A 140,963-nucleotide genomic window follows, 5' to 3' on the forward strand; every position below is an offset into this window, starting at 1 on the left:
TAATGAAGGAAAAGCCACAACTGACAGGTCAAATAGTACCCGGATAGTGGGTTTAGCCATTTTGGGGCACCAATCGTGCAACACCTCAGGCTAATTTTCCAGGGCACTGAGCATCCCCAGTTCCCACTGACTAATATTCAGCCCCAACGTTCCTCTTCTTCATTTCCTCCTATCGCCCTCTGGGTGCTCCCTGTGTACTGTGCTCAATAATCCCTTTCCTTCCTTAGGGTTTATACCCTTCAGCTACTAGAAGCATTTCCTCATGCCCACCCACCCCACTTTAGCCATCCCTTCACCCAGTTCTATGCATTGAACCACATTTCCAGTCTTTCCTCAGAAACCAGACCCCCTCCAGCCTCCTTCCATATGTGGAGTCCAAAATGACATCGGCCTTCTTTGCTGCAGCATCAAGGCTCAAACTCTACTTAGGTACTTTTATGGCCCCCATTACTGGAGCATCTGAGCACTGCACACGCTTTAGCTGGCCGTTTTCTAAAGTGGTAGATTTTTATCCTTTCTCCCAGTGCACCCTTCTCACTAGATTTCTTAATTCCCCAATCTGCCATCCTGAAATCTCACCCCCAAGGCGGTGAGTGCAACCCCCGGCCCCTCCCACCCAGCGTGCGGTGCACAGTGCGATTCCCGCACAGACCCCCCCCCCCCCGGGCGGTGAGCGCCACCCCCAGCCCCACTCGCCCGGAGTGCGGAGCACGGTGCGATTCCCGCACAGACCCCCCCAGGGCGGTGAGTGCAACGCGTATCCTTAATGTGATGGTTCTTTTATTTCTCTCAGCGGGACCATGGCACTAGATGGCCTGGGGGGCTCGAACGGATCAGGGCCAGCTCTAGGGTTCACACAGGTGCTGGGAAGAAGGGTGCTCGGGGGCTGCCTCACCTCCTGCCTTGAAGTGGTTTCAATCATATGCAGGGTTTACAGTGCATTCAATGGCTCTCAGCCCCCCTGATTTCTTGCTGGCCGAAGCTGCGTCTGTGGTAGGAAATGGGCACGTTTGGGATCACCTCACCAGGCCTGCCTAGGGGCTGTAACAGCCCAGAATCTCCACAGGACTCTGTGGGCCTGTGTCACCCTGGCCTGAACCCTGGGACCTGCATGCTGGGGGTGCCAGGAGGAGCATAGTGTGGCCACGCACAATTTTGGCCCCTGTATGCTACATGGTGGTAACAATGGGAAAGTGCCAGTGGCAGCAGGGATCGGGGTTTTCACCATCATGTCATCTCATACTCTAACAGGGTTACATGGCAGGGTGGTGAAAACATCAGGGTCCCGTTTGCACTACAACTTCCAGTGGTGCCTCACTGGTGGTGAATTATGCCTACCAGGCGTGCTAGTGTGCAATCAAGTGCCCTCCCCCTTCACTGTGGCACTATGAGAAAAAGGGTGCAAAATGGCAGATGCTTCTTTGGCCACCGACCCAATTGGTTGAAACTCATCAGCCATTAGCTCAGAAGCAAATCCACACATTTACCCCAGTTCTCAGAAACTGCAAAAATAACTATACAAGGTGTGGTGGTAAACCCAGGACAAACAGCTACAAAGTAGGGCTGGGGGTAATAATCAGTCCCAGAAGGTTAAAAGGCCCCTCCCTATCTACTGAGGAGAGTTAACCACAGGTTAATAAGGTTTAGCTGAAAAGGGGTTGCTAGAGAACCAATTAGGTTCAGCTGACTCCAAGGGCTTGAGACCTTTTTAAATTCTCCCCTGTTAGGAAGGGACAGCAGTGTGAGTGTGGATACTTGCTAGCTCCTTCAGCAAGACACTGAACCTTTCCAGGAAGGGAGGCTGCATCCCCTTCCAGAGGGGAAAGGAAAACAGGCACAAGAGACTGACTGTGGAAATGTATAGCCTGACCCTGTGTCACCTAGACGGACTGCCTTCCCAAACCTGTGTCTCCACGGCTAAAAAGAACTGGGCCTGCTGAGGAGAACAAGATACTTTGCCATAAAGGTTAGGAGCAAACCAGTGAATCTTTTACATGCCAGCAGTCGGGGTATTTATGTTTGCTCTGTTTGCATCCTTCAGGACTTTCTCTGCATTCAGAAACATTGGGCGGTGAGCGGCTCTCATTTCCTCACTATCTGTCATTCCAAGACTGTCTCCACATCCACAGGTATACAGTTTTCCTACAGGGAAATGAATCAGCCGTTTTAGCCAGGAGCAGAGTGTAGGAGTGGGCATAGGGCACAGGGACGGCAGGATTGGACGTAGAGTTTGAGTTACATTCACCCTGTTGTAAATGAGCTTTTATTCCACTGAGATCAATTAAAAACTGGACTGTAGTATCTTTACTCACATGGAGTAGTACCCTACTCCTCGAACGCTTACAGAGTAAGATGCTATTTGACTCTTTGAGAACAAGGGCTTCATATGTGCTATGGACCCCTACCCAGAAAAACAGCAAAGCACATTTAATTTTGAGAACAAGAGTAATCCCATTGATTTTAAGAGTTGATCATTCATATTACAGTAGGATCAGGACCCTGTGGCGCTAGGCGCTGTACATCTACATATAAGAGACAATCCCTGTCTGTTAGAGACAAGACAGAGAAAGGGTGGGAGGGAAAACAGGCCCAGAGGGGTGAAGTGACTTATCCAAGGATGTACAGCAGGTAAGTGGCAGAGCTAGGAATAGCACCTGCTTCTCCTGACCTTTAGTCCAGAGCCCCCGTCAAGCAGACCACACCTACAATGTACATGTTCAGCATGCATCTCAGAGCTTTGCTGGACCCGTTCACTTGTATCACGTGGCCTTGTCTGGAAGTTGTAATTAATATACCCCAGGATTCCTTTTTGCAAAAAACCTGTGCTGAGCAAAAGGAGAACTGATACACATAATACGCTTGTATCTGGAAATATGATTCACCTTATGTCATACATCCAAAGGATCTGTACTACGCCCCAGCATTTAAATAATGCTTTAGAGGAACCCCTTCTGTGTGCCAGCCCCTAAGGGGCCTCCCTCTTCCTTAAGGGTAGGCTATGTGGTCTCAATGCCTCCGAGACCAAGCCTCTGTGCTCCCACACGCCTGTTTCACACCGTGAGCTCTGCCCAGTGAGCCCAAGTGAGAGAGACACCTGGATAGAGACTTTGACTCTCTTCAGGGACCAATGCACCTCAGCAAGTATTGGTAGAGCCCTGTATGGATATAAAATTGGTACCCACATCGATCCGCAAACATGGTCCATGGATATAGAGCATATGGCAGAAATCTGAAGGGCTCTAAGTATCGTCAGTGACACCTGGCAGCTTTTTCAAAACAGAGCAAGGTTTATTAGGCAACTGGAACATAGTCCATGCTCGCCGAGCCAGCATAATCAGCCCGCCAAGATGCTATGGAATCCATTTCTGGCCCTGCCTCTCTGTGTCAGTCCCAGGTGAGAGTCCATTGTCGAACACCTGCAGACCCATGCTGAGCTCACGTGTTCTGCCTGCCGGAGATTTCTTTGGGGGCATCCATTGTCTTTGTGGACCCTCCATTGGCATGGGTTGGTTGCAGCCAGCCCTTCAATAACCCATTCGTTCAAGGCCAGTGACCCAACACCTCATCTCTCCTGCCATGCCCCAAGAGCAGATTTAACACTTCTGCAATGGGTAACGATGCAAAGTACAGAGGGAAACTGAGGCACCCATGAAGCATAAAAATATTACAGAAAGTTTCTATTTCATCACAGCTTGTCTACAAAGCTCTCTGCAGCTGAATGAGGAGCTTGCATGTTACAGCAAGGTGAGTGTGACATCATTAAATAACCAGATGGGTAACAGAGTAGCAGCCATGTTAGTCTGTATTCGCAAAAAGAAAAGGAGGACTTCTTGCATCTTAGAAACTAACAAATTTATTTGAGCATTAGCTTTGGTGAGCTACAGCTCACTTCATCGGATGCATGGGTAAACATGGGTAATCATCCCAAAGGTGTTTACCAGCCACATACAGGAGCTTTAAGGAAGGTCAGGTAGTAAGAGTGTCTACAGCAGTGCTCACTGAGTGCATATTTTCTGATGAACATCACTTCGTTCTGCTTGGACAAAAGAGAGGGGAAAAAAAATCCAAGTGTTTGCTTAGGTACCCAAGCAGTGATTGCGATTCACAACACAGAGGACATGAAAAAAGACACATTGTACCAGGGATTAATTACATCACTCCCAAAGAGTTTCAAGGAGATTAACAGAAAATCAGACCTTTTCTCCCAAAGTCAGAGTATTGAGCCAACCCATAATGGGAAAGACGATCGGAGAAAACTCGCTATGTGGGAATTGCCATCAGAAGTCGAAAGGGCTTAGTCTAAATGCCAGACATGAGACAGGAATGTTAGGAAGAGAAAGGGTGGAAAAGAATCTTAACTCCTGGAGGTGGAAGTTCCATTTCTCCAGGAGCAAATCACCATAATTGCCAAATATGCTAGTGTAACACAATGGGTGTAGGTTCCACTAGTTAGGATAAACATGTATTAGGGATATCGACCGTTGGCCTTCAGGGAGTAAGGCAGACCCTGCCTGCCTGGGGTTATTCAGAGTTAGTGTTCAATGGTTACAGTCAGGACCCTGTGTGTACTGTGTGGCGCAAGGTGTGATGAACTACATTTGTATTCCTCACTCGTGGTCCAGCAAGGGCACCGTCTCCTCAGCTTTCACCTCTCGTGTGTCTCTCTCCCTTCTGATCAGGGTTTTCCCAGGCACAGTCCACTGCCTATACTGTGAATGCCCCAGCAACCCAGGCTACTCTCTGCTTTGTCTCCAGCGGCGATACACAGTGTAATTGCCTATAGTTATAAGTTACCACACAGCTCTTTCTAAGCAAGCACATTTGTTCTTCAGGTGAAAGCATTACAGAGAAAAGACTTTACAACAATAAAAGAACCGACGTGCGTGCCAATAAGCTTACCAGAAATCACCCCCAACTTCAACTAGGGCTCTGGTAAGAGTCAGTGCTTCAAACCCCACCATGGGGGGGTTTTATGGTTACAAGTTCATAACAGCTGTTAGCTCAGAACAAGAGCCCCCGTGAATAGGTCAAGTCCTTCAAATCCGTCTCAGGAAGGATTGGGGCCTCCCTTGGTCAGACGGTCCTGTCCATTTGCTGGATCAGAAAGAAGGCCCCAAGTCGGTTTAAATTCAGATTATTTGTCCAAGAGCCCTTTGTTTGTCTGTTGGTCTCTAGGGAATCCAGTGTGAACCAGTGTTGCTGCTAGCAGGCTGGCTTACAGGACAACTGACACAGTTGCTGGTAAAAAGCACTTTATTTCCCTTCCCACAGCCATATATATACAGCACTTGTTTATTCCTTTTCTGTTGTTTATCACCCAATGTTCTCATTATACTTATTTTTGGGTTCCATTATCTTGTGGTGGTGAAGACTCTCAGGTGCTGCTTATAGCATTAGTCCTTAGTTCAGCCAAAGTTTAATCCTCAGTCCAGCCAAAATCTTCTGGCCTTGTCCTTTCTCTCTTGTACTGTTATTTTCCATTACTTGGCACACATTTCTAAAACATCTGATACTCAGCATTTCCCACAAACCAGTATATGTAAGCCTGTCCAGGTGGGGGTACCTCTTGGGAGGTGAATTTGCCCAATCACTCCCCACTGTTCGGAGCTCCTGGGGGGCTGCGGTCCCTCTCCCCCAGGGAATTAAACACAGACCTTGGCGTACAATGAAACACAAACTCAGGGCTGAAATTAAGTCGAGTGACTTACCGATACTCTGGGCCAGCTCTGGTCCCCAGAAGGGGCGGGGCTGAGGGGGGTCAGAGCCAACCCACCCTGTAAGGTAAGTGCCCCCCTCCTTCATGCTCCTCCTCTCCCTGCCCGCTCCCCCACCGGGGTAGCAGCAGCAGCACCGGGCTCTGGGTGCTATTTAAAGGGCCCAGAGCTCCCCTGCTTCTATTGCCCTGGTCCTTTAAATACCCCCGGAGCCCTGGAGTAGCGGCGGTGGGGCTCCGGCAGCTATTTAAAGGCTCTGGGTGGTAGAAGCAGGGGAGTCCTGGCCCCTTTAAATAGCCGCCGGAGCCCACAGCCGCTAACCTAGGGCTCCAGCAGCAGGGCTCTGGAGGAAATTTAAAGGGCCTGGGGCTCCAGCCACTGCTAGGAGCCCCAGGCCCTTTAAATTGCCCCTTGGGGAAGCCGGGCTTCCCCAGTACGGTGCACCAGCTCCTGCCAGTAAGCTCTACTGGGGCGTACCGGCTTACTTTCACCTCTGCATAAACTTAATGTAGTCAGGTCTCCCAAAGACTTTACAGAAAATTGCCATATCTGTCATACAGCGATCACAAATTCTGCAGCCAGGATCTCTCCATACATAATACCCATGGTTAATGTGCTACAAAACTCCATCTACAATATAACTACCATTACTATTTGTCCCAGATGTAAGGTCCCAGGTCACCGTTGAAGTGGAGGTGTTGTGCCTTGTGTGGGAAAATGATGGATTGATCCAAGTCTCACTGAATGCTGCCAGAAACTGTGTCAAACTGGGTGACGTTGACGATTGATTTAATGACTGTAATGTCACAATAAGCCTGTTGATGTGCCCCTCCCCCATGGCTGTTATAGACATTGCAGTTTTTAAACCAGAGGCTGGGGGAAAGCCAACAGGTACAGAGGAGCATGTGGTTTGGACAGAGACATCCTTAGACAATTTCCATTAATAGATCCTCCCCTATGTCCTAGTAATGAGGAGAGGAAGGAAGATAATAAAATACAGGTCGGATCTGATTAGAAACAGTCACATGAAAAAAAGTCTCATTCAATTAGATCATGAGACAGGTACCAGCCCGAGGGGAACATCTACCCTGCTAGTTTTACCCCATAGTACGAGCCCTGCACGCCTGAGTCAGTTGACCCGGGCTCTGAGATTTGCTGCTGCAGGCCTTGGGATTTTTTGCAGTGTAGACATAATCTCACAAATCAGTCGGCCTCGGGTCAGCAAGCACTCAGGACCTGGGTCTTAAGACCCTGCTAAGGGGGGTGGGTTCAGCAGTGACTTGGCTGGACCATGTAACAAGCACTCTATTGCCAACTGCAAAAATCCACTTCTACCTTCCCTGAGTATATGCACCCACCACCCCATTCACTCCGCAGCCTGTGTAACCATTCAGTGCTAAAATATATACACCGCCATCCTGCACTCCTGCTCAGACCTCTATAGGTGTCATCCTGCTACTTCTTTCCTGTTTTTAAAGCCAGTAAACAAGCATCACTCTTCCTTCTCAGGTTTCAGAGTAGCAGCCGTGTTAGTCTGTATTCGCAAAAAGAAAAGGGGTACTTGTGGCACCTTAGAGACTAACAAATTTATTTGAGCATAAGCTTTCATGAGCTACAGCTCACTTCATCAGATGCATTCAGTGGAAAATACAGTGGGGAGATTTATATACACACACAGAGAACATGAAACAATGGGTATTACCATACACACTGTAAGGAGAGTGATCACTTAAGATGAGCTATTACCAGCAGGTAAGGAGGGTCCACACAAGAGATCCACTTCCTGGATACTGCGGTGCTAATAAGCGATGGTCACATAAACACCACCTTATACCGGAAACCTACTGACCGCTATTCCTACCTACATGCCTCCAGCTTTCACGCAGATCACACCACACGATCCATTGTCTACAGCCAAGCTCTACGATATAACCGCATTTGCTCCAACCCCTCAGACAGAGACAAACACCTACAAGATCTCTATCATGGATTCTTACATCTACAATACCCACCTGTTGAAGTGAAGAAACAGATTGACAGAGCCAGAAGAGTACCCAGAAGTCACCTACTACAGGACAGGCCCAACAAAGAAAATAACAGAACGCCACTAGCCAACACCTTCAGCCCCCAACTAAAACCTCTCCAGCGCATCATCAAGGACTTAAACCTACCCTGAAGGACGACCCATCACTCTCACAGATCTTGGGAGACAGGCCAGTCCTTGCTTAAAGACAGCCCCCCAACCTGAAGCAAATACTCACTAGCAACCACACACCACACAACAGAACCACCAACCCAGGAACCTATCCTTGCAACAAAGCCCGTTGCCAACTGTGTCCACATATCTATTCAGGGGACACCATCATAGGGCCTAATCACATCAGCCACACTATCAGAGGCTCGTTCACCTGCACATCTACCAATGTAATATATGCCATCATGTGCCAGCAATGCCCCTCTGCCACGTACATTGGTCAAACTGGAAATCTCTATGAAAAAGAATAAATGGACACAAATCAGACGTCAAGAATTATAACATTCAAAAACCAGTCGGAGAACACTTCAATCTCTCTGGTCACTCGATTACAGACCTGAGAGTGGCTATTCTTCAACAAAAAAACTTCAAAAACAGACTCCAACAAGAAACTGCTGAATTGGAATTAATTTGCAAACTGGATACGATTAACTTAGGCTTGAGCAGAGACGGGGAGTGGATGGGTCATTACACAAAGTAAAACTATTTCCCCATGTTATCCCCCCCACCTCCCCACCGTTCCTCAGATGTTCTTGTCAACTGCTGGAAATGGCCCACCTTGATTATCACCACAAAAGGTTTTCTTCCTTCCCCCCACCCTTCCTACCTGCTGGTAATAGCTCATCTTAAGGAATCACTCTCCTTACAGTTTCAGAGTAGCAGTCATGTTAGTCTGTATTCGCAAAAAGAAAAGGAGTACTTGTGGCACCTTAGAGACTAACAAATTTATTAGAGCATAAGCTTTCGTGAGCTACAGCTCACTTCATCGGATGCATCCGATGAAGTGAGCTGCAGCTCACGAAAGCTTATGCTCTAATAAATTTGTTAGTCTCTAAGGTGCCACAAGTACTCCTTTTCTTTTTTCTCCTTACAGTGTGTATGGTAATACCCATTGTTTCATGTTCTCTGTGTGTGTATATAAATCTCCCCACTGTATTTTCCACTGAATGCATCTGATGAAGTGAGCTGTAGCTCATGAAAGCTTATGCTCAAATAAATTTGTCAGTCTCTAAGGCGCCAAAAGTACTCCTTTTCTTCTTCCCTCTCATTCATCCTCAGCATAACTTTTTCACTGCCAGACTGCATCCACACTCTCCCCCGCCTTTCTTGTCCCAGGTATAACTCTTTTCAGATCATGATATTGACATCCATTGTCAAGTGCTTTCAGATCTACTGATGAAAAGCCAAGTGGGAATGGTTATTATTCAGTACCAGAGTGCAAGCACTAGTTCCCTCGCCTTCCCATTCACTGAGCGCTAGGGACACAAGAAATAATCCTAATACAATGTTTAAAGATCGCTGTAACATTCCTAAACCAGTTTCCCAGGGGCATACGTGGCATATGTAGACTACGTGATAGTGGAAAGATTTAATGGGCACTCGTTAGTGAGGGAAGGAATGAGTGAGGCATGTTGTCCCAAAAGAACGCCCATAAAACCAAAATAACACGTCACACCATCATGTAGCCCCAATCACGGCAATGCTCCGTGCTCAGCCCTTTTGAAAATCATTCCACTCCTGAAGGTGCCTGTACATGGATTTAAGAGCCTAATTTTGAAGGTCCTACTTTTTAAAACCTTAGGCACAGTTTTTCTAATCTGTGTAAAAGCAAGAATAAAATACAATAAACAATTGTTTTAAAGTGGTGATTAAGAATTATTAGCATGGTGACTGAGCAGTAAACATCAGAGCTAAAATCCTGATTCCGCACAGACTTAAGCATACGCATAAATGTATGTACTGAGTACCCCAATGAAGCTCCTCACAATAAGAAAAGGAGGACTTGTGGCACCTTAGAGACTAACGCATTTATCTGAGCATAAGCTGATCGGCTGCATGCACATACAATGTGTAAAGTTAAGTATTATCATAGGTCTTTGCAGGATTGAAGTTTAAAGTTGCAAAATGCTTTCCATGGTCATACCTACTTTGACCCCTTCCTAATTTTCTAAAAGAAAAGCATCTTTCAGAATAAAATTCCCATGCTTGGAATCTATCAAAAATGATTATTTTTGTTGCTGGAAATGGGACGGAAAATCGTTAAATCCCTCCTGCTCTTCATGAGATAAGAAATAATGTTATCCATTTTTGACCTGAGTGGTGAGCCCAAATTCAGGGTCTACTGGATTGTTTGAGTTAAGAGGAGAACCTGATGATGAAGTTAGGTACCTTTGACGCAATCCTGCTTACTTCCAAAGAATGTACAAAGTCCTGTTTCCTGGAACACAGCAGTAATCATACAGCAGGGAACAGTCCCTTTGCTCACCATCCCAAGTCCCTTTCCTGCCAGCCCTTAGCCCAAAAGCTCTCTCTCTAGGCTTTTGCTTTGGGACACACTCCCAGTGCTTCTTCTGGCTGTATCTTGGCTTTCTGCTGCCTTTCTTCCAGTTTCTCTGGTGTTTCTCCTGCTTCACTGACATGACAAAGACATACAGGAGAATGAACCTGATAGTTACAAATGCCTCGGGAATAGAGGCTGTTTGTAACTCTGAACAAAAGGTTGTGGTGGTTCTTTCAAAAGTTTACAACTGAACATTGACTTAATACAGCTTTGAAACGTTAGTATGCAGAAGAAAAATGCTGTTTTCCCCTTTTCTTGAAGTAGTTTACATTTAACACAGCACTGTACTGTATTTGCTTTTCCCCCCCCCTTCTTTCTCTGCTGCTACCTGATTGTGAACTTCCCGTTCCAAATGAGGTGTGTGGTTGACTGGTCAGTTCGTAACTCCGGTGTTCATAACTCTAAGGTTCCATGGTATCACATCAGTCCAATCAATCCTCAACCTCTGAGTTTATCAGCTCATTGTAGAACCCACCTTCAGCCGCTTGGTTCAGCTTTTACTCCAGTCCCGCATGTGGCTTTGTTTTGGATGGAGGCCAATATTGTTTCAGCTACCTGGTTCCATACAGGAGCTTAATAGTTTCTTACATTTGTCCCAAAAGACAGGCAGCCGTTACACCAACCAGTTTCAATAGGTTTAACTTAAGATAAAACAATTAATAAAAAATATTTTCTCATTTAAAAATCCTCTAGCCACACTTTTTAGTTGGGGTTACATTAAAAATGGCTGGAGTTTGAAAATTGATATGGTCTTAGTCCTCAGTGAGGGTTTAGAAAGAAATATAGTCAGCAGCCCATTCTAGGTCCAAGATTTAGGGAGACGCTGTGTGGTGACACTAGCTGATGTTACTTAGCTGGGAAGCTAGAGAGAAGTACAGTATCTGTTTGTGTCCAGGAACCTCAACAAAGAATCCCTTTTATAATCATCACTACTGAATCCTGCTTCTTCCTTACTGTGAGAAACACTCAAAGGAATATGCCTCTTAACTAGGCTGGACTATAGGAACCTGTTGGGTTGTTGGCTGGATACCAACTAAGGGCGGAGCAACTGAGCTATCAGGTGTATCTAATAAGAATGTCCTGCAGCTGGAAGACGTCCATAGAAATATCAAAACTCAAGATCCACTGAGGCTGAAACAACAAAGCTTGGAGTGGCTGAGGATAAATAAGACGAATCAGAGAAAGGTTCTCCAGAGAATAAAGGAGACGGAGTTTAGTGGAGGAGTGGCATATTGTACTGACTGGGTGCTTTTAGCGTTGACCTACACAGAGGGGTTTATGGAGTCCTGCACATGCCACTGCTGAGACATGGCACAGGATGACCCTGGCATCACGTGATGATGGGGGAGATGAGCACTGGGTTACAGTTCTGCAATTACAGAGGAAACGGCTCCTGCTTAGTTGCACAACTCCACCCCACTTCCCAATTCTGAGTCGGGTAGGAAGGGGTAAGGTCACATACATGGAATGTGCTGGAGTGCTCCTTCTTCTATCCGTGGGTGGCTGTGCGTCCGCCCATGAGAAGCGTTCACATAAGGCAGAACAGCACAAGAAGTAGGAAGTTGTGACTGAGGAATATGGGAGAAATACAACTTAAGAACATAAGAACGGCCAGACCAGGTCAGACCAAAGGTCCATCTAGCCCAGTGTCCTGTCTTCCGACAGTGGCCAATGCCAGGGGCCCCAGAGGGAATGAACAGAACAGGGAATCATCAAGTGATCCATCCCATCACCCATTCCCAGCTTCTGGCAAACAGAGGCCAGGGACACCATCCCTGCCCATCCTGACTAATAGCCATTGATGGATCTATCCCCCGTGAACTTATCCAGTTCTTTTTTGAACCCTGTTGTAGTCTTGGCCTTCACAACATCCTCTGGCAAGGAGTTCCACAGGTTGACTGTGCGTTGTATGAAGAAATACTTCCTTTTGTTCGTTTTAAACCTGCTGCCTATACAAGATCATTGGGACCCCATTATGGCTCAAATAGCTCAGCTCTGTATCACTGCTTGTGATAGATGACCGTGATGAGGGAGCATGATAGCAGGTACTCAGAATGGACGGAGGTATACACACTAGCCTCTGCCAGGTCCATATTATACTCGGAGCATAATCCCACTTTATCACAATTATTGCTTTGCATAGGGCCTGATCCTTCAAGTGCTTCCAGCTCGCCACTGATGCAAGCAGGAGTTCAGAATGCCTAGCAGCCTCCAGATTGTCTCTGGGCTGGTGTGGCGAAGTCCCACGGGGACTAGTCTACCTGGAAAGTAAAGCAAGCAGGAGGGAAAAGATAATACAGTGATTCTTTGGCCTCTCTGGGCGGGGCCCAAACTGCGCCCCGGTGCCTCCCCGGGCCTGGAGGAGGGCCAGCCCCTGGCCGGCTGCAGTGACATGGACTGGGCGGAGGGTCACTGGTATATAGCACCCAGCTCAGGGGGGTCACTGGTATATCACGCCCTCCTCGGGGGGGTCCCTGGTATATCACGCCCACCTCGGGGGGGGGTCACTTGCATGTCGCACTCACTTTGTGGGGGCACCTTGGGGGGGTCACTCACGTACTGCACTCACCTCGGGGGGGTCACTCGGTATTGCGCCCACCTCTGGGGGGGTCACTTTTGTGTCACGCCGACCTCGGGGGGGTCACTCGTGTGTTGTGCCCATCGTCGGTGGGGTTACTCGTGTGTCGCACCCACCTCCGGGGGTTCACTTATGTATCGCACTCACCTCAGAGGGTTCACTCGTGATGGCACCCATCTCCGGGGGGGTGTCACTTGTGTATCACGGCCACCTCTGGGGGGGTCACTCGTGTGTCACACGCACCTCAGAGGGGGTCACTGGTGTATCGCTCCCACCTCGGGGGGGTCACTCATATATCACACCCACCTCTGGGGGGGTCATTCTCCTGCTGGTAATAACTCACCTTAAGTGATCACTCTGGTTACAGTGTGTATGGTAACACCCATTGTTTCGTGTTCTCTATGTATATAAATCTCCCCACTGTATTTTCCACTAAATGCATCTGATGAAGTGAGCTGTAGCTCACGAAAGCTTATGCTCAAATAAATTTGTTAGTCTCTAAGGTGCCACAGATACCTCTTTTCTTTTTGCGAATACAGACTAACACGGCTGCTACTCTGAAATATATTGACTGAATCATCCTTATCCACGTGCTTGTTGAGATCCTCAAAGAATTCTAGAAGATTGTTGAGGCACGAGTTCCCTTTCCAAACGCTGTGTTCACCCTTTCCCAACACAGCCTGTTTATCTGGGTGCCTGATCATTCTACCAGTTTGCCCGCCACTGAAGTCAGGCTCACTGGCCTGCAATTGCCAGGGTCGCCCCTGGAGCCCATTTCTAAAAATTGGCATTACATGAGCTACCTGCCAGTCGCCTGAAACAGAGGCTTGCTCAGCGGTAGCTTGTGTGCTACGGCTAGTAGTTCTGCAATTTCATATCTGGGTTCCCTCAGAACCCATGGTGGAATGCCATCTGGTCCTGGTGACGGATTCCTGTTTAACTGAACAATTTGTTTTAAAACCTCTTATACTGGGCTGGTACTTCAGATTTGTCACGCAATAAGGACAGCTCCGATGTGGGACTCTCCTGCGCGTTCTCTGCAGTGAAGACCGCTGCAAAGAATTCATGGGGCTTCTCTGCAATGGCCTCGTCTTCCTAGAGTCCTCCTGTGTCAGCTCGTGGCCCCACCGCCTCTTTGGCAGGCTGCCTGCTTCTAATGTACTTAAAAACATTCTTATGGTTCACTTTTGTGTCTTTAGCACGTTGCTTCTCAGATTCTTTCTTGGCCTGACTTGTTAGACTTTGACACTTAACCGGCCAGAGTTCATGCACCTTCCTGTTATCCTCACTAGGATTTGATTTCCCAATTTTGAAGGATGACTTTTTGCCTCTAACATTACCTCCATTCCTCTGCCATTTATCTAGGCGTTAGAATCATGGAATATTAAGGCTGGAAGAGACCTCAGGAGGTCATCTAGTCCAACCCCCTGCTGAAAGCAGGACCAACACCAACCAAATCATTCCAGTTCTTCTGGTCCTCCTACTGTCATTTCTGATTTAGGGCAAACATTTCATCCAAGCCTCTAATTACGGTGTTTTAAACAGTCTGCATGCTGCTTGCAGGCACGTAACACTTGTGACAGCAGCTCCTTTTAATTTCCATCTAATAATCTGTACTTATGCCGATAGGTTGACTTTAGGTCTTTAACTTTGATTGGTAGCTGGGAAGATGGTAAATCAGACAGAAACCCATTCAACAAATCTCTTCATTTCCTTGTTATTTCTGACTTCTTTATTCATTTCCTTTTCCTTATTTCCCAGCAGATTGACTAGACACCAGATTTGGGTGCTAGCCGGGGGACCTGATGAGCTCCTTATTTTTGGATTTCTTTCGGCAGCGTTGGACTTGCCAGGGCACAGTCCCATTCTGGATGCTCAGGTAAGTGTAACACCTATTGCTCAGCTTTATTTCTGTTTCTTAGCTCTTTTGGGCAATCGATCTTTGGTCTGACAGGTAGGATCCCTGCATTAGGAGAGATGGCTAATTAACGAGGCCACACACCTTGGAAATCAAATGAAACCTGGAGTCCATAAAAGACCCGAAAAGGCCCTTGGGGAGTGGAGTGCAAGTTGAGGAAGAGTTCCCTGCACAGCTTACCTCTCAATTCTCGTTTTCCTGTACTAAGCGCAAAAGTCGGGAATCAGCTCAGGGTAGGGAGGGTATACCATATGTGTGCAGTGGTTAGACAGGAATCAGCAAGGAACTGGACTGGTAGTGAGTGAAACTGTAAGTATCATAAAATGATAGACTATCAGGGTTGGAAGGGACCTCAGGAGGTCATCTAGTCCAACCCTCTGCTCAAAGCAGGACCAGTCCCCAACTAAATCATCCCAGCCAGGGCTTTGTCAAGACTGACCTTAAAAACTGCAAAGGAAGGAGATTCCACCACCTCCCTAGGTAACGCATTCCACACCTTCACCACCCTCCTAGTGAAAAAGCTTTTCCTAATATCCGACTGGGCAGGACCCAACTGAGAGTGCCAATTCAAGACAAATTGCTTCAAGCAGGGCAGTTACAGCCCAAGGCTGGGGTTTCTATGCACACCCAGGCAAACCAAACCAGCCAGACAGAGAGGACTTTGGTTTTACCCCACTGGCTAACCACAAGTCACACAAGCAATTCCCTTAGACGCTCCAGTTTCCCAATATCACCACCAGTGCCACTCATTATGGGCACAAATGGTTATGAAAACCGATACCCCAGTAAAAGGAAAAAGATTCTCTCGATCCCAAGGGACCAAGCCCCAGACCCAGGTCAATATACAAATCAGATCTTACCCACAAATCACGCTGTTGCCAATCCTTTAGAATCTAAAATCTAAAGGTTTATTCAGAAAAGGAAAAGGATATAGAGGAGGAGAGCTAGATGGGTTAAATGGATCAATGACATAACAGTGATGGCAAAGTTTCTGGCTTCAGGCTTGCAGCAGTGAGAGAATAGAAAGTGCAGGTTCAAAATCAAGTCTCCTGGAGAACATCCCCAGCTGGAAATGGGTCTTTCAGGCCTTGTTCAAGCTTCAGTTGTAGCACAGTCCCTCCGAAGGTAAGAAAGCAGGATTGAAGGACAAGAATGGAGTGAGCGCAGCAGCTTTTTTATAGTCTCTTGCCATGTGGTCTTTCTGGTCCTTTGTCCCAAAGACAAGCTGTCCACCACATGGCCTGGGAACACACCTCAGAGGTCTGTCCATATGCGGGTCCCCCGCTAATACCTTGCTGAGCTCCCTAGGGGTGTCTGCCTTCCTCTCAGTGTTTACCGTTGTGTAGCGGTGAGGTCCTTAATGGGCCATCCAGCAGGCCTAGGCAGAGCTGACACCAACTTGTCTGGGTGACACCCCAGAAGCATAGCACAAGTTTGAACTACAGATAGTATAGAGCCAATATTCATAACTTCAACTACAAAAATGATACCCACAGATAGACAGCATAATCATAACCAGCAAACCATAACCTTGTCTTAGACACCTCATTTGACCCCCTTTATGTAAGATTTGCTGCCACTACAGGACTTTGGTTGCAACAATGATCTATATGGTCCCAGATTATGTCAATAACATCACACCAACCTAAATCTCCCCCACTGCAACTTGAGACCATTACTCCTTGTCTGTCATCTGCTACCACTGAGAACAGTCTAGATCCATCCTCTTTGGAACCCCCTTTCAGGTAGTTGAAAGCAGCTAGCAAATCCCCCCTCATTCTTCTCTTCCGCAGACTTAACAAGCCCAGTTCCCTCAGCCTCTCCGCATAAGTCACGTGCTCCAGCCCCCTAATCATTTTTGTTGCCCTCCGCTGGACGCTTTCAAATTTTTCCACATCCTTCTTGTAGTGTGGGGCCCAAAACTGGACACAGTACTCCAGATGAGGCCTCACCAATGTCGAATAGAGGGGAATGATCACGTCCCTCGATCTGCTGCCAATGCCCTTACTTATACAGCCCAAAATGCCGTTAGCCTTCTTGGCAAGAAGGGCAAACTGTTGACTTATATCCAGCTTCTCGTCCACTGTAACCCCTCGGTCCTTTTCTGCAGAACTGCTGCCGAGCCATTCGGTCCCTAGTCTGTAGCGGTGCATGGCATTCTTCCGTCCTAAGTGCAAGACTCTGCACTTGTCCTTGTTGAACTTCATCAGATTTCTTTTGGCCCAATCCTCTAATTAGTCTAGGTCCCTCTGTCTCCTATCCCTACCCTCCAGCGTATCGACCTCTCCTCCCAGTTTAGTGTCATCTGCAAACTTGCTGAGGGTGCAGTCCACGCCATCCTCCAGATCATTAATGAAGATATTGAACAAAACCAGCCCCAGGACCGACCCTGGGGGCCCTCCGCTTGATACCGGCTGCCAACTAGACATGGAGCCATTGATCACTAGCTGTTGAGCCCGATGATCTAGACAGCTTTCTATCCACCTTATCGTCCATTCATCCAGCCCATACTTCTTTAACTTGCTGGCAAGAATACTGTGAGAGACCATGTCAAAAGCTTTGCTAATGTCAAGGAACAACACGTCCACTGCTTTCCCCTCATCCACAGAGCCAGTTATCTTGTCATAGAAGGCAATTAGGTTAGTCAGGCATGACTTGCCCTTGGTGAATCCATGCTGACTGTTCCTGATCACTTTCCTCTCCTCTAAGTGCTTCAGAATTGATTCCTTGAGGACCTGCTCTATGATTTTTCCAGGGACTGAGTTGAGGCTGTCTGGCCTGTAGTTTCCCCGGATCCTCCTTCTTCCCTTTTTTAAAGATGGGCACTACATTAGCCTTTTTCCAGTCGTCCGGGACCTCCCCCGATCGCCATGAGTTTTCGAAGATCATGGCCAATGGCTCTGCAATCAATCCGCCAACTCCTTTTGCACTCTCAGAAGCAGCGCATCTGGCCCCATGAACTTGTGCTATCCAGCTTTTCTAAATAGTCCCGAATCACTTCTTTCTCCACAGAGGGCTGGTCACCTCCTCCCCAGGCTGTGCTGCCCAGTGCAGTCGTCTGGGAGCTGACCTTGTTCATGAAGACAGAGACAAAAAAAGCATGGAGAACATTAGCTTTTTCCACATCCTCTGTCACTAGGTTGCCTCCCTCATTCAGTAAGGGGCCCCCACTTTCCTTGACTTTCTTCTTGTTGCTAAGTATCTTATGTATGCCTGAGGACTGTATGTTGGAGAGAGTTATGTGGGAAGTGGAGGTTTGAAGTGGGCCTTTAGAGGCAATTTAATGGAAAGGCAGCAGAAAGTCGAATCGCAGGTTTTTAAACAATCCTCCGACAACACACAAAAAAGCTCTTGTCTAGTTCCTCATTCAAAATTAGAATAAAGTTACAAGCAGATTTCATCATAAATGAAGTAAAATCCTAAAGATTTCAGAACACAAACTGCTATAAGGAGACACAAGGGAAGCAATACAAAGTCAACCTTCTCACGCAGAAATGCAGTTAAACTATTTCTCTTTTTTTAACCAGCAGAGTCTCCAGGGACAGTGCCCTTCTGTTTGGGGAGAAGGGTCCAGAAGAGAGTTTCTCTTGTTGGCATAGGCCATCCACCTCCCCGACAGGTGGGAGCGAGGTTGACGGAAGAATTCTTCCGTCCATGGCCCGGACTGATGTAGCTGTGCCGACTTACGTTCCCCGTGCAGACCAGGCCTGAGGGTTGGTGCGTGCTGAACAGTTAAGTCAAAATAGCTCCGTCCGTCAGGGGTGTGTAAAAGGGAAACCCACTCCTGGGCGACACGGCTACACCGACCTAACCCCCAGCATAGCTAAGGGCATTCGGGGAGGCGGTGGGCCTAAAGCGACAGAAAGACCTCCTCCACCATGGGGTTGTGCCAGCCTAGTCTCTGTAGCACAGACAGGGTTGCAGCCAAGAGAAAGAACAGACAGCAAAAGCCAAACCGTCCCCAGGGCAGGGGGCGAGCCTGCATGTTAAATGAGGGGACCAGGTGAGACAGGCATTTTTGACAGGCCATCCTCCCGTCAGAGGAGGAAGAGCCCAAGAAGGAGGGATGGGCAAAAAGCTGCAAGCAGGGAAAGAGGCAGGGCAGCCAGGCAGCTCCCCATAGGGCAAAAGAAGGCAGTGGTCCAAGGCCCCCAAAGGCAGACTAGCGAGTAGGCCCGATCCAAAAGCCCAGGGAAGGAAGGGAAAACAACAAAGCAGCCGGCAGCCCAACCTCCAATTAACAGAGCAGCCGAAAACACAGATTGTTGTAAGCTAAAGTTTCCAAGCGCGCCAAGGGCTACTTGCAAGCAGTAGAAAAGAGAACAAAGCAGCCAGGGAGCTCCCCTTGAGCCGAGACAGGGCGCAGGGGCTAAGCCCTCCTGGAGGAACGTGCGGGACAAAGCTGTGGGTAAAACCTAGCGTGCTCTGAACAATCCTCCCGGAGCTTTTCTCTCTGCCTTTGACCGCGTGTCGGGGAGAGCGTGAACGCAGCCCCCCACTACCACAAATGGTGCAGCTGAGTTTCCCACATTTGGGGAAATCGCAGGGGTCAGCACACCCGCAGTGCAATGGATGAGCCTCACCCTGGGAAAACCACTTTCGTGATCATGGTATCTCCCCTGCCAGGTAAGTATGAGTTCCCACTGCCCAGCTGCCACCCGCCCGTACTCGCCCCGCACTCTCAACCCACGGTGAGGCCCGCCGCACCCTGCCCGCCGACCCCGCCCACACTGACCCCCACTGCCTCTGCAGGGGCCGCTCCCCCCCGGCAGGGGGGCCGAGCTGTCCCCAACCTCAGTAACGCGCCAGTGTCTGGCTGCCCTAGAGCCGTAGCCGGCCCGTCCCAGGGTCCAGGCTCCCGGAGAGACCCAGGAACAGCCGGTATCATGGCCCCGCCTCTGCCGGGGGTGGGGGAGATGCTGCGTTTCGCTTCCCCCACCCTAGAGGCACGAGTGACCCCCCCGAGGTGGGTGCAATACACCAGTGACCCCCCAGAGGTGGGTGCGACACACGAGTGACCACCCAGAGGTGGGCGTGACATGTGAGTGACCCCCCGAAGGTGGGTGCGACGCACGACTTGTAGAACTGATCAATGAAATTTTTTTTAATTGTTCACTTTATTAATATAACTTCATAAGAAAAGTTTTATGAATGAAACTACATTCATTCATAAAACCAGGTACCCCAATAACTGGCTAATTGAGTTTCACTTTCAATCCAATTTCTGCTTAAATCACTAAAACTTGCAGGGCTTCAAGATTGTAACTTCTGCTCCCTGTTTGCCATTCCTTACACGTGTCCATGTTGTAACCCATTTTAAAATGCTCACTTCATTTTTACAAAACCCTGCTGTAATCTGATTCGTGTACTTTAGATGTGGGAATGAGGTATGGATGGATGATGGCATCAACCTCCAGCCCCAGCCTGTCCTGATGAAATAAAGCGTAAACACCAAGGGCTGAAGATGCAGACAAAAGCCGTGACAAAGCAAGAAGAGTCCACCCTGAAAAGAAAAGAACAAAAGTACAATTGAAGAAACATCAAAGCCAGGTCCTAGGCTGAAAGTCATGTCTGCAACTGATGGGTGATCAGTCACACCGAACCCAGAGGCAGCGTGACACAGCAAGACCTATAGACTCTGGATTCAAACTAAAGCCTACAAAAAGGATGGGTGAGATGGAAGACTTTGGAGGGTAACATTCTGCTGCCAACATGGAAGGGCATCGGTGCCCAACAGAGACCCAGCCCTTCCTTGTGCCCGGCTTTCCTGGCCAGTTAGCCGCCACAAGCTGCGAACCCAAGCCACGAACTCAAGCTACATTCAGGACTGGTAACTATACAGCAGCTGTAGAACATTTGGGAGGTGTGTGTATGTGTGTGTGTGTGTATACATACATAGGTATTAGATATTAGTTATTGGTCATAAATCAAATTTTGTTATAATAAACATGACAACTTGTCTTGTCCCCTGAAACGATCCTGTGCAGTTTTGTCCATGTAACAGAGTGACGCCCACCCCCGAGGTGGGTGCGATATGCAAGTAACTCCCCCAGAGGACGGTGCGATACACCAGTGACCTCACCTAAGGTGGGTGCGATACACGAGTGACCCTTCCTGAGGTGGGTGCGATACACGAGTGACCCTCCCAGAGGTGGGTGCAATACACCAGTGACCCGCCCCGGTAATGGATTTGATACACGAGTGACCCCCCCCGGAGGTGGGCGCGATACATGAGCGAACCCCCCCGAGGTGGGTGCGACACACAAGTGACCCCCCCGGATGTGGGTGTGACACATGAGTGACCCTCCCCAAGGTGGGTGCGATGCACCAATGAACCCCCCGTGGTGGGTGCGACACACGAGTGACCCCTCCTAGGTGGGTGCGACACATGAGTGACCCCTCCGAAATGGGTACGAGACACGAGTGACCTCCCCGAGATGGGCACGACACACAAGTGACTCCACCCGAGGTGAGTGTGATACGCGAGAGAACCCCCCCAAGGTTCTCCCCTGAGGTGAGTGTGATCTGTGAGTGACCCCCCCGAGGTGGGTGCAACGCACAAGTGACCCCTCCAAGGTGGGTGCGACACACGAGTGACCCCCCCCGAGATGGGTACGATACACGAGTGACCCCCCCGAGGTGGGCACGACACGAGTGACTCCCCCCGAGGTGAGTGTGATATGCGAGTGACTCCCCCAGGTGAGTGCGACTTGTTATTTCGGTCTTATGGGCATTCTTTTGGGACAACATGCCTCACTCATTCCTTTCCCTCATGACTTATGAGGAGAGGCTGAGGGAGCTGGGATTGTTTAGTCTGCAGAAGAGAAGAATGAGGGGGGATTTGATAGCTGCTTTCAACTACCTGAAAGGGGGTTTCAAAGAGGATGGCTCTAGACTGTTCTCAATGGTAGCAGATGACAGAACGAGGAGTAATGGTCTCAAGTTGCAATGGGGGAGGTTTAGATTGGATATTAGGAAAAACTTTTTCACTAAGAGGGTGGTGAAACACTGGAATGCGTTACCTAGGGAGGTGGTAGAATCTCCTTCCTTAGAGGTTTTTAAGGTCAGGCTTGACAAAGCCCTGGCTAGGATGATTTAACTGGGACTTGGTCCTGCTTTGAGCAGGGGGTTGGACTAGATGACCTTCTGGGGTCCCTTCCAACCCTGATATTCTATGATTCTATGATTCTATGATTCTTTCCTCACTAACGAGTGCCCATTAAACCTTTCCACTATCACGTAGTCTACATATGCCACGTATGCCCCTGGGAAACTGGTTTAGGAATGTTACAGCGATCTTTAAACATTGTATTAGGATTATTTCTTGTGTCCCTAATGCTCAGTGAATGGGAAGGAGAGGGAACTAGTGCTTGCACTCTGGTACTGAAAAATAACAATTCCCACTTGGCTTTTCATCAGGAGATCTGAAAGCACTTGACAATGGATGTCAATATCGTTATCTGAAAAGAGTTATACCTGGGACAAGAAAGGCAGGGGAGAGTGTGGATGTAGGCTGGCGGTGAAAGAGTTACGCTGAGGATGAATGAGAGGGAAGAGTGATGCTTGTTTACTGGCTTTAAAAACAGGGAAGAAGTAGCAGGATGACACCTATAGAGGTCTGAGCAGGAGTGCAGGATGGCGGTGTATATATTTTAGCACTGAATGGTTACACAGGCTGCGGAGTGAATGGGGTGGTGGGTGCATATACTCAGGGAAGGTAGAAGTGGATTTTTGCAGTTGGCAATAGAGTGCTTGTTACATGGTCCAGCCAAGTCACTGCTGAACCCACCCCCCTTAGCAGGGTCTTAAGACCCAGGTCCTGAGTGCTTGCTGACCCGAGGCCGACTGATTTGTGAGATTATGTCTACACTGCAAAAAATCCCAAGGCCTGCAGCAGCAAATCTCAGAGCCCGGGTCAACTGACTCAGGCGTGCAGGGCTCGTACTATGGGGTAAAACTAGCAGGGTAGATGTTCCCCTCGGGCTGGTACCTGTCTCATGATCTAATTGAATGAGACTTTTTTTCATGTGACTGTTTCTAATCAGATCCGACCTGTATTTTATCATCTTCCATCCTCTCCTCATTACTAGGACATAGGGGAGGATCTATTAATGGAAATTGTCTAAGGATGTCTCTGTCCAAACCACATGCTCCTCTGTACCTGTTGGCTTTCCCCCAGCCTCTGGTTTAAAAACTGCAATGTCTATAACAGCCATGGGGGAGGGGCACATCAACGGGCTTATTGTGACATTACAGTCATTAAATCAATCGTCAACGTCACCCAGTTGACACAGTTTCTGGCAGCATTCAGTGAGACTTGGATCAATCCATCATTTTCCCACACAAGGCACAACACCTCCACCTCAATGGTGACCTGGGACCTTACATCTGGGACAAATAGTAATGGTAGTTATATTGTAGATGGAGTTTTGTAGCACATTAACCATGGGTATTATGTATGGAGAGATCCTGGCTGCAGAATTTGTGATCGCTGTATGACAGATACGGCAATTTTCTGTAAAGTCTTTGGGAGACCTTACTACATTAAGTTTATGCAGAGGTGAAAGTAAGCCGGTACGCCCCAGTAGAGCTTACTGGCAAGAGCTGGTGCACCGTACTGGGGAAGCCCGGCTTCCCCAGGGGGCAATTTAAAAGGGCCTGGGGCTCCTAGCAGTGGCTGGAGCCCAAGGCCCTTTAAATTTCCTCCAGAGCCCTGCTGCTGGAGCCCTAGGTTAGCGGCTGCGGGGCTCCGGCAGCTATTTAAAAGGGACTCCCCTGCTTCTACCACCCAGAGCCTTTAAATAGCTGCCGGAGCCCCACCGCCGCTACTCCAGGGCTCTGGGGGTATTTAAAGGACCAGGGCAATAGAAGCAGGGGAGCTCTGGGCCCTTTAAATAGCACCCAGAGCCCGGTGCTGCTGCTGCTACCCCGGTGGGGGAGCGGGCAGGGAGAGGAGGAGCGTGAAGGAGGGGGGCACTTACCTTACAGGGTGGGTTGGCTCTGACCCCCCTCAGCCCCACCCCTTCTGGGGACCAGAGCTGGCCCAGAGTACCGGTAAGTCACTCGACTTAATTTCACCCCTGAGTTTGTGTTTCATTGTACGCCAAGGTCTGTGTTTAATTCCCTGGGGGAGAGGGACCGCAGCCCCCCAGGAGCTCCGAACAGTGGGGAGTGATTGGGCAAATTCACCTCCCAAGAGGTACCCCCACCTGGACAGGCTTACATATACTGGTTCACACTGGATTCCCTAGAGACCAACAGACAAACAAAGGGTTCTTGGACAAATAATCTGAATTTAAACCGACTTGGGGCCTTCTTTCTGATCCAGCAAATGGACAGGACCGTCTGACCAAGGGAGGCCCCAATCCTTCCTGAGACGGATTTGAAGGACTTGACCTATTCACGGGGGCTCTTGTTCTGAGCTAACAGCTGTTATGAACTTGTAACCATAAAACCCCCCCACGGTGGGGTTTGAAGCACTGACTCTTACCAGAGCCCTAGTTGAAGTGGGGGGTGATTTCTGGTAAGCTTATTGGCACGCACTTGGGTTCTTTTATTGTTGTAAAGTCTTTTCTCTGTAATGCTTTCACCTGAAGAACAAATGTGCTTGCTTAGAAAGAGCTATGTGGTAACTTACAACTATAGGCAATTACACTGTGTATCGCCGCTGGAGACAAAGCAGAGAGTAGCCTGGGTTGCTGGGGCATTCACAGTATAGGCAGTGGACTGTGCCTGGGAAAACCCTGATCAGAAGGGAGAGAGACACACGAGAGGTGAAAGCTGAGGAGACGGAGCCCTTGCTGGACCACGAGTGAGGAATACAGATGTAGTTCGTGACACCTTGCGCCACACAGTACACACAGGGTCCTGACTGTAACCTTTGCACACTAACTCTGAATAACCTCAGGCAGGCAGGGTCTGCCTTACTCCCTGAAGGCCAACGGTCGATATCTCTAATACATGTTTATCCTAACTAGTGGAACCTACACCCATTGTGTTACACTAGCATATTTGGCAATTATGGTGATTTGCTCCTGGAAAAATGGAACTTCCACCTCCAGGAGTTAAGATTCTTTTCCACCCTTTCTCTTCCTAACCTTCCTGTCTCATGTCTGGCATTTAGACTAAGCCCTTTCGACTTCTGATGGCAATTCCCACATAGCGAGTTTTCTCCGTTCGTCTTTCCCATTATGGGTTGGCTCAATACTCTGACTTTGGGAGAAAAGGTCTGATTTTCTGTTAATCTCCTTGAAACTCTTTGGGAGTGATGTAATTAATCCCTGGTACAGTGTGTCTTTTTTCATGTCCTCTGCGTTGTGAATCGCAATCACTGCTTGGGTACCTAAGCAAACACTTGGATTTTTCTTCCCTCTCTTTTGTCCAAGCAGAACGAAGTGATGTTCATCAGCAAATATGCACTCAGTGAGCACTGCTGTAGACACTCTTACTACCTGACCTTGCTTAAAGCTCCTGTATGTGGCTGTTAAACACCTTTGGGATGATTACCCATGTTTACCCATGTATCCGATGAAGTGAGCTGTAGCTCACCAAAGCTAATGCTCAAATAAATTTGTTAGTTTCTAAGATGCCACAAGTCGTCCTTTTCTTTTTGCGAATACAAACTAACACGGCTGCTACTCTGTTACCCATCTGGTTATTTAATGATGTCACACTCACCTTGCTGTAACACGCAAGCTCCTCATTCAGCTGCAGAGAGCTTTGTAGACAAGCTGTGATGAAATAGAAACTTTCTGTAATATTTTTATGCTGCCTATGGGTACCTCAGTTTCCTCTGTACTTTGCATCGTTACCCATTGCAGAAGTGTTAAATCTGCTCTTGGGGCATGGCAGGAGAGATGAGGTGTTGGGTCACTGGCCTTGAACGAATGGGTTATTAAAGTGCTGGCTGCAACCAACCCATGCCAATGGAGGGTCCACAAAGACAATGGATGCCCCAAGGACTGAGCAACTGACACCTATCCACAGGAATCTCCGGCAGGCCGAACATGTGAGCTCAGCATGGGTCTGCAGGAGTTCGACAATGGACTCTCACCTGGGACTGACACAGAGAGGCAGGGCCAGAAATGGATTCCATAGCATCTTGGCCGGCTGATTATGCTGGCTCGGCGAGCATGGACTATGTTCCAGTTGCCTAATAAACCTTGCTCTGTTTGGAAAAAGCTGCCAGGTGTCACTGACGATACTTAGAGCCCTTCAGATTTCTGGCTAGATGCTCTATAGCCATGGACCATGTTTGCGGATCGATGTGGGTACCAATTTTATATCCATGCAGGGCTCTACCAATACTTGCCGAGGTGCATTGGTCCCTGAAGAGAGTCAAAGTCTCTATCCAGGCGTCTCTCTCACTTGGGCTCACTGGGCAGAGCTCACGGTGTGAAACAGGCGTGTGGGAGCACAGAGGCTTGGTCTCAGAGGCATTGAGACCACATAGCCTACCCTTAAGGAAGAGGGAGGCCCCTTAGGGGCTGGCACACAGAAGGGGTTCCTCTAAAGCATTATTTAAATGCTGGGGCGTAGTACAGATCCTTTGGATGTATGACATAAGGTGAATCATATTTCCAGATACAAGCGTATTATGTGTATCAGTTCTCCTTTTGCTCAGTACAGGTTTTTGCAAAAAGGAATCCTGGGGTATATTAATTACAACTTCCAGACAAGGCCACGTGATACAAGTGAACGGGTCCAGCAAAGCTCTGAGATGCATGCTGAACATGTACATTGTAGGTGTGGTTTGCTTGATGGGGGCTCTGGACTAAAGGTCAGGAGAAGCAGGTGCTATTCCTAGCTCTGCCACTTACCTGCTGTACATCCTTGGATAAGTCACTTCACCGCTCTGGGCCTGTTTTCCCTCCCACCCTTTCTCTGTCTTGTCTCTAACCGACAGGGATTGTCTCTTATATGTAGATGTACAGCGCCTAGCGCCACAGGGTCCTGATCCTACTGTAATATGAATGATCAACTCTTAAAATCAATGGGATTTCTCTTGTTCTCAAAGGTAAATGTGCTTTGCTGTTTTTCTGGGTAGGGGTCCATAGCACATGTGAAGCACTTGTTCTCAAATAGTCAAATAGCATCTTACTCTGTAAGCGTTCGAGGACGAGGGTACTACTCCATGAGGGTAAAGATACCACAGTCCAGTCTTTAATTGATCTCAGTGGAATAAAAGCTCATTTACAACAGGGTGAATGTAACTCAGACTCTACGTCCAATCCTGCCGTCTGTGCCCTATGCCCACTCCTACACTCTGCTCCTGGCTAAAACGGCTGATTCATTTCCCTGTAGGAAAACTGTATACCTGTGGATGTGGAGACAGTCTTGGAATGACAGATAGTGAGGAAATGAGAGCCGCTCACCGCCCAATGTTTCTGAATGCAGAGAAAGTCCTGAAGGATGCAAACAGAGCAAACATAAATACCCCGACTGCTGGCATGTAAAAGATCCACTGGTTTGCTCATAACCTTTATGGCAAAGTATCTTGTTCTCCTCAGCAGGCCCACTTCTTTTTAGCCGTGGAGACACAGGTTTGGGAAGGCAGTCCGTCTAGGTGACACAGGGTCAGGCTATACATTTCCACAGTCAGTCTCTTGTGCCTGTTTTCCTTTCCCCTTTGGAAGGGGATGCAGCCTCCCTTCCTGGAAAGGTTCAGTGTCTTGCTGAAGGAGCTAGCAAGTATCCGCACTCACACTGCTGTCCCTTCCTAACAGGGGAGAATTTAAAAAGGTCTCAAGCCGTTGGAGTCAGCTGAACCTAATTGGTTCTCTAGCAACCCCTTTTCAGCTAAACCTTATTAACCTGTGGTTAACTTTTCTCAATAGATAGGGAGGGGCCTTTTAACCTTCTGGGATTGATTATTACCCCCAGCCCTACTTTGTAGCTGTTTGTCCTGGGTTTACCACCACACCTTGTATAGTTATTTTTGCAGTTTCTGAGAACTGGGGTAAATGTGTGACAGGAAATGTGTGGATTTGCTTCTGAGCTAATGGCTGATGGGTTTCAACCAATTGGGTCGGTGGCCAAAGAAGCATCTGCCATTTTGCACCCTTTTGCTCATAGTGCCACAGTGAAGGGGGAGGGCACTTGATTGCACACTAGCACGCCTGGTAGGCATAATTCACCACCAGTGAGGCACCACTGGAAGTTGTAGTGCAAACGGGACCCTGATGTTTTCACCACCCTGCCATGTAACCCTGTTAGAGTATGAGATGACATGATGGTGAAAACCCCGATCCCTGCTGCCACTGGCACTTTCCCATTGTTACCACCATGTAGCATAGAGGGGCCAAAATTGTGTGTGGCCACACTATGCTCCTCCTGGCACCCCCAGCATGCAGGTCCCAGGGTTCAGGCCAGGGTGACACAGGCCCACAGAGTCCTGTGGAGATTCTGGGCTGTTACAGCCCCTAGGCAGGCCTGGTGAGGTGATCCCAAACGTGCCCATTTCCTACCACAGACGCAGCTTCGGCCAGCAAGAAATCAGGGGGGCTGAGAGCCATTGAATGCACTGTAAACCCTGCATATGATTGAAACCACTTCAAGGCAGGAGGTGAGGCAGCCCCCGAGCACCCTTCTTCCCAGCACCTGTGTGAACCCTACAGCTGGCCCTGATCCGTTCGAGCCCCCCAGGCCATCTAGTGCGATGGTCCCGCTGAGAGAAATAAAAGAACCATCACATTAAGGATACGCGTTGCACTCACCGCCCTGGGGGGGTCTGTGCGGGAATCGCACCGTGCTCCGCACTCCGGGCGAGTGGGGCTGGGGGTGGCGCTCACCGCCCGGGGGGGGGGGGGGTCTGTGCGGGAATCGCACTGTGCACCGCACGCTGGGTGGGAGGGACCGGGGGTTGCACTCACCGCCCTGGGGGTGAGATTTCAGGATGGCAGATTGGGGAATTAAGAAATCTAGTGAGAAGGGTGCACTGGGAGAAAGGATAAAATCTACCACTTTAGAAAACGGCCAGCTAAAGCGTGTGCAGTGCTCAGATGCTCCAGTAATGGGGGCCATAAAAGTACCTAAGTAGAGTTTGAGCCTTGATGCTGCAGCAAAGAAGGCCGATGTCATTTTGGACTCCACATATGGAAGGAGGCTGGAGGGGGTCTGGTTTCTGAGGAAAGACTGGAAATGTGGTTCAATGCATAGAACTGGGTGAAGGGATGGCTAAGTAGGATGGGTGGGCATGAGGAAATGCTTCTAGTAGCTGAAGGGTGTAAACCCTAAGGAAGGAACGGGATTATTGAGCACAGTACACAGGGAGCACCCAGAGGGCGATAGGAGGAAATGAAGAAGAGGAACGTTGGGGCTGAATATTAGTCAGTGGGAACTGGGGATGCTCAGTGCCCTGGAAAATTAGCCTGAGGTGTTGCACGATTGGTGCCCCAAAATGGCTAAACCCACTATCCGGGTACTATTTGACCTGTCAGTTGTGGCTTTTCCTTCATTATCCCACGCAACCACGAGTAGGGTGACCACCTTTGAAATGCAAAACTCCAGCAGTTCTGCCACCTCCACAAAATAAGCCCCATGCAACCCCCACCACATGGCAACTCCGCAATCTCCCTCCCCCTTCAACAGCCACTTAATGTATCTACAGAGCTAACACATATCGATAAGATTGATGACATCATTTTCTTAAACTGCAGAAGTGGGAGCACTGCAGCATCTTTAGCTGGACACAGAAACTTTTAACATCAATCCCTTTCCTTCCTTGGGGTTGACACCCTTCAGCTACTAGCAGCATTTCCTCATGCCCACCCACCCCACTTTAGCCATCCCTTTGCCCAGTTCTATGTATTGAACCACATTTCCAGTCTTTCCTCAGAAACCAGACCCCCTCCAGCCTCCTGATTAATTTGTTTCTCTTCTCAGAGCTCCCTCCAATTCTTTACTATCTTTCCAGTAGCGAGGGGCTCTGGCCTGAACACAATATTCCACATGGTGTGAGGTAGGGAGCTACCTTCTCCCTGTCTGGTGACACGCAGCCCAGTATTGCATTCGTGCCTTACGGTACTGCCAGCTCATATCTAGCATAGTCACCCGGAGGGAGCACCTGGGAGGTTGTAATCTTGAAAGAGCCCGAGGGCTGATAATGTTACCTAGAAGCTAGCCTTTGAGAGGAAGGATGGTGCAATGGTTAAGGGTGCCACTTGGGAGATCTAGGTCTAGTTTTCTGCTCTGCCACAGATTTCCTTAGGCTTGGTCTGAACTACAGTTAGGTGGACGTAAGGCATCTTGTGTCAACCTAACTCTATCAGTGTCAACACTGCAGCGTTGTTCCCGCTGATGTCCCTTGCCCACTACACTGATCTAAGAACGCCCCCTCCACGAGAGGTGTAGTGCTTAGGTCGATGTCATTAGGTTGATGCAATGTGTGTGTAGACACTGCCTTACTTACATCGCCTGTTGGCTGTCAGCGGGAGCCCGACCACCCCAGGGCTGACAGCCTGACCCACACATGCCTGGGCCAGGGGCTCCAGTGTCCCACAATACCCCACACAGTTAATGTTGGTGGAAGTGCTCCTGGGGAGGACATGTACCACCACAGGGGGTCATAGTGTGGACGTGAACCATCACAGTAATTACTGTGGTGGCTGTACATTGACCTAACTTAGGTTGACTGAATTTTTTTACTGGAGACAAGGCCTTAGTCACTTTGTCTCTCTGGGCCTCAGTTTCCCATCTATACGGTGGGGATAATAGCGCAGCCCTGCCCTGACAGGGATGTTGTGAAGATAAACAGACTAGCAATGTCAGAGTTGAGTGTTAGACCTCACTTTCCTTGGCCAGCCAGGCTATGGAATTGCTGAGCAGCAACAATTAGGAGATGGACTCGGGCCAGGTGCAATGGGAAGACGTCTTCAATTCGAACAGTTTAGAAGGGAGCATGCAAGCAACAATCAACAATGCGGCTTCCCCAGAGACACCTAGCACCCCAGAGGGGGAAAGAGGCCCCAGCCTCCTTCCATATGTGGAGTCCAAAATGACATAGGCCTTCTTTGCTGCAGCATCAAGGCTCAAATTCTACTTAGATACTTTTATGGCCCCCATTACTGGAGCATCTGAGCACTGCACACGCTTTAGATGGCCATTTTCTAAAGTGGTAGATTTTTTATCCTTTCTCCCAGTGCACCCTCCTCACTAGATTTCTTAATACCCCAGTCTGCCATCCTGAAATCTCATATCCTTGGGCTGCCCTGCTCCCTCCTCCAATTCCTTGCAGTTGCACATGGTCACTCTTTCTCAGCTAGCTCCCCTCTCCTTCTCATAGTCATTTCTCCCACGTCGGTAAAAATCCAGCCCGGGGAATGGCTTTTCCTCTGGCTACAGTAACTACTTGCTGGGTCATTTTACTTTAGAAGTCCCACTGCTGACAAACGGGTACGCGTGCAACCTCCAAGGTGGCTGCAAGCCCCAGACAAGCGACCAGGAAGCCTACAAGCCCTCCTATGATGATCTAGGAACAATTAAGCCACTGTTCCTTCCAACACAGTTAGAGACGTACAATTTCTAAAGAGGCCCAGGTTTTTAATTTCTGAGACTGGAGCTAAGTCAGCTATTTTCCCTTAACCTTTGTATGTCCATGTCTACCCTTGTGGCTGGTTGCATTTGTATTGTTGCATTCTGGGCCGCTTGCCCATGGGGCCTCATGTGAATAGAGTGCCTACAGGACATACATACAGAGCAACACCTACAGCAACCACGTCTGGGACAGCCTGGCCGAGTGCAGCAAGCTGAAAGCCAGACCAGTTACGCCTGCAGAGTTGGGGAGCCTATCGTGATTGTAAAGCATTGGGGCCTGGTTACAGGAAAACAGCCATGTTTCCAGCCTGGGGGGATAGGGTAAGCTGCTGCAGCTACTAACCCTGATACGTAGACACAAAAGATGTTCTGAGCCAGCCCTGTCACTAGCTGGGTATCAATGCATTTGGAAGTGGCAGTATAGACAGGCCCCACGTTGACGCAATATATGTGTTAAGAAATCAGGATGAAGGTATGTTACGGCAGTTTGGACTTCACTCCTCCCATCCTGAAAGTCTCTGCATTGGACTCTCTCTGAATTTGGCACAATGAATTGAGGGTCAGCAGCTTGCAGACCTAGGCCCTGTGTTCTAGACACAGCGATTCCTAGGCTGCTTCCCCTTCCTACCAAGACGCAAAAACAACTCTGAGCCACCACTGAAGAAATATTGTGTTTGAAAACGTCTCCTTTTGCCTGAAGCTCTGCTGGCAAAAGCAAAGCCAAATCACTGCTGCAGCTCATGCATGAAGCTTTAGTCTCCGGGCTCTTGTTAATGCTCCCATGAGATGTGCTGCTAACACCCTGTGCAAGAACTAAACTCTGAACAGGGGTTTAGTCTTGCAAGCTGGAAATCACCAAATTGAATGAACATGCTGAGTAAATCGGGCATTACATTTCTCCAGTCATGGCCTTTATTTTCATTTAACCTCAAATCGACATTTCTGTGAAAGGTACAAAATAGTCATTGCTACACTACAAACAAAATTAGTTTTGCCTTTCATACAGAATATTTACAGGAGAACAGAAAATAGCCATTTTAGGAACAGCAGCTACATTTCCCGGATGCTAGACCTTTGCAGACACAACCCTTGGCACAATTATTGCATCCAGCTGGGCAACAGGAGCAAAAACCTGAAAAGATAAAAATCAAGACAAGATTATTGGAGATGCCAGACAAAACACCAACAACAACCACCCTCCCCTGTAAGAATTTAAGTAAGTTCAACATGGATGAGACAAGGAACGAAAGCATGCTGTGAACTATACTTTATAAAATAGGTCAGAATCCTTTATCTGACCCAACAGTTTTGTTAAGAACACTCTACGTACAAAAAACAAAATGCAAACAAATGGTTGCGGTGGAAAGAACAGAAGTTTTTACAAATTATACTTATGGAAAGGACACTGATTCCACCTTTCAGGCCTACACTTGGAAAGCAAGTATACAGTTTAAGAACAGAAGCCCTGCTTCAGCAAAGCACCTGCTCATTTTAAAGCATATGCTTAAATCCATCCCCAGTCAGCAAAGCACTTGCAGCCTGCTCCCAACTTCCCACCGAAATGAAAGGCAAGACTCACGTTCCCTTTCATGGGCTTTGCAGCAGGCCCAGAAAGCAGAGCCCCAACTCCCACAGACAAAAGTTGAGCCCACGCTTAATTGTTATGCTACATCTGGGCCAGAAATTCTAGCTTCTATATTCCAGTCTCCATACTGCTGCCATGGAAGCCAGTGACCAAACCCTCATTCGTCTCAGTCTCAGAAAGGCGGGCAACAAACATTTTTAAAAGGGGGGGAAAATACTCACTCTTTTTGCAAGAGGTACACTTGCAATTTTTGCATTTGCAGGAATCAGCACAGGTACAGGAGCGACCTGGTGGAGAAAGAAAGGGGAATGAGCATCACAGCTGGACTAAAAACAGGAGAACTATCACCAGGCAAGGGCTCAATTTTATCACCAGCATGAAAAAAACCCAACAAGGGGGAAAGTCAATAGACAGACCATGGGCCCAAACCCCCAGGCGTTTTTTTAACCAGACCACAAAGGCTTTGTATTAACTTGTCCTGCTTATTCTAGTCTTTGATCTTGAGTCTGGACCTTGACAAGAAATAAGGGATTACCCCCCTCAGCGCCAGGCTTCATCGCAGTCACTTGCTTCCCACTGCTCTGCTGGGCAGAAGTTACCTCTAGGTTAGCCCTGGCTTTGAATTGGTCCCTTAGCTGGATCTTAGAAAAGTCACTGCAGAAGCTTTTCCCCACGCCATGAAAATAGATTGGAAAGGGGCCTAAAAATGGGCTTCCCCCCGCTGGAGAAGCCAGGCCAGGGCGCCAAGGTAGAAGCGAGGGACATGGGAGCCGGGGAGGTGGGTTCGCAGGCTCCAGTGGCAGAGATTTCACAGCAGCCCCAGGCAGAGGCCGGAGCCGCTCCCGGGGGCGGGATCTTTCCCCTGCCCCGGCGCGGAGTTTCTGAGAACTGGGGTAAATGTGTAACAGGAAATGTGTGGATTTGCTTCTGAGCTAATGGCTGATGGGTTTCAATCAATTGGGTCGGTGGCCAAAGAAGCATCTGTCGTTTTGCACCCTTTTGCTCATAGTGCCACATGAAGAGGGAGGGCACTTGATTGCACACTAGCATGCCTGGTAGGCATAACTCACCACCAGTGAGGCACCACCGGAAGTTGTAGTGCAAACGGGACCCTGGTGTTTTCACCACCCTGCCATGTAACCCTGTTGCAGCGTTACCACCATGTGGCATACAGGGGCCAAAATTGTGCGTGGCCACACTATGCTCCTCCTGGCACCCCCAGCATGCAGGGCGCAGAGTTCAAGCCAGGGTGACACAGGCCACAGAGATTCTGGGCTGTTACAGCCCCTAGGCAGGCCGGGTGAGGTGATCCCAAACGGGCCCATTTCCTACCGCACACACAGCTTCGGTCAGGAGGAAATCAGGGGGGCTGAGAGTCATTGAATGCACAGTAAACCCTGCATATGATTGAAACCACTTCAAGGCACGGGGTGAGGCAGGCCCCCAGCACCTGTGTGAACCCTAGAGCTGGCCCTGATCCGTGCGTGCCCCCCAGGCCCTCTAGTGCCATGGTCCCGCCGAGGGAAATAAAAGAACCATCACATTAAGGATACAAGTTGCACTCACCGCCCTGGGGTGGAGGGGGCCGGGGGTTGCATTCAGCGCTCTGGGGTGGATCTATGCGGGAATCGCACCGTGCACCGCACTGCGGGCGAGTGGGGCCGGGGGTTGCGCTCACAGCCCTGGGGGGGGGAGTGTCTGTGCGGGAATCGCACCGTGCACCGCACTCCGGGCGGGTGCGGCCGGGGGTTGCGCTCACCGCCCTGGGGGGGGGGGTCTGTGCGGGAATCGCACCGTGTAATGCAGCGCGTGTGCGGGGGGACGGGGGGAGGGATGTTTGCAGTTTGCACACGGCGCCCTGGTGTCTGCGGGGCGAGCCCCGCGCAATGCACTCCGGAGGCCTTTGCACGCAGCTCTGGGCGGGGGCACCCCCGAGCGTTGTGCAAGGCACTCGGCACGGCCGGCTTTGCACGCGGCGCGCGGCTCGGGGCGGGGGCACCCCCGAGCGTCGTGCAATCCCGCAACGCGGCTCGTGCGGCGATAGGAGCCGCCAGCAGCCCCCAGCTCTGTTCGCTGCTTCGGGGCCCGGGGGCCCGGCGGGCGGGGGCGGGGGTTGCGCTCGCTCCCACGCCTCCGCCGGGATAAATAGGAGGCGTCGGGCAGCTCCGCTCCCACCCTCGCCGCGCCTCCGCTCCGCTCCGCTCCGCTGGACCGAGCAGCCACCGCAGCCCCCGGGGAGCGATGGATCCCCAGGACTGTCTTTGTGTTGCCGGTGAGTGACTCCTCCCCGCTGCGGGACGCACAGACCCTGCTCCAAGCTGCTGCGGGGGCCTTATGGGGCTCGGCTGCCCCCTCGCTGGGAGACAGCCGCCCTCCGCGCCGGGGCAGGGGAAAGATCCCGCCACCGGGAGCGGCTCCGGCCTCTGCCTGGGGCTGCTGTGAAATCTCTGCCACTGGAGCCTGCGAACCCACCTCCCCGGCTCCCATGTCCCTCGCTTCTACCTTGGCGCCCTGGCCTGGCTTCTCCAGCGGGGGGAAGCCCATTTTTAGGCCCCTTTCCAATCTATTTTCATGGCGTGGGGAAAAGCTTCCGCAGTGACTTTTCTAAGATCCAGGTAAGGGACCAATTCAAAGCCAGGGCTAACCTAGAGGTAACTTCTGCCCAGCAGAGCAGTGGGAAGCAAGCGACTGCGATGAAACCTGGCGCTGAGGGGGGTAATCCCTTATTTCTTGTCAAGGTCCAGACTCAAGATCAAAGACTAGAATAAGCAGGACAAGTTAATACAAAGCCTTTGTGGTCTGGTTAAAAAACGCCTGGGGGTTTGGGCCCATGGTCTGTCTATTGACTTTCCCCCTTGTTGGGTTATTTCATGCTGGTGATAAAATTGTGCCCTTGCCTGGTGATCGTCCTCCTGTTTTTAGTCCAGCTGTGATGCTCATTTCCCTTCTCTTTCTCCACCAGGTCGCTCCTGTACCTGTGCTGATTCCTGCAAATGCAAAAATTGCAAGTGCACCTCTTGCAAAAAGAGTGAGTATTTTCTCCCCCTTTTAAAAATGTTTGTTGCCCGCCTTGCTGAGACTGAGACGAATGAGGGTTTGGTCACTGGCTTCCATAGCAGCAGTATGGAGACTGGAATATAGAAGCTAGAATTTCTGGCCCAGATGTAGCATAACAATTAAGCGTGGGCTCAACTTTTGTCTGTGGGAGTTGGGGCTCTGCTTTCTGGGCCTGCTGCAAAGCCCATCAAAGGGAACGTGAGTCTTGCCTTTCATTTCGGTGGGAAGTTGGGAGCAGGCTGCAAGTGCTTTGCTGACTGGGGATAGATTTAAGCATATGTTTTAAAATGAGCAGGTGCTTTGTTGAAGCAGGGCTTCTGTTCTTAAACTGTATACTTGCTTTGCAAGTGTGGGCCTGAAAGGTGCAATCAGTGTCCTTTCCATAAGTATAATTTGTAAAAACTTCTGTTCTTTCCACCGCAACCAGTTGTTTGCTTTTTGTTCTTTGTAAGTAGAGTGTTCTTAAGAAAGCCGTTGGGTCAGAAAAAGGATTCTGACCGATATAAAGGTGGGAATGACTCAGGATTGTCCAGTCTTGACTTGTATGTGGCCTTTGTGAGGAATATGTATTAACAGTACAATTGAGAAGTTTTACTATTTTATAAAGTATAGTTCACAGCATGCTTTAGTTCTTTGTCTCATCCATGTTGAACTTACTTAAATTCTTACAGGGGAGGGTGGTTGTTGTTGGTTTTTTGTCTGGCATCTCCAATAATCTTGTCTTCATTTTTATCTTTTCAGGTTGTTGCTCCTGTTGCCCAGCTGGATGCAATAATTGTGCCAAGGGCTGTGTCTGCAAAGGTCTAGCATCTGGGAAATGCAGCTGCTGTTCCTAAAATGGCTATTTTCTGTTCTCCTGTAAATATTCTGTATGAAAGGCAAAACTAATTTTGTTTGTAGTGTAGCAATGACTAATTTGTACCTTTCACAGAAATGTCGATTTGAGGTTAAATGAAAATAAAGGCCATGACTGGAGAAATGTAATGACCGATTTACTCAGCATGTTCATTCAATTTGGTGATTTCCAGCTTGCAAGACTAAACCCCTGTTCAGAGTTTAGTTCTTGCACAGGGTGTTAGCAGCACATCTCATGGGAGCATTAACAAGAGCCCGGAGACTAAAGCTTCATGCATGAGCTGCGGCAGTGACTTGGCTTTGCTTTTGCCAGCAGAGCTTCAGGCAAAAGGAGATGTTTTCAAACACAATATTTCTTCAGTGGTGGCTCAGAGTTGTTTTTGCGTCTTGGTAGGAAGGGGAAGCAGCCTAGGAATCGCTGTGTCTAGAACACAGGGCTTAGGTCTGCAAACTGCTGACCCTCAATTCATTGTGCCAAAGTCCGAGGGAGTCCAATGCAGAGACTTTAAGGATGGGAGGAGTGAAGTCTAAACTGCCGTAACATAGCTTCATCGTGATTTCTTAACACATATATTGCGGCAACGGGGGGCCTGTCTATACTGCCACTTCCAAATGCATTGATAACCAGCTAGTGACAGGGCTGGCTCAGAACATCTTTTGTGTCTACGTATCATGGTTAGTAGCTGCAGCAGCTTACTCTATCCCCCCAGGCTGGAAACATGGCTGTTTTCCTGTAACCAGGCCCCAATGCTTTACAATCTCGATAGGCTCTCCAACTCTGCAGGCGTAACTGGTCTGGCTTTCAGCTCGCTGCACTCGGCCAGGATGTCCCAGACTAGGTTGCTGTAGGTGTTGCTCTGTATGTATGTCCTGTAGGCACTCTATTCACATGAGGCCCCATGGGCAAGCGGCCCAAAATGCAACAATACAAATGCAACCAGCCACAAGGGTAGACATGGACATACAAAAAGGTTAAGGGAAAATAGCTGACTTAGCTCCAGTCTCAGAAATTAAAAACCTGGGGCTCTTTAGAAATTGTACGCCTCTAACTGTGTTGGAAGGAACACTGGCTTAATTGTCCCTAGATCATCATAGGAGGGCTTGTAGGCGTCCTGGTCGCTTGTCTGGGGCTTGCAGCCACCTTGGAGGTTGCACGCATACCCGTGTGTCAGCAGTGGGACTTCTAAGATAAAATGACCCAGCAAGTAGTTACTGTAGCCAGAGGAAAAGCCATTCCCCGGGCTGGATTTTTACCGACGTGGGAGAAATGACTATGAGAAGGAGACGGGAGCTAGCTGAGAAAGAGTGACCATGTGCAACTGCAAGGAATTGGAGGAGGGAGCAGGGCAGCCCAAGGATATGAGATTTCAGGATGGCAGACTGGAGTATTAAGAAATCTAGTGAGGAGGGTGCACCGGGAGAAAGGATAAAAATCTACCACTTTAGAAAATGGCCATCTAAAGCGTGTGCAGTGCTCAGATGCTCCAGTAATGGGGGCCATAAAAGTATCTAAGTAGAATTTGAGCCTTGATGCTGCAGCAAAGAAGGCCTATGTCATTTTGGACTCCACATGTGGAGGGAGGTCAGGGCCTCCTTGCCCCATCTGGGCCACTAGCAGTCTCTTGGGAAGCCATATTGTTGATTGTTGCTTGCATGCTCGGTTCTAAACTGTTCGAATTGAAGACGTCTTCCCATTGCACCTGGCCCGAGTCCATCTCCTAATTTTTGCTGCTCAGCAATTCCATAGCCTGGCTGGCCAAGCAAAGTGAGGTCTAACACTCAACTCTGACATTGCTAGTCTGTTTATCTTCACAACATCCCTGTCAGGGCAGGGCTGCGCTATTATCCCCACCGTATAGATGGGAAACTGAGGCCCAGAGAGACAAAGTGACTAAGGCCTTGTCTCCAGTAAAAAAAATTCAGTCAACCTAAGTTAGGTCAATGTACAGCCACCACAGTAATTACTGTGATGGTTCATGTCCACACTATGACCCCCTGTCGGTGGTACATGTCCTCCCCAGGAGCACTTCCACCAACATTAACTGTGTGGGGCGTTGTGGGACACTGGAGCCCCTTGCCCAGGCATATGTGGGTCAGGCTGTCAGCCCTGGAGTGGTCGGGCTCCCGCTGACAGCCAACAGGCGATGTAAGTAAGGCGGTGTCTACACACACATTGCATCAACCTAAGGACATCGACCTAAGCACTACGTCTCTCGTGGAGGGGGCGTTCTCAGGTCAGTGTAGTGGGCAAGGGACATCAGCGGGAACAACGCTGCAGTGTTGACACTGATAGAGTTAGGTTGACACAAGATGCCTTACGTCCACCTAACTGTAGTTCAGACCAAGCCTAAGGAAATCTGTGGCAGAGCAGAAAACTAGACCTAGATCTCCCAAGTGGCACCCTTAACCATTGCACCATCCTTCCTCTCAAAGGCTAGCTTCTAGGTAACATTATCAGCCCTCGGGCTCTTTCAAGATTACAACCTCCCAGGTGCTCCCTCCGGGTGACTATGCTAGATATGAGCTGGCAGTACCGTAAAGCACGAATGCAATACTGGGCTGCATGTCACCAGACAGGGAGAAGGTAGCTCCCTACCTCACACCATGTGGAATATTGTGTTCAGGCCAGAGCCCCTCGCTACTGGAAAGATAGTAAAGAATTGGAGGGAGCTCTGAGAAGAGAAACAAAATTAATCAGGAGGCTGGAGGGGGTCTGGTTTCTGAGGAAAGACTGGAAATGTGATTCAATACATAGAACTGGGCAAAGGGATGGTTAAAGTGGGGTGGGTGGGCATGAGGAAATGCTGCTAGTAGCTGAAGGGTGTCAACCCCAAGGAAGGAAAGGGATTGATGTTAAAAGTTTCTGTGTCCAGCTAAAGATGCTGCAGTGCTCCCACTTCTGCAGTTTAAGAAAATGATGTCATCAATCTTATCGATATGTGTTAGCTCTCTAGATACATTAAGTGGCTGTTGAAGGGGGAGGGAGATTGCGGAGTTGCCATGTGGTGGGGGTTGCATGGGGCTTATTTTGTGGAGGTGGCAGAACTGCTGGAGTTTTGCATTTCAAAGGTGGTCACCCTACTCGTGGTTGCGTGGGATGATGAAGGAAAAGCCACAACTGACAGGTCAAATAGTACCCGGATAGTGGGTGTTGCCATTTTGGGGCACCAATCGTGCAACACCTCAGGCTAATTTTCCAGGGCACTGAGCATCCCCAGTTCCCACTGACTAATATTCAGCCCCAACGTTCCTCTTCTTCATTTCCTCCTATCGCCCTCTGGGTGCTCCCTGTGTACTGTGCTCAATAATCCCTTTCCTTCCTTAGGGTTTACACCCTTCAGCTACTAGAAGCATTTCCTCATGCCCACCCATCCTACTTTAGCCATCCCTTCACCCAGTTCTATGCATTGAACCACATTTCCAGTCTTTCCTCAGAAACCAGACCCCCTCCAGCCTCCTTCCATATGTGGAGTCCAAAATGACATCGGCCTTCTTTGCTGCAGCATCAAGGCTCAAACTCTACTAGGTACTTTTATGGCCCCCCCATTACTGGAGCATCTGAGCACTGCACACGCTTTAGCTGGCCGTTTTCTAAAGTGGTAGATTTTTATCCTTTCTCCCAGTGCACCCTTCTCACTAGATTTCTTAATTCCCCAATCTGCCATCCTGAAATCTCACCCCCAGGGCGGTGAGTGCAACCCCCGGCCCCTCCCACCCAGCGTGCGGTGCACGGTGCGATTCCCTCACAGACCCCCCCAGGGCGGTGAGTGCAACGCGTATCCTTAATGTGATGGTTCTTTTATTTCTCTCAGCGGGACCATGGCACTACATGGCCTGGGGGGCACGCACGGATCAGGGCCAGCTCTAGGGTTCACACAGGTGCTGGGAAGAGGGGTGCTCGGGGGCTGCCTCACCTCCTGCCTTGAAGTGGTTTCAATCATATGCAGGGTTTACAGTGCATTCAATGGCTCTCAGCCCCCCTGATTTCTTGCTGGCCGAAGCTGCGTCTGTGGTAGGAAATGGGCACGTTTGGGATCACCTCACCAGGCCTGCCTAGGGGCTGTAACAGCCCAGAATCTCCACAGGACTCTGTGGGCCTGTGTCACCCTGGCCTGAACCCTGGGACCTGCATGCTGGGGGTGCCAGGAGGAGCATAGTGTGGCCACACACAATTTTGGCCCCTCTATGCTACATGGTGGTAACAATGGGAAAGTGCCAGTGGCAGCAGGGATCGGGGTTTTCACCATCATGTCATCTCACACTCTAACAGGGTTACATGGCAGGGTGGTGAAAACACCAGGGTCCCGTTTGCATTAGAACTTCCAGTGGTGCCTCACTGGTGGTGAATTATGCCTACCAGGCGTGCTAGTGTGCAATCAAGTGCCCTCCCCCTTCACTGTGGCACTATGAGCAAAAGGGTGCAGAATGGCACATGCTTCTTTGGCCACCGACCCAATTGGTTGAAACCCATCAGCCATTAGCTCAGAAGCAAATCCACACATTTCCTGTCACACATTTACCCCAGTTCTCAGAAACTGCAAAAATAACTATACAAGGTGTGGTGGTAAACCCAGGACAAACAGCTACAAAGTAGGGCTGGGGGTAATAATCAGTCCCAGAAGGTTAAAAGGCCCCTCCCTATCTACTGAGGAGAGTTAACCAAAGGTTAATAAGGTTTAGCTGAAAAGGGGTTGCTAGAGAACCAATTAGGTTCAGCTGACTCCAACGGCTTGAGACCTTTTTAAATTCTCCCCTGTTAGGAAGGGATAGCAGTGTGAGTGCGGATACTTGCTAGCTCCTTCAGCAAGATACTGAACCTTTCCAGGAAGGGAGGCTGCATCCCCTTCCAGAGGGGAAAGGAGAACAGGCACAAGAGACTGACTGTGGAAATGTATAGCCTGACCCTGTGTCACCTAGACGGACTGCCTTCCCAAACCTGTGTCTCCACGGCTAAAAAGAACTGGGCCTGCTGAGGAGAACAAGATACTTTGCCATAAAGGTTAGGAGCAAACCAGTGAATCTTTTACATGCCAGCAGTCGGGGTATTTATGTTTGCTCTGTTTGCATCCTTCAGGACTTTCTCTGCATTCAGAAACATTGGGCGGTGAGCGGCTCTCATTTCCTCACTATCTGTCATTCCAAGACTGTCTCCACATCCACAGGTATACAGTTTTCCTACAGGGAAATGAATCAGCCGTTTTAGCCAGGAACAGAGCGTAGGAGTGGGCATAGGGCAGGGACGGCAGGATTGGACGTAGAGTTTGAGTTACATTCACCCTGTTGTAAATGAGCTTTTATTCCACTGAGATCAATTAAAGACTGGACTGTGGTATCTTTACCCACATGGAGTAGTACCCTAGTCCTCGAACGCTTACAGAGTAAGATGCTATTTGACTCTTTGAGAACAAGGGCTTCATATGTGCTATGGACCGCTACCCAGAAAAACAGCAAAGCACATTTAACTTTGAGAACAAGAGAAATCCCATTGATTTTAAGAGTTGATCATTCATATTACAGTAGGATCAGGACCCTGTGTCGCTAGGCGCTGTACATCTACATATAAGAGACAATCCCTGTCTGTTAGAGACAAGACAGAGAAAGGGTGGGAGGGAAAACAGGCCCAGAGGGGTGAAGTGACTTATCCAAGGATGTACAGCAGGTAAGTGGCAGAGCTAGGAATAGCACCTGCTTCTCCTGACCTTTAGTCCAGATCCCCCGTCAAGCAGACCACACCTATAATGTACATGTTCAGCATGCATCTCAGAGCTTTGCTGGACCCGTTCACTTGTATCACGTGGCCTTGTCTGGAACTTGTAATTAATATACCCCAGGATTCCTTTTTGCAAAAACCTGTGCTGAGCAAAAGGAGAACTGATACACATAATACGCTTGTATCTGGAAATATGATTCACCTTATGTCATACATCCAAAGGATCTGTACTACGCCCCAGCATTTAAATAATGCTTTAGAGGAACCCCTTCTGTGTGCCAGCCCCTAAGGGGCCTCCCTCTTCCTTAAGGGTAGGCTATGTGGTCTCAATGCCTCTGAGACCAAGCCTCTGTGCTTCCACACTCCTGTTTCACACCGTGAGCTCTGCCCAGTGAGCCCAAGTGAGAGAGACGCCTGGATAGAGACTTTGACTCTCTTCAGGGACCAATGCACCTCGGCAAGTATTGGTAGAGCCCTGCATGGATATAAAATTGGTACCCACATCGATCCGCAAACATGGTCCATGGATATAGAGCATTTAGCCAGAAATCTGAAGGGCTCTAAGTATCGTCAGTGACACCTGGCAGCTTTTTCAAAACAGAGCAAGGTTTATTAGGCAACTGGAACATAGTCCATGCTCGCCGAGCCAGCATAATCAGCCGGCCAAGATGCTATGGAATCCATTTCTGGCCCTGCCTCTCTGTGTCAGTCCCAGGTGAGAGTCCATTGTCGAACTCCTGCAGACCCATGCTGAGCTTACATGTTCGGCCTGCCGGAGATTCCTGTGGATAGGTGTCAGTTGCTCAGTCCTTGGGGCATCCATTGTCTTTGTGGACCCTCCATTGGCATGGGTTTGTTGCAGCCAGCACTTTAATAACCCATTCGTTCAAGGCCAGTGACCCAAAACCTCATCTCTCCTGCCATGCCCCAAGAGTAGATTTAACACTTCTGCAATGGGTAACGATGCAAAGTACAGAGGAAACTGAGGCACCCATAGGCAGCATAAAAATATTACAGAAAGTTTCTATTTCATCACAGCTTGTCTACAAAGCTCTCTGCAGCTGAATGAGGAGCTTGCGTGTTACAGCAAGGTGAGTGTGACATCATTAAATAACCAGATGGGTAACAGAGTAGCAGCCGTGTTAGTCTGTATTCGCAAAAAGAAAAGGACGACTTGTGGCATCTTAGAAACTAACAAATTTATTTGAGCATTAGCTTTGGTGAGCTACAGCTCACTTCATCGGATGCATGGGTAAACATGGGTAATCATCCCAAAGGTGTTTAACAGCCACATACAGGAGCTTTAAGCAAGGTCAGGTAGTAAGAGTGTCTACAGCAGTGCTCACTGAGTGCATATTTGCTGATGAACATCACTTCATTCTACTTGGACAGAAGAGAGGGAAAAAAAAATCCAAGTGTTTGCTTAGGTACCCAAGCAGTGATTGCGATTCACAACACAGAGGACATGAAAAAAGACACACTGTACCAGGGATTAATTACATCACTCCCAAAGAGTTTCAAGGAGATTAACAGGAAATCAGACCTTTTCTCCCAAAGTCAGAGTATTGAGCCACCCCAAAATGGGAAAGACGAACGGAGAAAACTCACTATGTGGGAATTGCCATCAGAAGTCGAAAGGGCTTAGTCTAAATGCCAGACATGAGACAGGAAGGTTAGGAAGAGAAAGGGTGGAAAAGAATCTTAACTCCTGGAGGTGGAAGTTCCATTTTTGCAGGAGCAAATCACCATAATTGCCAAATATGCTAGTGTAACACAATGGGTGTAGGTTCCACTAGTTAGGATAAACATGTATTAGGGATATCGACCGTTGGGCTTCAGGGAGTAAGGCAGACCCTGCCTGCCTGGGGTTATTCAGAGTTAGTGTGCAAAGGTTACAGTCAGGACCCTGTGTGTACTGTGTGGCGCAAGGTGTCACGAACTACATCTGTATTCCTCACTCGTGGTCCAGAAAGGGCACCGTCTCCTCAGCTTTCACCTCTCGTGTGTCTCTCTCCCTTCTGATCAGGGTTTTCCCAGGCACAGTCCACTGCCTATACTGTGAATGCCCCAGCAACCCAGGCTACTCTCTGCTTTGTCTCCAGCGGCGATATACAGTGTAATTGCCTATAGTTATAAGTTACCACACAGCTCTTTCTAAGCAAGCACATTTGTTCTTCAGGTGAAAGCATTACAGAGAAAAGACTTTACAACAATAAAAGAACCCAAGTGCGTGCCAATAAGCTTACCAGAAATCACCCCCCACTTCAACTAGGGCTCTGGTAAGAGTCAGTGCTTCAAACCCCACCATGGGGGGGTTTTATGGTTACAAGTTCATAACAATAAGTTAGCTCAGAACAAGAGCCCCCGTGAATAGGTCAAGTCCTTCAAATCCATCTCAGGAAAGATTGGGGCCTCCCTTGGTCAGACGGTCCTGTCCATTTGCTGGATCAGAAAGAAGGCCCCAAGTCGGTTTAAATTCAGATTATTTATCCAAAAGCCCTTTGTTTGTCTGTTGGTCTCTAGGGAATCCAGTGTGAACCAGTATATGTAAGCCTGTCGGGTGGGGGTACCTTTTGGGAGGTGAATTTGCCCAATCACTCCCCACTGTTCGGAGCTCCTGGGGGGCTGCGGTCCCTCTCCCCCAGGGAATTAAACACAGAACTTGGCATACAATGAAACACAAACTCTGGGGTGAAAGTAAGTCGAGTGACTTACCGGTACTCTGGGCCAGCTCTGGCCCCCAGAAGGGGCGGGGCTGAGGGGAGTCAGAGCCAACCCACCCCGTAAGGTAAGTGTCCCCCTCCTTCACGCTCCTCCTCTCCCTGCCCGCTCCCCCACCGGGGTAGCAGCAGCAGCACCGGGCTCTGGGTGCTATTTAAAGGGCCCGAGCTCCCTTGCTTCTCTTGCCCTGGTCCTTTAAATACCCCCAGAGCCCTGGAGTAGCGGCGGTGGGGCTCCGGCAGCTATTTAAAGCCTCTGGGTGGTAGAAGCAGGGGAGTCCCCTTTAAATAGCTGCCGGAGCCCCGCAGCCGCTAATCTAGGGCTCCAGCAGCAGGGCTCTGGAGGAAACTTAAAGGGCCTGGGGCTCCAGCCACTGCTAGGAGCCCCAGGCTCTTTAAATTGCCCCCTGGGGAAGCCGGGCTGCCCCAGTACGGTGCACCAGCTCTTGCCAGTAAGCTCTACTGGGGCGTACCGGTTTACTTTCACCTCTGCATAAACTTAATGTAGTAAGGTCTCCCAAAGACTTTACAGAAAATTGCCGTATCTGTCATACAGCGATCACAAATTCTGCAGCCAGGATCTCTCCATACATAATACCCATGGTTAATGTGCTACAAAACTCCATCTACAATATAACTACCATTACTATTTGTCCCAGATGTAAGGTCCCAGGTCACCGTTGAAGTGGAGGTGTTGTGCCTTGTGTGGGAAAATGATGGATTGATCCAAGTCTCACTGAATGCTGCCAGAAACTGTGTCAAACTGGGTGACGTTGACGATTGATTTAATGACTGTAATGTCACAATAAGCCCGTTGATGTGCCCCTCCCCCATGGCTGTTATAGACATTGCAGTTTTTAAACCAGAGGCTGGGGGAAAGCCAACAGGTACAGAGGAGCATGTGGTTTGGACAGAGACATCCTTAGACAATTTCCATTAATAGATCCTCCCCTATGTCCTAGTAATGAGGAGAGGATGGAAGATGATAAAATACAGGTCGGATCTGATAAGAAACAGTCACATGAAAAAAAGTCTCATTCAATTAGATCATGAGACAGGTACCAGCCCGAGGGGAACATCTACCCTGCTAGTTTTACCCCATAGTACGAGCCCTGCATGCCTGAGTCAGTTGACCCGGGCTCTGAGATTTGCTGCTGCAGGCCTTGGGATTTTTTGCAGTGTAGACATAATCTCACAAATCAGTCGGCCTCGGGTCAGCAAGCACTCAGGACGTGGGTCTTAAGACCGTGCTAAGGGGGGTGGGTTCAGCAGTGACTTGGCTGGACCATGTAACAAGCGCTCCATTGCCAACTGCAAAAATCCACTTCTACCTTCCCTGAGTATATGCACCCACCACCCCATTCACTCCGCAGCCTGTGTAACCATTCAGTGCTAAAATATATACACCGCCATCCTGCACTCCTGCTCAGACCTCTATAGGTGTCATCCTGCTACTTCTTCCCTGTTTTTAAAGCCAGTAAACAAGCATCACTCTTCCCTCTCATTCATCCTCAGCGTAACTCTTTCACCGCCAGCCTACATCCACACTCTCCCCTGCCTTTCTTGTCCCAGGTATAACTCTTTTCAGATAACGATATTGACATCCATTGTCAAGTGCTTTCAGATCTCCTGATGAAAAGCCAAGTGGGAATTGTTATTTTTCAGTACCAGAGTGCAAGCACTAGTTCCCTCTCCTTCCCATTCACTGAGCGTTAGGGACACAAGAAATAATCCTAATACAATGTTTAAAGATCGCTGTAACATTCCTAAACCAGTTTCGCAGGGGCATACGTGGCATATGTAGACTACATGATAGTGGAAAGGTTTAATGGGCACTCGTTAGTGAGGAAAGAAATGAGTGAGGCATGTTGTCCCAAAAGAATGCCCATAAGACCGAAATAACAAGTCGCACTCACCTGGGGGAGTCACTCGCATATCACACTCACCTCGGGGGGAGTCACTCATGTGTCGTGCCCACCTCGGGGGGATCACTCGTGTATCGTACCCATCTCAGGGGGGTCACTCGTGTGTCGCACCCACCTTGGAGGGGTCACTCGTGCGTTGCACCCACGTCGGGGGGGTCACTCACAGATCACACTCACCTCAGGGGAGAACCTTGGGGGGGTTCACTCGCATATCACACTCACCTCGGGTGGAGTCACTTGTGTGTCGTGCCCATCTCGGGGAGGTCACTCGTGTATCGTACCCATTTCGGAGAGGTCACTCATGTGTCTCACCCACCTTGGAGGGGTCACTCGTGTGTCGCACCCACCACGGGGGATCATTGGTGCATCGCACCCACCTTGGGGAGGGTCACTCATGTGTCACACCCACATCTGGGGGGGTCACTTGTGTGTCGCACCCACCTCGGGGGGGTTCGCTCACGTATCGCACGCACCTCGGGGGGGTTCACTCATGTATCGCGCCCACCTCCGGGGGGGTCACTCGTGTATCAAATCCATTTCCGGGGCGGGTCACTGGTGTATTGCACCCACCTCTGGGAGGGTCACTCGTGTTTTGCACCCACCTCAGGAAGGGTCACTCGTGTATCGCACCCACCTCAGGTGGGGTCACTGGTGTATCGCACCATCCTCTGGGGGAGTTACTTGCATATCGCACCCACCTCGGGGGTGGGGGTCACTCTGTTACATGGAAAAAACTGCACAGGATCGTTTCAGGGGACAAGACAAGTTGTCATGTTTATTATAACAAAATTTGATTTATGACCAATAACTAATATCTAATACCTATGTATGTACACACACACACACACACACACACACCTCCCAAATGTTCTACAGCTGCTGTATAGTTACCAGTCCTGAATGTAGCTTGAGTTCGTGGCTTGGGTTTGCAGCTTGTGGCGGCTAACTGGCCAGGAAAGCCGGGCACAAGGAAGAGCTGGGTCTCTGTTGGGCACCGATGCCCTTCCATGTTGGCAGCAGAACGTTACCCTCCAAAGTCTTCCATCTCACCCATCCTTTTTGTAGGCTTTAGTTTGAATCCAGAGTCTATAGGTCTTGCTGTGTCACGCTGCCTCTGGGTTCGGTGTGACTGATCACCCATCAATTGCAGACATGACTTTCAGCCTAGGACCTGGCTTTGATGTTTCTTCAATTGTACTTTTGTTCTTTTCTTTTCAGGGTGGACTCTTCTTGCTTTCTCACGGCTTTTGTCTGCATCTTCAGCCCTTGGTGTTTACGCTTTATTTCATCAGGACAGGCTGGGGCTGGAGGTTGATGCCATCATCCATCCATACCTCATTCCCACATCTAAAGTACACGAATCAGATTACAGCAGGGTTTTGTAAAAATGAAGTGAGCATTTTAAAATGGGTTACAACATGGACACGTGTAAGGAATGGCATACAGGGAGTAGAAGTTACAATCTAGAAGCAGTGCAAGTTTCAGTGATTTAAGCAGCAATTGGATTGAAAGTGAAACTCAATTAGCTAGTTATTGGGGTACCTGGTTTTATGAATGAATGTAGTTTCATTCATAAAACTTTTCTTATGAAGTTATATTAATAAAGTGAACAATTAAAAAAAAATTTCATTTATCAGTTCTACAACTCGCGTGTCCCACCCACCTTAGGGGGGGTCACTTGCGTGTCACACCCACCTCTGGGTGGTCACTCGTGTGTCGCACCCACCTCTGGGAGGTCACTGGTGTATCGCACCCAGCTCAGGGGGGGTCACTCGTGCCTCTAGGGTGGGGGAAGCGAAACGCAGCATCTCCCCCACCCCCGGCAGAGGCGGGGCCATGATACCGGCTGTTCCTGGGTCTCTCCGGGAGCCTGGACCCTGGGACGGGCCAGCTACGGCTCTAGGGCAGCCAGACACTGGCGCGTTACTGAGGTTGGGGACAGCTCGGCCCCCCTGCCGGGGGGGAGCGGCCCCTGCAGAGGCAGTGGGGGTCAGTGTGGGCGGGGTCGGCGGGCAGGGTGCGGCGGGCCTCACCGTGGGTTGAGAGTGCGGGGCGAGTGCGGGCGGGTGGCAGCTGGGCAGTGGGAACTCATACTTACCTGGCAGGGGAGATACCATGATCACGAAAGTGGTTTTCCCAGGATGAGGCTCATCCATTGCACTGCGGGTGTGCTGACCCCTGCGATTTCCCCAAATGTGGGAAACTCAGCTGCACCATTTGTGGTAGTGGGGGGCTGCGTTCACGCTCTCCCCGACACGCGGTCAAAGGCAGAGAGAAAAGCTCCGGGAGGATTGTTCAGAGCACGCTAGGTTTTACCCACAGCTTTGTCCCGCACGTTCCTCCAGGAGGGCTTAGCCCCTGCGCCCTGTCTCGGCTCAAGGGGAGCTCCCTGGCTGCTTTGTTCTCTTTTCTACTGCTTGCAAGTAGCCCTTGGCGCGCTTGGAAACTTTAGCTTACAACAATCTGTGTTTTCGGCTGCTCTGTTAATTGGAGGTTGGGCTGCCGGCTGCTTTGTTGTTTTCCCTTCCTTCCCTGGGCTTTTGGATCGGGCCTACTCGCTAGTCTGCCTTTGGGGGCCTTGGACCACTGCCTTCTTTTGCCCTATGGGGAGCTGCCTGGCTGCCCTGCCTCTTTCCCTGCTTGCAGCTTTTTGCCCATCCCTCCTTCTTGGGCTCTTCCTCCTCTGACGGGAGGATGGCCTGTCAAAAATGCCTGTCTCACCTGGTCCCCTCATTTAACATGCAGGCTCGCCCCCTGCCCTGGGGACGGTTTGGCTTTTGCTGTCTGTTCTTTCTCTTGGCTGCAACCCTGTCTGTGCTACAGAGACTAGGCTGGCACAACCCCATGGTGGAGGAGGTCTTTCTGTCGCTTTAGGCCCACCGCCTCCCCGAATGCCCTTAGCTATGCTGGGGGTTAGGTCGGTGTAGCCGTGTCGCCCAGGAGTGGGTTTCCCTTTTACACACCCCTGACGGACGGAGCTATTTTGACTTAACTGTTCAGCACGCACCAACCCTCAGGCCTGGTCTGCACGGGGAACGTAAGTCGGCACAGCTACATCAGTCCGGGCCATGGACGGAAGAATTCTTCCGTCAACCTCGCTCCCACCTGTCGGGGAGGTGGATGGCCTATGCCAACAAGAGAAACTCTCTTCTGGACCCTTCTCCCCAAACAGAAGGGCACTGTCCCTGGAGACTCTGCTGGTTAAAAAAAGAGAAATAGTTTAACTGCATTTCTGCGTGAGAAGGTTGACTTTGTATTGCTTCCCTTGTGTCTCCTTATAGCAGTTTGTGTTCTGAAATCTTTAGGATTTTACTTCATTTATGATGAAATCTGCTTGTAACTTTATTCTAATTTTGAATGAGGAACTAGACAAGAGCTTTTTTGTGTGTTGTCGGAGGATTGTTTAAAAACCTGCGATTCGACTTTCTGCTGCCTTTCCATTAAATTGCCTCTAAAGGCCCACTTCAAACCTCCACTTCCCACATAACTCTCTCCAACATACAGTCCTCAGGCATACATAAGATACTTAGCAACAAGAAGAAAGTCAAGGAAAGTGGGGGCCCCTTACTGAATGAGGGAGGCAACCTAGTGACAGAGGATGTGGAAAAAGCTAATGTTCTCCATGCTTTTTTTGTCTCTGTCTTCACGAACAAGGTCAGCTCCCAGACGACTGCACTGGGCAGCACAGCCTGGGGAGGAGGTGACCAGCCCTCTGTGGAGAAAGAAGTGGTTCGGGACTATTTAGAAAAGCTGGATAGCACAAGTTCATGGGGCCAGATGCGCTGCTTCTGAGAGTGCTAAAGGAGTTGGCGGATTGATTGCAGAGCCATTGGCCATGATCTTCGAAAACTCATGGCGATCGGGGGAGGTCCCGGACGACTGGAAAAAGGCTAATGTAGTGCCCATCTTTAAAAAAGGGAAGAAGGAGGATCCGGGGAAACTAAAGGCCAGACAGCCTCACCTCAGTCCCTGGAAAAATCATAGAGCAGGTCCTCAAGGAATCAATTCTGAAGCACTTAGAGGAGAGGAAAGTGATCAGGAACAGTCAGCATGGATTCACCAAGGGCAAGTCATGCCTGACTAACCTAATTGCCTTCTATGACAAGATAACTGGCTCTGTGGATGAGGGGAAAGCAGTGGACGTGTTGTTCCTTGACATTAGCAAAGCTTTTGACATGGTCTCTCACAGTATTCTTGCCAGCAAGTTAAAGAAGTATGGGCTGGATGAATGGACGATAAGGTGGATAGAAAGCTGTCTAGATCATCGGGCTCAACAGCTAGTGATCAATGGCTCCATGTCTAGTTGGCAGCCGGTATCAAGCGGAGGGCCCCCAGGGTCGGTCCTGGGGCTGGTTTTGTTCAATATCTTCATTAATGATCTGGAGGATGGCGTGGACTGCACCCTCAGCAAGTTTGCAGATGACACTAAACTGGGAGGAGAGGTAGATACGCTGGAGGGTAGGGATAGGAGACAGAGGGACCTAGACTAATAAGAGGATTGGGCCAAAAGAAATCTGATGAAGTTCAACAAGGACAAGTGCAGAGTCTTGCACTTAGGACGGAAGAATGCCATGCACCGCTACAGACTAGGGACCGAATGGCTCGGCAGCAGTTCTGCAGAAAAGGACCGAGGGGTTACAGTGGATGAGAAGCTGGATATGAGTCAACGGTTTGCCCTTCTTGCCAAGAAGGCTAACGGCATTTTGGGCTGTATAAGTAGGGGCATTGGCAGCAGATCGAGGGACGTGATCGTTCCCCTCTATTCGACATTGGTGAGGCCTCATCTGGAGTACTGTGTCCAGCAAGAGACTATAAAAAGCTGCTGCAGCTCCTCCATCTTGTCTTCAATCCTGCTTCTTACCTCTGGAGGGACTTTGCTACACTGAAGCTTTGAACCAAGGCCTGAAAGACCCATTCCAGCTGGGGATGTTCTCCAGAGACTTGATTTGAACCTGCACTTTATTCTCTCACTGCTGCAAGCCTGAACCAAGAACTTTGCCATCACTGTATGTCATTGATTCCATTTAACCCATTCTAGCTCTCCTCTATATCCTTTTCCTTTTCTGAATAAACCTTTAGATTTTAGATTCTAAAGGATTGGCAACAGTGTGATTTGTGGGTAAGATCTGATTTGTATATTGACCTGGGTCTGGGGCTTGGTCCCTTGAGATCGAGAGAATCTTTTTCCTTTTACTGGGGTATCGGTTTTCATAACCATTTGTGCCCATAATGAGTGGCACTGGTGGTGATATTGGGAAACTGGAGCGTCTAAGGGAATTGCTTGTGTGACTTGTGGTTAGCCAGTGGGGTAAAACCAAAGTCCTCTCTGGCTGGTTTGGTTTGCCGGGGTGTGCATAGAAACCCCAGCCTTGGGCTGTAACTGCCCTGCTTGAAGCAATTTGTCTTGAATTGGCACTCTCAGTTGGGTCCTGCCCAGTCGGATATTAGGAAAAGCTTTTTCACTAGGAGGGTGGTGAAGGAGTGGAATGCGTTACCTAGGGAGGTGGTGGAATCTCCTTCCTTTGCAGTTTTTAAGGTCAGTCTTGACAAAGCCCTGGCTGGGATGATTTAGTTGGGGACTGGTCCTGCTTTGAGCAGAGGGTTGGACTAGATGACCTCCTGAGGTCCCTTCCAACCCTGATAGTCTATCATTTTATGATACTTACAGTTTCACTCACTACCAGTCCAGTTCCTTGCTGATTCCTGTCTAACCACTGCACACATATGGTATACCCTCCCTACCCTGAGCTGATTCCCGACTTTTGCGCTTAGTACAGGAAAACGAGAATTGAGAGGTAAGCTGTGCAGGGAACTCTTCCTCAACTTGCACTCCACTCCCCAAGGGCCTTTTGGGGTCTTTTATGGACTCCAGGTTTCATTTGATTTCCAAGGTGTGTGGCCTCGTTAATTAGCCATCTCTCCTAATGCAGGGATCCTACCTGTCAGACCAAAGATCGATTGCCCAAAAGAGCTAAGAAACAGAAATAAAGCTGAGCAATAGGTGTTACACTTACCTGAGCATCCAGAATGGGACTGTGCCCTGGCAAGTCCAACGCTGCCGAAAGAAATCCAAAAATAAGGAGCTCATCAGGTCCCCCGGCTAGCACCCAAATCTGGTGTCTAGTCAATCTGCTGGGAAATAAGGAAAAGGAAATGAATAAAGAAGTCAGAAATAACAAGGAAATGAAGAGATTTGTTGAATGGGTTTCTGTCTGATTTACCATCTTCCCAGCTACCAATCAAAGTTAAAGACCTAAAGTCAACCTATCGGCATAAGTACAGATTATTAGATGGAAATTAAAAGGAGCTGCTGTCACAAGTGTTACGTGCCTGCAAGCAGCATGCAGACTGTTTAAAACACCGTAATTAGAGGCTTGGATGAAATGTTTGCCCTAAATCAGAAATGACAGTAGGAGGACCAGAAGAACTGGAATGATTTGGTTGGTGTTGGTCCTGCTTTCAGCAGGGGGTTGGACTAGATGACCTCCTGAGGTCTCTTCCAGCCTTAATATTCCATGATTCTAACGCCTAGATAAATGGCAGAGGAATGGAGGTAATGTTAGAGGCAAAAAGTCATCCTTCAAAATTGGGAAATCAAATCCTAGTGAGGATAACAGGAAGGTGCATGAACTCTGGCCGGTTAAGTGTCAAAGTCTAACAAGTCAGGCCAAGAAAGAATCTGAGAAGCAACGTGCTAAAGACACAAAAGTGAACCATAAGAATGTTTTTAAGTACATTAGAAGCAGGCAGCCTGCCAAAGAGGCGGTGGGGCCACGAGCTGACAAAGGAGGACTCTAGGAAGACGAGGCCATTGCAGAGAAGCCCCATGAATTCTTTGCAGCGGTCTTCACTGCAGAGAACGGGCAGGAGAGTCCCACATCGGAGCTGTCCTTATTGCGTGACAAATCTGAAGTACCAGCCCAGTATAAGAGGTTTTAAAACAAATTGTTCAGTTAAACAGGAATCCGTCACCAGGACCAGATGGCATTCCACCATGGGTTCTGAGGGAACCCAGATATGAAATTGCAGAACTACTAGCCGTAGCACACAAGCTACCGCTGAAGCAAGCCTCTGTTTCAGGCGACTGGCAGGTAGCTCATGTAATGCCAATTTTTAGAAATGGGCTCCAGGGGCGACCCTGGCAATTGCAGGCCAGTGAGCCTGACTTCAGTGGCGGGCAAACTGGTAGAATGATCAGGCACCCAGATAAACAGGCTGTGTTGGGAAAGGGTGAACACAGCGTTTGGAAAGGGAACTCGTGCCTCAACAATCTTCTAGAATTCTTTGAGGATCTCAACAAGCACGTGGATAAGGATGATTCAGTCAATATATTTCAGAGTAGCAGCCGTGTTAGTCTGTATTCGCAAAAAGAAAAGAGGTATCTGTGGCACCTTAGAGACTAACAAATTTATTTGAGCATAAGCTTTCGTGAGCTACAGCTCACTTCATCAGATGCATTTAGTGGAAAATACAGTGGGGAGATTTATATACATAGAGAACATGAAACAATGGGTGTTACCATACACATTGTAACCAGAGTGATCACTTAAGGTGAGTTATTACCAGCAGGAGAATGACCCCCCCAGAGGTGGGTGTGATATATGAGTGACCCCCCCGAGGTGGGAGCGATACACCAGTGACCCCCTCTGAGGTGCGTGTGACACACGAGTGACCCCCCAGAGGTGGCCGTGATACACAAGTGACACCCCCCCGGAGATGGGTGCCATCACGAGTGAACCCTCTGAGGTGAGTGCGATACATAAGTGAACCCCCGGAGGTGGGTGCGACACACGAGTAACCCCACCGACGATGGGCACAACACACGAGTGACCCCCCCGAGGTCGGCGTGACACAAAAGTGACCCCCCCAGAGGTGGGCGCAATACCGAGTGACCCCCCCGAGGTGAGTGCAGTACGTGAGTGACCCCCCCAAGGTGCCCCCACAAAGTGAGTGCGACATGCAAGTGACCCCCCCCCCCCCGAGGTGGGCGTGATATACCAGGGACCCCCCCGAGGAGGGCGTGATATACCAGTGACCCCCCTGAGGTGGGTGCTATATACCAGTGACCCTCCGCCCAGTCCATGTCACTGCAGCCGGCCAGGGGCTGGCCCTCCTCCAGGCCCGGGGAGGCACCGGGGCGCAGTTTGGGCCCCGCCCAGAGAGGCCAAAGAATCACTGTATTATCTTTTCCCTCCTGCTTGCTTTACTTTCCAGGTAGACTAGTCCCCGTGGGACTTCGCCACACCAGCCCAGAGACAATCTGGAGGCTGCTAGGCATTCTGAACTCCTGCTTGCATCAGTGGCGAGCTGGAAGCACTTGAAGGATCAGGCCCTATGCAAAGCAATAATTGTGATAAAGTGGGATTATGCTCCGAGTATAATATGGACCTGGCAGAGGCTAGTGTGTATACCTCCGTCCATTCTGAATACCTGCTATCATGCTCCCTCATCACGGTCATCTATCACAAGCAGTGATACAGAGCTGAGCTATTTGAGCCATAATGGGGTCCCAATGATCTTGTATAGGCAGCAGGTTTAAAACGAACAAAAGGAAGTATTTCTTCATACAACGCACAGTCAACCTGTGGAACTCCTTGCCAGAGGATGTTGTGAAGGCCAAGACTACAACAGGGTTCAAAAAAGAACTGGATAAGTTCACGGGGGATAGATCCATCAATGGCTATTAGTCAGGATGGGCAGGGATGGTGTCCCTGGCCTCTGTTTGCCAGAAGCTGGGAATGGGTGATGGGATGGATCACTTGATGATTCCCTGTTCTGTTCATTCCCTCTGGGGCCCCTGGCATTGGCCACTGTCGGAAGACAGGACACTGGGCTAGATGGACCTTTGGTCTGACCTGGTCTGGCCGTTCTTATGTTCTTAAGTTGTATTTCTCCCATATTCCTCAGTCACAACTTCCTACTTCTTGTGCTGTTCTGCCTTATGTGAACGCTTCTCATGGGCGGACGCACAGCCACCCACGGATAGAAGAAGGAGCACTCCAGCACATTCCATGTATGTGACCTTACCCCTTCCTACCCGACTCAGAATTGGGAAGTGGGGTGGAGTTGTGCAACTAAGCAGGAGCCGTTTCCTCTGTAATTGCAGAACTGTAACCCAGTGCTCATCTCCCCCATCATCACGTGATGCCAGGGTCATCCTGTGCCATGTCTCAGCAGTGGCATGTGCAGGACTCCATAAACCCCTCTGTGTAGGTCAACGCTAAAAGCACCCAGTCAGTACAATATGCCACTCCTCCACTAAACTCCGTCTCCTTTATTCTCTGGAGAACCTTTCTCTGATTCGTCTTATTTATCCTCAGCCACTCCAAGCTTTGTTGTTTCAGCCTCAGTGGATCTTGAGTTTTGATATTTCTATGGACGTCTTCCAGCTGCAGGACATTCTTATTAGATACACCTGATAGCTCAGTTGCTCCGCCCTTAGTTGGTATCCAGCCAACAACCCAACAGGTTCCTATAGTCCAGCCTAGTTAAGAGGCATATTCCTTTGAGTGTTTCTCACAGTAAGGAAGAAGCAGGATTCAGTAGTGATGATTATAAAAGGGATTCTTTGTTGAGGTTCCTGGACACAAACAGATACTGTACTTCTCTCTAGCTTCCCAGCTAAGTAACATCAGCTAGTGTCACCACACAGCGTCTCCCTAAATCTTGGACCTAGAATGGGCTGCTGACTATATTTCTTTCTAAACCCTCACTGAGGACTAAGACCATATCAATTTTCAAACTCCAGCCATTTTTAATGTAACCCCAACTAAAAAGTGTGGCTAGAGGATTTTTAAATGAGAAAATATTTTTATTAATTGTTTTATCTTAAGTTAAACCTATTGAAACTGGTTGGTGTAACGGCTGCCTGTCTTTTGGGACAAATGTAAGAAACTATTAAGCTCCTGTATGGAACCAGGTAGCTGAAACAATATTGGCCTCCATCCAAAACAAAGCCACATGCGGGACTGGAGTAAAAGCTGAACCAAGCGGCTGAAGGTGGGTTCTACAATGAGCTGATAAACTCAGAGGTTGAGGATTGATTGGACTGATGTGATACCATGGAACCTTAGAGTTATGAACACCGGAGTTACGAACTGACCAGTCAACCACACACCTCATTTGGAACGGGAAGTTCACAATCAGGCAGCAGCAGAGAAAGAAGGGGGGGGGGGAAAAGCAAATACAGTACAGTGCTGTGTTAAATGTAAACTACTTCAAGAAAAGGGGAAAACAGCATTTTTCTTCTGCATACTAACGTTTCAAAGCTGTATTAAGTCAATGTTCAGTTGTAAACTTTTGAAAGAACCACCACAACCTTTTGTTCAGAGTTACAAACAGCCTCTATTCCCGAGGCATTTGTAACTATCAGGTTCATTCTCCTGTATGTCTTTGTCATGTCAGTGAAGCAGGAGAAACACCAGAGAAACTGGAAGAAAGGCAGCAGAAAGCCAAAGATACAGCCAGAAGAAGCACTGGGAGTGTGTCCCAAAGCAAAAGCCTAGAGAGAGAGCTTTTGGGCTAAGGGCTGGCAGGAAAGGGACTTGGGATGGTGAGCAAAGGGACTGTTCCCTGCTGTTTGATTACTGCTGTGTTCCAGGAAACAGGACTTTGTACATTCTTGTACATCCCCACTGTATTTTCCACTGAATGCATCTGATGAAGTGAGCTGTAGCTCATGAAAGCTTATGCTCAAATAAATTTGTTAGTCTCTAAGGTGCCACAAGTACCCCTTTTCTTTTTGCGAATACAGACTAACACGGCTGCTACTCTGAAACCTGAGAGGGAAGAGTGATGCTTGTTTACTGGCTTTAAAAACAGGGAAGAAGTAGCAGGATGACACCTATAGAGGTCTGAGCAGGAGTGCAGGATGGCGGTGTATATATTTTAGCACTGAATGGTTACACAGGCTGCGGAGTGAATGGGGTGGTGGGTGCATATACTCAGGGAAGGTAGAAGTGGATTTTTGCAGTTGGCAATAGAGTGCTTGTTACATGGTCCAGCCAAGTCACTGCTGAACCCACCCCCCTTAGCAGGGTCTTAAGACCCAGGTCCTGAGTGCTTGCTGACCCGAGGCCGACTGATTTGTGAGATTATGTCTACACTGCAAAATATCCCAAGGCCTGCAGCAGCAAATCTCAGAGCCCGGGTCAACTGACTCAGGCGTTCAGGGCTCGTACTATGGGGTAAAACTAGCAGGGTAGATGTTCCCCTCGGGCTGGTACCTGTCTCATGATCTTATTGAATGAGACTTTTTTTCATGTGACTGTTTCTAATCAGATCCGACCTGTATTTTATCATCTTCCATCCTCTCCTCATTACTAGGACATAGGGGAGGATCTATTAATGGAAATTGTCTAAGGATGTCTCTGTCCAAACCACATGCTCCTCTGTACCTGTTGGCTTTCCCCCAGCCTCTGGTTTAAAAACTGCAATGTCTATAACAGCCATGGGGGAGGGGCACATCAACGGGCTTATTGTGACATTACAGTCATTAAATCAATCGTCAACGTCACCCAGTTTGACACAGTTTCTGGCAGCATTCAGTGAGACTTGGATCAATCCTTCATTTTCCCACACAAGGCACAACACCTCCACTTCAACGGTGACCTGGGACCTTACATCTGGGACAAATAGTAATGGTAGTTATATTGTAGATGGAGTTTTGTAGCACATTAACCATGGGTATTATGTATGGAGAGATCCTGGCTGCAGAATTTGTGATCGCTGTATGACAGATATGGCAATTTTCTGTTATGTCTTTGGGAGACCTGACTACATTAAGTTTATGCAGAGGTGAAATTAAGCCGGTACGCCCCAGTAGAGCTTACTGGCAGGAGCTGGTGCACCGTACTGGGGAAGCCCGGCTTCCCCAGGGGGCAATTTAAAAGGGCCTGGGGCTCCTAGCAGTGGCTGGAGCCCCAGGCCCTTTAAATTTCCTCCAGAGCCCTGCTGCTGGAGCCCTAGGTTAGCGGCTGTGGGCTCCGGCGGCTATTTAAAGGGGCCAGGACTCCCCTGCTTCTACCACCCAGAGCCTTTAAATAGCTGCTGGAGCCCCACCGCCGCTACTCCAGGGCTCCGGGGGTATTTAAAGGACAAGGGCAATAGAAGCAGGGGAGCTCTGGGCCCTTTAAATAGCACCCAGAGCCCGGTGCTGCTGCTGCTACCCCGGTGGGGGAGCGGGCAGGGAGAGGAGGAGCATGAAGGAGGGGGGGCACTTACCTTACAGGGTGGGTTGGCTCTGACCCCCCTCAGCCCCACCCCTTCTGGGGACCAGAGCTGGCCCAGAGTACCGGTAAGTCACTCGACTTAATTTCACCCCTGAGTTTGTGTTTCATTGTACGCCAAGGTCTGTGTTTAATTCCCTGGGGGAGAGGGACCGCAGCCCCCCAGGAGCTCCGAACAGTGGGGAGTGATTGGGCAAATTCACCTCCCAAGAGGTACCCCCACCTGGACAGGCTTACATATACTGGTTCACACTGGATTCCCTAGAGACCAACAGACAAACAAAGGGCTTTTGGACAAATAATCTGAATTTAAACCGACTTGGGGCCTTCTTTTTGATCCAGCAAATGGACAGGACCGTCTGACCAAGGGAGGCCCCAATCCTTCCTGAGACGGATTTGAAGGACTTGACCTATTCACAGGGGCTCTTGTTCTGAGCTAACAGCTGTTATGAACTTGTAACCATAAAACCCCCCCATGGTGGGGTTTGAAGCACTGACTCTTACCAGAGCCCTAGTTGAAGTTGGGGGTGATTTCTGGTAAGCTTATTGGCACGCACGTAGGTTCTTTTATTGTTGTAAAGTCTTTTCTCTGTAATGCTTTCACCTGAAGAACAAATGTGCTTGCTTAGAAAGAGCTGTGTGGTAACTTACAACTATAGGCAATTACACTGTGTATCGCCGCTGGAGACAAAGCAGAGAGTAGCCTGGGTTGCTGGGGCATTCACAGTATAGGCAGTGGACTGTGCCTGGGAAAACCCTGATCAGAAGGGAGAGAGACACACGAGAGGTGAAAGCTGAGGAGACGGAGCCCTTGCTGGACCACGAGTGAGGAATACAGATGTAGTTCGTGACACCTTGCGCCACACAGTACACACAGGGTCCTGACTGTAACCTTTGCACACTAACTCTGAATAACCTCAGGCAGGAAGGGTCTGCCTTACTCCCTGAAGCCCAACGGTCGATATCCCTAATACATGTTTATCCTAACTAGTGGAACCTACACCCATTGTGTTACACTAGCCTATTTACAGATTTCAGAGTAGCAGCCCTGTTAGTCTTTATTTGCAAAAAAAAAAAGGAGGACTTGTGGCACCTTAGAGACTAAGAAATTTATTAGAGCATAAGCTTTAGTGAGCTACAGCTCACTTCATCGGATGCATTTTGGCAGTTATGGTGATTTAAGATTCTTTTTCACCCTTTCTCTTCGTTCCCTTCTTGTCTGATGTCTGGCATTTAGGCTAAGCCCTTTCGACTTCTGATGGCAATTCCCACATAGCGAGTTTTCTCCGTTAGTCTTTCCCATTTTGGGGTGGCTCAATACTCTGACTTTGGGAGAAAAGGTCTGATTTCCTGTTAATCTCCTTGAAACTCTTTGGGAGTGATGTAATTAATCCCTGGTACAGTGTGTCTTTTTTCATGTCCTCTGTGTTGTGAATCGCAATCACTGCTTGGGTACCTAAGCAAAAACTTGGATTTTTTTTCCCTCTCTTCTGTCCAAGCAGAACGAAGTGATGTTCATCAGCAAATATGCACTCAGTGAGCACTGCTGTAGACACTCTTACTACCTGACCTTGCTTAAAGCTCCTGTATGTGGCTGTTAAACACCTTTGGGATGATTAGCCATGTTTACCCATGTATCCGATGAAGTGAGCTGTAGCTCACCAAAGCTAATGCTCAAATAAATTTGTTAGTTTCTAAGATGCCACAAGTCGTCCTTTTCTTTTTGCGAATACAAACTAACACGGCTGCTACTCTGTTACCCATCTGGTTATTTAATGATGTCACACTCACCTTGCTGTAACACGCAAGCTCCTCATTCAGCTGCAGAGAGCTTTGTAGACAAGCTGTGATGAAATAGAAACTTTCTGTAATATTTTTATGCTGCCTATGGGTACCTCAGTTTCCTCTGTACTTTGCATCGTTACCCATTGCAGAAGTGTTAAATCTGCTCTTGGGGCATGGCAGGAGAGATGAGGTGTTGGGTCACTGGCCTTGAACGAATGGGTTATTAAAGTGCTGGCTGCAACCAACCAATGCCAATGGAGGGTCCACAAAGACAATGGATGCCCCAAGGACTGAGCAACTGACACCTATCCACAGGAATCTCCGGCAGGCCGAACATGTGAGCTCAGCATGGGTCTGCAGGAGTTCGACAATGGACTCTCACCTGGGACTGACACAGAGAGGCAGGGCCAGAAATGGATTCCATAGCATCTTGGCCGGCTGATTATGCTGGCTCGGCGAGCATGGACTATGTTCCAGTTGCCTAATAAACCTTGCTCTGTTTGGAAAAAGCTGCCAGGTGTCACTGACGATACTTAGAGCCCTTCAGATTTCTGGCTAGATGCTCTATAGCCATGGACCATGTTTGCGGATCGATGTGGGTACCAATTTTATATCCATGCAGGGCTCTACCAATACTTGCCGAGGTGCATTGGTCCCTGAAGAGAGTCAAGTCTCTATCCAGGCGTCTCTCTCACTTGGGCTCACTGGGCAGAGCTCACGGTGTGAAACAGGCGTGTGGGAGCACAGAGGCTTGGTCTCAGAGGCATTGAGACCACATAGCCTACCCTTAAGGAAGAGGGAGGCCCCTTAGGGGCTGGCACACAGAAGGGGTTCCTCTAAAGCATTATTTAAATGCTGGGGCGTAGTACAGATCCTTTGGATGTATGACATAAGGTGAATCATATTTCCAGATACAAGCGTATTATGTGTATCAGTTCTCCTTTTGCTCAGCACAGGTTTTTGCAAAAAGGAATCCTGGGGTATATTAATTACAACTTCCAGACAAGGCCACGTGATACAAGTGAACGGGTCCAGCAAAGCTCTGAGATGCATGCTGAACATGTACATTATAGGTGTGGTCTGCTTAATGGGGGCTCTGGACTAAAGGTCAGGAGAAGCAGGTGCTATTCCTAGCTCTGCCACTTACCTGCTGTACATCCTTGGATAAGTCACTTCACCGCTCTGGGCCTGTTTTCCCTCCCACCCTTTCTCTGTCTTGTCTCTAACCGACAGGGATTGTCTCTTATATGTAGATGTACAGCGCCTAGCGCCACAGGGTCCTGATCCTACTGTAATATGAATGATCAACTCTTAAAATCAATGGGATTTCTCTTGTTCTCAAAGTTAAATGTGCTTTGCTGTTTTTCTGGGTAGGAGTCCATAGCACATGTGAAGCACTTGTTCTCAAATAGTCAAATAGCATCTTACTCTGTAAGCGTTCGAGGACGAGGGTACTACTCCATGAGGGTAAAGATACCACAGTCCAGTCTTTAATTGATCTCAGTGGAATAAAAGCTCATTTACAACAGGGTGAATGTAACTCAGACTCTACGTCCAATCCTGCCGTCTGTGCCCTATGCCCACTCCTACACTCTGCTCCTGGCTAAAACGGCTGATTCATTTCCCTGTAGGAAAACTGTATACCTGTGGATGTGGAGACAGTCTTGGAATGACAGATAGTGAGGAAATGAGAGCCGCTCACCGCCCAATGTTTCTGAATGCAGAGAAAGTCCTGAAGGATGCAAACAGAGCAAACATAAATACCCCGACTGCTGGCATGTAAAAGATCCACTGGTTTGCTCATAACCTTTATGGCAAAGTATCTTGTTCTCCTCAGCAGGCCTAGTTCTTTTTAGCCGTGGAGACACAGGTTTGGGAAGGCAGTCCGTCTAGGTGACACAGGGTCAGGCTATACATTTCCACAGTCAGTCTCTTGTGCCTGTTTTCCTTTCCCCTTTGGAAGGGGATGCAGCCTCCCTTCCTGGAAAGATTCAGTGTCTTGCTGAAGGAGCTAGCAAGTATCCGCACTCACACTGCTATCCCTTCCTAACAGGGGAGAATTTAAAAAGGTCTCAAGCCGTTGGAGTCAGCTGAACCTAATTGGTTCTCTAGCAACCCCTTTTCAGCTAAACCTTATTAACCTGTGGTTAACTCTTCTCAGTAGATAGGGAGGGGCCTTTTAACCTTCTGGGACTGATTATTACCCCCAGCCCTACTTTGTAGCTGTTTGTCCTGGGTTTACCACCACACCTTGTATAGTTATTTTTGCAGTTTCTGAGAATTGGGGTAAATGTGTGACAGGAAATGTGTGGATTTGCTTCTGAGCTAATGGCTGATGGGTTTCAACCAATTGGGTCGGTGGCCAAAGAAGCATCTGCCATTTTGCACCCTTTTGCTCATAGTGCCACAGTGAAGGGGGAGGGCACTTGATTGCACACTAGCACGCCTGGTAGGCATAATTCACCACCTGTGAGACACCACTGGAAGTTCTAATGCAAACGGGACCCTGGTGTTTTCACCACCCTGCCATGTAACCCTGTTAGAGTGTGAGATGACATGATGGTGGAAACCCCGATCCCTGCTGCCACTGGCACTTTCCCATTGTTACCACCATGTAGCATACAGGGGCCAAAATTGTGCGTGGCCACACTATGCTCCTCCTGGCACCCCCAGCATGCAGGTCCCAGGGTTCAGGCCAGGGTGACACAGGCCCACAGAGTCCTGTGGAGATTCTGGGCTGTTATAGCCCCTAGGCAGGCCGGGTGAGGTGATCCCAAACGGGCCCATTTCCTACCGCAGACACAGCTTCGGCCAGCAGGAAATCAGGGGGGCTGAGAGCCATTGAATGCACTGTAAACCCTGCATATGATTGAAACTACTTCAAGCCAGGGGGTGAGGCAGGCCCCCAGCACCCCTCTTCCCAGCACCTGTGTGAACCCTAGAGCTGGCCCTGATCCGTGCGTGCCCCCCAGGCCCTCTAGTGCCATGGTCCCGCTGAGAGAAATAAAAGGACCATCACATTAAGGATACGCGCTGCACTCACCGACCTCGGGGGGTCTGTGCGGGAATCGCACTGTGCACCGCACGCTGGGTGGGAGGGGCCGGGGGTTGCACTCACCGCCCTGGGGGTGAGATTTCAGGATGGCAGATTGGGGAATTAAGAAATCTAGTGAGAAGGGTGCACTGGGAGAAAGGATAAAAATCTACCACTTTAGAAAATGGCCAGCTAAAGCGTGTGCAGTGCTCAGATGCTCCAGTAATGGGGGCCATAAAAGTACCTAAGTAGAGTTTGAGCCTTGATGCTGCAGCAAAGAAGGCCGATGTCATTTTGGACTCCACATATGGAAGGAGGCTGGAGGGGGTCTGGTTTCTGAGGAAAGACTGGAAATGTGGTTCAATGCATAGAACTGGGTGAAGGGATGGCTAAAGTGGGGTGGGTGGGCATGAGGAAATGCTTCTAGTAGCTGAAGGGTGTGAACCCCAAGGAAGGAAAGGGATTACTGAGCACAGTACACAGGGAGCACCCAGAGGGCGATAGGAGGAAATGAAGAAGAGGAACGTTGGGGCTGAATATTAGTCAGTGGGAAGTGGAGATGCTCAGTGCCCTGGAAAATTAGCCCGAGGTGTTGCACGATTGGTGCCCCAAAATGGCAACACCCACTATCCGGGTACTTTTTGAAAAGATTTTATATTTGACCTGATTATGTCTGATTGGCTGCTAGCCTGCAGGGGGCGGGCATTAGGGTGTCTGTGTGTTTGCGTCAGGGAAGCCTGGCTGTTTAAAAATAGCCAGAGCCTCGCGAACCAGCTGAGCAGCGGGGACAGCAGAGCAGCTCACAGCAGGAGTTTGCCTGGGAGTTCGCCTGGAGTGAGCCCAGTGAGGCTTACATCTTGCCAACGTCTCTGAGGAAGCTCATAGTAGGTAGGTGATATGGAAGGGGGGGGTTCAGCTGTTGTGACCTGCACTGGATGTGCCATGTTTGTCTTTCTTCCACAGGACAGAAGCGACTTTGTCTGTACAAAGTGCAAGCTGGTCTCCATATTGGAAGAGAAGATTGAAGGTCTGGAGCAACAGGTAACGACCCTGCGTTGTATACGAGAGACTGAGGATTTTCTGGACCAAACTCAGGATAGCCTTCTAGGGGCACAAAGCTCTAAAGATGTAGAGCAGGTTGCACAGAGGAGCCAAGAGGCCAGTGAAGAAGCTTGGCAACATGTGACCTCCAGAAGAGGTAAGCGGAATGTCCGGGTTCCAGTAACACAGACACAGGTAACTAACCGCTTTCATGTTCTCTCCACAGGTACCAATGCGGAGAGTGGACCAGATGATATGTCTGGGGGGAGAAAGCGGAAGGAGACTCCGCTGGTTGGGAGGCATGAGATGCGATGTCCTGAGGTTGGAGGTTCCACGACCACCACTCCCAAGAGGAGAAGGCGGGTGGTGGTGGTCGGGGACTCTCTCCTCCGGGGGACTGAGTCATCTATCTGCCGCCCTGACCGGGAAAAACCGAGAAGTCTGCTGCTTGCCAGGGGCTAAGATTCGTGATGTGACGGAGAGACTGCCGAGACTCATCAAGCCCTCGGATCGCTACCCCTTCCTGCTTCTCCACGTGGGCACCAATGATACTGCCAAGAATGACCTTGAGCGGATCACTGCGGACTATGTGGCTCTGGGAAGAAGGATAAAGGAGTTGGAGGCGCAAGTGGTGTTCTCGTCCATCCTCCCCGTGGAAGGAAAAGGCCTGGGTAGGGACCGTCGAATCGTGGAGGTCAACGAATGGCTACGCAGGTGGTGTCGGAGAGAAGGCTTTGGATTCTTTGACCATGGGATGGTGTTCCATGAAGGAGGAGTGCTGGGCAGAGACGGGCTCCATCTTACGAAGAGAGGGAAGAACATCCTTGCCAGCAGGCTGGCTAACCTAGTGAGGAGGGCTTTAAACTAGGTTCACCGGGGGAAGGAGACCAAAGCCCTGAGGTAAGTGGGAAAGCGGGATACCGGGAGGAAGCACAGGCAGGAAGGTCTGTGAGGGGAGGGCTCCTGCCTCATACTGCGAATGAGGGGCGATCAACAGGTTATCTCAAGTGCTTATATACAAATGCACAAAGCCTTGGAAACAAGCAGGGAGAACTGGAGGTCCTGGTGATGTCAAGGAATTATGACGTGATTGGAATAACAGAGACTTGGTGGGATAACTCACATGACTGGAGTACAGTCATGGATGGTTATAAACTGTTCAGGAAGGACAGGCAAGGCAGAAAAGGTGGGGGAGTAGCACTGTATGTAAGGGAGCAGTATGACTGCTCAGAGCTCCGGTACGAAACTGTGGAAAAACCTGAGTGTCTCTGGATTAAGTTTAGAAGTGTGTGCAACAAGAGTGATGTCATGGTGGGAGTCTGCTATAGACCACCGGACCAGGGGGATGAGGTGGATGAGGCTTTCTTCCGGCAACTCACGGAAGCTACTAGATCGCATGCCCTGATTCTCATGGGTGACTTTAATTTTCCTGATATCTGCTGGGAGAGCAATACAGCGGTGCATAGACAATCCAGGAAGTTTTTGGAAAGCGTAGGGGACAATTTCCTGGTGCAAGTGCTAGGGGAGCCAACTAGGGGGAGCGCTTTTCTTGACCTGCTGCTCACAAACCGGGTAGAATTAGTGGGGGAAGCAAAAGTGGATGGGAATCTGGGAGGCAGTGACCATGAGTTGGTTGAGTTCAGGATCCTGACGCAGGGAAGAAAGGTAAGCAGCAGGATACGGACCCTGGACTTCAGGAAAGCAGACTTTGACTCCCTCAGGGAACAGATGGCCAGGATCCCCTGGGGGACTAACATGAAAGGGAAGGGAGTCCAGGAGAGCTGGCTGTATTTCAAGGAATCCCTGTTGAGGTTACAGGGACAAACCATCCCGATGAGTCGAAAGAATAGTAAATATGGCAGGCGACCAGCTTGGCTTAATGGTGAAATCCTAGCGGATCTTAAACATAAAAAAGAAGCTTACAAGAAGTGGAAGCTTGGACATATGACCAGGGAAGAGTATAAAAATATTGCTCGGGCATGTAGGAAAGATATCAGGAGGGCCAAATCGCACCTGGAGCTGCAGCTAGCAAGAGATGTCAAGAGTAACAAGAAGGGTTTCTTCAGGTATGTTGGCAACAAGAAGAAAGCCAAGGAAAGTGTGGGCCCCTTACTGAATGAGGGAGGCAAGCTAGTGACAGAGGATGTGGAAAAAGCTAATGTACTCAATGCTTTTTTTGCCTCTGTTTTCACTAACAAGGTCAGCTCCCAGACTGCTGTGCTGGGCAACACAAAATGGGGAAGAGATGGCCAGCCCTTTGTAGAGATAGAGGTGGTTAGGGACTATTTAGAAAAGCTGGACGTGCACAAGTCCATGGGGCCGGACGAATTGCATCCGAGAGTGCTGAAGGAATTGGCGGCTGTGATTGCAGAGCCCTTAGCCATTATCTTTGAAAACTCGTGGCGAACGGGGGAAGTCCCGGATGACTGGAAAAAGGCTAATGTAGTGCCCATCTTTAAAAAAGGGAAGAAGGAGGATCCTGGGAACTACAGGCCGGTCAGCCTCACCTCAGTCCCTGGAAAAATCATGGAGCAGGTCCTCAAAGAATCAATCCTGAAGCACTTAGAGGAGAGGAAAGTGATCAGGAACAGTCAGCATGGATTCACCAAGGGAAGGTCATGCCTGACTAATCTAATCGCCTTTTATGATGAGATTACTGGTTCTGTGGATGAAGGGAAAGCAGTGGATGTATTGTTTCTTGACTTTAGCAAAGCTTTTGACACGGTCTCCCACAGCATTCTTGTCAGCAAGTTAAGGAAGTATGGGCTGGATGAATGCACTATAAGGTGGGTAGAAAGCTGGCTAGATTGTCGGGCTCAACGGGTAGTGATCAATGGCTCCATGTCTAGTTGGCAGCCGGTGTCAAGTGGAGTGCCCCAGGGGTCGGTCCTGGGGCCCGTTTTGTTCAATATCTTCATAAATGATCTGGAGGATGGTGTGGATTGCACTCTCAGCAAATTTGCGGATGATACTAAACTGGGAGGAGTGGTAGATACGCTGGAGGGGAGGGATAGGATACAGAAGGACCTAGACAAATTGGAGGATTGGGCCAAAAGAAATCTAATGAGGTTCAATAAGGATAAATGCAGGGTCCTGCACTTAGGATGGAAGAATCCAATGCACCGCTACAGACTAGGGACCGAATGGCTCGGCAGCAGTTCTGCGGAAAAGGACCTAGGGGTGACAGTGGACGAGAAGCTGGATATGAGTCAGCAGTGTGCCCTTGTTGCCAAGAAGGCCAATGGCATTTTGGGTTGTATAAGTAGGGGCATAGCGAGCAGATCGAGGGACGTGATCGTTCCCCTCTATTCGACACTGGTGAGGCCTCATCTGGAGTACTGTGTCCAGTTTTGGGCCCCACACTACAGGAAGGATGTGGATAAATTGGAAAGAGTACAACGAAGGGCAACGAAAATGATTAGGGGTCTAGAGCACATGACTTATGAGGAGAGGCTGAGGGAGCTGGGATTGTTTAGTCTGGAGAAGAGAAGAATGAGGGGGGATTTGATAGCTGCTTTCAACTACCTGAAAGGGGGTTTCAAAGAGGATGGCTCTAGACTGTTCTCAATGGTAGCAGATGACAGAACGAGGAGTAATGGTCTCAAGTTGCAATGGGGGAGGTTTAGATTGGATATTAGGAAAAACTTTTTCACTAAGAGGGTGGTGAAACACTGGAATGCGTTACCTAGAGAGGTGGTAGAATCTCCTTCCTTAGAGGTTTTTAAGGTCAGGCTTGACAAAGCCCTAGCTGGGATGATTTAACTGGGACTTGGTCCTGCTTTGAGCAGGGGGTTGGACTAGATGACCTTCTGGGGTCCCTTCCAACCCTGATATTCTATGATTCTATGATTCTATGACCTGTCAGTTGTGGCTTTTCCTTCATCATCCCACACAACCACGAGTAAGGTGATCACCTTTGAAATGCAAAACTCCAGCAGTTCTGCCACCTCCACAAAATAAGCCCCATGCAACCCCCACCACATGGCAACTCCGCAATCTCCCTCCCCCTTCAACAGCCACTTAATGTATCTAGAGAGCTAACACATATCGATAAGATTGATGACATCATTTTCTTAAACTGCAGAAGTGGGAGCACTGCAGCATCTTTAGCTGGACACAGAAACTTTTAACATCAATCCCTTTCCTTCCTTGGGGTTGACACCCTTCAGCTACTAGCAGCATTTCCTCATGCCCACCCACCCCACTTTAGCCATCCCTTTGCTCAGTTCTATGTATTGAACCACATTTCCAGTCTTTCTTCAGAAACCAGACCCCCTCCAGCCTCCTGTTTAATTTTGTTTCTCTTCTCAGAGCTCCCTCCAATTCTTTACTATCTTTCCAGTAGCGAGGGGCTCTGGCCTGAACACAATATTCCACATGGTGTGAGGTAGGGAGCTACCTTCTCCCTGTCTGGTGACACGCAGCCCAGTATTGCATCCGTGCCTTACGGTACTGCCAGCTCATATCTAGCATAGTCACCCGGAGGGAGCACCTGGGAGGTTATAATCTTGAAAGAGCCCGAGGGCTGATAATGTTACCTAGAAGCTAGCCTTTGAGAGGAAGGATGGTGCAATGGTTAAGGGTGCCACTTGGGAGATCTAGGTCTAGTTTTCTGCTCTGCCACAGATTTCCTTAGGCTTGGTCTGAACTACAGTTAGGTGGACGTAAGGCATCTTGTGTCAACCTAACTCTATCAGTGTCAACACTGCAGCGTTGTTCCCGCTGATGTCCCTTGCCCACTACACTGACCTAAGAACGCCCCCTCCACGAGAGGCATAGTGCTTAGGTCGATGTCATTAGGTTGATGCAATGTGTGTGTAGACACTGCCTTACTTACATCGCCTGTTGGCTGTCAGCGGGAGCCCGACCACCCCAGGGCTGACAGCCTGACCCACACATGCGTGGGCCAGGGGCTCCAGTGTCCCACAACGCCCCACACAGTTAAAGTTGGTGGAAGTGCTCCTGGGGAGAATATGTACCACCGACAAGGAGTCATAGTGTGGACATGAAACATCACAGTAATTACTGTGGTGGCTGTACATTGACCTAACTTAGGTTGACTGAATTTTTTTACTGGGGACAAGGCCTTAGTCACTTTGTCTCTCTGGGCCTCAGTTTCCCATCTATACGGTGGGGATAATAGCGCAGCCCTGCCCTGACAAGGATGTTGTGAAGATAAACAGACTAGCAATGTCAGAGTTGAGTGTTAGACCTCACTTTGCTTGGCCAGTCAGGTTATGGAATTGCTGAGCAGCAACAATTAGGAGATGGACTCGGGCCAGGTGAAATGGGAAGACGTCTTCAATTCGAACAGTTTAGAAGGGAGCATGCAAGCAACAATCAACAATGCGGCTTCCCTAGAGACTCCTAGCACCCCAGAGGGGGAAAGAGGCCCCAGCCTCCTTCCATATGTGGAGTCCAAAATGACATAGGCCTTCTTTGCTGCAGCATCAAGGCTCAAATTCTACTTAGATACTTTTATGGCCCCCATTACTGGAGCATCTGAGTACTGCAGACGCTTTAGATGGCCATTTTCTAAAGTGGTAGATTTTTATTCTTTCTCCCAGTGCACCCTCCTCACTAAATTTCTTAATACCCCAGTCTGCCATCCTGAAATCTCATATCCGTGTGCTGCCCTGCTCCCTCCTCCAATTCCTTGCAGTTGCACATGGTCACTCTTTCTCAGCTAGCTCCCCTCTCCTTCTCATAGTCATTTCTCCCATGTCCGTAAAAATCCAGCCCCGGGAATGGCTTTTCCTCTGGCTACAGTAACTACTGGCTGGGTCACTTTATCTTAGAAGTCCCACTGCTGACACATGGGTGCCCGTGCAACCTCCAGGGTGGATGCAAGCCCCAGACAAGCGACCAGGAAGCCTACAAGCCCTCCTATGATGATCTAGGGACCATTAAGCCACTGTTCCTTCCAACACAGTTAGAAACGTACAATTTCTAAAGAGGCCCAGGTTTTTAATTTCTGAGACTGGAGCTAAGTCAGCGATTTTCCCTTAACCTTTGTATGTCCATGTCTACCCTTGTGGCAGGTTGCATTTGTATTGTTGCATTCTCGGCCGCTTGCGCATGGGGCCTCATGTGAACAGAGTGCCTACAGGACATACATACAGAGCAACACCTACACCAACCTAGTCTGGGACATCCTGGCCGAGTACAGCGAGCTAAAAGCCAGACCAGTTACCCCTGCAGAGTTGGGGAGCCTATCGAGATTGTAAAGCATTGGGGCCTGGTTACAGGAAAACAGCCATGTTTCCAGCCTGGGGGGATAGAGTAAGCTGCTGCAGCTACTAACCATGTTACGTAGACACAAAAGATGTTCTGAGCCAGCCCTGTCACTAGCTGGTTATCAATGCATTTGGAAGTGGCAGTATAGACAGGCCCCCCGTTGCCGCAATATATGTGTTAAGAAATCACGATGAAGCTATGTTACGGCAGTTTAGACTTCACTCCTCCCATCCTGAAAGTCTCTGCATTGGACTCCCTCTGAATTTGGCACAATGAATTGAGGGTCAGCAGTTTGCAGACCTAGGCCCTGTGTTCTAGACACAGCGATTCCTAGGCTGCTTCCCCTTCCTACCAAGACGCAAAAACAACTCTGAGCCACCACTGAAGAAATATTGTGTTTGAAAACATCTCCTTTTGCCTGAAGCTCTGCTGGCAAAAGCAAAGCCAAGTCACTGCCGCAGCTCATGCATGAAGCTTTAGTCTCCGGGCTCTTGTTAATGCTCCCATGAGATGTGCTGCTAACACCCTATGCAAGAACTAAACTCTGAACAGGGGTTTAGTCTTGCAAGCTGGAAATCACCAAATTGAATGAACATGCTGAGTAAATCGGGCATTACATTTCTCCAGTCATGGCCTTTATTTTCATTTAACCTCAAATCGACATTTCTGTGAAAGGTACAAAATAGTCATTGCTACACTACAAACAAAATTAGTTTTGCCTTTCATACAGAATATTTACAGGAGAACAGAAAATAGCCATTTTAGGAACAGCAGCTGCATTTCCCAGATGCTAGACCTTTGCAGACACAGCCCTTGGCACAATTATTGCATCCAGCTGGGCAACAGGAGCAACAACCTGAAAAGATAAAAATCAAGACAAGATTATTGGAGATGCCAGACAAAAAACCAACAACAACCACCCTCCCCTGTAAGAATTTAAGTAAGTTCAACATGGATGAGACAAAGAACTAAAGCATGCTGTGAACTATACTTTATAAAATAGTAAAACTTCTCAATTGTACTGTTAATACATATTCCTCACAAAGGCCACATACAAGTCAAGACTGGACAATCCTGAGTCATTCCCACCTTAATATAGGTCAGAATCCTTTATCTGACCCAACAGTTTTGTAAAGAACACTCTACGTACAAAAAACAAAATGCAAACAACTGGTTGCGGTGGAAAGAACAGAAGTTTTTACAAATTATACTTATGGAAAGGACACTGATTCCACCTTTCAGGCCCACACTTGCAAAGCAAGTATACAGTTTAAGAACAGAAACCCTGCTTCAACAAAGCACCTGCTCATTTTAAAGCATATGCTTAAATCCATCCCCAGTCAGCAAAGCACTTGCAGCCTGCTCCCAACTTCCCACCGAAATGAAAGGCAAGACTCACCTTCCCTTTGATGGGCTTTGCAGCAGGTCCAGAAAGCAGAGCCCCAACTCCCACAGACAAAAGTTGAGCCCACGCTTAATTGTTATGCTACATCTGGGCCAGAAATTCTAGCTTCTATATTCCAGTCTCCATACTGCTGCCATGGAAGCCAGTGACCAAACCCTCATTCGTCTCAGTCTCAGCAAGGCGGGCAACAAACATTTTTAAAAGGGGGGGAAAATACTCACTCTTTTTGCAAGAGGTGCACTTGCAATTTTTGCATTTGCAGGAATCAGCACAGGTACAGGAGCGACCTGGTGGAGAAAGAGAAGGGAAATGAGCATCACAGCTGGACTAAAAACAGGAGGACGATCACCAGGCAAGGGCTCAATTTTATCACCAGCATGAAAAAACCCAACAAGGGGGAAAGTCAATAGACAGACCATAGGCCCAAACCTCCAGGCGTTTTTTTAACCAGACCACAAAGGCTTTGTATTAACTTGTCCTGCTTATTCTAGTCTTTGATCTTGAGTCTGGACCTTGACAAGAAATAAGGGATTACCCCCCTCAGCGCCAGGCTTCATCGCAGTCACTTGCTTCCCACTGCTCTGCTGGGCAGAAGTTACCTCTAGGTTAGCCCTGGCTTTGAATTGGTCCCTTACCTGGATCTTAGAAAAGTCACTGCGGAAGCTTTTCCCCACGCCATGAAAATAGATTGGAAAGGGGCCTAAAAATGGGCTTCCCCCCGCTGGAGAAGCCAGGCCAGGGCGCCAAGGTAGAAGCGAGGGACATGGGAGCCGGGGAGGTGGGTTCGCAGGCTCCAGTGGCAGAGATTTCACAGCAGCCCCAGGCAGAGGCCGGAGCCGCTCCCGGGGGCGGGATCTTTCCCCTGCCCCGGCGCGGAGGGCGGCTGTCTCCCAGCGAGGGGGCAGCCGAGCCCCATAAGGCCCCCGCAGCAGCTTGGAGCAGGGTCTGTGCGTCCCGCAGCGGGGAGGAGTCACTCACCGGCAACACAAAGACAGTCCTGGGGATCCATCGCTCCCCGGGGGCTGCGGTGGCTGCTCGGTCCAGCGGAGCGGAGCGGAGCGGAGGCGCGGCGAGGGTGGGAGCGGAGCTGCCCGACGCCTCCTATTTATCCCGGCGGAGGCGTGGGAGCGAGCGCAACCCCCGCCCCCGCCCGCCGTGCACACGGGCCCCGAAGCAGCGAACAGAGCTGGGGGCTGCTGGCGGCTCCTATCGCCGCACGAGCCGCGTTGCGGGATTGCACGACGCTCGGGGGTGCCCCCGCCCCGAGCCGCGCGCCGCGTGCAAAGCCGGCCGTGCCGAGTGCCTTGCACAACGCTCGGGGGTGCCCCCGCCCAGAGCTGCGTGCAAAGGCCTCCGGAGTGCATTGCGCGGGGCTCGCCCCGCAGACACCAGGGCGCCGTGTGCAAACTGCAAACATCCCTCCCCCCGTCCCCCCGCACACGCGCTGCATTACACGGTGCGATTCCCGCACAGACCCCCCCCCCAGGGCGGTGAGCGCAACCCCCGGCCGCACCCGCCCGGAGTGCGGTGCACGGTGCGATTCCCGCACAGACACTCCCCCCCCCAGGGCTGTGAGCGCAACCCCCGGCCGCACCCGCCCGGAGTGCGGTGCACGGTGCGATTCCCGCATAGATCCACCCCAGAGCGCTGAATGCAACCCCCGGCCCCCTCCACCCCAGGGCGGTGAGTGCAACTTGTAACCTTAATGTGATGGTTCTTTTATTTCCCTCGGCGGGACCATGGCACTAGAGGGCCTGGGGGGCACGCACGGATCAGGGCCAGCTCTAGGGTTCACACAGGTGCTGGGGGCCTGCCTCACCCCCTGCCTTGAAGTGGTTTCAATCATATGCAGGGTTTACAGTGCATTCAATGGCTCTCAGCCCCCCTGATTTCCTGCTGGCCGAAGCTGTGTGTGCGGTAGGAAACGGGCCCGTTTGGGATCACCTCACCTCGCCTGCCTACGGGAGTAACAGGACTATGTGGGCCTGTGTCAAGACTATATGGGCCTGTGTCACCCTGGCCTGAACCCTGCGCCCTGCATGCTGGGGGTGCCAGGAGGAGAATAGTGTGGCCACGCACAATTTTGGCCCCTGTATGCCACATGTTGGTAACAATGGGAAAGTGCCAGGGTCCAGGCTCCCGGAGAGACCCAGGAACAGCCGGTATCATGGCCCCGCCTCTACCGGGGTTGCGGGAGACGCTGCGTTTCGCTTCCCCCACCCCAGAGGCACGAGTGACCCCCCCAGAGGTGGGTGCGACACACGAGTGAACCCCACAGGTGGGAGCGACACGCGAGTGACCCCCCTAAGTAGGGTGCCACACTCGAATTGTAGAACTGATCAATGAAATTGTTTTTAATTGTTCACTTTATTAATATAACTTCATAAGTAAAGTTTATGAATGAAACTACATTCATTCATAAAACCAGGTACCCCAATAACTGGCTAATTGAGTTTCACTTTCAATCCAATTGCTGTTTAAATGACTGAAACTTGCACTGCTTCAACATTGTAACTTTGTGCTGCCAACATGGAAGGGCATCTGTGCCCAACAGAGACCCAGCTCTTCCTTGTGCCCTGCTTTCCTGGCCAGTTGGCCACCACAAGCTACGAACCCAAACCACGAACTCAAGCTACATTCAGGACAGGTAATTATACAGCACTGCAGAACATCTGGGGCGGGGGTGTGTGTGTGTGTATACAGACATAGGTATTAGATATTAGTTATTGGTCATAAATCAAATTGTGTTATAATAAACGTGACAGCTTTTCTTGTCCCCTGAAATGATCCTGTGCAGTTTTGTCTGTGTAACAGAGTGACCTCCCCGAGGTGGGTGCAATACGTGAGTAACTCCCCCAGAGGATGGTGAGATACACTAGTGACCCCCCCGAGGTAGGTGCGATACATGAGTGACCCCCCCAGAGGTGGGTGCGATACACGACTGAACCCCCTCGAGGTGAGTGCGATACGCGAGTGAACCTCCCCAGGTGGGTGCGATACAAGAGTAACTCCCCTAGAGGATGATGCGATATACCAGTGACCCCCACTGAAGTGGGTGCAATATGCGAGTGACCCCCCAGAGGTGGGTGCGATACACCAGTGACACGCCCCAGAAATGGGTTTGATACACGAGTGACCCCCGCAGAGGTGGGTTGAGAGTGCGGGGCGAGTGAGGGCAGGTGGTGGCAACCCCCGCCCCCGCCCCCGCCCGCCGTGCACACGGGCCCCGAAGCAGCGAACAGAGCTGGGGGCTGCTGGCGGCTCCTATCGCCGCACGAGCCGCGTTGCGGGATTGCACGACGCTCGGGGGTGCCCCCGCCCCGAGCCGCGCGCCGCGTGCAAAGCCGGCCGTGCCGAGTGCCTTGCACAACGCTCGGGGGTGCCCCCGCCCAGAGCTGCGTGCAAAGGCCTCCGGAGTGCATTGCGCGGGGCTCGCCCCGCAGACACCAGGGCGCCGTGTGCAAACTGCAAACATCCCTCCCCCCGTCCCCCCGCACACGCGCTGCATTACACGGTGCGATTCCCGCACAGACCCCCCCGCAGGGCGGTGAGCGCAACCCCCGGCCGCACCCGCCCGGAGTGCGGTGCACGGTGCGATTCCCGCACAGACCCCCCCCCAGGGCGTTGAGCGCAACCCCCGGCCCCACCCGCCCGGAGTGCGGAGCACGGTGCGATTCCCGCAGAGATCCACCCCAGAGCGCTGAATGCAACCCCCGGCCCCCTCCACCCCAGGGCGGTGAGTGCAACTTGTATCCTTAATGTGATGGTTCTTTTATTTCCCTCGGCGGGACCATGGCACTAGAGGGCCTGGGGGGCACGCACGGATCAGGGCCAGCTCTAGGGTTCACACAGGTGCTGGGGGCCTGCCTCACCCCCTGCCTTGAAGTGGTTTCAATCATATGCAGGGTTTACTGTGCATTCAATGACTCTCAGCCCCCCTGATTTCCTGCTGGCCGAAGCTGTGTGTGCGGTAGGAAACGGGCCCGTTTGGGATCACCTCACCCGGCCTGCCTATCATAGAATCATAGAATCATAGAATATCAGGGTTGGAAGGGACCCCAGAAGGTCATCTAGTCCAACCCCCTGCTCAAAGCAGGACCAAGTCCCAGTTAAATCATCCCAGCCAGAGCTTTGTCAAGCCTGACCTTAAAAACCTCTAAGGAAGGAGATTCTACCACCTCCCTAGGTAACGCATTCCAGTGTTTCACCACCCTCTTAGTGAAAAAGTTTTTCCTAATATCCAATCTAAACCTCCCCCATTGCAACTTGAGACCATTACTCCTCGTTCTGTCATCTGCTACCATTGAGAACAGTCTAGAGCCATCCTCTTTGAAACCCCCTTTCAGGTAGTTGAAAGCAGCTATCAAATCCCCCCTCATTCTTCTCTTCTGCAGACTAAACAATCCCAGCTCCCTCAGCCTCTCCTCGTAAGTCATGTGCTCTAGACCCCTAATCATTTTTGTTGCCCTTCGCTGTACTCTTTCCAATTTATCCACATCCTTCTTGTAGTGTGGGGCCCAAAACTGGACACAGTACTCCAGATGAGGCCTCACCAGTGTCGAATAGAGGGGAACGATCACGTCCCTCGATCTGCTCGCTATGCCCCTACTTATACATCCCAAAATGCCATTGGCCTTCTTGGCAACAAGGGCACACTGCTGACTCATATCCAGCTTCTCGTCCACTGTCACCCCTAGGTCCTTTTCCGCAGAACTGCTGCCGAGCCATTCGGTCCCTAGTCTGTAGCGGTGCATTGGATTCTTCCATCCTAAGTGCAGGACCCTGCATTTATCCTTATTGAACCTCATTAGATTTCTTTTGGCCCAATCCTCCAATTTGTCTAGGTCCTTCTGTATCCTATCCCTCCCCTCCAGCGTATCTACCACTCCTCCCAGTTTAGTATCATCCGCAAATTTGCTGAGAGTGCAATCCACACCATCCTCCAGATCATTTATGAAGATATTGAACAAAACGGGCCCCAGGACCGACCCCTGGGGCCTAGGGGCTGTAACAGCCCAAAATCTCCACAGGACTCTGTGGGCCTGTGTCACCCTGGCTTGAACTCTGCGCCCTGCATGCTGGGGGTGCCAGGAGGAGCATAGTGTGGCCACGCACAATTTTGGCCCCTGTATGCTACATGGTGGTAACAATGGGAAAGTGCCAGTGGCTGCAGGGATCAGGATTTTCACCATCAAGTGATCTCACGCTGCAACAGGGTTACATGGCAGGGTGGTGAAAACACCAGGGTCCCGTTTGCACTACAACTTCCGGTGGTGCCTCACTGGTGGTGAATTATGCCTACCAGGCATGCTAGTGTGCAATCAAGTGCCCTCCCTCTTCATGTGGCACTATGAGCAAAAGGGTGCAAAACGACAGATGCTTCTTTGGCCACCGACCCAATTGATTGAAACCCATCAGCCATTAGCTCAGAAGCAAATCCACACATTTCCTGTTACACATTTACCCCAGTTCTCAGAAACTGCAAAAATAACTATACAAGGTGTGGTGGTAAACCCAGGACAATCAGCTACAAAGTGGGGCGTTTCTTGCCAGAAATCTGCAGGGCTCTAAGTATGGGCAGTGACACCCGGCAGCTTTTTCAAAACAGAGCAAGGTTTATTAGGCAACTGGAACATAGTCCATGCTCGCCGAGCCAGCATAATCAGCCGGCCAAGATGCTATGGAATCCATTTCTGGCCCTGCCTCTCTGTGTCAGTCCCAGGTGAGAGTCCATTGTCGAACTCCTGCAGACCCATGCTGAGCTCACATGTTCGGCCTGCCGGAGATTCCTGTGGATAGGTGTCAGTTGCTCAGTCCTTGGGGCATCCATTGTCTTTGTGGACCCTCCATTGGCATGGGTTGGTTGCAGCCAGCCCTTCAATAACCCATTCGTTCAAGGCCAGTGACCCAACACCTCATCTCTCCTGCCATGCCCCAAGAGCAGATTTAACACTTCTGCAATGGGTAACGATGCAAAGTACAGAAGGAAACTGAGGCACCCATGAAGCATAAAAATATTACAGAAAGTTTCTATTTCATCACAGCTTGTCTACAAAGCTCTCTGCAGCTGAATGAGGAGCTTGCGTGTTACAGCAAGGTGAGTGTGACATCATTAAATAACCACATGGGTAATCATCCCAAAGGTGTTTAACAGCCACATACAGGAACTTTAAGCAAGGTCAGGTAGTAAGAGTGTCTACAGCAGTGCTCACTGAGTGCATATTTGCTGATGAACATCACTTCGTTCTGCTTGGACAGAAGAGAGGGAAAAAAAAATCCAAGTGTTTGCTTAGGTACCCAAGCAGTGATTGCGATTCACAACACAGAGGACATGAAAAAAGACACATTGTACCAGGGATTAATTACATCACTCCCAAAGAGTTTCAAGGAGATTAACAGAAAATCAGACCTTTTCTCCCAAAGTCAGAGTATTGAGCCACCCCAAAATGGGAAAGACTAACGGAGAAAACTCGCTATGTGGGAATTGCCATCAGAAGTCGAAAAGGCTTAGCCTAAATGCCAGACATCAGACAAGAAGGGAACGAAGAGAAAGGGTGAAAAAGAATCTTAAATCACCATAACTGCCAAAATGCATCCGATGAAGTGAGCTGTAGCTCACTAAAGCTTATGCTCTAATAAATTTCTTAGTCTCTAAGGTGCCACAAGTCCTCCTTTTCTTTTTGCAAATACAGACTAACAGGGCTGCTACTCTGAAACCTGTAAATAGGCTAGTGTAACACAATGGGTGTAGGTTCCACTAGTTAGGATAAACATGTATTAGGGATATCGACCGTTGGGCTTCAGGGAGTAAGGCAGACCCTGCCTGCGTGGGGATATTCAGAGTTAGTGTTTAATGGTTAAAAGAAAAGGAGTACTTGTGGCACCTTATAGACTGACAAATTTATTTAAGCATAAGCTTTCATGAGCTACAGCTCACTTCACCGGATATAGCTCACGAAAGCTTATGCTCAAATAAATTTGTTCGTCTCTAAGATGCCACAAGTCCTCCTTTTCTGTTTGCAAATACAGACTAACACGGCTGCTACTCTGAAACCTGTTCAATGGTTACAGTATATTCCTCACTCGTGGTCCAGCAAGGGCACCGTCTCCTCAGCTTTCGCCTCTCGAGTGTCTCTCTCCCTTCTGATCAGGGTTTTTCCAGGCACAGTCCACTGCCTATACTGTGAATGCCCCAGCAACCCAGGCTACTCTCTGCTTTGTCTCCAGAGGCGATACACAGTGTAATTGCCTATAGTTATAAGTTACCACACAGCTCTTTCTAAGCAAGCACATTTGTTCTTAAGGTGAAAGCATTAACCTGTGGGACAAAGCTGTGGGTAAAACCTAGCGTGCTCTGAACAATCCTCCCCGAGCTTTTCTCTCTGCCTTTGACCGCGTGTCAGGGGGGAGCGTGAAAGCAGTCCCCCACTACCACAAATGGTGCAGTTGAGTTTCCCGCATTTGGGGAAATCGCAGGGGTCAGCACACCCTCAGTGCAATGGATGAGCCTCATCCTGGGAAAACCACTTTCGTGATCGTGGTATCTCCCCTGCCAGGTAAGTATGAGTTCCCACTGCCCAGCCACCACCTGCCCTCACTCGCCCCGCACTCTCAACCCACCTCTGCGGGGGTCACTCGTGTATCAAACCCATTTCTGGGGCGTGTCACTGGTGTATCGCACCCACCTCTGGGGGGTCACTCGCATATTGCACCCACCTCAGTGGGGGTCACTGGTATATCGCATCATCCTCTAGGGGAGTTACTCTTGTATCGCACCCACCTGGGGAGGTTCACTCGCGTATCGCACTCACCTCGAGGGGGTTCAGTCGTGTATCGCACCCACCTCTGGGGGGTCACTCATGTATCGCACCTACCTCGGGGGGGTCACTAGTGTATCTCACCATCCTCTGGGGGAGTTACTCACGTATTGCACCCACCTCGGGGAGGTCACTCTGTTACACAGACAAAACTGCACAGGATCATTTCAGGGGACAAGAAAAGCTGTCACGTTTATTATAACACAATTTGATTTTTGACCAATAACTAATATCTAATACCTATGTCTGTATACACACACACACACCCCCGCCCCAGATGTTCTGCAGTGCTGTATAATTACCTGTCCTGAATGTAGCTTGAGTTCGTGGTTTGGGTTCGTAGCTTGTGGTGGCCAACTGGCCAGGAAAGCCGGGCACAAGGAAGAGCTGGGTCTCTGTTGGGCACCGATGCCCTTCCATGTTGGCAGCACAAAGTTACAATGTTGAAGCAGTGCAAGTTTCAGTCATTTAAACAGCAATTGGATTGAAAGTGAAACTCAATTAGCCAGTTATTGGGGTACCTGGTTTTATGAATGAATGTAGTTTCATTCATAAACTTTACTTATGAAGTTATATTAATAAAGTGAACAATTAAAAACAATTTCATTGATCAGTTCTACAACTCGAGTGTGGCACCCAACTTAGGGGGGTCACTCGCGTGTCGCTCCCACCTGTGGGGTTCACTCGTGTGTCGCACCCACCTCTGGGGGGGTCACTCTTGCCTCTGGGGTGGGGGAAGCGAAACGCAGCGTCTCCCGCAACCCCGGTAGAGGCGGGGCCATGATACCGGCTTTTCCTGGGTCTCTCCGGGAGCCTGGACACTGGCACTTTCCCATTGTTACCACCATGTGGCATACAGGGGCCAAAATTGTGCGTGGCCACACTATTCTCCTCCTGGCACCCCCAGCATGCAGGGCGCAGGGTTCAGGCCAGCGTGACACAGGCCCATATAGTCTTGACACAGGCCCACATAGTCATGTTACTCCCGTAGGCAGGCCGGGTGAGGTGATCCCAAACGGGCCCGTTTCCTACCGCAGACACAGCTTCGGCCAGCACGAAATCAGGGGGGCTGAGAGTCATTGAATGCACTGTAAACCCTGCATATGATTGAAACCACTTCAAGGCAGGGGGTGAGGCAGGCCCCCAGCACCTGTGTGAACCCTAGAGCTGGCCCTGATCCGTGCGTGCCCCCCAGGCCCTCTAGTGCCATGGTCCCGCCGAGGGAAATAAAAGAACCATCACATTAAGGATACAAGTTGCACTCACCGCCCTGGGGAGGAGGGGGCCGGGGGTTGCATTCAGCGCTCTGGGGTGGATCTATGCAGGAATCGCACCGTGCACCGCACTCCGGGCGGGTGCGGCCGGGGGTTGAGCTCACCGCCCTGGGGGGGGGGGTCTGTGCGGGAATCGCACCGTGCACCGCACTCCGGGCGGGTGCGGCCGGGGGTTGCGCTCACCGCCCTGGGGGGGGTCTGTGCGGGAATCGCACCGTGTAATGCAGCGCGTGTGCGGGGGGACGGGGGGAGGGATGTTTGCAGTTTGCACACGGCGCCCTGGTGTCTGCGGGGCGAGCCCCGCGCAATGCACTCCGGAGGCCTTTGCACGCAGCTCTGGGCGGGGGCACCCCCGAGCGTTGTGCAAGGCACTCGGCACGGCCGGCTTTGCACGCGGCGCGCGGCTCGGGGCGGGGGCACCCCCGAGCGTCGTGCAATCCCGCAACGCGGCTCGTGCGGCGATAGGAGCCGCCAGCAGCCCCCAGCTCTGTTCGCTGCTTCGGGGCCCGTGTGCACGGCGGGCGGGGGCGGGGGTTGCGCTCGCTCCCACGCCTCCGCCGGGATAAATAGGAGGCGTCGGGCAGCTCCGCTCCCACCCTCGCCGCGCCTCCGCTCCGCTCCGCTCCGCTGGACCGAGCAGCCACCGCAGCCCCCGGGGAGCGATGGATCCCCAGGACTGTCTTTGTGTTGCCGGTGAGTGACTCCTCCCCGCTGCGGGACGCACAGACCCTGCTCCAAGCTGCTGCGGGGGCCTTATGGGGCTCGGCTGCCCCCTCGCTGGGAGACAGCCGCCCTCCGCGCCGGGGCAGGGGAAAGATCCCGCCCCCGGGAGCGGCTCCGGCCTCTGCCTGGGGCTGCTGTGAAATCTCTGCCACTGGAGCCTGCGAACCCACCTCCCCGGCTCCCATGTCCCTCGCTTCTACCTTGGCGCCCTGGCCTGGCTTCTCCAGCGGGGGGAAGCCCATTTTTAGGCCCCTTTCCAATCTATTTTCATGGCGTGGGGAAAAGCTTCCGCAGTGACTTTTCTAAGATCCAGGTAAGGGACCAATTCAAAGCCAGGGCTAACCTAGAGGTAACTTCTGCCCAGCAGAGCAGTGGGAAGCAAGCGACTGCGATGAAACCTGGCGCTGAGGGGGGTAATCCCTTATTTCTTGTCAAGGTCCAGACTCAAGATCAAAGACTAGAATAAGCAGGACAAGTTAATACAAAGCCTTTGTGGTCTGGTTAAAAAAACGCCTGGAGGTTTGGGCCCATGGTCTGTCTATTGACTTTCCCCCTTGTTGGGTTATTTCATGCTGGTGATAAAATTGTGCCCTTGCCTGGTGATCGTCCTCCTGTTTTTAGTCCAGCTGTGATGCTCATTTCCCCTTTCTTTCTCCACCAGGTCGCTCCTGTACCTGTGCTGATTCCTGCAAATGCAAAAATTGCAAGTGCACCTCTTGCAAAAAGAGTGAGTATTTTCCTCCCCTTTTAAAAATGTTTGTTGCCCGCCTTGCTGAGACTGAGACGAATGAGGGTTTGGTCACTGGCTTCCATGGCAGCAATATGGAGACTGGAATATAGAAGCTAGAATTTCTGGCCCAGATGTAGCATAACAATTAAGCGTGGGCTCAACTTTTGTCTGTGGGAGTTGGGGCTCTGCTTTCTGGGCCTGCTGCAAAGCCCATCAAAGGGAAGGTGAGTCTTGCCTTTCATTTCGGTGGGAAGTTGGGAGCAGGCTGCAAGTGCTTTGCTGACTGGGGATAGATTTAAGCATATGCTTTGAAATGAGCAGGTGCTTTGTTGAAGCAGGGCTTCTGTTCTTAAACTGTATACTTGCTTTCCAAGTGTGGGCCTGAAAGGTGGAATCAGTGTCCTTTCCATAAGTATAATTTGTAAAAACTTCTGTTCTTTCCACTGCCAACCAGTTTCTTTTTTTGTACGTAGAGTGTTCATAAGAAAGCCGTTGGGTCAGATAAAGGATTTGACCTATATTAAGGTGGGAATGACTCAGGATTGTCCAGTCTTGACTTGTATGTGGCCTTTGTGAGGAATATGTATTAACAGTACAACTGAGATGTTTTTACTATTTTATAAAGTATAGTTCACAGCATGCTTTTGCTCCTTGTCTCATGCACGTTGATCTTCCTTAAATTCTTACAGGGGAGGGTGGTTGTTGTTGTTTTTTTGTCTGGCATCTCCAATAATCTTGTCTTGATTTTTATCTTTTCAGGTTGTTGCTCCTGTTGCCCAGCTGGATGCAATAATTGTGCCAAGGGCTGTGTCTGCAAAGGTCTAGCATTGAGGAAATGCAGCTGCTGTTCCTAAAATGGCTATTTTCTGTTCTCCTGTAAATATTCTGTATGAAAGGCAAAACTAATTTTGTTTGTAGTGTAGCAATGACTATTTTGTACCTTTCACAGAAATGTCGATTTGAGGTTAAATGAAAATAAAGACCATGACTGGAGAAATGTAATGCCCGATTTACTCAGCATGTTCATTCAATTTGGTGATTTCCAGCTTGCAAGACTAAACCCCTGTTCAGAGTTTAGTTCTTGCACAGGGTGTTAGCAGCACATCTCATGGGAGTATTAACAAGAGCCCAGAGACTAAAGCTTCACGCATCAGCTGCAGCAGTGGCTTGGCTTTGCTTTTGCCAGCAGAGCTTCAGGCAAAAGGAGATGTTTTCAAGCACAATATTTCTTCAGTGGTGGCTCAGAGTTGTTTTTGCGTCTTGGTAGGAAAGGTAAGCAGCCTAGGAATCGCTGTGTCTAGAACACAGGGCCTAGGTCCGCAAGCTGCTGACCCTCAATTCATTGTGCCAAATTCAGAGGGGAGTCCAATGCAGAGACTTTCGGGATGGGAGGAGTCAAGTCTAAACTGCCGTAACATAGCTTCATCCTGATTTCTTAACACATGTATTGCATCACTGTGGGGCCTGTCTACTGTCACTGTTAGCAAGCTGGCTTGCAGCACAACTGAGACAGTTGCTGGTAAAAGCATTTTATTTCTGATTATACAGTCATATATATATACAATAGTTGTTTATCCTTTTTACAATTCATTATCCAATGTCCTTATCTTAGTGTTTCATTATTCTGCTGTGCTGGAAACTAGAAGTCGCTTCTCATGTTATTAGCTTTGTAGTGTAGCCGAATTCCCAACGTTTATAATCTTGTTTACTTCATTACTCATGACCCGTGGGGTAGCTTTATGCTCTGCCAAATTCTGATATCTTCCATTGACAAATTCTTCCTTAGAACATTTGATAGTCTCCATCTCCCACACCTCCCCCTTTTTGTTTTTTTTTAAAGGCAGCAGAAACCATGCGAGATATAGCCCAATGCATACATTGGATTATACAAGGACCACATAAGCAAAAAATACAAATACCAAATCCCATTATTATTATAATATGCAACAATGAAGTTACACAGCCGGGCCATCCAAATTTAGACAACCTTTGTTGTCTAACAACCTTAACCTTTGTTAATTTATGAAGATTTTGTTCTAACCATGCTAGTAATTCATGGATGGAATGAGAATGGTCAGACAAATTTAAAACAGCACATACCTTCAAAATCCTCACATCCATGCCCATGGGCTAACAACAAAAAATCAATTGCAGCACGATTTTGTAATACCGCATGACGAATACTATCTACATCCATTAATAAAGCAGTTAATATTTCTGAGGTTAGATTAAATTGCTTAATACTCCAACAAGCCAATTTCTCTAAATCAACTAAACTCTTTACACTAGCGACACCGGGGCAAGAAATGCCGCAAATATTTTTGAAGGAGTATCCCAAAAGGTTATTGTATCCTTACAATCAGGGGTAAAGTCCTCCAATGCTCGCCTAGTGCGATGGCTTTGGTGTTTAATCATATTACGGTTAGGCGCATACAGTGTCAAGCGGCCTAAATAACATGGCCCTCCCATGGGAAAACTAGGGATACCCTGCCATGCGCGGTTTCCGCAAATAAGAAAGGTCCCGGGTGGTAATGCCTTTGCTGATCCATTATTCCATATACCCTTTTGTGGCAATTGTAAGCCTAGGTTGGCCCCTCCTTGCTGACAATAATTTCCCGCCACAAAGGAGGCAATTGGCGTAATATTTTGCATATTAGAAAACATAGAAGCATTCATTTTCCACCCATATTGAGAATACAATACATGAAATTGTCCACCTAATTCACTGCACCCCATTGAATGATTATGAGTATCGTTATTGTTGCGGGTAAGGATCCTAATAATGTGAGTTCTTGGGGTGGGTTAAGTGGTGATTGATTTAATAAATTTATTAGCGTTCCTTGCAATAAACTCCAAGCAACCCCCGGGCACTGTTGCCCTGGTGTCCCATTATATAATCGATAGCAAGTATTATTAATATTAGTATCATTAAAATCACTTGAGCGAAGGACACTATCATTGCTAACATACCCTCGATATCCATTTAAATCTATACTCGGATAACCTATAAGGCACGTACTAAAAGGGTCCGCGGGTGTTGCCATAGATAAACAAAATGAAGATTGCCCTGTCTGATTCGCCCAGGTGACCCATACGTTCTGACGGGGATCAATGCGTGTAAGCAGAGAAGAGGCTAGCCATAGCAGACATAGGATTATCCATAGAAGCAGTAGTTTCATCCTTCGTTGATTCTGTAATACACGGCCGGACCCACTTTGCGGGTATCCACCGAGGACCTGCGTCAAGGGAGACACAAGCATAACCCCGACCCCAGGTTAATAACGGTACCGGCCCTTTCCACTGTTGAGAGGCATAATCAAACCACTTTACCTTTGGTTTTTCCTGCTCCTTTTCCATCCCTGTACCCCCTAAATGCTTTTGTATTGGAACATTATTACTGTTATCAACAGCGTTAATAGGTTGGAGCCAGTTCAATACATATATAAGCCTTCGCTAGTCGCCCAGCGGGAGTCTGCAGTATAGCATCCTCCCCACATCGTGATTGCTTATCTAACATTCCTTTTAAAGTAGCATGAGTGCGCTCAACAATGGCCTGGCCTGTAGAGTTCCCCGGCACCCCTGTTTTATGGTTTACTCCCCACAATTGCAAAAAGGCTTGCATACGCCTAGCGATATACCCAGCTCCATTGTCTGTTTTTATTGTTTTTGGCACACCTAGTGCTGCAAAACATGCCTGCCAATGTTTGATTACATCCTTACTACTGGTGGAAGCATGGGGCGTGGCCCATATAGCCCCAGAGAACGTATCTATAGATACATGAACATATTTCTGTTTTCCAAACGGATTATATTGAGTAACATCTGATTGCCATAATATTAATGCTTCTAAGCCTCGGGGATTGACCCCAATAGGAAAAGCAGGGGCTAGTTTATTACATTCTGAGCATGAGGCCACAATACTCCGGGTCTGAGACATGGGTAGGGAAAATTGTCGAATAAGAGCTCTTGCCGACTGATGGAAGAACTCATGAGATAGACGGGCTTGCTCAAATTGATTCGGTACCACCACGGATCCTACTAGAGTGTCTGCTTGCTCATTCCCTATACTTAAGTATCCCGGTAGGCCCGTGTGGCTTCTTAAATGCCCCACAAAATATCTGTCCCTTCTCCCATCAAGTCGATGCCAAAGACGCAAAAGTATTTGTTGTAATCTAGGGTTGTGAATTCTTCCAAGCATCGCTCTCTCCAACTTATTCACCAAGCCCACAGCATACTTGGAATCACTTATAACATTGAGTGGTTCTTTGCTCCAATTTTCAAAGGCCATAAGTATGGCCAAAAGTTCTAGTATCTGCACTGATCCTTCACTAATAATCTTTTTATGGGCCCAAACACAACCATCCCACCATACCATCCCCGCGGTTCCCGTTCGTCCCGCCGCATCAGTGAACACCGTTATTCCTTTTACCGGTCTTTCCTGCTTCATAAGGTGTCTCTCTAGTTGCGGAGGGGAGGAAAAGAGACGGTGGGGCGGGTAGTGACAGCTCAATTGGCCTTGATAATCAGCTAAGGCAATGGCGAACATAGTATCATGCATCAACAACTGTGTAATAACCATTTTGGAAAAGGGTAACAAAATCTGGTGCGGATCAGTCCCTGTCATGGTAGTTACTCTTTTTCGTGCTTGCATTATTAACATAGCTATAGCTTCAACTCTGGAAGTCACCGTCCGTATATTTTTACAGGGTGGAAATATCCATTCTAACCCTATTAACGAATCTCTATCCGTTTCATCCCATTGAAATAACAATGCTTCCAATACTGAATCCAAACTAAAAACTGCTACCACAAAGGGCAGATTTTCTTTGTATCTGCCCGAATAACCATTTCCAACCTTTTGACCAATTTGTTGTAATGCCTCCCGCTGTTGTACTGATAATTGTCGTTTATCCCCGGGACTTCTCCCCCCTTGTAAAAGAGGAAGGAGAGGGGCTATATCATGATTTGTGATACCACAAAGTGGGCGAAGCCACTGAAGTTCACCCAGTAATTTCTGAGCATCATATAGTGTCTGGGCATGAGGTGAAAATGTCAAATGTTGAGGACGTACTGTACGATCAGTAACCTGAAGACCCAAATATAAAAAGGGAGGTTGGGTTTGAACCTTTTCCGGGGCACTACAAGACCTGCTTGTGCTAATTGGGAAGTAATCAATGCAATAACAGAGGGTTCAAAGGCTGTAGGAGCCGCAAACAAAAGATCATCCATATAATGATATATTTTCCAGTGGGGATACCTTGTTCGAATAGGGTGAATAGCCCATGCAACAAAAAGTTGACAGATTGTGGGTGAATTTTTCATTCCTTGAGGCAAAACCTTCCATTGGTATCAAAGGGCAGGAGCCTCATGGTTTACTGTCGGGACAGAGAAGGCAAAGCGTTCTCTGTCATTTGGGTGCAAAGGAATGGTAAAATAACAATCCTTTAAGTCAATAATAAGTAACGGCCATTCAGATGGGAGCATAGACGGGGCAGGTAGGCCAGGTTGTAAGGAGCCCATATCGACTATGATGGCGTTAATGGCACGTAAGTCCTGCAATAAATGCCATTTCCCTGATTTTTTAAGAATAGTGAATACAGGCGTATTCCATGGACTAACGGAAGGTTCCAGATGGCCGAGATTTACTTGTTCAGCCACCAATTCCGTTAACGCGACAAGCTTAATTGTTGGCAGCGGCCACTGAACAACCCAGATCGGCTCATCAGAACGCCAGGATAAGGCAAGGGTTGGCCGCTCCTCAGTGGCCGCTACTAGAAAGGCGGAGAGCTAATCGTGACTCCCCACTGACTTAAACAATCTCTCCCCAATAACCAAATAGTTGTATCAACAAGATAAGGGCGAACCGACCCCATCAATGTATGGTCAGTGACATCAGTAATGTTAATAAAGAATTCACTCAACATGGGATTACGTTGCCCACCGATACCCTGAAGGGGTGTGGTTACTGGCTGCAGTGGCCATGTCGATGGCCATGCATGCAGGGGCAACACCGTAACATCCGCTCCTGTATCAATAAGAACTCGGTGCTCAAAGGAAAAGCCATCTTGGCCTCTGAATTGAACTACACGCGTAGGACGGTCCCTTCCGATTGATAGAACAAATGCTGTCGTCAGTGGCGTAGAGTCTGAGGACCCAAACCCACTGGTCCCTCTCACCTGAGGTAATGCAGAGGGAACAGTCGCACAGAAAGGTATTAGCTGTGCAATTTTCGTTCCGGCCATAATCATAATGGGCAGGCAAAGTGCCCCTACCATAATTCCTATGTTTCCTGTGTAATCAGCATCAATCAGCCCAGGAAGCACAAAGAGCCCCCTAAGGGAAGAAGATGATCTGCCAATCAATAACACACTTAGCCCATGCCCCAGCGGTCCAGAGGCCACGGAAGGGACAAGTTTTACTTCATCATTCTCTAATGTAAAGTCGGTGGCGGTGGCCAAATCAACTCCGGCACTGCCGGCGGTTGCCCCGCGGAGGCCATCCAAGCAGCCGGAGTATTGTTTATCCTCACGCCCTGCTGGTTGGTGCTCCGCGAGGCGTTTCCCACCCCCTGCAATGGGGTTCCATCCTTCTTAAACCGAGAGCGGCATTCCGTGGCCCTGTGGCTGAATTTTTCACATCGATTACAGGTCCCAGGAAAAGGGGCAGGGGGTGAGCCGCTTTGCGTTTGTGCCCTTCTCTTTGGGCAGTTTCGTTTTAAATGACCCATCATACCACACTGATAACACGCCCCCTCCCTTCCCTTTCGCCAATTCGGCTTGGAGGTGTTCAAGGCTACCGCCAAGGCGTGTGCATGAATCTTTGCCTTATCCTCCTCCTCCACCAAGGGGGCACGAGTGCAGGCTTCAATCATATCGACTAGGGAGGCTGATTTTGGCAGTCACCAAAATCTTCTTACACGTGGGATTAGCATTTTGAAGAGCTAAATCTAATCCTAGCGCCGATCGGGCTTCTGGTGTTAAATTAGGGGCCCTATCCAATGCCGTTCTTAGACGATCCAAGAAGAGGGCAAAGGATTAGCCCATACCCTGCGTGATTTTTAAATATGGGGGTGTGTCGCTGTTAGCAGGCTGGCTTGCAGCACAACTGAGACAGTTGCTGGTAAAAGCATTTTATTTCTGATTATACAGTCATATATATACGATAGTTGTTTATCCTTTTTACAATTCATTATCCAATGTCCTTATCTTAGTGTTTCATTATTCTGCTGTGCTGGAAACTAGAAGTCGCTTCTCATGCCATTAGCTTTGTAGTGTAGCCAAATTCCCAACGTTTATGATCTTCTTTACTTCGTTACTCATGACCCGTGGGGTAGCTTTATGCTCTGCCAAATTCTGATATCTTCCATTGACAAATTCTTCCTTAGAACATTTGATAGTCTCCATCTCCCACAGTCTACACTGCCACTTCCAAATGCATTGATAACCAGCTAGTGACAGGGCTGGCTCAGAACATCTTTTGTGTCTACGTAACATGGTTAGTAGTTGCAGCAGCTTACTCTATCCCCCCAGGCTGGGAACCTGGCTGTTTTCCTGTAAGCAGGACCCAATGCTTTACAGTCTAGATAGGCTCCCCAACTCTGCAGGGGTAACTGGTCTGGCTAGCCTTTCAGCTTGCTGCACTAGGCCAGGATGTCCCAGACTAGGTTGCTGTAGGTGTTGCTCTGTATGTATGTCCTGTAGGCACTCTATTCACATGAGGCCCTGTGGGCAAGCTGCCCAGAATGCAACAATACAAATGCAACCAGCCACAAGGGTAGACATGGACATACAAAAGTTAAAGGAAAATAGCTGACTTAGCTCCAGTCTCAGAAATTAAAAACCTGGGGCTCTTTAGAAATTGTACGCCTCTAACTGTGTTGGAAGGAACAGTGGCTTAATGGCCCCTAGATCATCATAGGAGGGCTTGTAGGCTTCCTGGTCGCTTGTCTGGGGCTTGCATCCACCCTGGGGGTTGCACAGGTACCCTTTTGTCAGCAGTGGGACTCCTAAAATAAAATGACCCAGCAAGTAGTTACTGTAGCCAGAGGAAAAGCCATTCCCAGGGCTGGATTTTTACCGACGTGGGAGAAATGCCTATGAGGAGAAGAAGAGGGGAGCTAGCTTAGAAAGACTGACCATGTGCAACTGTAAGGAATTGGAGGAGGGAGCAGGGCAGCACAAGAATATGAGATTTCAGGATGGCAGATTGGGGAATTAAGAAATCTAGTGAGAAGGGTGCACTGGGAGAAAGGATAAAAATCTACCACTTTAGAAAATGGCCAGCTAAAGCATGTGCAGTGCTCAGATGCTCCAGTAATGGGGGCCATAAAAGTACCTAAGTAGAGTTTGAGCCTTGATGCTGCAGTAAAGAAGACCTATGTCATTTTGGACTCCACATGTGGAGGGAGGTCAGGGCGTCCTTGCCCCCTCTGGGCCACTAGCAGTCTCTTGGGAAGCCATATTGTTGATTGTTGCTTGCATGCTCCCTTCTAAACTGTTAGATCTTAATATGTCCTCCCATTGCACCTGGCCAGAATCCATCTCCTAATTCTTGCTGCTCAGCAATTCCATAACCTGACTGGCCAAGCAAAGTGAGGTCTAACACTCAACTCTGACATTGCTAGTCTGTTTATCTTCACAACATCCCTGTGAGGGCAGCGCTGTGCTATTATCCCCACTGTATAGATGGGAAACTGAGGCCCAGAGAGACAAAAGTGACTAAGGCCTTGTCCCCAGTAAAAAATTCAGTCAACCTAAATTAGGTCAATGTACAGCCACCACAGTAATTACCGTGATGGTTCATGTCCACACTATGAGCCCCTGTCGGTGGTACATGTTCTCCCCAGGAGCACTTCCACCAACTTTAACTGTGTGGGGCATTGTGGGACACTGGAGCCCCTGGCCCAGGGATGTGTGGGTCAGGCTGTCAGCCCTGGGGTTGCCAGGCTCCCGCTGAGAGCCCCGTGAAGGGCTGACAGCCAACAGGCGATGTAAGTAAGGCGGTGTCTACACACACATTGCATCAACCTAATGACATCGACCTAAGCACTACGCCTCTCGTGGAGGGGGCGTTATTAGGTCAGTGTAGTGGGCAAGGGACATCAGCGGGAACAACGCTGCAGTGTTGACACTGATAGAGTTAGGTTGACACAAGATGCCTTACGTCCACCTAACTGTAGTTCAGACCAAGCCTAAGGAAATCTGTGGCAGAGCAGAAAACTAGACCTAGATCTCCCAAGTGGCACCCTTAACCATTGCACCATCCTTCCTCTCAAAGGCTAGCTTCTAGGTAACATTATCAGCCCTCGGGCTCTTTCAAGATTACAACCTCCCAGGTGCTCCCTCCGGGTGACTATGCTAGATATGAGCTGGCAGTACGGTAAGGCACGAATACAATACTGGGCTGCGTGTTACCAGACATGGAGAACGTAGCTCCCTACCTCACACCATGTGGAATATTGTGTTTAGGCCAGAGCCCCTTGGTACTGGAAAGATAGTAAAGAATTGGAGGGAGCTCTGAGAAGAGAAACAAAATTAATCAGGAGGCTGGAGGGGTCTGGTTTCTGAGGAAAGACTGGAAATGTGGTTCAATACATAGTACTGTGTGAAGGGATGGCTAAAGTAGGATGGGTGGGCATGAGGAAATGCTTCTAGTAGCTGAAGGGTGTAAACCCCAAGGAAGGAAAGGGATTATTGAGCACAATACACAGGGAGCACCCAGAGGGTGATAGGAGGAAATCAAGAAGAGGAACGTTGGGGCTGAATATTAGTCAGTGGGAACTGGGGATGCTCAGTGCCCTGGAAAATTAGCCTGAGGTGTTGCAGGATTGCACCCACTATCGGGGAACTTTTTGAAAAGGTTTTACATTTGACCTGTCAGTTGTGGCTTTTCCTTCATCATCATTGAGCGGCAGCGAACCAGCGGAGCAGCGGGGACAGCAGAGCAGCTCACAGCAGGAGTTTGCCTGGGACTGGTAAGTATCCGAGTGTGTGTGTTTGCTTGCTGAGGAAGTATCCGAGCGTGTGTTTGCTGGGAGGGAGCCTGAGTGAGTGTCTGATTGGCTGCTAGCCTGCAGGGGGCGGGCATTAGGGTGTCTGTGTGTTTGCGTCAGGGAAGCCTGGCTGTTTGAAAATAGCCAGAGCCTCGCGAACCAGCTGAGCAGCGGGGACAGCAGAGCAGCTCACAGCAGCAGTTTGCCTGGGAGTTCGCCTGGAGTGAGCCCAGTGAGGCTTACATCTTGCCAACGTCTCTGAGGAAGCTCATAGTAGGTAGGTGATATGGAAGGGGGGGGTTCAGCTGTTGTGACCTGCACTGGATGTGCCATGTTTGTCTTTCTTCCACAGGACAGAAGCGACTTTGTCTGTACAAAGTGCAAGCTGGTCTCCATATTGGAAGAGAAGATTGAAGGTCTGGAGCAACAGGTAACGACCCTGCGTTGTATACGAGAGACTGAGGATTTTCTGGACCAAACTCAGGATAGCCTTCTAGGGGCACAAAGCTCTAAAGATGTAGACCAGGTTGCACAGAGGAGCCAAGAGGCCAGTGAAGAAGCTTGGCAACATGTGACCTCCAGAAGAGGTAAGCGGAATGTCCGGGTTCCAGTAACACAGACACAGGTAACTAACCGCTTTCATGTTCTCTCCACAGGTACCAATGCGGAGAGTGGACCAGATGATATGTCTGGGGGGAGAAAGCAGAAGGAGACTCCGCTGGTTGGGAGGCATGAGATGCGATGTCCTGAGGTTGGAGGTTCCACGACCACCACTCCCAAGAGGAGAAGGCGGGTGGTGGTGGTCGGGGACTCTCTCCTCCGGGGGACTGAGTCATCTATCTGCCGCCCTGACCGGGAAAACCGAGAAGTCTGCTGCTTGCCAGGGGCTAAGATTCGTGATGTGACGGAGAGACTGCCGAGACTCATCAAGCCCTCGGATCCCTACCCCTTCCTGCTTCTCCACGTGGGCACCAATGATACTGCCAAGAATGACCTTGAGCGGATCACTGCGGACTACGTGGCTCTGGGAAGAAGGATAAAGGAGTTGGAGGCGCAAGTGGTGTTCTCGTCCATCCTCCCCGTGGAAGGAAAAGGCCTGGGTAGGGACCGTCGAATCGTGGAGGTCAACGAATGGCTACGCAGGTGGTGTCGGAGAGAAGGCTTTGGATTCTTTGACCATGGGATGGTGTTCCATGAAGGAGGAGTGCTGGGCAGAGACGGGCTCCATCTTACGAAGAGAGGGAAGAACATCCTTGCCAGCAGGCTGGCTAACCTAGTGAGGAGGGCTTTAAACTAGGTTCACCGGGGGAAGGAGACCAAAGCCCTGAGGTAAGTGGGAAAGCGGGATACCGGGAGGAAGCACAGGCAGGAAGGTCTGTGAGGGGAGGGCTCCTGCCTCATACTGGGAATGAGGGGCGATCAACAGGTTATCTCAAGTGCTTATATACAAATGCACAAAGCCTTGGAAACAAGCAGGGAGAACTGGAGGTCCTGGTGATGTCAAGGAATTATGACGTGATTGGAATAACAGAGACTTGGTGGGATAACTCACATGACTGGAGTACAGTCATGGATGGTTATAAACTGTTCAGGAAGGACAGGCAGGGCAGAAAAGGTGGGGGAGTAGCACTGTATGTAAGGGAGCAGTATGACTGCTCAGAGCTCCGGTACGAAACTGTGGAAAAACCTGAGTGTCTCTGGATTAAGTTTAGAAGTGTGTGCAACAAGAGTGATGTCATGGTGGGAGTCTGCTATAGACCACCGGACCAGGGGGATGAGGTGGATGAGGCTTTCTTCCGGCAACTCACGGAAGCTACTAGATCGCATGCCCTGATTCTCATGGGTGACTTTAATTTTCCTGATATCTGCTGGGAGAGCAATACAGCGGTGCATAGACAATCCAGGAAGTTTTTGGAAAGCGTAGGGGACAATTTCCTGGTGCAAGTGCTAGGGGAGCCAACTAGGGGGAGCGCTTTTCTTGACCTGCTGCTCACAAACCGGGTAGAATTAGTGGGGGAAGCAAAAGTGGATGGGAATCTGGGAGGCAGTGACCATGAGTTGGTTGAGTTCAGGATCCTGACGCAGGGAAGAAAGGTAAGCAGCAGGATACGGACCCTGGACTTCAGGAAAGCAGACTTTGACTCCCTCAGGGAACAGATGGCCAGGATCCCCTGGGGGACTAACATGAAAGGGAAGGGAGTCCAGGAGAGCTGGCTGTATTTCAAGGAATCCCTGTTGAGGTTACAGGGACAAACCATCCCGATGAGTCGAAAGAATAGTAAATATGGCAGGCGACCAGCTTGGCTTAATGGTGAAATCCTAGCGGATCTTAAACATAAAAAAGAAGCTTACAAGAAGTGGAAGCTTGGACATATGACCAGGGAAGAGTATAAAAATATTGCTCGGGCATGTAGGAAAGATATCAGGAGGGCCAAATCGCACCTGGAGCTGCAGCTAGCAAGAGATGTCAAGAGTAACAAGAAGGGTTTCTTCAGGTATGTTGGCAACAAGAAGAAAGCCAAGGAAAGTGTGGGCCCCTTACTGAATGAGGGAGGCAAGCTAGTGACAGAGGATGTGGAAAAAGCTAATGTACTCAATGCTTTTTTTGCCTCTGTTTTCACTAACAAGGTCAGCTCCCAGACTGCTGTGCTGGGCAACACAAAATGGGGAAGAGATGGCCAGCCCTCTGTAGAGATAGAGGTGGTTAGGGACTATTTAGAAAAGCTGGACGTGCACAAGTCCATGGGGCCGGACGAATTGCATCCGAGAGTGCTGAAGGAATTGGCGGCTGTGATTGCAGAGCCCTTGGCCATTATCTTTGAAAACTCGTGGCGAACGGGGGAAGTCCCGGATGACTGGAAAAAGGCTAATGTAGTGCCCATCTTTAAAAAAGGGAAGAAGGAGGATCCTGGGAACTACAGGCCGGTCAGCCTCACCTCAGTCCCTGGAAAAATCATGGAGCAGGTCCTCAAAGAATCAATCCTGAAGCACTTAGAGGAGAGGAAAGTGATCAGGAACAGTCAGCATGGATTCACCAAGGGAAGGTCATGCCTGACTAATCTAATCGCCTTTTATGATGAGATTACTGGTTCTGTGGATGAAGGGAAAGCAGTGGATGTATTGTTTCTTGACTTTAGCAAAGCTTTTGACACGGTCTCCCACAGCATTCTTGTCAGCAAGTTAAGGAAGTATGGGCTGGATGAATGCACTATAAGGTGGGTAGAAAGCTGGCTAGATTGTCGGGCTCAACGGGTAGTGATCAATGGCTCCATGTCTAGTTGGCAGCCGGTGTCAAGTGGAGTGCCCCAGGGGTCGGTCCTGGGGCCCGTTTTGTTCAATATCTTCATAAATGATCTGGAGGATGGTGTGGATTGCACTCTCAGCAAATTTGCGGATGATACTAAACTGGGAGGAGTGGTAGATACGCTGGAGGGGAGGGATAGGATACAGAAGGACCTAGACAAATTGGAGGATTGGGCCAAAAGAAATCTAATGAGGTTCAATAAGGATAAATGCAGGGTCCTGCACTTAGGATGGAAGAATCCAATGCACCGCTACAGACTAGGGACCGAATGGCTCGGCAGCAGTTCTGCGGAAAAGGACCTAGGGGTGACAGTGGACGAGAAGCTGGATATGAGTCAGCAGTGTGCCCTTGTTGCCAAGAAGGCCAATGGCATTTTGGGTTGTATAAGTAGGGGCATAGCGAGCAGATCGAGGGACATGATCGTTCCCCTCTATTCGACACTGGTGAGGCCTCATCTGGAGTACTGTGTCCAGTTTTGGGCCCCACACTACAGGAAGGATGTGGATAAATTGGAAAGAGTACAACGAAGGGCAACGAAAATGATTAGGGGTCTAGAGCACATGACTTATGAGGAGAGGCTGAGGGAGCTGGGATTGTTTAGTCTGCAGAAGAGAAGAATGAGGGGGGATTTGATAGCTGCTTTCAACTACCTGAAAGGGGGTTTCAAAGAGGATGGCTCTAGACTGTTCTCAATGGTAGCAGATGACAGAACGAGGAGTAATGGTCTCAAGTTGCAATGGGGGAGGTTTAGATTGGATATTAGGAAAAACTTTTTCACTAAGAGGGTGGTGAAACACTGGAATGCGTTACCTAGGGAGGTGGTAGAATCTCCTTCCTTAGAGGTTTTTAAGGTCAGGCTTGACAAAGCCCTAGCTGGGATGATTTAACTGGGACTTGGTCCTGCTTTGAGCAGGGGGTTGGACTAGATGACCTTCTGGGGTCCCTTCCAACCCTGATATTCTATGATTCTATGATCCCGGGCAACCACGAGTAGGGTGACCACCTTTGAAATGCAAAACTCCAGCAGTTCTGCCACCTCCACAAAACAAGCCCAAAGCAACCCCCACCACATGGCAAGTCCGTAATCTCCCTCCCCCTTCAACAGCCACTTAATGTATCTACAGAGCTAACACATATCGATAAGATTGATGACATCATTTTCTTAAACTGCAGAAGTGGGAGCACTGCAGCATCTTTAGCTGGACACAGAAACTTTTAACATCAATCCCTTTCCTACTACACTGACTTAATAACGCCCCCTCCACGAGAGGCGTAGTGCTTAGGTCGATGTCATTAGGTTGACGCAATGTGTGTGTAGACACTGCCTTACTTACATCGCCTGTTGGCTGTCAGTCCTGCACGGGGCTCACAGTGGGAGCTCGGCCACCCCAGGGCTGACAGCCTGACCCACACATCCCTGGGCTGCGGGCTCCAGTGTCCCACAATGCCCCACACAGTTAAATTGTGCCACCGACAAGGGGTCATAGTGTGGACATGAACCATCACAGTAATTACTGTGGTGGCTGTACATTGACCTAACTTAGGTTGACTTAATTTTTTTATTGGGGACAAGGCCTTAGTCACTTTGTCTCTCTGGGCCTCAGTTTCCCATCTATACGGTGGGGATAATAGCACAGCGCTGCCCTCACAGGGATGTTGTGAAGATAAACAGACTAGCAATGCCAAAGTTGAGTGTTAGACCTCACTTTGCTTGGCCAGCCAGGCTATAGAATTGCTGAGTAGCAACAATTAGGAGATGGACTCTCGCCAAGTGAAATGGGAGAACATCTTTAAATCTAACAGTTTAGAAGGGAGCATGCAAGCCACAATCAACAATGCGGCTTCCCAAGAGATTCCTAGCGCCCCACAGGGGGAAAGGAGGCCCCAGCCTCCTTCAATATGTGGAGTCCAAAATGACATAGGCCTTCTTTGCTGCAGCATCAAGGCTCAAACTCTACTTAGGTACTTTTATGGCCCCCATTCCTGGAGCATCTGAGCACTGCACACGCTCCAGCTGGCCATTTTCTAAAGTGGTAGATTTTTATCCTTTCTTCCAGTACACCCTCCTCACTATATTTCTTAATACCCCAGTCTGCCATCCTGAAATCTCATATCCTTGGGCTGCCTTGCTCCCTCCTCCAATTCCTTGCAGTTGCACATGGTCACTATTTCTAAGCTAGCTCCCCTCTCCTTCTCATAGTCATTTCTCCCACATTGGTAAAAATCCAGCCTGGGGAATGGCTTTTCCTCTGGCTACAGTAACTACTTCCTGGATCATTTTATTTTAGGAGTGCCGCTGCTGGCAAACGGGTTTCCGTGCAACCCCCAGGGTGGATGCAAGCCCCAGACAAGCAACGAGGAAGCCTACAAGCCCTCCTATGATGACCTAGGGGCCATTAAGCCACTGTTCCTTCAAACACAGTTAAAGGTGTACAATTTCTAATGAGCCCCAGATTTTTAATGTCTGTGACTGGAGCTAAGTCAGTTATTTTCCCTTAACCTTTGTATGTCCATGTCTACCCTTGTGGCTGGTTGCATTTGTATTGTTGCAGTCTGGGCAGCTTGCCCACGGGGCGTCATGTGAATAGAGTGCCTACAGGACATTCATACAGAGCAACACCTACAGCAACCTAGTCTGGGACATCCTGGCCGAGTGCAGCGAGCTGAAAGGCTAACCAGACCAGTTACCCTGCAGAATAGGGGAGCCTATCGAGATTGTAAAGCATTAGGTCCTGGTTACAGGAAAACAGCCATGTTTCCAGCCTGGGGGGATAGAGTAAGCTGCTGCAACTACTAACCATGTTACGTAGACACAAAAGATGTTGTGAGCCAGCCCTGTCACTAGCTGGTTATCAATGCATTTGGAAGTGGCAGTATAGACAGGCCCCACGTTGACGCAATATATGTGTTAAGAAATCAGGATGAAGGTATGTTACGGCAGTTTAGACTTCACTCCTCCAATCCTGAAAGTCTCTGCATTGGACTCCCTCTGAATTTGGCACAATGAATTGAGGGTCAGCAGCTTGCAGACCTAGGCCCTGTGTTCTAGACACAGCGATTCCTAGGCTGCTTCCCCTTCCTACCAAGACGCAAAAACAACTCTGAGCCAGCATTAAAGAAATATTGTGTTTGAATATATCTCCATTTGCCTGAAGCTCTGCTGGCAAAAGCAAAGCCAAGTCACTGCTGCAGCTCATGCGTGAAGCTTTAGTCTCCGGGCTCTTGTTAATGCTCCCATGAGATGTGCTGCTAACACCCTGTGCAAGAACTAAACTCTGAACAGGGGTTTAGTCTTGCAAGCTGGAAATCACCAAATTGAATGAACATGCTGAGTAAATCGGGCATTACATTTCTCCAGTCATGGCCTTTATTTTCATTTAACCTCAAATCGACATTTCTGTGAAAGGTACTAAATAGTCATTGCTACACTACAAACAAAATTTGTTTTGCCTTTCATACAGAATATTTACAGGAAAACAGAAAATAGCCATTTTAGGAACAGCAGCTGCATTTCCCAGATGCTAGACCTTTGCAGACACAGCCCTTGGCACAATTATTGCATCCAGCTGGGCAACAGGAGCAACAACCTGAAAAGATAAAAATCAAGACAAGATTATTGGAGATGCCAGACAAAAAAAACCAACAACCACCACCCTCCCCTGTAAGAATTTAAGTAAGTTCAACATGGATGAGACAAGGAACTAAAGCATGCTGTGAACTATACTTTATAAAATAGTAAAACTTCTCAATTGTACTGTTAATACATATTCCTCACAAAGGCCAGATACAAGTCAAGACTTGACAATCCTGAGTCATTCCCACCTTAATATGGGTCAGAATCCTTTTTCTGACCCAATGGCTTTCTTAAGAACACTCTACGTACAAAGAACAAAAAGCAAACAACTGGTTGCGGTGGAAAGAACAGAAGTTTTTACAAATTATACTTATGGAAAGGACACTGATTCCACCTTTCAGGCCCACACTTGCAAAGCAAGTACACAGTTTAAGAACAGAAGCCCTGCTTCAACAAAGCACCTGCTCATTTTAAAGCATATGCTTAAATCTATCCCCAGTCAGCAAAGCACTTGCAGCCTGCTCCCAACTTCCCACCGAAATGAAAGGCAAGACTCACCTTCCCTTTGATGGGCTTTGCAGCAGGCCCAGAAAGCAGAGCCCCAACTCCCACAGACAAAAGTTGAGCCCATGCTTAATTGTTATGCTACATCTGGGCCAGAAATTCTAGCTTCTATATTCCAGTTTCCATACTGCTGCCATGGAAGCCAGTGACCAAACCCTCATTCGTCTCAGTCTCAGCAAGGCGGGCAACAAACATTTTTAAAAGGGGGGGAAAAATACTCACTGTTTTTGCAAGAGGTGCACTTGCAATTTTTGCATTTGCAGGAATCAGCACAGGTACAGGAGCGACCTGGTGGAGAAAGAAAGGGGAAATGAGCATCACAGCTGGACTAAAAACAGGAGAACGATCACCAGGCAAGAGCACAATTTTATCACCAGCATGAAAAAACCCAACAAGGGGGAAAGTCAATAGACAGACCATGGGCCCAAACCCCCAGGCGTTTTTTTAACCAGACCACAAAGGCTTTGTATTAACTTGTCCTGCTTATTCTAGTCTTTTATCTTGAGTCTGGACCTTGACAAGAAATAAGGGATTACCCCCCTCAGCGCCAGGCTTCATCGCAGTCACTTGCTTCCCACTGCTCTGCTGGGCAGAAGTTACCTCTAGGTTAGCCCTGGCTTTGAATTGGTCCCTTACCTGGATCTTAGAAAAGTCACTGCAGAAGCTTTTCCCCACGCCATGAAAATAGATTGGAAAGGGGCCTAAAAATGGGCTTCCCCCCGCTGGAGAAGCCAGGCCAGGGCGCCAAGGTAGAAGCGAGGGACATGGGAGCCGGGGAGGTGGGTTCGCAGGCTCCAGTGGCAGAGATTTCACAGCAGCCCCAGGCAGAGGCCGGAGCCGCTCCCGGGGGCGGGATCTTTCCCCTGCCCCGGCGCGGAGGGCGGCTGTCTCCCAGCGAGGGGGCAGCCGAGCCCCATAAGGCCCCCGCAGCAGCTTGGAGCAGGGTCTGTGCGTCCCGCAGCGGGGAGGAGTCACTCACCGGCAACACAAAGACAGTCCTGAGGATCCATCGCTCCCCGGGGGCTGCGGTGGCTGCTCGGTCCAGCGGAGCGGAGCGGAGCGGAGGCGCGGCGAGGGTGGGAGCGGAGCTGCCCGACGCCTCCTATTTATCCCGGCGGAGGCGTGGGAGCGAGCGCAACCCCCGCCCCCGCCCGCCGTGCACACGGGCCCCGAAGCAGCGAACAGAGCTGGGGGCTGCTGGCGGCTCCTATCGCAGCACGAGCCGCGTTGCGGGATTGCACGACGCTCGGGGGTGCCCCCGCCCCGAGCCGCGCGCCGCGTGCAAAGCCGGCCGTGCCGAGTGCCTTGCACAACGCTCGGGGGTGCCCCCGCCCAGAGCTGCGTGCAAAGGCCTCCGGAGTGCATTGCGCGGGGCTCGCCCCGCAGACACCAGGGCGCCGTGTGCAAACTGCAAACATCCCTCCCCCCGTCCCCCCGCACACGCGCTGCATTACACGGTGCGATTCCCGCACAGACCCCCCCCCAGGGCGGTGAGCGCAACCCCCGGCCGCACCCGCCCGGAGTGCGGTGCACGGTGCGATTCCCGCACAGACACTCCCCCCCCCAGGGCTGTGAGCGCAACCCCCGGCCCCACTCGCCCGCAGTGCGGTGCACGGTGCGATTCCTGCATAGATCCACCCCAGAGCGCTGAATGCAACCCCCGGCCCCCTCCACCCCAGGGCGGTGAGTGCAACTTGTATCCTTAATGTGATGGTTCTTTTATTTCCCTCGGCGGGACCATGGCACTAGAGGGCCTGGGGGGCACGCACGGATCAGGGCCAGCTCTAGGGTTCACACAGGTGCTGGGGGCCTGCCTCACCCCCTGCCTTGAAGTGGTTTCAATCATATGCAGGGTTTACAGTGCATTCAATGGCTCCGTTTCAATGGAAACGGGCCCGTTTGCGATCACCTCACCTCGCCTGCCTACGGGAGTAACAGGACTATGTGGGCCTGTGTCAAGACTATTTGGGCATGTGTCACCCTGGCCTGAACCCTGCGCCCTGCATGCTGGGGGTGCCAGGAGGAGCATAGTGTGGCCACGCACAATTTTGGCCCCTGTATGCTACATGGTGGTAACAATGGGAAAGTGCCAGTGGCAGCAGGGATCGGGGTTTCCACCATCATGTCATCTCACACTCTAACAGGGTTACATGGCAGGATGGTGAAAACACCAGGGTCCCGTTTGCACTACAACTTCAGGTGGTGTCTCACAGGTGGTGAATTATGCCTACCAGGCGTGCTAGTGTGCAATCAAGTGCCCTCCCCCTTCACTGTGGCACTATGAGCAAAAGGGTGCAAAATGGCAGATGCTTCTTTGGCCACCGACCCAATTGGTTGAAACCCATCAGCCATTAGCTCAGAAGCAAATCCACACATTTCCTGTCACACATTTACCCCAATTCTCAGAAACTGCAAAAATAACTATACAAGGTGTGGTGGTAAACCCAGGACAAACAGCTACAAAGTAGGGCTGGGGGTAATAATCAGTCCCAGAAGGTTAAAAGGCCCCTCCCTATCTATTGAGAAGAGTTAACCACAGGTTAATAAGGTTTAGCTGAAAAGGGGTTGCTAGAGAACCAATTAGGTTCAGCTGACTCCAACGGCTTGAGACCTTTTTAAATTCTCCCCTGTTAGGAAGGGATAGCAGTGTGAGTGCGGATACTTGCTAGCTCCTTCAGCAAGACACTGAATCTTTCCAGGAAGGGAGGCTGCATCCCCTTCCAAAGGGGAAAGGAAAACAGGCACAAGAGACTGACTGTGGAAATGTATAACCTGACCCTGTGTCACCTAGATGGACTGCCTTCCCAAACCTGTGTCTCCACGGCTAAAAAGAACTGGGCCTGCTGAGGAGAACAAGATACTTTGCCATAAAGGTTATGAGCAAACCAGTGGATCTTTTACATGCCAGCAGTCGGGGTATTTATGTTTGCTCTGTTTGCATCCTTCAGGACTTTCTCTGCATTCAGAAACATTGGGTGGTGAGCGGCTCTCATTTCCTCACTATCTGTCATTCCAAGACTGTCTCCACATCCACAGGTATACAGTTTTCCTACAGGGAAATGAATCAGCCGTTTTAGCCAGGAGCAGAGTGTAGGAGTGGGCATAGGGCACAGACGGCAGGATTGGACGTAGAGTCTGAGTTACATTCACCCTGTTGTAAATGAGCTTTTATTCCACTGAGATCAATTCTTTAATGGACTGTGGTATCTTTACCCTCATGGAGTAGTACCCTAGTCCTCGAACGCTTACAGAGTAAGATGCTATTTGACTATTTGAGAACAAGTGCTTCACATGTGCTATGGACCCCTACCCAGAAAAACAGCAAAGCACATTTAACTTTGAGAACAAGAGAAATCCCATTGATTTTAAGAGTTGATCATTCATATTACAGTAGGATCAGGACCCTGTGGCGCTAGGCGCTGTACATCTACATATAAGAGACAATCCCTGTCGGTTAGAGACAAGACAGAGAAAGGGTGGGAGGGAAAACAGGCCCAGAGCGGTGAAGTGACTTATCCAAGGCTGTACAGCAGGTAAGTGGCAGAGCTAGGAATAGCACCTGCTTCTCCTGACCTTTAGTCCAGAGCCCCCATTAAGCAGACCACACCTATAATGTACATGTTCAGCATGCATCTCAGAGCTTTGCTGGACCCGTTCACTTGTATCACGTGGCCTTGTCTGGAAGTTGTAATTAATATACCCCAGGATTCCTTTTTGCAAAAACCTGTGCTGAGCAAAAGGAGAACTGATACACATAATACGCTTGTATCTGGAAATATGATTCACCTTATGTCATACATCCAAAGGATCTGTACTATGCCCCAGCATTTAAATAATGCTTTAGAGGAACCCCTTCTGTGTGCCAGCCCCTAAGGGGCCTCCCTCTTCCTTAAGGGTAGGCTATGTGGTCTCAATGCCTCTGAGACCAAGCCTCTGTGCTCCCACACGCCTGTTTCACACCGTGAGCTCTGCCCAGTGAGCCCAAGTGAGAGAGACGCCTGGATAGAGACTTTGACTCTCTTCAGGGACCAATGCACCTCGGCAAGTATTGGTAGAGCCCTGCATGGATATAAAATTGGTACCCACATCGATCCGCAAACATGGTCCATGGATATAGAGCATCTAGCCAGAAATCTGAAGGGCTCTAAGTATCGTCAGTGACACCTGGCAGCTTTTTCCAAACAGAGCAAGGTTTATTAGGCAACTGGAACATAGTCCATGCTTGCCGAGCCAGCATAATCAGCCGGCCAAGATGCTATGGAATCCATTTCTGGCCCTGCCTCTCTGTGTCAGTCCCAGGTGAGAGTCCATTGTCGAACTCCTGCAGACCCATGCTGAGCTCACATGTTCGGCCTGCCGGAGATTCCTGTGGATAGGTGTCAGTTGCTCAGTCCTTGGGGCATCCATTGTCTTTGTGGACCCTCCATTGGCATTGGTTGGTTGCAGCCAGCACTTTAATAACCCATTCGTTCAAGGCCAGTGACCCAACACCTCATCTCTCCTGCCATGCCCCAAGAGCAGATTTAACACTTCTGCAATGGGTAACGATGCAAAGTACAGAGGAAACTGAGGTACCCATAGGCAGCATAAAAATATTACAGAAAGTTTCTATTTCATCACAGCTTGTCTACAAAGCTCTCTGCAGCTGAATGAGGAGCTTGCGTGTTACAGCAAGGTGAGTGTGACATCATTAAATAACCAGATGGGTAACAGAGTAGCAGCCGTGTTAGTTTGTATTCGCAAAAAGAAAAGGATGACTTGTGGCATCTTAGAAACTAACAAATTTATTTGAGCATTAGCTTTGGTGAGCTACAGCTCACTTCATCGGATACATGGGTAAACATGGCTAATCATCCCAAAGGTGTTTAACAGCCACATACAGGAGCTTTAAGCAAGGTCAGGTAGTAAGAGTGTCTACAGCAGTGCTCACTGAGTGCATATTTGCTGATGAACATCACTTCGTTCTGCTTGGACAAAAGAGAGGGAAGAAAAATCCAAGTGTTTGCTTAGGTACCCAAGCAGTGATTGCGATTCACAACGCAGAGGACATGAAAAAAGACACACTGTACCAGGGATTAATTACATCACTCCCAAAGAGTTTCAAGGAGATTAACAGGAAATCAGACCTTTTCTCCCAAAGTCAGAGTATTGAGCCAACCCATAATGGGAAAGACGAACGGAGAAAACTCGCTATGTGGGAATTGCCATCAGAAGTCGAAAGGGCTTAGTCTAAATGCCAGACATGAGACAGGAAGGTTAGGAAGAGAAAGGGTGGAAAAGAATCTTAACTCCTGGAGGTGGAAGTTCCATTTCTCCAGGAGCAAATCACCATAATTGCCAAATATGCTAGTGTAACACAATGGGTGTAGGTTCCACTAGTTAGGATAAACATGTATTAGAGATATCGACCGTTGGCCTTCAGGGAGTAAGGCAGACCCTGCCTGCCTGGGGTTATTCAGAGTTAGTGTCCAATGGTTACAGTCAGGACCCTGTGTGTACTGTGTGGCGCAAGGTGTCACGAACTACATCTGTATTCCTCACTCGTGGTCCAGCAAGGGCTCCGTCTCCTCAGCTTTCACCTCTCGTGTGTCTCTCTCCCTTCTGATCAGGGTTTTCCCAGGCACAGTCCACTGCCTATACTGTGAATGCCCCAGCAACCCAGGCTACTCTCTGCTTTGTCTCCAGCGGCGATACACAGTGTAATTGCCTATAGTTATAAGTTACCACATAGCTCTTTCTAAGCAAGCACATTTGTTCTTCAGGTGAAAGCATTACAGAGAAAAGACTTTACAACAATAAAAGAACCTACGTGCGTGCCAATAAGCTTACCAGAAATCACCCCCAACTTCAACTAGGCTCTGGTAAGAGTCAGTGCTTCAAACCCCACCATGGGGGGGTTTTATGGTTACAAGTTCATAACAGCTGTTAGCTCAGAACAAGAGCCCCTGTGAATAGGTCAAGTCCTTCAAATCCGTCTCAGGAAGGATTGGGGCCTCCCTTGGTCAGACGGTCCTGTCCATTTGCTGGATCAAAAAGAAGGCCCCAAGTCGGTTTAAATTCAGATTATTTGTCCAAAAGCCCTTTGTTTGTCTGTTGGTCTCTAGGGAATCCAGTGTGAACCAGTATATGTAAGCCTGTCCAGGTGGGGGTACCTCTTGGGAGGTGAATTTGCCCAATCACTCCCCACTGTTCGGAGCTCCTGGGGGGCTGCGGTCCCTCTCCCCCAGGGAATTAAACACAGACCTTGGCGTACAATGAAACACAAACTCAGGGGTGAAATTAAGTCGAGTGACTTACCGGTACTCTGGGCCAGCTCTGGTCCCCAGAAGGGGTGGGGCTGAGGGGGGTCAGAGCCAACCCACCCTGTAAGGTAAGTGCCCCCCTCCTTCATGCTCCTCCTCTCCCTGCCCGCTCCCCCACCGGGGTAGCAGCAGCAGCACCGGGCTCTGGGTGCTATTTAAAGGGCCCAGAGCTCCCCTGCTTCTATTGCCCTGGTCCTTTAAATACCCCCGGAGCCCTGGAGTAGCGGCGGTGGGGCTCCAGCAGCTATTTAAAGGCTCTGGGTGGTAGAAGCAGGGGAGTCCTGGCCCCTTTAAATAGCCGCCAGAGCCCACAGCCGCTAACCTAGGGCTCCAGCAGCAGGGCTCTGGAGGAAATTTAAAGGGCCTGGGGCTCCAGCCACTGCTAGGAGCCCCAGGCCCTTTTAAATTGCCCCCTGGGGAAGCCGGGCTTCCCCAGTACGGTGCACCAGCTCCTGCCAGTAAGCTCTACTGGGGCGTACCGGCTTAATTTCACCTCTGCATAAACTTAATGTAGTCAGGTCTCCCAAAGACATAACAGAAAATTGCCATATCTGTCATACAGCGATCACAAATTCTGCAGCCAGGATCTCTCCATACATAATACCCATGGTTAATGTGCTACAAAACTCCATCTACAATATAACTACCATTACTATTTGTCCCAGATGTAAGGTCCCAGGTCACCGTTGAAGTGGAGGTGTTGTGCCTTGTGTGGGAAAATGAAGGATTGATCCAAGTCTCACTGAATGCTGCCAGAAACTGTGTCAAACTGGGTGACGTTGACGATTGATTTAATGACTGTAATGTCACAATAAGCCCGTTGATGTGCCCCTCCCCCATGGCTGTTATAGACATTGCAGTTTTTAAACCAGAGGCTGGGGGAAAGCCAACAGGTACAGAGGAGCATGTGGTTTGGACAGAGACATCCTTAGACAATTTCCATTAATAGATCCTCCCCTATGTCCTAGTAATGAGGAGAGGATGGAAGATGATAAAATACAGGTCGGATCTGATTAGAAACAGACACATGAAAAAAAATCTCATTCAATTAGATCATGAGACAGGTACCAGCCCGAGGGGAACATCTACCCTGCTAGTTTTACCCCATAGTACGAGCCCTGCACGCCTGAATCAGTTGACCCGGGCTCTGAGATTTGCTGCTGCAGGCCTTGGGATATTTTGCAGTGTAGACATAATCTCACAAATCAGTCGGCCTCGGGTCAGCAAGCACTCAGGACCTGGGTCTTAAGACCCTGCTAAGGGGGGTGGGTTCAGCAGTGACTTGGCTGGACCATGTAACAAGCGCTCCATTGCCAACTGCAAAAATCCACTTCTACCTTCCCTGAGTATATGCACCCACCACCCCATTCACTCCGCAGCCTGTGTAACCATTCAGTGCTAAAATATATACACCGCCATCCTGCACTCCTGCTCAGACCTCTATAGGTGTCATCCTGCTACTTCTTCCCTGTTTTTAAAGCCAGTAAACAAGCATCACTCTACCCTCTCAGGTTTCAGAGTAGCAGCCGTGTTAGTCTGTATTCGCAAAAAGAAAAGGGGTACTTGTGGCACCTTAGAGACTAACAAATTTATTTGAGCATAAGCTTTCATGAGCTACAGCTCACTTCATCAGATGCATTCAGTGGAAAATACAGTGGGGATGTACAAGAATGTACAAAGTCCTGTTTCCTGGAACACAGCAGTAATCAAACAGCAGGGAACAGTCCCTTTGCTCACCATCCCAAGTCCCTTTCCTGCCAGCCCTTAGCCCAAAAGCTCTCTCTCTAGGCTTTTGCTTTGGGACACACTCCCAGTGCTTCTTCTGGCTGTATCTTTGGCTTTCTGCTGCCTTTCTTCCAGTTTCTCTGGTGTTTCTCCTGCTTCACTGACATGACAAAGACATACAGGAGAATGAACCTGATAGTTACAAATGCCTCGGGAATAGAGGCTGTTTGTAACTCTGAACAAAAGGTTGTGGTGGTTCTTTCAAAAGTTTACAACTGAACATTGACTTAATACAGCTTTGAAACGTTAGTATGCAGAAGAAAAATGCTGTTTTCCCCTTTTCTTGAAGTAGTTTACATTTAACACAGCACTGTACTGTATTTGCTTCCCCCCCCCCCTTCTTTCTCTGCTGCTGCCTGATTGTGAACTTCCCGTTCCAAATGAGGTGTGTGGTTGACTGGTCAGTTCGTAACTCCGGTGTTCATAACTCTAAGGTTCCATGGTATCACATCAGTCCAATCAATCCTCAACCTCTGAGTTTATCAGCTCATTGTAGAACCCACCTTCAGCCGCTTGGTTCAGCTTTTACTCCAGTCCCGCATGTGGCTTTGTTTTGGATGGAGGCCAATATTGTTTCAGCTACCTGGTTCCATACAGGAGCTTAATAGTTTCTTACATTTGTCCCAAAAGACAGGCAGCCGTTACACCAACCAGTTTCAATAGGTTTAACTTAAGATAAAACAATTAATAAAAAATATTTTCTCATTTAAAAATCCTCTAGCCACACTTTTTAGTTGGGGTTACATTAAAAATGGCTGGAGTTTGAAAATTGATATGGTCTTAGTCCTCAGTGAGGGTTTAGAAAGAAATATAGTCAGCAGCCCATTCTAGGTCCAAGATTTAGGGAGACGCTGTGTGGTGACACTAGCTGATGTTACTTAGCTGGGAAGCTAGAGAGAAGTACAGTATCTGTTTGTGTCCAGGAACCTCAACAAAGAATCCCTTTTATAATCATCACTACTGAATCCTGCTTCTTCCTTACTGTGAGAAACACTCAAAGGAATATGCCTCTTAACTAGGCTGGACTATAGGAACCTGTTGGGTTGTTGGCTGGATACCAACTAAGGGCGGAGCAACTGAGCTATCAGGTGTATCTAATAAGAATGTCCTGCAGCTGGAAGACGTCCATAGAAATATCAAAACTCAAGATCCACTGAGGCTGAAACAACAAAGCTTGGAGTGGCTGAGGATAAATAAGACGAATCAGAGAAAGGTTCTCCAGAGAATAAAGGAGACGGAGTTTAGTGGAGGAGTGGCATATTGTACTGACTGGGTGCTTTTAGCGTTGACCTACACAGAGGGGTTTATGGAGTCCTGCACATGCCACTGCTGAGACATGGCACAGGATGACCCTGGCATCACGTGATGATGGGGGAGATGAGCACTGGGTTACAGTTCTGCAATTACAGAGGAAACGGCTCCTGCTTAGTTGCACAACTCCACCCCACTTCCCAATTCTGAGTCGGGTAGGAAGGGGTAAGGTCACATACATGGAATGTGCTGGAGTGCTCCTTCTTCTATCCGTGGGTGGCTGTGCGTCCGCCCATGAGAAGCGTTCACATAAGGCAGAACAGCACAAGAAGTAGGAAGTTGTGACTGAGGAATATGGGAGAAATACAACTTAAGAACATAAGAACGGCCAGACCGGGTCAGACCAAAGGTCCATCTAGCCCAGTGTCCTGTCTTCCGACAGTGGCCAATGCCAGGGGCCCCAGAGGGAATGAACAGAACAGGGAATCATCAAGTGATCCATCCCGTCACCCATTCCCAGCTTCTGGCAAACAGAGGCCAGGGACACCATCCCTGCCCATCCTGGCTAATAGCCATTGATGGATCTATCCCCCGTGAACTTATCCAGTTCTTTTTTGAACCCTGTTGTAGTCTTGGCCTTCACAACATCCTCTGGCAAGGAGTTCCACAGGTTGACTGTGCGTTGTATGAAGAAATACTTCCTTTTGTTCGTTTTAAACCTGCTGCCTATACAAGATCATTGGGACCCCATTATGGCTCAAATAGCTCAGCTCTGTATCACTGCTTGTGATAGATGACCGTGATGAGGGAGCATGATAGCAGGTACTCAGAATGGACGGAGGTATACACACTAGCCTCTGCCAGGTCCATATTATACTCGGAGCATAATCCCACTTTATCACAATTATTGCTTTGCATAGGGCCTGATCCTTCAAGTGCTTCCAGCTCGCCACTGATGCAAGCAGGAGTTCAGAATGCCTAGCAGCCTCCAGATTGTCTCTGGGCTGGTGTGGCGAAGTCCCACGGGGACTAGTCTACCTGGAAAGTAAAGCAAGCAGGAGGGAAAAGATAATACAGTGATTCTTTGGCCTCTCTGGGCGGGGCCCACACTGCGCCCCGGTGCCTCCCCGGGCCTGGAGGAGGGCCAGCCCCTGGCCGGCTGCAGTGACATGGACTGGGCGGGGGGTCAATGGTATATAGCACCCACCTCAGGGGGGTCACTGGTATATCACGCCCACCTCGGGGGGGTCCCTGGTATATCACGCCCACGTCGGGGGGGGGGGGTCACTTGCATGTCGCACTCACTTTGTGGGGGCACCTTGGGGGGTCACTCACGTATTGCACTCACCTCGGGGGGGGTCACTCGGTATTGCGCCCACCTCCGGGAGGGTCACTTTTGTGTCACGCCGACCTCGGGGGGGTCACTTGTGTGTTGTGCCCATCGTCGGTGGGGTTACTTGTGTGTCGCACCCACCTCCGGGGGTTCACTTATGTATCGCACTCACCTCAGAGGGTTCTCTCGTGATGGCACCCATCTCCGGGGGGGTGTCACTTGTGTATCACGGCCACCTCTGGGGGGGTCACTCGTGTGTCACACGCACCTCAGAGGGGGTCATAGAATCATAGAATCATAGAATATCAGGGTTGGAAGGGACCCCAGAAGGTCATCTAGTCCAACCCCCTGCTCAAAGCAGGACCAAGTCCCAGTTAAATCATCCTAGCCAGGGCTTTGTCAAGCCTGACCTTAAAAACCTCTAAGGAAGGAGATTCTACCACCTCCCTAGGTAACGCATTCCAGTGTTTCACCACCCTCTTAGTGAAAAAGTTTTTCCTAATATCCAATCTAAACCTCCCCCAATGCAACTTGAGACCATTACTCCTCGTTCTGTCATCTGCTACCATTGAGAACAGTCTAGAGCCATCCTCTTTGAAACCCCCTTTCAGGTAGTTGAAAGCAGCTATCAAATCCCCCCTCATTCTTCTCTTCTGCAGACTAAACAATCCCAGCTCCCTCAGCCTCTCCTCATAAGTCATGTGCTCTAGACCCCTAATCATTTTTGTTGCCCTTCGCTGTACTCTTTCCAATTTATCCACATCCTTCTTGTAGTGTGGGGCCCAAAACTGGACACAGTACTCCAGATGAGGCCTCACCAGTGTCGAATAGAGGGGAACGATCACGTCCCTCGATCTGCTCGCTATGCCCCTACTTATACATCCCAAAATGCCATTGGCCTTCTTGGCAACAAGGGCACACTGCTGACTCATATCCAGCTTCTCGTCCACTGTCACCCCTAGGTCCTTTTCCGCAGAACTGCTGCCGAGCCATTCGGTCCCTAGTCTGTAGCGGTGCATTGGATTCTTCCATCCTAAGTGCAGGACCCTGCACTTATCCTTATTGAACCTCATTAGATTTCTTTTGGCCCAATCTTCCCATTTGTCTAGGTCCCTCTGTCTCCTATCCCTACCCTCCAGCGTATCTACCTCTCCTCCCAGTTTAGTGTCATCTGCAAACTTGCTGAGGGTGCAGTCCACGCCATCCTCCAGATCATTAATGAAGATATTGAACAAAACCAGCCCCAGGACCGACCCTGGGGGCCCTCCGCTTGATACCGGCTGCCAACTAGACATGGAGCCATTGATCACTAGCTGTTGAGCCCGATGATCTAGACAGCTTTCTATCTACCTTATCGTCCATTCATCCAGCCCATACTTCTTTAACTTGCTGGCAAGAATACTGTGAGAGACCATGTCAAAAGCTTTGCTAATGTCAAGGAACAACACGTCCACTGCTTTCCCCTCATCCACAGAGCCAGTTATCTTGTCATAGAAGGCAATTAGGTTAGTCAGGCATGACTTGCCCTTGGTGAATCCATGCTGACTGTTCCTGATCACTTTCCTCTCCTCTAAGTGCTTCAGAATTGATTCCTTGAGGACCTGCTCTATGATTTTTCCAGGGACTGAGGTGAGACTGTCTGGCCTGTAGTTTCCCCGGATCCTCCTCCTTCCCTTTTTTAAAGATGGGCACTACATTAGCCTTTTTCCAGTCGTCCGGGACCTCCCCCGATCGCCATGAGTTTTCGAAGATCATGGCCAATGGCTCTGCAATCAATCCGCCAACTCCTTTAGCACTCTCAGAAGCAGCGCATCTGGCCCCATGAACTTGTGCTATCCAGCTTTTCTAAATAGTCCCGAACCACTTCTTTCTCCACAGAGGGCTGGTCACCTCCTCCCCAGGCTGTGCTGCCCAGTGCAGTCGTCTGGGAGCTGACCTTGTTCGTGAAGACAGAGACAAAAAAAGCATGGAGAACATTAGGTTTTTCCACATCCTCTGTCACTAGGTTGCCTCCCTCATTCAGTAAGGGGCCCCCACTTTCCTTGACTTTCTTCTTGTTGCTAAGTATCTTATGTATGCCTGAGGACTGTATGTTGGAGAGAGTTATTTTGGAAGTGGAGGTTTGAAGTGGGCCTTTAGAGGCAATTTAATGGAAAGGCAGCAGAAAGTCGAATCGCAGGTTTTTAAACAATCCTCCGACAACACACAAAAAAGCTCTTGTCTAGTTCCTCATTCAAAATTAGAATAAAGTTACAAGCAGATTTCATCATAAATGAAGTAAAATCCTAAAGATTTCAGAACACAAACTGCTATAAGGAGACACAAGGGAAGCAATACAAAGTCAACCTTCTCACGCAGAAATGCAGTTAAACTATTTCTCTTTTTTTAACCAGCAGAGTCTCCAGGGACAGTGCCCTTCTGTTTGGGGAGAAGGGTCCAGAAGAGAGTTTCTCTTGTTGGCATAGGCCATCCACCTCCCCGACAGGTGGGAGCGAGGTTGACGGAAGAATTCTTCCGTCCATGGCCCGGACTGATGTAGCTGTGCCGACTTACATTCCCCGTGCAGACCAGGCCGGAGGGTTGGTGCGTGCTGAACAGTTAAGTCAAAATACCTCCGTCCGTCAGGGTTGTGTAAATGGGAAACCCACTCCCGGGCGACATGGCTACGCCGACCTAACCCCCAGCATAGCTAAGGGCATTCGGGGAGGCGGTGGGCCTAAAGCGACAGAAAGACCTCCTCCACCATGGGGCTGTGCCAGCCTACTCTCAGTAGCACAGAGAGGGTTGCTACCGAGAGAAAGAAGAAAGAGCAAAAGCCAAAGCGGCCCCAGGGCAGGAGGCGAGCCTGCACGTTGGATGAGAGGACAAGGTGAGACAGGCATTGTTGACAGGCCATCCTCCCGTCAGAGGAGAAAGAGCCCAAGAAGGAGGGATGGGCAAAAAGCTGCAAGCAGGGAAAGAGGCAGGGCAGCCAGGCAGCTCCCCATAGGGCAAAAGAAGGCAGTGGTCCAAGGCCCCCAAAGGCAGACTAGCGAGTAGGCCCGATCCAAAAGCCCAGGGAAGGAAGGGAAAACAACAAAGCAGCCGGCAGCCAACCTCCAATTAACAGAGCAGCCGAAAACACAGATTGTTGTAAGCTAAAGTTTCCAAGCGCGCCAAGGGCTACTTGCAAGCAGTAGAAAAGAGAACAAAGCAGCCAGGGAGCTCCCCTTGAGCCGAGACAGGGCGCAGGGGCTAAGCCCTCCTGGAGGAACGTGCGGGACAAAGCTGTGGGTAAAACCTAGCGTGCTCTGAACAATCCTCCCGGAGCTTTTCTCTCTGCCTTTGACCGCGTGTCGGGGAGAGCGTGAACGCAGCCCCCCACTACCACAAATGGTGCAGCTGAGTTTCCCACATTTGGGGAAATCGCAGGGGTCAGCACACCCGCAGTGCAATGGATGAGCCTCACCCTGGGAAAACCACTTTCGTGATCATGGTATCTCCCCTGCCAGGTAAGTATGAGTTCCCACTGCCCAGCTGCCACCCGCCCGTACTCGCCCCGCACTCTCAACCCACGGTGAGGCCCACCGCACCCTGCCCGCCGACCCCGCCCACACTGACCCCCACTGCCTCTGCAGGGGCCGCTCCCCCCCGGCAGGGGGGCCGAGCTGTCCCCAACCTCAGTAACGCGCCAGTGTCTGGCTGCCCTAGAGCCGTAGCCGGCCCGTCCCAGGGTCCAGGCTCCCGGAGAGACCCAGGAACAGCCGGTATCATGGCCCCGCCTCTGCCGGGGGTGGGGGAGATGCTGCGTTTCGCTTCCCCCACCCTAGAGGCACGAGTGACCCCCCCGAGGTGGGTGCAATACACCAGTGACCCCCCAGAGGTGGGTGCGACACACGAGTGACCACCCAGAGGTGGGCATGACATGTGAGTGACCCCCCCAAGGTGGGTGCGACGCACGAGTTGTAAAACTGATCAATGAAATTTTTTTTAATTGTTCACTTTATTAATATAACTTCATAAGAAAAGTTTTATGAATGAAACTACATTCATTCATAAAACCAGGTACCCCAATAACTGGCTAATTGAGTTTCACTTTCAATCCAATTTCTGCTTAAATCACTAAAACTTGCAGGGCTTCAAGATTGTAACTTCTGCTCCCTGTTTGCCATTCCTTACACGTGTCCATGTTGTAACCCATTTTAAAATGCTCACTTCATTTTTACAAAACCCTGCTGTAATCTGATTCGTGTACTTTAGATGTGGGAATGAGGTATGGATGGATGATGGCATCAACCTCCAGCCCCAGCCTGTCCTGATGAAATAAAGTGTAAACACCAAGGGCTGAAGATGCAGACAAAAGCCGTGACAAAGCAAGAAGAGTCCACCCTGAAAAGAAAAGAACAAAAGTACAATTGAAGAAACATCAAAGCCAGGTCCTAGGCTGAAAGTCATGTCTGCAATTGATGGGTGATCAGTCACACCGAACCCAGAGGCAGCGTGACACAGCAAGACCTATAGACTCTGGATTCAAACTAAAGCCTACAAAAAGGATGGGTGAGATGGAAGACTTTGGAGGGTAACATTCTGCTGCCAACATGGAAGGGCATCGGTGCCCAACAGAGACCCAGCCCTTCCTTGTGCCCGGCTTTCCTGGCCAGTTAGCCGCCACAAGCTGCGAACCCAAGCCACGAACTCAAGCTACATTCAGGACTGGTAACTATACAGCAGCTGTAGAACATTTGGGAGGTGTGTGTATGTGTGTGTGTGTGTATACATACATAGGTATTAGATATTAGTTATTGGTCATAAATCAAATTTTGTTATAATAAACGTGACAACTTGTCTTGTCCCCTGAAATGATCCTGTGCAGTTTTGTGCATGTAACAGAGTGATCCCCACCCCCGAGGTGGGTGCGATATGCGAGTAACTCCCCCAGAGGATGGTGCGATACACCAGTGACCCCACCTAAGGTGGGTGCGATACACCAGTGACCCCCCCTGAGGTGGGTGCGATACACCAGTGACCCTCCCAGAGGTGGGTGCGATACACCAGTGACCCGCCCCGGAAATGGATTTGATACACGAGTGACCCCCCCGGAGGTGGGCGCGATACATGAGCGAACCCCCCCGAGGTGGGTGCGACACACAAGTGACCCCCCCGGATGTGGGCGTGACACATGAGTGACCCTCCCCAAGGTGGGTGCGATGCACCAATGAACCCCCCGTGGTGGGTGCGACACACGAGTGACCCCTCCTAGGTGGGTGCGACACACGAGTGACCCCCCCGAAATGGGTACGAGACACGAGTGACCTCCCCGAGATGGGCACGACACACAAGTGACTCCACCCGAGGTGAGTGTGATACGCGAGAGAACCCCCCCAAGGTTCTCCCCTGAGGTGAGTGTGATCTGTGAGTGACCCCCCCGAGGTGGGTGCAACGCACATGTGACCCCTCCAAGGTGGGTGCGACACACGAGTGACCCCCCCCCGAGATGGGTACGATACACGAGTGACCCCCCCGAGGTGGGCACGACACGAGTGACTCCCCCCGAGGTGAGTGTGATATGCGAGTGACTCCCCCAGGTGAGTGCGACTTGTTATTTCGGTCTTATGGGCATTCTTTTGGGACAACATGCCTCACTCATTCCTTTCCCTCATGACTTATGAGGAGAGGCTGAGGGAGCTGGGATTGTTTAGTCTGCAGAAGAGAAGAATGAGGGGGGATTTGATAGCTGCTTTCAACTACCTGAAAGGGGGTTTCAAAGAGGATGGCTCTAGACTGTTCTCAATGGTAGCAGATGACAGAACGAGGAGTAATGGTCTCAAGTTGCAATGGGGGAGGTTTAGATTGGATATTAGGAAAAACTTTTTCACTAAGAGGGTGGTGAAACACTGGAATGCGTTACCTAGGGAGGTGGTAGAATCTCCTTCCTTAGAGGTTTTTAAGGTCAGGCTTGACAAAGCCCTGGCTAGGATGATTTAACTGGGACTTGGTCCTGCTTTGAGCAGGGGGTTGGACTAGATGACCTTCTGGGGTCCCTTCCAACCCTGATATTCTATGATTCTATGATTCTATGATTCTTTCCTCACTAACGAGTGCCCATTAAACCTTTCCACTATCACGTAGTCTACATATGCCACGTATGCCCCTGGGAAACTGGTTTAGGAATGTTACAGCGATCTTTAAACATTGTATTAGGATTATTTCTTGTGTCCCTAATGCTCAGTGAATGGGAAGGAGAGGGAACTAGTGCTTGCACTCTTGTACTGAAAAATAACAATTCCCACTTGGCTTTTCATCAGGAGATCTGAAAGCACTTGACAATGGATGTCAATATCGTTATCTGAAAAGAGTTATACCTGGGACAAGAAAGGCAGGGGAGAGTGTGGATGTAGGCTGGCGGTGAAAGAGTTACGCTGAGGATGAATGAGAGGGAAGAGTGATGCTTGTTTACTGGCTTTAAAAACAGGGAAGAAGTAGCAGGATGACACCTATAGAGGTCTGAGCAGGAGTGCAGGATGGCGGTGTATATATTTTAGCACTGAATGGTTACACAGGCTGCGGAGTGAATGGGGTGGTGGGTGCATATACTCAGGGAAGGTAGAAGTGGATTTTTGCAGTTGGCAATAGAGTGCTTGTTACATGGTCCAGCCAAGTCACTGCTGAACCCACCCCCCTTAGCAGGGTCTTAAGACCCAGGTCCTGAGTGCTTGCTGACCCGAGGCCGACTGATTTGTGAGATTATGTCTACACTGCAAAAAATCCCAAGGCCTGCAGCAGCAAATCTCAGAGCCCGGGTCAACTGACTCAGGCGTGCAGGGCTCGTACTATGGGGTAAAACTAGCAGGGTAGATGTTCCCCTCGGGCTGGTACCTGTCTCATGATCTAATTGAATGAGACTTTTTTTCATGTGACTGTTTCTAATCAGATCCGACCTGTATTTTATCATCTTCCATCCTCTCCTCATTACTAGGACATAGGGGAGGATCTATTAATGGAAATTGTCTAAGGATGTCTCTGTCCAAACCACATGCTCCTCTGTACCTGTTGGCTTTCCCCCAGCCTCTGGTTTAAAAACTGCAATGTCTATAACAGCCATGGGGGAGGGGCACATCAACGGGCTTATTGTGACATTACAGTCATTAAATCAATCGTCAACGTCACCCAGTTTGACACAGTTTCTGGCAGCATTCAGTGAGACTTGGATCAATCCATCATTTTCCCACACAAGGCACAACACCTCCACCTCAATGGTGACCTGGGACCTTACATCTGGGACAAATAGTAATGGTAGTTATATTGTAGATGGAGTTTTGTAGCACATTAACCATGGGTATTATGTATGGAGAGATCCTGGCTGCAGAATTTGTGATCGCTGTATGACAGATACGGCAATTTTCTGTAAAGTCTTTGGGAGACCTTACTACATTAAGTTTATGCAGAGGTGAAAGTAAGCCGGTACGCCCCAGTAGAGCTTACTGGCAAGAGCTGGTGCACCGTACTGGGGAAGCCCGGCTTCCCCAGGGGGCAATTTAAAGGGCCTGGGGCTCCTAGCAGTGGCTGGAGCCCCAGGCCCTTTAACTTTCCTCCAGAGCCCTGCTGCTGGAGCCCTAGGTTAGCGGCTGCGGGGCTCCGGCAGCTATTTAAGGGGACTCCCCTGCTTCTACCACCCAGAGCCTTTAAATAGCTGCCGGAGCCCCACCGCCGCTACTCCAGGGCTCTGGGGGTATTTAAAGGACCAGGGCAATAGAAGCAGGGGAGCTCTGGGCCCTTTAAATAGCACCCAGAGCCCGGTGCTGCTGCTGCTACCCCGGTGGGGGAGCGGGCAGGGAGAGGAGGAGCGTGAAGGAGGGGGGCACTTACCTTACAGGGTGGGTTGGCTCTGACCCCCCTCAGCCCCACCCCTTCTGGGGACCAGAGCTGGCCCAGAGTACCGGTAAGTCACTCGACTTAATTTCACCCCTGAGTTTGTGTTTCATTGTACGCCAAGGTCTGTGTTTAATTCCCTGGGGGAGAGGGACCGCAGCCCCCCAGGAGCTCCGAACAGTGGGGAGTGATTGGGCAAATTCACCTCCCAAGAGGTACCCCCACCTGGACAGGCTTACATATACTGGTTCACACTGGATTCCCTAGAGACCAACAGACTAACAAAGGGTTCTTGGACAAATAATCTGAATTTAAACCGACTTGGGGCCTTCTTTCTGATCCAGCAAATGGACAGGACCGTCTGACCAAGGGAGGCCCCAATCCTTCCTGAGACGGATTTGAAGGACTTGACCTATTCACGGGGGCTCTTGTTCTGAGCTAACAGCTGTTATGAACTTGTAACCATAAAACCCCCCCACGGTGGGGTTTGAAGCACTGACTCTTACCAGAGCCCTAGTTGAAGTGGGGGGTGATTTCTGGTAAGCTTATTGGCACGCACTTGGGTTCTTTTATTGTTGTAAAGTCTTTTCTCTGTAATGCTTTCACCTGAAGAACAAATGTGCTTGCTTAGAAAGAGCTGTGTGGTAACTTACAACTATAGGCAATTACACTGTGTATCGCCGCTGGAGACAAAGCAGAGAGTAGCCTGGGTTGCTGGGGCATTCACAGTATAGGCAGTGGACTGTGCCTGGGAAAACCCTGATCAGAAGGGAGAGAGACACTCGAGAGGCGAAAGCTGAGGAGACGGAGCCCTTGCTGGACCACGAGTGAGGAATACAGATGTAGTTCGTGACACCTTGCGCCACACAGTACACACAGGGTCCTGACTGTAACCTTTGCACACTAACTCTGAATAACCCCAGGCAGGCAGGGTCTGCCTTACTCCCTGAAGGCCAACGGTCGATATCCCTAATACATGTTTATCCTAACTAGTGGAACCTACACCCATTGTGTTACACTAGCATATTTGGCAATTATGGTGATTTGCTCCTGGAAAAATGGAACTTCCACCTCCAGGAGTTAAGATTCTTTTCCACCCTTTCTCTTCCTAACCTTCCTGTCTCATGTCTGGCATTTAGACTAAGCCCTTCCGACTTCTGATGGCAATTCCCACATAGCGAGTTTTCTCCGTTCGTCTTTCCCATTATGGGTTGGCTCAATACTCTGACTTTGGGAGAAAAGGTCTGATTTTCTGTTAATCTCCTTGAAACTCTTTGGGAGTGATGTAATTAATCCCTGGTACAGTGTGTCTTTTTTCATGTCCTCTGCGTTGTGAATCGCAATCACTGCTTGGGTACCTAAGCAAACACTTGGATTTTTTCTTCCCTCTCTTTTGTCCAAGCAGAACGAAGTGATGTTCATCAGCAAATATGCACTCAGTGAGCACTGCTGTAGACACTCTTACTACCTGACCTTGCTTAAAGCTCCTGTATGTGGCTGTTAAACACCTTTGGGATGATTAGCCATGTTTACCCATGTATCCGATGAAGTGAGCTGTAGCTCACCAAAGCTAATGCTCAAATAAATTTGTTAGTTTCTAAGATGCCACAAGTCGTCCTTTTCTTTTTGCGAATACAAACTAACACGGCTGCTACTCTGTTACCCATCTGGTTATTTAATGATGTCACACTCACCTTGCTGTAACACGCAAGCTCCTCATTCAGCTGCAGAGAGCTTTGTAGACAAGCTGTGATGAAATAGAAACTTTCTGTAATATTTTTATGCTGCCTATGGGTACCTCAGTTTCCTCTGTACTTTGCATTGTTACCCATTGCAGAAGTGTTAAATCTGCTCTTGGGGCATGGCAGGAGAGATGAGGTGTTGGGTCACTGGCCTTGAACGAATGGGTTATTAAAGTGCTGGCTGCAACCAACCAATGTCAATGGAGGGTCCACTAAGACAATGGATGCCCCAAGGACTGAGCAACTGACACCTATCCACAGGAATCTCCGGCAGGCCGAACATGTGAGCTCAGCATGGGTCTGCAGGAGTTCGACAATGGACTCTCACCTGGGACTGACACAGAGAGGCAGGGCCAGAAATGGATTCCATAGCATCTTGGCCGGCTGATTATGCTGGCTCGGCAAGCATGGACTATGTTCCAGTTGCCTAATAAACCTTGCTCTGTTTGGAAAAAGCTGCCAGGTGTCACTGACGATACTTAGAGCCCTTCAGATTTCTGGCTAAATGCTCTATATCCATGGACCATGTTTGCGGATCGATGTGGGTACCAATTTTATATCCATGCAGGGCTCTACCAATACTTGCCGAGGTGCATTGGTCCCTGAAGAGAGTCAAAGTCTCTATCCAGGCGTCTCTCTCACTTGGGCTCACTGGGCAGAGCTCACGGTGTGAAACAGGCGTGTGGGAGCACAGAGGCTTGGTCTCAGAGGCATTGAGACCACATAGCCTACCCTTAAGGAAGAGGGAGGCCCCTTAGGGGCTGGCACACAGAAGGGGTTCCTCTAAAGCATTATTTAAATGCTGGGGCGTAGTACAGATCCTTTGGATGTATGACATAAGGTGAATCATATTTCCAGATACAAGCGTATTATGTGTATCAGTTCTCCTTTTGCTCAGTACAGGTTTTTGCAAAAAGGAATCCTGGGATATATTAATTACAACTTCCAGACAAGGCCACGTGATACAAGTGAACGGGTCCAGCAAAGCTCTGAGATGCATGCTGAACATGTACATTGTAGGTGTGGTCTGCTTGATGGGGGCTCTGGACTAAAGGTCAGGAGAAGCAGGTGCTATTCCTAGCTCTGCCACTTACCTGCTGTACATCCTTGGATAAGTCACTTCACCGCTCTGGGCCTGTTTTCCCTCCCACCCTTTCTCTGTCTTGTCTCTAACCGACAGGGATTGTCTCTTATATGTAGATGTACAGCGCCTAGCGCCACAGGGTCCTGATCCTACTGTAATATGAATGATCAACTCTTAAAATCAATGGGATTTCTCTTGTTCTCAAAGTTAAATGTGCTTTGCTGTTTTTCTGGGTAGGGGTCCATAGCACATGTGAAGCACTTGTTCTCAAATAGTCAAATAGCATCTTACTCTGTAAGCGTTCGAGGACGAGGGTACTACTCCATGAGGGTAAAGATACCACAGTCCAGTCTTTAATTGATCTCAGTGGAATAAAAGCTCATTTACAACAGGGTGAATGTAACTCAGACTCTACGTCCAATCCTGCCGTCTGTGCCCTATGCCCACTCCTACACTCTGCTCCTGGCTAAAACGGCTGATTCATTTCCCTGTAGGAAAACTGTATACCTGTGGATGTGGAGACAGTCTTGGAATGACAGATAGTGAGGAAATGAGAGCCGCTCACCGCCCAATGTTTCTGAATGCAGAGAAAGTCCTGAAGGATGCAAACAGAGCAAACATAAATACCCCGACTGCTGGCATGTAAAAGATTCACTGGTTTGCTCCTAACCTTTATGGCAAAGTATCTTGTTCTCCTCAGCAGGCCCAGTTCTTTTTAGCCGTGGAGACACAGGTTTGGGAAGGCAGTCCGTCTAGGTGACACAGGGTCAGGCTATACATTTCCACAGTCAGTCTCTTGTGCCTGTTCTCCTTTCCCCTCTGGAAGGGGATGCAGCCTCCCTTCCTGGAAAGGTTCAGTGTCTTGCTGAAGGAGCTAGCAAGTATCCGCACTCACACTGCTGTCCCATCCTAACAGGGGAGAATTTAAAAAGGTCTCAAGCCGTTGGAGTCAGCTGAACCTAATTGGTTCTCTAGCAACCCCTTTTCAGCTAAACCTTATTAACCTGTGGTTAACTTTTCTCAATAGATAGGGAGGGGCCTTTTAACCTTCTGGGACTGATTATTACCCCCAGCCCTACTTTGTAGCCGATTGTCCTGGGTTTACCACCACACCTTGTATAGTTATTTTTGCAGTTTCTGAGAATTGGGGTAAATGTGTGACAGGAAATGTGTGGATTTGCTTCTGAGCTAATGGCTGATGGGTTTCAACCAATTGGGTCGGTGGCCAAAGAAGCATCTGCCATTTTGCACCCTTTTGCTCATAGTGCCACAGTGAAGGGGGAGGGCACTTGATTGCACACTAGCACGCCTGGTAGGCATAATTCACCACCAGTGAGGCACCACTGGAAGTTGTAGTGCAAACGGGACGCTGATGTTTTCACCACCCTGCCATGTAACCCTGTTAGAGTATGAGATGACATGATGGTGAAAACCCCGATCCCTGCTGCCACTGGCACTTTCCCATTGTTACCACCATGTAGCATAGAGGGGCCAAAATTGTGTGTGGCCACACTATGCTCCTCCTGGCACCCCCAGCATGCAGGTCCCAGGGTTCAGGCCAGGGTGACACAGGCCCACAGAGTCCTGTGGAGATTCTGGGCTGTTACAGCCCCTAGGCAGGCCTGGTGAGGTGATCCCAAACGTGCCCATTTCCTACCACAGACGCAGCTTCGGCCAGCAAGAAATCAGGGGGGCTGAGAGCCATTGAATGCACTGTAAACCCTGCATATGATTGAAACCACTTCAAGGCAGGAGGTGAGGCAGCCCCCGAGCACCCTTCTTCCCAGCACCTGTGTGAACCCTACAGCTGGCCCTGATCCGTTCGAGCCCCCCAGGCCATCTAGTGCGATGGTCCCGCTGAGAGAAATAAAAGAACCATCACATTAAGGATACGCGTTGCACTCACCGCCCTGGGGGGGTCTGTGCGGGAATCGCACCGTGCTCCGCACTCCGGGCGAGTGGGGCTGGGGGTGGCGCTCACCGCCCGGGGGGGGGGGTCTGTGCGGGAATCGCACTGTGCACCGCACGCTGGGTGGGAGGGACCGGGGGTTGCACTCACCGCCCTGGGGGTGAGATTTCAGGATGGCAGATTGGGGAATTAAGAAATCTAGTGAGAAGGGTGCACTGGGAGAAAGGATAAAAATCTACCACTTTAGAAAACGGCCAGCTAAAGCGTGTGCAGTGCTCAGATGCTCCAGTAATGGGGGCCATAAAAGTACCTAAGTAGAGTTTGAGCCTTGATGCTGCAGCAAAGAAGGCCGATGTCATTTTGGACTCCACATATGGAAGGAGGCTGGAGGGGGTCTGGTTTCTGAGGAAAGACTGGAAATGTGGTTCAATGCATAGAACTGGGTGAAGGGATGGCTAAAGTAGGATGGGTGGGCATGAGGAAATGCTTCTAGTAGCTGAAGGGTGTAAACCCTAAGGAAGGAACGGGATTATTGAGCACAGTACACAGGGAGCACCCAGAGGGCGATAGGAGGAAATGAAGAAGAGGAACGTTGGGGCTGAATATTAGTCAGTGGGAACTGGGGATGCTCAGTGCCCTGGAAAATTAGCCTGAGGTGTTGCACGATTGGTGCCCCAAAATGGCTAAACCCACTATCCGGGTACTATTTGACCTGTCAGTTGTGGCTTTTCCTTCATTATCCCACGCAACCACGAGTAGGGTGACCACCTTTGAAATGCAAAACTCCAGCAGTTCTGCCACCTCCACAAAATAAGCCCCATGCAACCCCCACCACATGGCAACTCCGCAATCTCCCTCCCCCTTCAACAGCCACTTAATGTATCTACAGAGCTAACACATATCGATAAGATTGATGACATCATTTTCTTAAACTGCAGAAGTGGGAGCACTGCAGCATCTTTAGCTGGACACAGAAACTTTTAACATCAATCCCTTTCCTTCCTTGGGGTTGACACCCTTCAGCTACTAGCAGCATTTCCTCATGCCCACCCACCCCACTTTAGCCATCCCTTTGCCCAGTTCTATGTATTGAATCACATTTCCAGTCTTTCCTCAGAAACCAGACCCCCTCCAGCCTCCTGATTAATTTTGTTTCTCTTCTCAGAGCTCCCTCCAATTCTTTACTATCTTTCCAGTAGCGAGGGGCTCTGGCCTGAACACAATATTCCACATGGTGTGAGGTAGGGAGCTACCTTCTCCCTGTCTGGTGACACGCAGCCCAGTATTGCATTCGTGCCTTACGGTACTGCCAGCTCATATCTAGCATAGTCACCCGGAGGGAGCACCTGGGAGGTTATAATCTTGAAAGAGCCCGAGGGCTGATAATGTTACCTAGAAGCTAGCCTTTGAGAGGAAGGATGGTGCAATGGTTAAGGGTGCCACTTGGGAGATCTAGGTCTAGTTTTCTGCTCTGCCACAGATTTCCTTAGGCTTGGTCTGAACTACAGTTAGGTGGACGTAAGGCATCTTGTGTCAACCTAACTCTATCAGTGTCAACACTGCAGCGTTGTTCCCGCTGACGTCCGTTGCCCACTACACTGACCTAAGAACGCCCCCTCCACGAGAGGTGTAGTGCTTAGGTCGATGTCATTAGGTTGATGCAATGTGTGTGTAGACACTGCCTTACTTACATCGCCTGTTGGCTGTCAGCGGGAGCCCGACCACCCCAGGGCTGACAGCCTGACCCACACATGCCTGGGCCAGGGGCTCCAGTGTCCCACAATACCCCACACAGTTAATGTTGGTGGAAGTGCTCCTGGGGAGGACATGTACCACCGACAGGGGGTCATAGTGTGGACGTGAACCATCACAGTAATTACTGTGGTGGCTGTACATTGACCTAACTTAGGTTGACTGAATTTTTTTACTGGAGACAAGGCCTTAGTCACTTTGTCTCTCTGGGCCTCAGTTTCCCATCTATACGGTGGGGATAATAGCGCAGCCCTGCCCTGACAGGGATGTTGTGAAGATAAACAGACTAGCAATGTCAGAGTTGAGTGTTAGACCTCACTTTCCTTGGCCAGCCAGGCTATGGAATTGCTGAGCAGCAACAATTAGGAGATGGACTCGGGCCAGGTGCAATGGGAAGACGTCTTCAATTCGAACAGTTTAGAAGGGAGCATGCAAGCAACAATCAACAATGCGGCTTCCCCAGAGACACCTAGCACCCCAGAGGGGGAAAGAGGCCCCAGCCTCCTTCCATATGTGGAGTCCAAAATGACATAGGCCTTCTTTGCTGCAGCATCAAGGCTCAAATTCTACTTAGATACTTTATGGCCCCCATTACTGGAGCATCTGAGCACTGCACACGCTTTAGATGGCCATTTTCTAAAGTGGTAGATTTTTATCCTTTCTCCCAGTGCACCCTCCTCACTAGATTTCTTAATACCCCAGTCTGCCATCCTGAAATCTCATATCCTTGGGCTGCCCTGCTCCCTCCTCCAATTCCTTGCAGTTGCACATGGTCACTCTTTCTCAGCTAGCTCCCCTCTCCTTCTCATAGTCATTTCTCCCACGTCGGTAAAAATCCAGCCCGGGGAATGGCTTTTCCTCTGGCTACAGTAACTACTTGCTGGGTCATTTTACTTTAGAAGTCCCACTGCTGACAAACGGGTACGCGTGCAACCTCCAAGGTGGCTGCAAGCCCCAGACAAGCGACCAGGAAGCCTACAAGCCCTCCTATGATGATCTAGGAACAATTAAGCCACTGTTCCTTCCAACACAGTTAGAGACGTACAATTTCTAAAGAGGCCCAGGTTTTTAATTTCTGAGACTGGAGCTAAGTCAGCTATTTTCCCTTAACCTTTGTATGTCCATGTCTACCCTTGTGGCTGGTTGCATTTGTATTGTTGCATTCTGGGCCGCTTGCCCATGGGGCCTCATGTGAATAGAGTGCCTACAGGACATACATACAGAGCAACACCTACAGCAACCACGTCTGGGACAGCCTGGCCGAGTGCAGCGAGCTGAAAGCCAGACCAGTTACGCCTGCAGAGTTGGGGAGCCTATCGTGATTGTAAAGCATTGGGGCCTGGTTACAGGAAAACAGCCATGTTTCCAGCCTGGGGGGATAGGGTAAGCTGCTGCAGCTACTAACCCTGATACGTAGACACAAAAGATGTTCTGAGCCAGCCCTGTCACTAGCTGGTTATCAATGCATTTGGAAGTGGCAGTATAGACAGGCCCCACGTTGACGCAATATATGTGTTAAGAAATCAGGATGAAGGTATGTTACGGCAGTTTGGACTTCACTCCTCCCATCCTGAAAGTCTCTGCATTGGACTCTCCCTGAATTTGGCACAATGAATTGAGGGTCAGCAGCTTGCAGACCTAGGCCCTGTGTTCTAGACACAGCGATTCCTAGGCTGCTTCCCCTTCCTACCAAGACGCAAAAACAACTCTGAGCCACCACTGAAGAAATATTGTGTTTGAAAACGTCTCCTTTTGCCTGAAGCTCTGCTGGCAAAAGCAAAGCCAAATCACTGCTGCAGCTCATGCATGAAGCTTTAGTCTCCGGGCTCTTGTTAATGCTCCCATGAGATGTGCTGCTAACACCCTGTGCAAGAACTAAACTCTGAACAGGGGTTTAGTCTTGCAAGCTGGAAATCACCAAATTGAATGAACATGCTGAGTAAATCGGGCATTACATTTCTCCAGTCATGGCCTTTATTTTCATTTAACCTCAAATCGACATTTCTGTGAAAGGTACAAAATAGTCATTGCTACACTACAAACAAAATTAGTTTTGCCTTTCATACAGAATATTTACAGGAGAACAGAAAATAGCCATTTTAGGAACAGCAGCTACATTTCCCGGATGCTAGACCTTTGCAGACACAACCCTTGGCACAATTATTGCATCCAGCTGGGCAACAGGAGCAACAACCTGAAAAGATAAAAATCAAGACAAGATTATTGGAGATGCCAGACAAAAAAAACAACAACAACCACCCTCCCCTGTAAGAATTTAAGTAAGTTCAACATGGATGAGACAAGGAACGAAAGCATGCTGTGAACTATACTTTATAAAATAGGTCAGAATCCTTTATCTGACCCAACAGTTTTGTTAAGAACACTCTACGTACAAAAAACAAAATGCAAACAAATGGTTGCGGTGGAAAGAACAGAAGTTTTTACAAATTATACTTATGGAAAGGACACTGATTCCACCTTTCAGGCCTACACTTGGAAAGCAAGTATACAGTTTAAGAACAGAAGCCCTGCTTCAGCAAAGCACCTGCTCATTTTAAAGCATATGCTTAAATCCATCGCCAGTCAGCAAAGCACTTGCAGCCTGCTCCCAACTTCCCACCGAAATGAAAGGCAAGACTCACCTTCCCTTTGATGGGCTTTGCAGCAGGCCCAGAAAGCAGAGCCCCAACTCCCACAGACAAAAGTTGAGCCCACGCTTAATTGTTATGCTACATCTGGGCCAGAAATTCTAGCTTCTATATTCCAGTCTCCATACTGCTGCCATGGAAGCCAGTGACCAAACCCTCATTCGTCTCAGTCTCAGCAAGGCGGGCAACAAACATTTTTAAAAGGGGGGGCAAATACTCACTCTTTTTGCAAGAGGTACACTTGCAATTTTTGCATTTGCAGGAATCAGCACAGGTACAGGAGCGACCTGGTGGAGAAAGAAAGGGGAAATGAGCATCACAGCTGGACTAAAAACAGGAGAACTATCACCAGGCAAGGGCTCAATTTTATCACCAGCATGAAAAAACCCAACAAGGGGGAAAGTCAATAGACAGACCATGGGCCCAAACCCCCAGGCGTTTTTTTAACCAGACCACAAAGGCTTTGTATTAACTTGTCCTGCTTATTCTAGTCTTTTATCTTGAGTCTGGACCTTGACAAGAAATAAGGGATTACCCCCCTCAGCGCCAGGCTTCATCGCAGTCACTTGCTTCCCACTGCTCTGCTGGGCAGAAGTTACCTCTAGGTTAGCCCTGGCTTTGAATTGGTCCCTTACCTGGATCTTAGAAAAGTCACTGCAGAAGCTTTTCCCCACGCCATGAAAATAGATTGGAAAGGGGCCTAAAAATGGGCTTCCCCCCGCTGGAGAAGCCAGGCCAGGGCGCCAAGGTAGAAGCGAGGGACATGGGAGCCGGGGAGGTGGGTTCGCAGGCTCCAGTGGCAGAGATTTCACAGCAGCCCCAGGCAGAGGCCGGAGCCGCTCCCGGGGGCGGGATCTTTCCCCTGCCCCGGCGCGGAGGGCGGCTGTCTCCCAGCGAGGGGGCAGCCGAGCCCCATAAGGCCCCCGCAGCAGCTTGGAGCAGGGTCTGTGCGTCCCGCAGCGGGGAGGAGTCACTCACCGGCAACACAAAGACAGTCCTGGGGATCCATCGCTCCCCGGGGGCTGCGGTGGCTGCTCGGTCCAGCGGAGCGGAGCGGAGCGGAGGCGCGGCGAGGGTGGGAGCGGAGCTGCCCGACGCCTCCTATTTATCCCGGCGGAGGCGTGGGAGCGAGCGCAACCCCCGCCCCCGCCCCCGCCCCCGCCCGCCGTGCACACGGGCCCCGAAGCAGCGAACAGAGCTGGGGGCTGCTGGCGGCTCCTATCGCCGCACGAGCCGCGTTGCGGGATTGCACGACGCTCGGGGGTGCCCCCGCCCCGAGCCGCGCGCCGCGTGCAAAGCCGGCCGTGCCGAGTGCCTTGCACAACGCTCGGGGGTGCCCCCGCCCAGAGCTGCGTGCAAAGGCCTCCGGAGTGCATTGCGCGGGGCTCGCCCCGCAGACACCAGGGCGCCGTGTGCAAACTGCAAACATCCCTCCCCCCGTCCCCCCGCACACGCGCTGCATTACACGGTGCGATTCCCGCACAGACCCCCCCCCCCAGGGCGGTGAGCGCAACCCCCGGCCCCACTCGCCCGGAGTGCGGTGCACGGTGCGATTCCCGCACAGACACTCCCCCCCCCAGGGCGTTGAGCGCAACCCCCGGCCCCACCCGCCCGGAGTGCGGAGCACGGTGCGATTCCCGCATAGATCCACCCCAGAGCGCTGAATGCAACCCCCGGCCCCCTCCACCCCAGGGCGGTGAGTGCAACTTGTATCCTTAATGTGATGGTTCTTTTATTTCCCTCGGCGGGACCATGGCACTAGAGGGCCTGGGGGGCACGCACGGATCAGGGCCAGCTCTAGGGTTCACACAGGTGCTGGGGGCCTGCCTCACCCCGTGCCTTGAAGTGGTTTCAATCATATGCAGGGTTTACTGTGCATTCAATGACTCTCAGCCCCCCTGATTTCCTCCTGACCGAAGCTGTGTGTGCGGTAGGAAATGGGCCCGTTTGGGATCACCTCACCCGGCCTGCCTAGGGGCTGTAACAGCCCAGAATCTCCACAGGACTCTGTGGGCCTGTGTCACCCTGGCTTGAACTCTGCGCCCTGCATGCTGGGGGTGCCAGGAGGAGCATAGTGTGGCCACGCACAATTTTGGCCCCTGTATGCCACATGGTGGTAACAATGGGAAAGTGCCAGTGGCAGCAGGGATCAGGGTTTTCACCATCAAGTGATCTCACGCTGCAACAGGGTTACATGGCAGGATGGTGAAAACACCAGGGTCCCGTTTGCACTACAACTTCCGGTGGTGCCTCACTGGTGGTGAATTATGCCTACCAGGCGTGATAGTGTGCAATCAAGTGCCCTCCCCCTTCACTGTGGCACTATGAGCAAAAGGGTGCAGAATGGCAGATGCTTCTTTGGCCACCGACCCAATTGGTTGAAACCCATCAGCCATTAGCTCAGAAGCAAATCCACACATTTCCTGTCACACATTTACGCCAGTTCTCAGAAACTGCAAAAATAACTATACAAGGTGTGGTGGTAAACCCAGGACAATCAGCTACAAAGTGGGGCATTTCTAGCCAGAAATCTGCAGGGCTCTAAGGATGGGCAGTTCACCCGGCAGCTTTTTCAAAACAGAGCAAGGTTTATTAGGCAACTGGAACATAGTCCATGCTCACCAAGCCAGCATAATCAGCCGGCCAAGATGCTATGGAATCCATTTCTGGCCCTGCCTCTCTGTGTCAGTCCCAGGTGAGAGTCCATTGTCGAACTCCTGCAGACCCATGCTGAGCTCACATGTTCGGCCTGCCGGAGATTCCTGTGGATAGGTGTCAGTTGCTCATTCCTTGGGGCATCCATTGTCTTTGTGGACCCTCCATTGGCATGGGTTGGTTGCAGCCAGCCCTTCAATAACCCATTCGTTCAAGGCCAGTGACCCAACACCTCATCTCTCCTGCCATGCCCCAAGAGCAGATTTAACACTTCTGCAATGGGTAACGATGCAAAGTACAGAGGGAAACTGAGGCACCCATGAAGCATAAAAATATTACAGAGAGTTTCTATTTCATCACAGCTTGTGTACAAAGCTCTCTGCAGCTGAATGAGGAGCTTGCGTGTTACAGCAAGGTGAGTGTGACATCATTAAATAACCACATGGGTAATCATCCCAAAGGTGTTTAACAGCCACATACAGGAACTTTAAGCAAGGTCAGGTAGTAAGAGTGTCTACAGCAGTGCTCACTGAGTGCATATTTGCTGATGAACATCACTTCATTCTGCTTGGACAGAAGAGAGGGAAAAAAAAATCCAAGTTTTTGCTTAGGTACCCAAGCAGTGATTGCGATTCACAACACAGAGGACATGAAAAAAGACACATTGTACCAGGGATTAATTACATCACTCCCAAAGAGTTTCAAGGAGATTAACAGGAAATCAGACCTTTTCTCCCAAAGTCAGAGTATTGAGCCACCCCAAAATGGGAAAGACTAACGGAGAAAACTCGCTATGTGGGAATTGCCATCAGAAGTCGAAAGGGCTTAGCCTAAATGCCAGACATCAGACAAGAAGGGAACGAAGAGAAAGGGTGAAAAAGAATCTTAAGTCACCATAACTGCCAAAATGCATCCGATGAAGTGAGCTGTAGCTCACTAAAGCTTATGCTCTAATAAATTTCTTAGTCTCTAAGGTGCCACAAGTCCTCCTTTTCTTTTTGCAAATACAGACTAACAGGGCTGCTCCTCTGAAACCTGTAAATAGGCTAGTGTAACACAATGGGTGTAGGTTCCACTAGTTAGGATAAACATGTATTAGGGATATCGACCGTTGGGCTTCAGGGAGTAAGGCAGACACTGCCTGCGTGGGGTTATTCAGAGTTAGTGTTTAATGGTTAAAAGAAAAGGAGTACTTGTGGCACCTTATAGACTGACAAATTTATTTAAGCATAAGCTTTCATGAGCTACAGCTCACTTCACCGGATATAGCTCACGAAAGCTTATGCTCAAATAAATTTGTTAGTCTCTAAGATGCCACAAGTCCTCCTTTTCTGTTTGCAAATACAGACTAACACGGCTGCTACTCTGAAACCTGTTCAATGGTTACAGTATATTCCTCACTCGTGGTCCAGCAAGGGCACCGTCTCCTCAGCTTTCGCCTCTCGAGTGTCTCTCTCCCTTCTGATCAGGGTTTTTCCAGGCACAGTCCACTGCCTATACTGTGAATGCCCCAGCAACCCAGGCTACTCTCTGCTTTGTCTCCAGAGGCGATACACAGTGTAATTGCCTATAGTTATAAGTTACCACACAGCTCTTTCTAAGCAAGCACATTTGTTCTTAAGGTGAAAGCATTAATCTGTGGGACAAAGCTGTGGGTAAAACCTAGCGCGCTCTGAACAATCCTCCCCGAGCTTTTCTCTCTGCCTTTGACCGCGTGTCAGGGGGGAGCGTGAATGCAGTCCCCCACTACCACAAATGGTGCAGTTGAGTTTCCCGCATTTGGGGAAATCGCAGGGGTCAGCACACCCTCAGTGCAATGGATGAGCCTCATCCTGGGAAAACCACTTTCGTGATCGTGGTATCTCCCCTGCCAGGTAAGTATGAGTTCCCACTGCCCAGCCACCACCTGCCCTCACTCGCCCCGCACTCTCAACCCACCTCTGCGGGGGTCACTCGTGTATCAAACCCATTTCTGGGGCGTGTTACTGGTGTATCGCACCCACCTCTGGGGGGTCACTCGCATATTGCACCCACCTCAGTGGGGGTCACTGGTATATCGCATCATCCTCTAGGGGAGTTACTCTTGTATCGCACCCACCTGGGGAGGTTCACTCGCGTATCGCACTCACCTCGAGGGGGTTCAGTCGTGTATCGTACCACCTCTGGGGGGGGTCACTCATGTATCACACCTACCTCGGGGGGGGTCACTAGTGTATCTCACCATCCTCTGGGGGAGTTACTCACGTATTGCACCCACCTCGGGGAGGTCACTCTGTTACACAGACAAAACTGCACAGGATCATTTCAGGGGACAAGAAAAGCTGTCACGTTTATTATAACACAATTTGATTTATGACCAATAACTAATATCTAATACCTATGTCTGTATACACACACACACACCCCCGCCCCAGATGTTCTGCAGTGCTGTATAATTACCTGTCCTGAATGTAGCTTGAGTTCGTGGTTTGGGTTCGTAGCTTGTGGTGGCCAACTGGCCAGGAAAGCCGGGCACAAGGAAGAGCTGGGTCTCTGTTGGGCACAGATGTCCTTCCACGTTGGCAGCACAAAGTTACAATGTTGAAGCAGTGCAAGTTTCAGTCATTTAAACAGCAATTGGATTGAAAGTGAAACTCAATTAGCCAGTTATTGGGGTACCTGGTTTTATGAATGAATGTAGTTTTATTCATAAACTTTACTTATGAAGTTATATTAATAAAGTGAACAATTAAAAACAATTTCATTGATCAGTTCTACAACTCGAGTGTGGCACCCTACTTAGGGGGGTCACTCGCGTGTCGCTCCCACCTGTGGGGTTCACTCGTGTGTCGCACCCACCTCTGGGGGGGTCACTCTTGCCTCTGGGGTGGGGGAAGCGAAACGCAGCGTCTCCCGCAACCCCGGTAGAGGCGGGGCCATGATACCGGCTGTTCTTGGGTCTCTCCGGGAGCCTGGACCCTGGCACTTTCCCATTGTTACCACCATGTGGCATACAGGGGCCAAAATTGTGCGTGGCCACACTATTCTCCTCCTGGCACCCCCAGCATGCAGGGCGCAGGGTTCAGGCCAGCGTGACACAGGCCCATATAGTCTTGACACAGGCCCACATAGTCCTGTTACTCCCGTAGGCAGGCCGGGTGAGGTGATCCCAAACGGGCCCGTTTCCTACCGCAGACACAGCTTCGGCCAGCACGAAATCAGGGGGGCTGAGAGTCATTGAATGCACTGTAAACCCCGCATATGATTGAAACCACTTCAAGGCAGGGGGTGAGGCAGGCCCCCAGCACCTGTGTGAACCCTAGAGCTGGCCCTGATCCGTGCGTGCCCCCCAGGCCCTCAAGTGCCATGGTCCCGCCGAGGGAAATAAAAGAACCATCACATTAAGGATACAAGTTGCACTCACCGCCCTGGGGAGGAGGGGGCCGGGGGTTGCATTCAGCGCTCTGGGGTGGATCTATGCAGGAATCGCACCGTGCACCGCACTGCGGGCGAGTGGGGCCGGGGGTTGCGCTCACCGCTCTGGGGGGGGGTCTGTGCGGGAATCGCACCGTGTAATGCAGCGCGTGTGCGGGGGGACGGGGGGAGGGATGTTTGCAGTTTGCACACGGCGCCCTGGTGTCTGCGGGGCGAGCCCCGCGCAATGCACTCCGGAGGCCTTTGCACGCAGCTCTGGGCGGGGGCACCCCCGAGCGTTGTGCAAGGCACTCGGCACGGCCGGCTTTGCACGCGGCGCGCGGCTCGGGGCGGGGGCACCCCCGAGCGTCGTGCAATCCCGCAACGCGGCTCGTGCGGCGATAGGAGCCGCCAGCAGCCCCCAGCTCTGTTCGCTGCTTCGGGGCCCGTGTGCACGGCGGGCGGGGGCGGGGGTTGCGCTCGCTCCCACGCCTCCGCCGGGATAAATAGGAGGCGTCGGGCAGCTCCGCTCCCACCCTCGCCGCGCCTCCGCTCCGCTCCGCTCCGCTGGACCGAGCAGCCACCGCAGCCCCCGGGGAGCGATGGATCCCCAGGACTGTCTTTGTGTTGCCGGTGAGTGACTCCTCCCCGCTGCGGGACGCACAGACCCTGCTCCAAGCTGCTGCGGGGGCCTTATGGGGCTCGGCTGCCCCCTCGCTGGGAGACAGCCGCCCTCCGCGCCGGGGCAGGGGAAAGATCCCGCCCCCGGGAGCGGCTCCGGCCTCTGCCTGGGGCTGCTGTGAAATCTCTGCCACTGGAGCCTGCGAACCCACCTCCCCGGCTCCCATGTCCCTCGCTTCTACCTTGGCGCCCTGGCCTGGCTTCTCCAGCGGGGGGAAGCCCATTTTTAGGCCCCTTTCCAATCTATTTTCATGGCGTGGGGAAAAGCTTCTGCAGTGACTTTTCTAAGATCCAGGTAAGGGACCAATTCAAAGCCAGGGCTAACCTAGAGGTAACTTCTGCCCAGCAGAGCAGTGGGAAGCAAGTGACTGCGATGAAACCTGGCGCTGAGGGGGGTAATCCCTTATTTCTTGTCAAGGTCCAGACTCAAGATAAAAGACTAGAATAAGCAGGACAAGTTAATACAAAGCCTTTGTGGTTTGGTTAAAAAAACGCCTGGAGGTTTGGGCCCATGGTCTGTCTATTGACTTTCCCCCTTGTTGGGTTATTTCATGCTGGTGATAAAATTGTGCCCTTGCCTGGTGATCGTCCTCCTGTTTTTAGTCCAGCTGTGATGCTCATTTCCCCTTTCTTTCTCCACCAGGTCGCTCCTGTACCTGTGCTGATTCCTGCAAATGCAAAAATTGCAAGTGCACCTCTTGCAAAAAGAGTGAGTATTTTCCCCCCCTTTTAAAAATGTTTGTTGCCCGCCTTGCTGAGACTGAGACGAATGAGGGTTTGGTCACTGGCTTCCATGGCAGCAGTATGGAGACTGGAATATAGAAGCTAGAATTTCTGGCCCAGATGTAGCATAACAATTAAGCGTGGGCTCAACTTTTGTCTGTGGGAGTTGGGGCTCTGCTTTCTGGGCCTGCTGCAAAGCCCATCAAAGGGAAGGTGAGTCTTGCCTTTCATTTCGGTGGGAAGTTGGGAGCAGGCTGCAAGTGCTTTGCTGACTGGGGATAGATTTAAGCATATGCTTTGAAATGAGCAGGTGCTTTGTTGAAGCAGGGCTTCTGTTCTTAAACTGTATACTTGCTTTCCAAGTGTGGGCCTGAAAGGTGGAATCAGTGTCCTTTCCATAAGTATAATTTGTAAAAACTTCTGTTCTTTCCACTGCCAACCAGTTTCTTTTTTTGTACGTAGAGTGTTCATAAGAAAGCCGTTGGGTCAGATAAAGGATTTGACCTATATTAAGGTGGGAATGACTCAGGATTGTCCAGTCTTGACTTGTATGTGGCCTTTGTGAGGAATATGTATTAACAGTACAACTGAGATGTTTTTACTATTTTATAAAGTATAGTTCACAGCATGCTTTTGCTCCTTGTCTCATGCACGTTGATCTTCCTTAAATTCTTACAGGGGAGGGTGGTTGTTGTTGGTTTTTTGTCTGGCATCTCCAATAATCTTGTCTTGATTTTTATCTTTTCAGGTTGTTGCTCCTGTTGCCCAGCTGGATGCAATAATTGTGCCAAGGGCTGTGTCTGCAAAGGTCTAGCATTGAGGAAATGCAGCTGCTGTTCCTAAAATGGCTATTTTCTGTTCTCCTGTAAATATTCTGTATGAAAGGCAAAACTAATTTTGTTTGTAGTGTAGCAATGACTATTTTGTACCTTTCACAGAAATGTCGATTTGAGGTTAAATGAAAATAAAGGCCATGACTGGAGAAATGTAATGCCCGATTTACTCAGCATGTTCATTCAATTTGGTGATTTCCAGCTTGCAAGACTAAACCCCTGTTCAGAGTTTAGTTCTTGCACAGGGTGTTAGCAGCACATCTCATGGGAGTATTAACAAGAGCCCAGAGACTAAAGCTTCACGCATCAGCTGCAGCAGTGGCTTGGCTTTGCTTTTGCCAGCAGAGCTTCAGGCAAAAGGAGATGTTTTCAAGCACAATATATCTTTAGTGGTGGCTCAGAGTTGTTTTTGCGTCTTGGTAGGAAAGGTAAGCAGCCTAGGAATCGCTGTGTCTAGAACACAGGGCCTAGGTCCGCAAGCTGCTGACCCTCAATTCATTGTGCCAAATTCAGAGGGGAGTCCAATGCAGAGACTTTCGGGATGGGAGGAGTCAAGTCTAAACTGCCGTAACATAGCTTCATCCTGATTTCTTAACACATGTATTGCATCACTGTGGGGCCTGTCTACTGTCACTGTTAGCAAGCTGGCTTGCAGCACAACTGAGACAGTTGCTGGTAAAAGCATTTTATTTCTGATTATACAGTCATATATATACAATAGTTGTTTATCCTTTTTACAATTCATTATCCAATGTCCTTATCTTAGTGTTTCATTATTCTGCTGTGCTGGAAACTAGAAGTCGCTTCTCATGTTATTAGCTTTGTAGTGTAGCCGAATTCCCAACGTTTATAATCTTGTTTACTTCATTACTCATGACCCGTGGGGTAGCTTTATGCTCTGCCAAATTCTGATATCTTCCATTGACAAATTCTTCCTTAGAACATTTGATAGTCTCCATCTCCCACACCTCCCCCTTTTTGTTTTTTTTTAAAGGCAGCAGAAACCATGCGAGATATAGCCCAACGCATACATTGGATTATACAAGGACCACATAAGCAAAAATACAAATACCAAATCCCATTATTATTATAATATGCAACAATGAAGTTACACAGCCGGGCCATCCAAATTTAGACAACCTTTGTTGTCTAACAACCTTAACCTTTGTTAATTTATGAAGATTTTGTTCTAACCATGCTAGTAATTCATGGATGGAATGAGAATGGTCAGACAAATTTAAAACAGCACATACCTTCAAAATCCTCACATCCATGCCCATGGGCTAACAACAAAAAATCAATTGCAGCACGATTTTGTAATACCGCATGACGAATACTATCTACATCCATTAATAAAGCAGTTAATATTTCTGAGGTTAGATTAAATTGCTTAATACTCCAACAAGCCAATTTCTCTAAATCAACTAAACTCTTTACACTAGCGACACCGGGGCAAGAAATGCCGCAAATATTTTTGAAGGAGTATCCCAAAAGGTTATTGTATCCTTACAATCAGGGGTAAAGTCCTCCAATGCTCGCCTAGTGCGATGGCTTTGGTGTTTAATCATATTACGGTTAGGCGCATACAGTGTCAAGCGGCCTAAATAACATGGCCCTCCCATGGGAAAACTAGGGATACCCTGCCATGCGCGGTTTCCGCAAATAAGAAAGGTCCCGGGTGGTAATGCCTTTGCTGATCCATTATTCCATATACCCTTTTGTGGCAATTGTAAGCCTAGGTTGGCCCCTCCTTGCTGACAATAATTTCCCGCCACAAAGGAGGCAATTGGCGTAATATTTTGCATATTAGAAAACATAGAAGCATTCATTTTCCACCCATATTGAGAATACAATACATGAAATTGTCCACCTAATTCACTGCACCCCATTGAATGATTATGAGTATCGTTTATTGTTGCGGGTAAGGATCCTAATAATGTGAGTTCTTGGGGTGGGTTAAGTGGTGATTGATTTAATAAATTTATTAGCGTTCCTTGCAATAAACTCCAAGCAACCCCCGGGCACTGTTGCCCTGGTGTCCCATTATATAATCGATAGCAAGTATTATTAATATTAGTATCATTAAAATCACTTGAGCGAAGGACACTATCATTGCTAACATACCCTCGATATCCATTTAAATCTATACTCGGATAACCTATAAGGCACGTACTAAAAGGGTCCGCGGGTGTTGCCATAGATAAACAAAATGAAGATTGCCCTGTCTGATTCGCCCAGGTGACCCATACGTTCTGACGGGGATCAATGCGTGTAAGCAGAGAAGAGGCTAGCCATAGCAGACATAGGATTATCCATAGAAGCAGTAGTTTCATCCTTCGTTGATTCTGTAATACACGGCCGGACCCACTTTGCGGGTATCCACCGAGGACCTGCGTCAAGGGAGACACAAGCATAACCCCGACCCCAGGTTAATAACGGTACCGGCCCTTTCCACTGTTGAGAGGCATAATCAAACCACTTTACCTTTGGTTTTTCCTGCTCCTTTTCCATCCCTGTACCCCCTAAATGCTTTTGTATTGGAACATTATTACTGTTATCAACAGCGTTAATAGGTTGGAGCCAGTTCAATACATATATAAGCCTTCGCTAGTCGCCCAGCGGGAGTCTGCAGTATAGCATCCTCCCCACATCGTGATTGCTTATCTAACATTCCTTTTAAAGTAGCATGAGTGCGCTCAACAATGGCCTGGCCTGTAGAGTTCCCCGGCACCCCTGTTTTATGGTTTACTCCCCACAATTGCAAAAAGGCTTGCATACGCCTAGCGATATACCCAGCTCCATTGTCTGTTTTTATTGTTTTTGGCACACCTAGTGCTGCAAAACATGCCTGCCAATGTTTGATTACATCCTTACTACTGGTGGAAGCATGGGGCGTGGCCCATATAGCCCCAGAGAACGTATCTATAGATACATGAACATATTTCTGTTTTCCAAACGGATTATATTGAGTAACATCTGATTGCCATAATATTAATGCTTCTAAGCCTCGGGGATTGACCCCAATAGGAAAAGCAGGGGCTAGTTTATTACATTCTGAGCATGAGGCCACAATACTCCGGGTCTGAGACATGGGTAGGGAAAATTGTCGAATAAGAGCTCTTGCCGACTGATGGAAGAACTCATGAGATAGACGGGCTTGCTCAAATTGATTCGGTACCACCACGGATCCTACTAGAGTGTCTGCTTGCTCATTCCCTATACTTAAGTATCCCGGTAGGCCCGTGTGGCTTCTTAAATGCCCCACAAAATATCTGTCCCTTCTCCCATCAAGTCGATGCCAAAGACGCAAAAGTATTTGTTGTAATCTAGGGTTGTGAATTCTTCCAAGCATCGCTCTCTCCAACTTATTCACCAAGCCCACAGCATACTTGGAATCACTTATAACATTGAGTGGTTCTTTGCTCCAATTTTCAAAGGCCATAAGTATGGCCAAAAGTTCTAGTATCTGCACTGATCCTTCACTAATAATCTTTTTATGGGCCCAAACACAACCATCCCACCATACCATCCCCGCGGTTCCCGTTCGTCCCGCCGCATCAGTGAACACCGTTATTCCTTTTACCGGTCTTTCCTGCTTCATAAGGTGTCTCTCTAGTTGCGGAGGGGAGGAAAAGAGACGGTGGGGCGGGTAGTGACAGCTCAATTGGCCTTGATAATCAGCTAAGGCAATGGCGAACATAGTATCATGCATCAACAACTGTGTAATAACCATTTTGGAAAAGGGTAACAAAATCTGGTGCGGATCAGTCCCTGTCATGGTAGTTACTCTTTTTCGTGCTTGCATTATTAACATAGCTATAGCTTCAACTCTGGAAGTCACCGTCCGTATATTTTTACAGGGTGGAAATATCCATTCTAACCCTATTAACGAATCTCTATCCGTTTCATCCCATTGAAATAACAATGCTTCCAATACTGAATCCAAACTAAAAACTGCTACCACAAAGGGCAGATTTTCTTTGTATCTGCCCGAATAACCATTTCCAACCTTTTGACCAATTTGTTGTAATGCCTCCCGCTGTTGTACTGATAATTGTCGTTTATCCCCGGGACTTCTCCCCCCTTGTAAAAGAGGAAGGAGAGGGGCTATATCATGATTTGTGATAC

The 140,963-nt window shown here is 49.6% G+C and overlaps 6 protein-coding genes, 4 long non-coding RNA genes and 5 other non-coding genes across 16 annotated transcripts; 6 read left to right on the forward strand and 9 right to left on the reverse strand.

Annotated features, from left to right (window-relative positions):
- Positions 1-13,403: 13,403 nt before the first annotated feature.
- LOC122458569 lies at positions 13,404-28,059 on the reverse strand. Its single transcript, XR_006278614.1, has 3 exons — positions 27,726-28,059; positions 24,197-24,201; positions 13,404-13,444 (listed from the first exon to the last, which is right to left on the reverse strand). It is a non-coding gene; the product is annotated as an uncharacterized LOC122458569 (long non-coding RNA).
- LOC119852358 lies at positions 19,276-19,439 on the reverse strand. The gene has a single exon (XR_005291626.1). It is a non-coding gene; the product is annotated as a U1 spliceosomal RNA (small nuclear RNA).
- Positions 20,890-114,642, forward strand: LOC122458567. Its single transcript, XR_006278612.1, has 3 exons — positions 20,890-20,960; positions 28,729-28,736; positions 114,431-114,642. It is a non-coding gene; the product is annotated as an uncharacterized LOC122458567 (long non-coding RNA).
- On the reverse strand, positions 32,228-74,138 carry LOC119852055 (metallothionein-like). 2 transcript variants are annotated; one of them, XM_038392879.2, is made up of 3 exons: positions 73,898-74,138; positions 33,145-33,210; positions 32,228-32,470 (listed from the first exon to the last, which is right to left on the reverse strand). In XM_038392879.2, exons 1-3 carry the CDS (start codon positions 73,926-73,928, stop codon positions 32,376-32,378), a joined length of 192 nt encoding a protein of 63 aa, XP_038248807.2. In that variant the 5' UTR covers positions 73,929-74,138; the 3' UTR covers positions 32,228-32,375. The 2 variants fall into 2 exon arrangements, with proteins under 2 accessions (XP_038248807.2, XP_038248809.1); XM_038392881.2 differs by lacking the exons at positions 32,228-32,470; positions 33,145-33,210 and adding exons at positions 72,128-72,370; positions 73,141-73,206.
- Positions 33,225-48,400, reverse strand: LOC122458568. The gene is made up of 3 exons (XR_006278613.1): positions 48,389-48,400; positions 44,046-44,049; positions 33,225-33,401 (listed from the first exon to the last, which is right to left on the reverse strand). It is a non-coding gene; the product is annotated as an uncharacterized LOC122458568 (long non-coding RNA).
- On the forward strand, positions 35,017-36,964 carry LOC119852056 (metallothionein-like). Its single transcript, XM_038392882.2, has 3 exons — positions 35,017-35,195; positions 35,886-35,951; positions 36,722-36,964. Exons 1-3 carry the CDS (start codon positions 35,165-35,167, stop codon positions 36,814-36,816), a joined length of 192 nt encoding a protein of 63 aa, XP_038248810.1. The 5' UTR covers positions 35,017-35,164; the 3' UTR covers positions 36,817-36,964.
- On the forward strand, positions 41,288-54,568 carry LOC122458570. Its single transcript, XR_006278615.1, has 3 exons — positions 41,288-41,393; positions 44,920-44,924; positions 54,528-54,568. It is a non-coding gene; the product is annotated as an uncharacterized LOC122458570 (long non-coding RNA).
- LOC119852363 lies at positions 49,281-49,444 on the forward strand. Its single transcript, XR_005291631.1, has one exon. It is a non-coding gene; the product is annotated as a U1 spliceosomal RNA (small nuclear RNA).
- LOC119852364 lies at positions 80,320-80,483 on the reverse strand. Its single transcript, XR_005291632.1, has one exon. It is a non-coding gene; the product is annotated as a U1 spliceosomal RNA (small nuclear RNA).
- LOC119851378 (metallothionein-like) lies at positions 82,463-84,465 on the forward strand. Its single transcript, XM_038391115.2, has 3 exons — positions 82,463-82,703; positions 83,395-83,460; positions 84,223-84,465. Exons 1-3 carry the CDS (start codon positions 82,673-82,675, stop codon positions 84,315-84,317), a joined length of 192 nt encoding a protein of 63 aa, XP_038247043.1. The 5' UTR covers positions 82,463-82,672; the 3' UTR covers positions 84,318-84,465.
- Positions 100,103-102,366, reverse strand: LOC119851380 (metallothionein-like). The gene is made up of 3 exons (XM_038391136.2): positions 101,876-102,366; positions 101,119-101,184; positions 100,103-100,345 (listed from the first exon to the last, which is right to left on the reverse strand). The coding sequence occupies exons 1-3, from the start codon at positions 101,904-101,906 to the stop codon at positions 100,251-100,253; spliced, it is 192 nt and encodes a 63-aa protein (XP_038247064.1). The 5' UTR covers positions 101,907-102,366; the 3' UTR covers positions 100,103-100,250.
- A 260-nt stretch (positions 114,643-114,902) lies between the features above and the next one.
- On the reverse strand, positions 114,903-115,066 carry LOC119852359. Its single transcript, XR_005291627.1, has one exon. It is a non-coding gene; the product is annotated as a U1 spliceosomal RNA (small nuclear RNA).
- A 12,787-nt stretch (positions 115,067-127,853) lies between these two features.
- On the reverse strand, positions 127,854-129,763 carry LOC119851337 (metallothionein-like). The gene is made up of 3 exons (XM_038391030.2): positions 129,529-129,763; positions 128,772-128,837; positions 127,854-128,096 (listed from the first exon to the last, which is right to left on the reverse strand). Exons 1-3 carry the CDS (start codon positions 129,557-129,559, stop codon positions 128,002-128,004), a joined length of 192 nt encoding a protein of 63 aa, XP_038246958.1. The 5' UTR covers positions 129,560-129,763; the 3' UTR covers positions 127,854-128,001.
- A 3,160-nt stretch (positions 129,764-132,923) lies between these two features.
- Positions 132,924-133,087, reverse strand: LOC119852365. Its single transcript, XR_005291633.1, has one exon. It is a non-coding gene; the product is annotated as a U1 spliceosomal RNA (small nuclear RNA).
- A 1,998-nt stretch (positions 133,088-135,085) lies between these two features.
- On the forward strand, positions 135,086-136,993 carry LOC119852279 (metallothionein-like). Its single transcript, XM_038393445.2, has 3 exons — positions 135,086-135,231; positions 135,923-135,988; positions 136,751-136,993. Exons 1-3 carry the CDS (start codon positions 135,201-135,203, stop codon positions 136,843-136,845), a joined length of 192 nt encoding a protein of 63 aa, XP_038249373.1. The 5' UTR covers positions 135,086-135,200; the 3' UTR covers positions 136,846-136,993.
- The last annotated feature ends 3,970 nt before the right edge of the window (positions 136,994-140,963 follow it).

This window comes from Dermochelys coriacea, chromosome 2 (assembly GCF_009764565.3).
Source record: "Dermochelys coriacea isolate rDerCor1 chromosome 2, rDerCor1.pri.v4, whole genome shotgun sequence".
In the NCBI taxonomy this organism is placed as follows: Eukaryota; Metazoa; Chordata; order Testudines; family Dermochelyidae; genus Dermochelys; species Dermochelys coriacea.

Coding starts and splice junctions, on each gene's coding strand:
- LOC119851337 (XM_038391030.2), bottom strand. CDS start 129,559: ATGGATCCCCAGGACTGTCTTTGTGTTGCCG. Junction 128,838..129,528: donor GGACTGTCTTTGTGTTGCCG/GTGAGTGACTCC, acceptor TTTCTCCACCAG/GTCGCTCCTGTACCTGTGCT. Junction 128,097..128,771: donor GTGTACCTCTTGCAAAAAGA/GTGAGTATTTGC, acceptor TTATCTTTTCAG/GTTGTTGCTCCTGTTGCCCA.
- LOC119852279 (XM_038393445.2), top strand. CDS start 135,201: ATGGATCCCCAGGACTGTCTTTGTGTTGCCG. Junction 135,232..135,922: donor GGACTGTCTTTGTGTTGCCG/GTGAGTGACTCC, acceptor TTTCTCCACCAG/GTCGCTCCTGTACCTGTGCT. Junction 135,989..136,750: donor GTGCACCTCTTGCAAAAAGA/GTGAGTATTTTC, acceptor TTATCTTTTCAG/GTTGTTGCTCCTGTTGCCCA.
- LOC119851380 (XM_038391136.2), bottom strand. CDS start 101,906: ATGGATCCTCAGGACTGTCTTTGTGTTGCCG. Junction 101,185..101,875: donor GGACTGTCTTTGTGTTGCCG/GTGAGTGACTCC, acceptor TTTCTCCACCAG/GTCGCTCCTGTACCTGTGCT. Junction 100,346..101,118: donor GTGCACCTCTTGCAAAAACA/GTGAGTATTTTT, acceptor TTATCTTTTCAG/GTTGTTGCTCCTGTTGCCCA.
- LOC119852056 (XM_038392882.2), top strand. CDS start 35,165: ATGGATCCCCAGGACTGTCTTTGTGTTGCCG. Junction 35,196..35,885: donor GGACTGTCTTTGTGTTGCCG/GTGAGTGACTCC, acceptor TTTCTCCACCAG/GTCGCTCCTGTACCTGTGCT. Junction 35,952..36,721: donor GTGCACCTCTTGCAAAAAGA/GTGAGTATTTTC, acceptor TTATCTTTTCAG/GTTGTTGCTCCTGTTGCCCA.
- LOC119852055 (XM_038392879.2), bottom strand. CDS start 73,928: ATGGATCCCCAGGACTGTCTTTGTGTTGCCG. Junction 33,211..73,897: donor GGACTGTCTTTGTGTTGCCG/GTGAGTGACTCC, acceptor TTTCTCCACCAG/GTCGCTCCTGTACCTGTGCT. Junction 32,471..33,144: donor GTGTACCTCTTGCAAAAAGA/GTGAGTATTTTC, acceptor TTATCTTTTCAG/GTTTTTGCTCCTGTTGCCCA.
- LOC119851378 (XM_038391115.2), top strand. CDS start 82,673: ATGGATCCCCAGGACTGTCTTTGTGTTGCCG. Junction 82,704..83,394: donor GGACTGTCTTTGTGTTGCCG/GTGAGTGACTCC, acceptor TTTCTCCACCAG/GTCGCTCCTGTACCTGTGCT. Junction 83,461..84,222: donor GTGCACCTCTTGCAAAAAGA/GTGAGTATTTTC, acceptor TTATCTTTTCAG/GTTGTTGCTCCTGTTGCCCA.